Source organism: Nicotiana tomentosiformis, chromosome 12 (genome assembly GCF_000390325.3).
Source record: "Nicotiana tomentosiformis chromosome 12, ASM39032v3, whole genome shotgun sequence".
NCBI lineage: Eukaryota > Viridiplantae > Streptophyta > Magnoliopsida > Solanales > Solanaceae > Nicotiana > Nicotiana tomentosiformis.
The window spans coordinates 130,796,015-130,940,193 of record NC_090823.1 but is presented as its reverse complement, the minus strand read 5'-3'; the positions used below and the strand labels follow the sequence as shown (position 1 = coordinate 130,940,193).

At 36.4% G+C, this 144,179-nt stretch overlaps 8 protein-coding genes, 2 long non-coding RNA genes and 2 pseudogenes across 21 annotated transcripts; 4 read left to right on the top strand and 8 right to left on the bottom strand.

The window, feature by feature from the left end:
• Nucleotides 1–13,883: 13,883 nt before the first annotated feature.
• On the bottom strand, nucleotides 13,884–19,875 carry LOC104089028 (putative late blight resistance protein homolog R1B-23). Of its 3 annotated transcripts, XM_018768420.3 has the most exons (6): nucleotides 19,728–19,875; nucleotides 19,298–19,377; nucleotides 15,726–18,227; nucleotides 14,631–15,626; nucleotides 14,491–14,590; nucleotides 13,884–14,224 (listed from the first exon to the last, which is right to left on the bottom strand). In XM_018768420.3, exons 2-6 carry the CDS (start codon nucleotides 19,339–19,341, stop codon nucleotides 14,081–14,083), a joined length of 3,786 nt encoding a protein of 1,261 aa, XP_018623936.1. In that variant the 5' UTR covers nucleotides 19,342–19,377; nucleotides 19,728–19,875; the 3' UTR covers nucleotides 13,884–14,080. The 3 variants fall into 3 exon arrangements, with proteins under 3 accessions (XP_018623936.1, XP_009592131.1, XP_009592132.1); XM_009593836.4 differs by having other exon boundaries at nucleotides 14,491–15,626; XM_009593837.4 differs by having other exon boundaries at nucleotides 14,491–15,626; nucleotides 19,652–19,872.
• An 11,776-nt stretch (nucleotides 19,876–31,651) lies between these two features.
• LOC138903406 (uncharacterized) lies at nucleotides 31,652–36,723 on the bottom strand. The gene is made up of 3 exons (XM_070191380.1): nucleotides 36,604–36,723; nucleotides 35,955–36,024; nucleotides 31,652–32,160 (listed from the first exon to the last, which is right to left on the bottom strand). The coding sequence occupies exons 1-3, from the start codon at nucleotides 36,721–36,723 to the stop codon at nucleotides 31,652–31,654; spliced, it is 699 nt and encodes a 232-aa protein (XP_070047481.1).
• A 26-nt stretch (nucleotides 36,724–36,749) lies between these two features.
• LOC138903405 (uncharacterized) lies at nucleotides 36,750–37,520 on the bottom strand. The gene is made up of 2 exons (XM_070191379.1): nucleotides 37,151–37,520; nucleotides 36,750–36,982 (listed from the first exon to the last, which is right to left on the bottom strand). The coding sequence occupies exons 1-2, from the start codon at nucleotides 37,518–37,520 to the stop codon at nucleotides 36,750–36,752; spliced, it is 603 nt and encodes a 200-aa protein (XP_070047480.1).
• Nucleotides 37,521–37,795: 275 nt separating this feature from the next.
• LOC138903404 (uncharacterized) lies at nucleotides 37,796–38,962 on the bottom strand. The gene has a single exon (XM_070191378.1). The coding sequence runs from the start codon at nucleotides 38,960–38,962 to the stop codon at nucleotides 37,796–37,798; it is 1,167 nt and encodes a 388-aa protein (XP_070047479.1).
• A 7,717-nt stretch (nucleotides 38,963–46,679) lies between these two features.
• Nucleotides 46,680–78,434, bottom strand: LOC104085737 (late blight resistance protein R1-A-like; annotated as a pseudogene).
• Nucleotides 48,737–51,122, bottom strand: LOC138891406 (late blight resistance protein R1-A-like; annotated as a pseudogene).
• A 17,484-nt stretch (nucleotides 78,435–95,918) lies between the features above and the next one.
• Nucleotides 95,919–116,784, bottom strand: LOC104085412 (putative late blight resistance protein homolog R1B-23). Of its 10 annotated transcripts, none has more exons than XM_070192047.1 (8): nucleotides 116,494–116,784; nucleotides 111,672–114,368; nucleotides 110,282–111,570; nucleotides 109,886–109,999; nucleotides 109,116–109,232; nucleotides 107,149–108,582; nucleotides 96,672–100,772; nucleotides 95,919–96,222 (listed from the first exon to the last, which is right to left on the bottom strand). In XM_070192047.1, exons 2-3 carry the CDS (start codon nucleotides 114,317–114,319, stop codon nucleotides 110,436–110,438), a joined length of 3,783 nt encoding a protein of 1,260 aa, XP_070048148.1. In that variant the 5' UTR covers nucleotides 114,320–114,368; nucleotides 116,494–116,784; the 3' UTR covers nucleotides 95,919–96,222; nucleotides 96,672–100,772; nucleotides 107,149–108,582; nucleotides 109,116–109,232; nucleotides 109,886–109,999; nucleotides 110,282–110,435. The 10 variants fall into 10 exon arrangements, with proteins under 10 accessions (XP_070048148.1, XP_070048146.1, XP_070048145.1 ...); XM_070192045.1 differs by lacking the exon at nucleotides 109,116–109,232 and having other exon boundaries at nucleotides 107,149–107,334; nucleotides 107,458–108,582; XM_070192044.1 differs by lacking the exon at nucleotides 109,116–109,232.
• On the top strand, nucleotides 98,163–99,714 carry LOC138903403 (uncharacterized). Its single transcript, XM_070191376.1, has 2 exons — nucleotides 98,163–98,728; nucleotides 99,072–99,714. Exons 1-2 carry the CDS (start codon nucleotides 98,163–98,165, stop codon nucleotides 99,712–99,714), a joined length of 1,209 nt encoding a protein of 402 aa, XP_070047477.1.
• Nucleotides 99,787–102,034, top strand: LOC138903402 (uncharacterized). The gene is made up of 3 exons (XM_070191375.1): nucleotides 99,787–100,015; nucleotides 100,978–101,091; nucleotides 101,175–102,034. Exons 1-3 carry the CDS (start codon nucleotides 99,787–99,789, stop codon nucleotides 102,032–102,034), a joined length of 1,203 nt encoding a protein of 400 aa, XP_070047476.1.
• Nucleotides 116,785–123,903: 7,119 nt separating the features above from the next.
• LOC104085838 (cysteine proteinase inhibitor B-like) lies at nucleotides 123,904–124,332 on the top strand. The gene has a single exon (XM_009589984.4). The coding sequence runs from the start codon at nucleotides 123,904–123,906 to the stop codon at nucleotides 124,330–124,332; it is 429 nt and encodes a 142-aa protein (XP_009588279.1).
• Nucleotides 124,333–137,391: 13,059 nt separating this feature from the next.
• Nucleotides 137,392–138,464, bottom strand: LOC104091290 (uncharacterized). The gene is made up of 2 exons (XR_685109.4): nucleotides 137,938–138,464; nucleotides 137,392–137,844 (listed from the first exon to the last, which is right to left on the bottom strand). It is a non-coding gene; the product is annotated as an uncharacterized lncRNA (long non-coding RNA).
• Nucleotides 138,465–140,679: 2,215 nt separating this feature from the next.
• Nucleotides 140,680–141,442, top strand: LOC104091289 (uncharacterized). The gene is made up of 2 exons (XR_685108.4): nucleotides 140,680–140,963; nucleotides 141,060–141,442. It is a non-coding gene; the product is annotated as an uncharacterized lncRNA (long non-coding RNA).
• Nucleotides 141,443–144,179: the final 2,737 nt, after the last annotated feature.

Here is a 144,179-nt window from a genome sequence, read left to right as displayed (position 1 = left end):
GTGGATTGGAGGTGAATTCTAAAGGGAAAGCGATACTTGAGCAGTGAGTGGCTTGCGAAATTGAGGTAAGTGTTGTGTCTAACTTTGGCTTGAGGGAATAGGTGTTGTGTGAGTATTTGCTACGTGTTTTGTTGTTGAATACGATGTATAGTTGAGGTGACTAGCATCTATACGTTGTGGTCGAGTCATAGCATGCGAGTGAAAATTCTATTCTTGCAAATTTGTAGTCTTAAATCTTATTATCCATGCTTATTGTTGATGTTGAAATGTTGGGAGACTTGTATCCGGTTCCACCAAGGTCGATAAAATTGTGAATATTGATTCGAGGTTGAGGTGTTAAATTGTGAAAATAATCATTGATGAAATATTAATTTCTTTGTGAAACTTCTCTCTATCTGTTGTTATTGATTCTGTGAATTGTGAGGAAGAGTGTAAAGCACGAAGGGTGATGCCGTGCATGATTTATTTATATTGTGAGGAAGAGCGTAAAGCACGAAGGGTGATGCCGTACATGATTTATTTATATTGTGAGGAAGAGTGTAAAGCACGAAGGGTGATGTCGTGTATATTATGAGAGATTTAATGCACGAAGGGTGATGCCGTGTATATTATGAGAGGTTTAATACACGGAGGGTGATGACGTGTCGTTCTATTTATTTATTTGGGTGAGGTTGAGAGGAAAAGCACGAAGGGTGATGTCGTGCCGTTCTATTTATTTATTTGGTGAGGTTGAGAGTAAAAGCACGAAGGGTGATGCCGTGCAGTTTTCCTTTGTTATTTTAATTTCTCAATTCGTTTAAGAATTTTATGTTTAATTCTGTCTTTTCATTATTTCTGCGTTATTTTTTTATTTACTATTGTTGCCACTAGCATGATTATATTGTTTAGGTTATATGTGGGTGTCTTGTCCTAGCCTCGTCACTACTTCGCCGAGGTTAGGCTCGACACTTACCAGTACATGGGGTCGGTTGTATTGATGTTGCACTCTGCACTTTCTGTGCAAACTTTGATACCGGCTCACGTTGATCGAGATTTTGCTATTGGTCCGCTGTCAAGAGACTCAAGGTAGATCTGTCGGCGTTCACAGACCTTGAAGTCCCCGTCTACTTTTTACGTCACTGTTGTTTTCTTTCATTCAGACAATTGTATTTCTTCTAGACTATTACTTGTAGTAAATTCTAGAATGCTCGTGAATTGTGACTCCAGATCCGGGTGGTTGTAATTAATACAGTTTTATAAAATTTTGTACCTCTTATATTTCATCTTAGTTAATTATTGTTATTTACTGAATGAAAATAAGGAATTGGTTTAATGATTTTCTAACGTTGGCTTGCCTAGCAAGTGAAATGTTAGGTGCCATCACGGTCCCGTCGGTGGAAAATTTCGGGTCGTGACACCAACTACTTAAATTAAGAAATTGAAGGATGTATAATTTAAATATAATCTATGTGTAATATATATAGGGATATTATAACTTTTAGGCCACGCCCGAAACTATTTACATTTGGTAGCCGAAAAGTGTATAAAAGTTGTATATTTTTTGTATATGACATACAGAATATATATATATATATATATATATATATATATATATATATATATATATACAAAAATATATAATATATTTTCGGCTATTATTTTGAGAGAGACTATACAATGCATTTTATCATATATATAATCATGTGTAATTAGTGTATCATCTATGTATATTAGCTATAAAAAATATATAGTAAATTCGACCGCATATTTTATGTAAAGATTTCCTAAGATGTCAGTGACCTGAGTTTATCCCCGAATGACTTCTCTTATAATAATTTAAAAAGATATTTACTAAAATTCAGAAATGTCTTATCCTTTTATTTTTAAAATGACACTATATTTTAAAAGATATCCCATTTCGAAATAACTTTATTATTAAGTTTCAATGAATTTCAGAATTAGTGGTTACCTTAATATGAAAAAAGAAGTTTAATGATTTACAGCTTTCATTTTACTCCAGATATAGTTTAGTTACTTCATTTGTAGTAACCATAAGTACTTCTTGAGTGTCCAAATTAGGGGGTGTTAATGGATATTAAAAAACTGACAGAACCTACCGAATCGTATCGTATCGAACCGATTTTTAGGTTTCTTTTAATAAAACCGAAGGTTTTTATATAAATCTATAACCGTACCGATAATTAGGATAGGTTTTTTATTTTACGAAAATTAACCAAAAAAATACCGAACCGTACCGAATAAATTTACATGTGAAAAATATATTTATATATTAAGTTTAAAAATAATAAATCATTAAATTTTTTCTTGGCCTTAGAATTATGAAAACAATTACAAGCCAACAAGTAATTAAACTAAAAATTCCAATTCCCAAGCCTATTATGTTATTCTTATTGAAACTAAATCATTTCCATCATATTTACCAGCAAGACACAAGGTATTCTAGCGATTATGAGTAGCAAATTATAATGTATTGAATATGTTTTCTTTCGTATGATTTTGATTTATCTTTTTGAATATTTAATCTTCTATAGACTTTATTCTTGAGTCTCAGCTTGATTATTATCTTTCCACTCGTGTGATTTATATTTTTTTGTATCTGCTTAGTTTCTTTTATGATGTTGTACAATAGTTGATGGATCTAAACTCTGGTCATCTTTCATATTTTCTTAATTCATCACCCTTTAAACAGCAAAAATGTCTAGAGAGTTTTGCTAAGTCTTATAAAAGTGCGTATGTTATTGCATTCTACTTCCACTAGTGACTTTTACATGACATTTAAAAAAAATACCTAATATTAACCGAACCGTACCGATACCGAAGAGAAACCGACATGATTGGGACGGCTTGAAAAGTCAAATTTTGGTCATTTATAATAGAATAACCGAAAAATTGGTATGGTATAAATTTTATAAAATAACCGGCCGAACCAAACTATTAACACCCCTAGTCCAAATTACGTCTTCCTAAAGAATAACACGTGACACGAAATTTTTGTTGTTATCATGTGCAACGACATGTTTATAGTAATTCACATTCTCATAGCAATTAAAAAAAAGGCAGCCCGATGGCATTAAGTTCCCGCTATGTTCGGGTAGCCTTACCCTGATGTTGTTTTTAGCTTGAACTTGTAACCTGTTGATCATATGACAACAACTTTACCAATTACGCCAAGACATCCCTTCAAAGAACAACTTCAGTAAAGTCATTTTTCACCATTGGAATGGAAATAGTCATATAACATGGAACACAAAATTATCATATCCGCATGGATATATACACAGATTCTACACATAACAATACAAAAATCAATAGATCTGAATAATCAAACAAGAAAACAGTAACTAAAAGTGTTACAATATGTGATAACCCAAAATGTCATCTTTAAATTTAATAAGTAATTATGTATTCTAAGACCTCGAAAAGCACCATTTATTATTTCTCGACTTGCGTGCACAGTCCGTAAAATTTTTCGAAAATTTTTCATGTGAAAAATGGATTAAAATGTGAAATAAAGCTTTAAAACTCAACTGAGTTGACTTTGGTCAATATTTTTAGCAAACGGACCCGGATCAGTGTTTTGACAGTTCTGATAGCTCCGTATCGTGATTTGAGACTAGGGCGTATGCCCAGAATTTAATTTGGAGGTCCCTATCTCAAGTTATGACCATTTAACGGAACTAGCAATTTAAAGGCTAAAGATTTCCAAGTTTGATCACGGGGTTGACTTTTTGATATCAGAGCCGAAATCTGATTCTGAAAATTTGAACAGCTCTGTTATATCATTTATGACTTATGTGCCAAATTTGAAGTTATTCCGAATTCATTTAATATGTTTTGGAAGGAGATTTGCAAATTGAAAGTTTAAAACTCAAAGTTTGAATCGGGGTGTGAATTGTAATTTCAGCATTGTTTAGCATGATACCATACCTTGAGTAAGTCCGTATTATGTTATTCGACTTGTTGGTATATTCGTACGAGGTCCCGAGTACCCCGAGAGTGATACAGATTGAAATCGGATCAAGAACTAGACTTAAGCAAAATCTGTATTTTTTCTTCTGCTGTAATCGCACCTGCGGATTTTTCTCGTAGATGCGAGCTCGCAGAAGAGATCCTTCGATCGCAGATGCGGCCGGGCGTGGCTGGGAAAAAGTCAGCAGGTGCGGAAACCTGCACGCACCCGCGCGTCCGTAGAAGCAGACAAAATGATCGCATAAGCGAAGGCAGCGCAGGTGCGCATTTTTCCTCTCCAGGTGTGAGGCTTCGCCTAGTAGCCCCATTTTGCAGATGCGAGATTTTTCTCGCAGATGCGAGCTCGCATCTGCGAGCCCAGGCACCGCAGGTGCGGAAATTTCTGGGTAGTGTATATATCGAAGAGTCCGATATTTTTACTCATTTTGATCATTTTGAGCTCGGTTAAGGCGAATATTTGGGCGATTTTCACGGGAAACATTGGGATTTGAAGCTTTCGAAGAAAAATTTAAAAGGAAAAGCTGCGGTTGAATAATTGATTGGAATTTGCAAAGCGAGGTAAGTATCGTGGTTAACCTTGACTTGAGGGAATAGAACCCTTAAATTATTTGTTATGTGAATTGCATGTGAACGACGCATAGGCGAGGTGGCGAGTGTCTATACGTCGTCAAATTAATTGTTTGTCAACTTACTTGAAAAATCATAAATTAATTATTATAATAATTGTTTCTATCCTATTTCTTGTCAAATATTAATTCTTGAATTCCTACATTAATTGTTATATGCTATTTGAATTATGTGTTTTAATTGTTATTTGACATTTAGCATATTAGATATTAAACTTCCTATTTTCTCCCTGATTTTTATAATAATTTGCTATTTGTCATTGTTTGTTTCATAATTAAATCATAATTGTTTTATGCTTGTTGTCTTATAATTTTATATTAATTATTGCATTTATTGGGGAAATTTCTTCTATAAGAATTGATTGAAATGGATATATTGGAAGATTGGATTGCACGCGGCAATAGAGTTATTAAAAGTCAATATTGGGGGATCGGATTGCACGCAACAATAGACTTATTAAAAGTCAATATTGGAGGATCGGATTGCACACCGCAATAGGCTTATTTAAAAGTTAATATTGGGGGATCGGATTGCACGCCGCAATAGACTTATTTAAAAGTCTATATATATACTTGATTAAAATAAATATATGACAGACTTGATTAAAAGGAATATATTGGGAGAGCGGGTTGCACGCTGCAACAAAATTGAATGTGAATATATTGTGAGAGCGAGTTGCACGCTGCAACAGAATTGAGTGAGATAATAATGGATTATGACTGCTGAATTGGCTTCAATTATTATAAATGAGTTACTTGATTTATTTCTATTATTTGTTGTTGTTATAAATATTGCGTACTGGTAATATAAGTGACCCGCCTTAGCCTCGTCACTACTTCATCGATGTTAGGCTAAGCACTTACTAGTACATGGGGTCGGTTATACTGATACTACACTATGCACTTCTTATGCAGATTTCAGAGGTGGTCCCAGCGACGTGCCATAGACTTGCTCGGATTTCAGCTACCAGAGGAGACTTGAGGTATAACTGCATGGCGTCCGCAGTTCTGAAGTCCCCGTCTATTTTACTTTAGCTGTGTTTATTTTCAGACAGTTTTATTTTATTCAGACCTTTATTTATATTTATTCTAGAAGCTCGTGCACTTGTGACACCAATTCTGGGGTGGTATTTAGACACCGTTATTTTTATGGGTTATTTCACTATATTTCAAACTTTGCTTCCGCATTTGTTTCTTTGATTATTAATAATTTAAAGATTGTTTAAAAATTGGTTAATATTATTCTGATGTTGGCTTTCCTAGCAAGTGAAATGTTAGGCGCCATCACTGTCCGAAGGTGGGAATTTCGGGTCATGATAATTGGTATCAGAGCACTGGATTACATAGGTCTCACGAATCACGAGCAAGCTTAGTAGAGTCTGAAGGATCGGTACGGAGACGTCTGTACTTATCTCTCAGAGGCTATGAAGTTTAGGAACAATATCACTTCTTTCTTATTCTGTCGTGCGATTTTATTCTATCATCGATGATTGAACCATTCTACTCTTATTCTCTCACAGATGGTGAGAACATGTAATACCTCTACCGATGGGCAGGGACCAGAACCCCCGATGACAACTATGGCCAGGGGTAGAGGTCGAGGTCGTGCTAGAGGCCGAGATAGATCTCAGTCTAGAGCTCGAGCAACTACACCTGTTGTAGAATCTCAGGTGGACCTTCAGGAGGAGGTTCCAGTTCAGAATGTACCAGTTGGATAAGTTCAGGTCCCGGAAAGATTCATAGCCACTCCAGTACTTCAGGACGCTCTAGTCTGTCTGGTAAGTCTTATGGAGAGCGTGGCCCATAATGGTACATTTCCAGTGGCACCAGCCGTCTCACAGGCTGGGGGAGGAGCACAAACTCCCACTACTCCTGCCCCGGAGCAGATGGCTCCCCAGAATCAGGCTCCAGCATCCCCGCCAGTTGGGGTAGTTCAACCAGTTGTTGCGGCACATATCGGTGATAGGCCAGCCATGTCTTTTGAGGCCTTATTGAGACTGGATAAGTTTACCAAGCTCTTTCCAGTTCACTTCAGTGGTACACCTTCTGAGAACCCACATGATTTTTATGAACGCTGCCATGAGGTGCTGCAGAACATGGGTATAGTTGAGACCAATGGGGTTGATTTTGCTGTATTTCAGATGACGGGTTCCACCAAGAGGTGGTGGAGAGATTATACATTGACCCCACCAGTTGGATTGCCTGCACTTACCTGGGAGCAGTTCTCTCAGCTATTTCTGGAAAAGTTCCTCCTATCACACTGAGAGAGGAATTCCGCAAGCAATTTGAGCGTCTATAGCAGGGCAGTATGACTGTTACTCAGTATGAGTCTCATTTTGTGGATTTTGCCTGTCATGCTCTCCTTTTACTACTTACGGAGGGAGAGAGAGTGAGGAGGTTTATTGAGGGACTCACTCACCCTATCAGACTTCAGATGGTCAAGGAGACCGGAAGTGAGATTTCTTTTCAGGTGGCTGCTAATGTCGCAAGGAGGATTGAGATGGTTCTTGCACAGGAGAAAGGGCAGGGGTTCGATAAGAGGCCTCGTCAGTTCGGCGGTTTTAGTGGTGCTTCGTATGAAGGCAGAGGCAATTTTGGTAGGGGTCATCCTCCCAGACCGTTTCATTCAGCACTACATACATCTCCCGGTGCTTCAGGGAGTCACGGTCCTATTATGCCTTACTCTGGGCAGCCAGTATTCAGTGCACATTCAGCTCCTATCAATGCACCACTACTTCAGAGTTACTACAGTGGTTATCCGGCCCATCTTGGTCAGCTTCAGCTTCAGCAGCCACGACATCAGGATGGGTGTTATGAGTGTGGAAACATTGGTCGCATCAGGAGGTATTGCCCTAGATTGGTGAGTAACAGATCTCGGCAAGATTCCCGTGCCATCATACCGGCACCGGTTGCTTCACCGCATGCTCAGCCAGTTAGAGGTAGGGGTCAGGCAGCTAGAGGTGGAGGTCAGGCCATTAGAGGTGGAGGCCAGCCAGTTAGAGGCCGTCGCAGAGACGCAGTTCAGAGTGGTGGGGCCCAACCCCGATTTTATGCTTTTCCAGCTAGGCCTGAGGCCGAGTCATCTGATACTAGGATCACAGGTATTATTTCAATTTGCCATAGAGATGCTTCAGTTCTATTTGATCCAGGATCTACTTATTCCTATGTGTCCTCCTACTTTGCTTCATATTTGGTTGTGCCTTGTGATTCTCTTAGTGCTTCTGTGTGTGTATCTACACCGGTGGGGGACTCTGTTGTAGTAGATCATATCTATCATTCGTGTGTGGTTACTATTGGTAATCTTGAGACTAATGTAGATCTTCTACTTCTTGATATGGTAGATTTTGATGTCATCTTGGGTATGGATTGATTGTCCCCTTATCATGCAATATTGGATTGTCATGCCAAGACAATGACCCTAGCTATGCCGGGGTTACCTCGGTTAGAGTGGAAAGGAACTCTTGGCCATTCTGCCAGCAGGGTTATTTCTTATATGAAAGCTCGACATATGGCAGATAAAGGGTGTCTAGCCTATTTGGCTTATATTCGTGATCCCAGTGTGGATGTCCCTTCTATGGACTCAGTACCAGTTGTTCGTGAATTTCCAGAAGTATTTCCTGCAGATTTGCCGGGGATGCCACCCAACAGAGATATTGACTTCTATATTGATTTGGCTCTAGGCACTCAGCCCATTTCTATTCCACCATAATGTATGGCCCCGCTAGAGTTGAAAGAATTGAAAGAGCAGTTACAAGACTTGCTTGATCAGGGATTCATTAGACTCAGTGTCTCGCCCTAGGGTGCACCAGTATTATTTGTAAAGAAGAAAGATGGCTCTATGCGGATGTGTATAGATTATCGGCAGTTGAACAAAGCCACTATCAAAAACAAATATCCGCTGCCAAGAATTGATGATTTATTTGATCAGCTTCAGGGTGCCAAGGTATTTTCGAAGATCGATTTGAGGTCTGGTTACCATCAGTTGAAGATTAGGGCATCTGATGTCCCTAAAACAACTTTTCGAACTCGGTATGGGCATTAAAAATTCCTAGTGATGTCATTTGGGTTGACAAATGCCCTAGCGGCATTTGTGGATTTGATGAATCGGGTGTTCAAGCTTTATTTGGACTCTTTTGTGGTTGTATTCATTGATGATATCTTAATTTACTCCAGCAGTCGAGAGAAGCATGAGCAGCATCTTCGAAGTGCGCTTCACACTTTGAAGAATAATTAGTTATATGCCAAGTTTTCAAAATGTGAGTTTTGGTTAGACTCAGTTGCCTTTTGGGGGCATGTGGTATCGACAGAAGGCATAAATGTGGATCCTAAAAAGATTGAGGCTATTCAGAATTGGCTTAGACCTACTTCAGTTATAGAGATCCGGAGTTTCCTAGGTTTAGCAGGTTATTATCGTCGGTTCGTGGAAGGGTTTTCATCTATAGCAAGCACACTGACCAGACTAACCCAGAAGGGTGTCCCATTCAGATGGTCAGACGAGTGTGAGTTGAGCTTTCAAAAGCTCAAGACCGCTTTGACTACGGCGCCAGTGTTGGTATTACCCACAGGTTCAGGATCGTATATGGTATATTGTGACGCATCTCACATTGGGCTTGGTGCAGTATTAATGCAACATGGCAAGATAATTGCATATGCGTCGCGGCAGTTGAAAGTTCACGAGAAGAATTATCTTGTTCATGACTTAGAATTAGCAGCCATTGTTCATGCACTGAAGATTTGGAGGCATTACCTCTACGGTATCTCATGTGAGTTATTTACTGATCATCGCAGCTTTTAGTATCTGTTCAAACAAAAAGATCTTAATTTGAGGCAGAGAAGATGGTTGGAGTTGTTGAAAGACTATGATATCACCATTTTGTATCACCCCGGAAAGGCCAATGTGGTAGCCGATGCTTTGAGTAGAAAGGCTATGAGTATGGGAAGTCTTGCGTATATTCCGGTTGCTGAGAGGCCATTAGTTGCAGATGTTCAGACTTTGGCTAATCAGTTTGTGAGGTTAGATGTTTCAGAACCCAATCAGGTTCTAGCTTGCATAGTCACTCGGTCTTCTTTATATGAGCGCATTAGAGAGAGGCAGTATAATGATCCTCACTTACTTGTCCTTAAGGACACGGTGCGGCACGGTGATGCCAAACAGGTTGCTGTGGGGGAAGATGGAGTTCTGCGAATGCAGGGTCATATTTGTGTGCGTAATGTGAATGGGCTTCGTGAATTAATTCTTGAAGAAGCACATAGTTCCAGGTATTCTATTCATCCAGGTATCGCCAAAATGTATCAAGATTTGCAGCAACATTATTGGTGGAGGAGAATGAAAAAGGATATAGTTGCATATGTATCTCGGTGTCTGAATTGTCAGGAAGTTAAGTACGAGCATCAGAGACCTGGTGGTTTGTTTCAGAAGTTAGAAATTCCTGAGTGGAAGTGGGAGCGTATCACTATGGAATATTTTGTTGGGCTCCCACGGGCTCAGAGAAAGTTTGACGTAGTTTGGGTCATTGTGGACGGGTTGACCAAGTCAGCGCATTTCATTCCAGTGGCAGTTACCTATTCTTCAGAGAGGTTAGCTGAAATTTACATTCGTGAGATTGTCCGCCTTCACGTTGTGCCCGTGTCTATTATTTCAGATCGAGGTATGCAGTTTACCTCACATTTCTAGAGGGCTGTACAACATGAGTTAGGCACGCGAGTGGAGTTGAGTACAGCATTTCATCCACAGACAAACAGACAGTCAGAGCGCACTATTTAGATATTGGAAGATATGCTCCGCGCTTGTGTTATAGACTTTGGAGGTTCTTGGGATCATTTCTTGCTACCTGCATAGTTTGCTTATAATAATAGCTACCAGTTGAGCATTCAGATGGCTCCATATGAGACATTATACAGAAAGCGGTTCCGATCGCCAGTTGGTTGGTTTGAACCGGGAGAGGCTCGGTTGTTGGGTACCGATTTAGTACAGGATGCCTTGGATAAGGTCAAGATTATTCAGGATCGACTTCGCATAGCTCAGTCTAGGCGAAAGAGTTATGCCGACCGTAAAGTTCGTGATATTGCATTCATGGTTGGAGAAAGAATATTGCTTCGGGTTTTACCTAATAAAGGTGTAATGAGGTTCGGAAAGAAGGGAAAGTTGAGCCCAAGGTATATCAGACCCTTTAAAATTCTTGAAAGGGTGGGTGAAGTAGCCTACAGTCTTGCATTACCACCTAGTTTATCAGTGGTTCATCCGGAGTTCCATCTGTCTATGCTCCGGAAATATCATGGTGATCCGTCCCATGTGTTAGATTTCAGTTGAGTCCAATTGGACAAAGATTTGACTTACGAGGAGTAGCCGATGGCTATTCTAGCCCGGCAAGTCCGACAGTTGAGATCTAAGAGTTATCCTTCAGTTCAGGTGTAATGGAGAGGTTAACCGGTAGAGGCATCTACCTGGGAGTCCGAGTTGGACATGCGGAGTAAATATCCACACCTTTTCTCAAGCTCAGGTACTTTTTTTAACTCCGTTCGAGGACGAACGTTTGTTTTAGAGGTGGAGAATGTGATGACCCAAAATGTCATCTTTAAATTTAATAAGTAATTCTGTGTTCTAAGACCTCGAAAAATACCATTTATCATTCCTCGACTTGCGTGCGTAGTCCGTAAAATTTTTCGAAAATATTTCATGTGAAAAATGAATTAAAAAGTGAAATAAAGCTTTAAAACTCAACTGAGTTGACTTTAGTCAATATTTTTAACAAATGAACACGGATCAGTGTTTTGATAGTTCTGATAGCTCTGTATCGTGATTTGGGACTTGGGCGTATGCCCGAAATTTAATTTGGAGGTCCCTAGCTCAAGTTATGACCATTTAACGGAACTAGCAATTTAAAGGCTAAAAATTTCCAAGTTTGACCACGGGGGTTGACTTTTTGATATCGGAGCCGGAATCCGATTCTGAAAATTTGAACAAATCCGTTATGTCATTTATGACTTATGTGCCAAATTTAAAGTCATTCCGGATCCATTTAATATGTTTTGACACGAGATTTGCAAATTGAAAGTTTAAAACTCAAAGTTTGAATCGGGATGTGAATTGTAATTTCAGCTTTATTTGGAGTGATACGAGACCCCGAGTAAGTCCGTATTATGTTATTGGACTTGTTGTTATATTCGTACGGGGTCCCGAGTACCCCGAGAGTGATACGGATTGAAATCGGATCAAGAACTAGACTTAAGCAAAATCTATATTTTTCCTTCTGCTCTAATCGCACCTGCGGATTTTTCTCGCAGGTGCGAGCTCGCAGAAGTGAGCCTTCGATCGCAGATGCACCCGGGCGTGGCTGGACAAAAGTTCGCAGGTGCGGAAACCTGCATGCACCCGCGCGTCTGCATAAACAGACTAAATGATCGCAGAAGCGAAGGCAGCGCAGGTGCGTATTTTTCCTCCGCAGGTGCGAGGCCTCGCCTGGCAGCCCCATTTCACAGATGCGAGCTCGCATGTGCGAGCCCAGGCACCGCAGGTGCGGAAATTCTTGGGCAGTGTATATATCGAAGAGTCCGATATTTTTACTCATTTTGGTCTTTTTGAGCTCGGTTAAGGCGAATATTTGGGCGATTTTCAGGGGAAACATTGGGATTTGAAGCTTTCGGAGGTAAATTTAAAAGGAAAAGTTGTGGTTGAATAATTGATTGGAATTTGCAAAGCGAGGTAAGTGTCGTGGTTAACCTTGACTTGAGGAAATAGAACCCTTAAATTATTTGTTATGTGAATTGCATGTGAACGACGTACAGGCGAGGTGACGAGTGTCTATACGTCGTCAAATTAATTGTTTGCCTGCTTACTTAAAAAAATATAAATTATTTTAAATCATAAATTAATTATTATAATAATTATTTCTCTCCTATTCTTTGACAAATATTAATTCTTGAATTCCTGCATTAATTGTTACATGCTATTTGAATTATGTGTTTTAATTGTTATTTGACATTTAGTATATTAAATATTAAACTGCTTATTTTCTCCTTGATTTCTATAGTAATTTTCTATTTGTCATTGTTTGTTTCATAATTAAATCATAATTGTTGTATGCTTGTTTTCTTATAATTTTATATTAATTGTTGCATTTATTGGAGAAATTTCTTCTATAAGAATTGATTGAAAGGGATATATTGGAGGATTGGATTGCACGCCGCAATAGACTTATTAAAGGTCAATATTGGGGGATCGGATTGCACGCCGCAATAGACTTATTAAAAGCCAATATTAGGGGATCGGATTGCACATCGCAATATGCTTATTTAAAAGTCAATATTGGGGGATCGGATTGCACGCCGCAATAGACTTATTTAAAAGTCAATATTGGGGGATCGGATTGCACGCCGCAACAGACTTATTTAAAAGTCTATATATATATACTTGATTGAAATAAATATATGACAGACTTGATTAAAAGGAATATATTGGGAGAGCGGGTTGCACGCTTCAACAGAATTGAATGTGAATATATTGTGAGAGCGGGTTGCACGCTGCAACAGAATTGGGTGAGATAATAATGGATTATGACTGTTGAGTTGGCTTCAATTATTATAAATGAGTTACCTGATTTATTTCTATTATTTGTTGTTGTTATTAATATTGCGTACAGGTAATGTAAGTGACCCGCCTTAGCCTCGTCACTACTTCGTCGAGGTTAGGCTCAACACTTACTAGTACATGGGGTCGGTTGTACTGATACTACACTCTGCACTTCTTGTGCAGATTTCGGAGTTGGTCCCAGCGGCGTACCATAGACTTGCTCGGATTTCAGCTACTAGAGGAGACTTGAGGTATAACTGCATGGCGTCCACAGTTCTGAAGTCCCCGTCTATTTTACTTTAGCTGTGTGTTTATTTCCAGACAACTTTATTTTATTCAGACCTTTATTTGTATTTATTCTAGAAGCTCGTGCACTTGTGACACCAATTCTGGGATGGTATTTAGACACCGTTGTTTTTATGGGTTATTTCACTATATTTCAAATTTTGCTTCCGTATTTGTTTCTTTGATTATTAATAATTTAAAGATTGTTTAAAAATTGATTAATATTATTCTAACGTTGGCTTGCCTAGCAAGTGAAATGTTAGGCGCCATCACGGTTCGAAGGTGGTAATTTCGGGTAGTGAAACAATACATTTACAATCAACCATCAAGTTCACAAAAGTAAAAGACATATTAAAGACAGTTCATAAAAGTTAAAACTATAGTTCAACTTGGAAGGACTGCCATAAAAACTTACAATCTAGAGAGAGATATAATTAGGGAGAAAAATTATTTATAAAATTAGTACTTTAATAGACATTGTAGTAAACATTAAACAGAAATAACAACTTATCCATATACCAAATTAAAGGAAAGAAAAAATATTTAACTGTTTTTTGCCTCAGAAACTTTAATCAAGGTTAAAAAAAAAAACACTAACTATAAAAGCTCATGATCTTCCTAATTGCCTTGGCTAAATACTCATCCTCCTCCTTCTCCTCATCATTATCATCATCATCACCGCCGCCACCACTCTCATCATCATTATTAAATGCATCTCCATCATCACCACCACCACCACAGCCGCCGCCACTATCATCATTATTATTATTATCATCTATGGAAGAGAAAAGAAATCAGTTAAGTCAATAGCCCCCTACTTAATTGTTAAAATTAATTAAAGTAAAAAGCCTACATGAAGAAATTAAATTGCTTAGATAAAGTTATGATTTTCTCTAAATTACAAAAGTTGATTTTGCCTTTGACAGTTTAGTTCATAAAAAGGCATGGCTTATTCTTTGATCATATGCGCTTTGTCTTGAACAAAGAATAGTTATCAGGAGAGCACTTTAGAGAAATTGGAGAATTGATTAAACAGAGTACCTGAATCAGAATTGTTAAAATACCAAGACTCCTGGATAGAGACAACGAAGCTAGAATTCTGATAATCTTCAACTTGTGTTTCCCAGATATCCCTTGCTGACTTGTCGACAAATTTATTGCAATATTCTACCTCAATGGACTTTAGAGAACAGAGGTCTCCGAAACAAGAAGGGATCTCCTTAAGAAATTTGCAATCATGCAAAGCCAAGTGTTCAAGGTGGGGAAAGGCATCGTCAGCGACAGTCCATTCTTTAAAGAACTTTATCCTTTGTAGTTTCAAAACTTTGAGTTGAGGGAACTCGCCATCGCTCACTTCCCATTCCTCATTGTCAAAGTGAATGCTTTGCAGTTTCAGTACTTGAAGATTCTGAAATGAAGCAATTTCTGATAAGTATTGAGGATGCAGGTAAAAATCGCGTACTGTCAAGCTTCTGAGATCTGGAGCGGAGATGGAAAAGGGGATGGTTTTAGCTAAAGTAGTGTTTCTGCGAAGAATCTTCAGAATTCCAATCCATGTTGGAAACTTCAATACATAGTACTGAAAGTTGTCAACACCGTCGACTTCACATCTGAGTTCCCGAAGATTAGGTGTTCTTCCCAAAATAAATTCTGCATCCTGAATACAAGAAAAGTATGGAGTGGAAAGAGTTTTCAAATCATAAAGTTTTTTGGACTTCTCAAGTAATTCTTCTGCAGTTTCTATAATGAAGTTGCACTTGGAAATATGCAGATATCTCAATTTAACCATCTCCCATAGTGAAACGGGTAGTGACATTTGTGCATCTTGATAATGACTATGCCTCAAAATCAGAGTTTCAAGGTTCCAATGGTTGGCCATGAATGATGAAAGCGACGACACTTGAGTTCGTGCAGCAAAATACCTCAAGTAAACTAGATCAATTGGGAAAGAATCAATTCTTATGGACTCCAAATCCAACACTTTTAAAAGCCTGAAGCTGTGAAAATTGTGGGAGACAGTGCCAAATGCAGCACCATCATTATGCAAAATTATAGAGCCAACATGTGGCAAACACGAGCTCCAATCTCCATTAAGATACCGGTCACCATAAACGAACGTGCGATGAGCAAGTTGCTTGTGATAGCAAACACGGCCAGAAGGATTGACATGTTGATCCCTTCGAATATAGAAATTAGTAAAATTACAGGATTAATTGTCAATATAACTTACTACTTAATAAATAGAACCGAAAGATTACTACTAATTAGTACATTACCGTTTTATGCACAGGAGAAGATTCTCTTCTTTTGCTTTCTCCTTACAGAAATCATGCAATAGGTCATGAATGTGACATGCTTTGATCTTACCTCCAGAACTCTTCTTAGTTCCCATCACTAGATTTCTTCTAATAAGATTCTCTAAATAACCTTCGGCTATATCCTCCATACTCTTACCTTCGCAACCTTTTATAAATCCTTCTGAGATCCATAACTTTGTTAACTTAGAAACATTTATCACACTATCCTCTAAAAATGCTCCGAAGTAAAGAAAGCAAGACCTCAAATGATAGGGTAAATTTTGATAACTATGTTCTACAGTGGCCTTTGAGTTACTGTGAATGTAGGGACTTAAATTTTTGGCCACTTGTTCCCAACATTCTTCTTTCCTCTCCATCTCTGCTAGAATACCAGCCACCAAGACAATTGAAAGAGGTAGCTGACCACACTTTTCTGCTATTTGTTGCCCAATGTTCATTAGGAGAGGAGGGAATCTTTCTCCTCCAAACACAATTTTCCTGAGTAACATCCAACTTTCATCATCATTAAACATACGAAGTGGAAGGGGGTCACTTTGAAATTTAGCGTAATTTGCAACTTCATGATTTCGAGTTGTTAGAATAATTCTACTTCCATTATTGGCATCTCGAAAACATCGTATTATATCATCCCACACACTAGCTTCCCACACATCATCAACAAGGATGAGATATCTTTTGGAGTATAAAGCTTTGCGTAGCTCATCAGCTAATTGATCAACATGTTTTCCTCCACATTCAAAGTCTTTACTGGTAGCATCATGTAGAATCTCCAGTAACAAGTTCTTACGTGAATATACTTGAGACACACAACACTGTGCACGAATGTCAAAGTGAGAAACAACTAACTTGTCAGAGTAGAGTCTGCGGGCTAGAGTCGTCTTGCCTAGACCTGGCATGCCGGTTATTGAGATAACATCTCGCCCTTTGGTTCCTCCTATTAGTTGGTCTCTTAATTTTTCTATGACATCCTTAAAACCCACAACTTCATCATTCATGATTGTAGACCTTGCCAAACTTGATGGCGTTTGAGTTTTGCCAGTATTGTTCATTGCTTCCTCAACTATTTTTTTCCCTTGAATCTCTGTCACCTCATTTCTGATATGAGCAATCTCCTCTATGATATCCAAAAGCCAACGCTCAAGGCACCAGAGAGGACCTTCTTTACTTATAAAAGCATCAACTATGTATTCTACCTCATATGCTTTGCCAATTAATTGTGTAGCACAACGCTGACATTTGTCGAGGCCATCGTGTCGCTCTTCTGCAACATCCACTAGAAATGGTTGCAAGCTTTCAAATTCCTTCTGAATTATTTGAACTTGGTTCTTGATATAAGCGGGTGAATCTGCATAACGGCGTTTGAATTCCTTCAGGTTGTTTAAAAGGAAATCAACATAGCCTAGTCCAAGAATCCTTGGCAAGTTAGATTGAAACGCCTTCCGAAAGGTGGGATAGATCCTTTTGCCTATGCTTTGAATATTTCCTGACAAATCAAGAACTTGTTCTGGGTTCACTTCTCCCGGTGCAACGTCTTCCTTCTCCTCCTCCTCGCCTCTGTACAACGAGTAAACCAGAAGCCCGACATCAATAATTGCAGTGTCAATAACTGGAAGAAATTCAAGATCTTGTATCGGCACATGGATGATATTGGCTCTCAATAGGTTGAGCATCTCTTGAAGGATAGCCAAGTGATCCTTCAAAGCAACTCTCTGACTGGAGTTATTATTAGTTGGTAGGTCTGCCAAATTGTGTAGGATAGTCTCCAAAAAGCTGGCTTCGGTATCAATTGCTTGCTCTTGATTTTGGATTTTGTGATACCATCCTGCAGATTGTATTGTCGACTTTAAAGATTGCAAGACATCAACATAGATCTTGCGGATGCATGGTTGAGTGGGCTTAATCCTCATTCGCAAGAGATCAGAAAGCAATACATTTATTTCCTCTGAAGTCAAGTCTGGTAAATACAACCAGAAAAGCATTGATGTGTGGCCGGCCACTGCTAAAGCGTGAGTAAAGAAATTAACAATATGTTGGCTCTCAGGCTCTCTTAAGCTCTTTGAGACAAAGCAGAAGAAATTTTGCAGCATTTTCAATTCTTTTAAAACATCTTCTATATGTTTCATTATTGTTTCGGGGACAATAATAAACGAACAGCGAACATAAATCTTCACTAAATCACGAAGATTCTCCACCACAGTATCCATGAATTCTGTCATAAATTTGCGAATAGCAATACCATCCTTGTTGGCTGAAAGTGGTAAGTATGATATTTTAGGAAAGGCGTATTTGGCTCTAATTTCCCTCTTAATCAACCAAATCTCGTTTTGTAACTTAAAGGTACAAAAATCAAAGTACTCAGCTAGATGTAATTCAGAAAAGTCAAGTAGAGCATCTTGATACAGAGCTTGGACTTTGTGAGTGACATCTAGCATGTTTGGTTCTTTAGTGAAGATCTGCAAGCTGAGAAAAATATCCAGGAATTTGAATTCATGTATAAAGAATTAGACTCCATATATAAAAGTTTCAGGGTAGAATAAACTATTGTCAAGTTGTTGCAAACGTTCAAAAAGACGATTCTTTGAAGACAGATATCGTTAGAAGACATTTTTTCACAGACAGTGTGATGAAGTTGAACTGCAAAGGGGGAGAAGAAGAAGAGAGCAACTCCGATGCTTAGAATAAGGATTATGACAATTAAACCACACCTACTCAAAGCACCTTTTGATTTTCCAAATGCACCTTTCTGTGAGGCCAAAACAACTTTTCCTGTTTCATTATTTAAACAACCACTCTCAAAAACCAGAACACCTTTGCCATTTTCCACCATTATAAAAATGTAATTAAATGTCGAATATGTGACTAATCTTATGTTATATTTTGTTGTCGGCAGATTTGTGACTAACTATATTACTAATCTGAGATAACTATTTTTAGAAATCATGAGTTAACAGATTTCGTTTTACTCCAGATATAGCTTAGTTACTTCAATTGTTGTAACCAGCAAGTACTGGACCCACCATCACTACCAAATAATTCCACCTCCTTTTTATCTTCTTCAAATCACCCTATTCCCATTTATCTTCTTCTTTTTTAGTATTTAGTATTATTATTAGTTTCCTTACAAGTCAACAAAGACTCCTCAAAGCTGAAAACCAATTATTCATTCTCACCAAAATCTCTTGACAAAAATATTACCCAAATGGATAATGTATACCTTTAAACTTCATTAATCTGGATGTCTTGCGCTATTTATATCTTTTAAGCTTCTGATGGAAGAAAAAAAAAGGTCTCACTCTTCAAACCTTTAGCTTGACCCAAAAAAAAAAAAAAAAAAAACAACGGTCTCGTGCACAAAGCATCCCGCATTCATGCAGGGTTTGGAAAAGGTCGCACCCCAGAAGGTATGATATAGACAGTTTACCCTAATGCAAGCATTGGTGACTGCTTTTACGGTTCGTCAGAGACAACTTTAACATTGCTCCAAAGCTCCTCGTCTTGACAAAAATAAATAATTAACAGAATTTGCGCACCTTTTAGACAACAGGGGGTACTTTTCATTGAACTGGAAAAGCATACAAAATTTCTTGTCCAAGCTGCATGATCTCGGACCCTACAATTGAAGGAAAAAAAAGAAGATAAATCCTTAGTTAGTCGTTAAAAAAAAAACTTATAATGAAGAATACCGTATACAATTAAGTCAAATTGACACAATGGCTATTTTCCATCACCTATCACAATCAAAAGGAGTTAAGGAAATCAAAATCAAAAATCAAAATCATCTTGTTTTTCACTTTTTTGTCCTAATTAGCCTATTAATAGACGAGCTAAAAGATGCTAAATTTTGTTCACTGAACTACAGGACTTGAAATTTACGGACAACATACTTTCAATCTCTTTCAGGCATTTTACCGAGCAGGTCAAGGGCAACTCAATACTGACATAGGAAATACAATATTTCACCTTGTTTTATGAGGCGCAATAATGGCGTAGGAAGAGAAATAGCATCAAAGCCACTTAGCTTTTCTCTATATCTTTTTATTTATTTTGGATGGAGATTATAAAATGGCATTTGACAGACTTGCATTTGCCTATTAAATGTCGAATATGTGATCTGTGTTATAAAATAAAGACAGTAAAGTAAAGACAAGTATAGAGAAAAACTGATATATTATTCAAATTTTAAACTTATGTACATAATAAACTGAATTCTCCTCTATTTATTGAAGAAATGAAGCTGCTACTACAAGCTGCTGTGTAAGCTGCTGTGTAAGCTGCTACTGCAAGGTGCTGTGTAAGCTGTTACTCTAAGCTGTTGTGCCAGATATAGATAATCTTCTACCGTGGGTAATATTTATCCATAACGGAGTACCGAAAGGATAAACTTCTTCGGGAGGCTTATTTCCAATAGAGTACTAAATAGATAAACATATTTACGGCGGAGTCTCATATGGATAAGCTTCTTCAGGAAGTTTATTTATAACGGAGTACTAAATGAATATCCATAATATAATATATTTATAACACTCCCCCTTGGATATTCATTAAAAGATAATGCGCCTCATTAAAACCTTACTAGGAAAAAACCTCATGGGAAAAATCCTAGTGAAGGAAAAAGAGCACATATTTAGTAATACGCATTGCTAGCTGCCTCATTAAAAACCTTATAAGGAAAATCCTGTGGGAAAAAGCCTTAGTAAGGAAAAAAGAGTACATCGTGTATTTTACTCCCCCTGATGAAAACCTTGTTTCAAATATTTAAGTCTCCGCATTCCAATCTTGTATACCATCTTCTCAAAAGTTGAAGTTGGTAAAGATTTAATGAATAAATCTGCCGGATTATCACTTGAACGGATTTGTTGCACATCAATGTCACCATTTTTTTGAAGATCATGTGTGAAGAATAATTTTGGTGAAATGTGCTTCGTTCTATCTTCTTTTATAAATCCTCTATTCAATTGGGCTATGCATGCAGCATTGTTTTCGTATAAAATTGTGGGTCTTTTCTCACATTCCAAACTATATTTTTCTCGAATAAAATGAATTATTGATCTCAACCATACGCATTCCCTATTTGCTTCATGAATAGCTATTATTTCAGTATGATTTGAAGAAGTAGCAATAATAGATTGCTTTGTGGAGCGCTTACCTCCATATGTAAAAACGTACCCGATTTGAGATTTAGCTTTATGGGGATCAGATAAATAACCTGCATCTGCATAACCAACAAGATCTGCACTATCTTTGTTAGCATAAAACAAACCCATATTAAGAGTTCCCTTTAAATATCGCAATATATGCTTAATCCCGTTCCAATATCTTCGTGTAGGAGAAGAACTATATCTTGCTAGTAAATTAACAGAAAATGCTATGTCAGGCCTTGTAGTATTAGCAAGATACATTAGTGCACCAATTGCACTAAGATAAGGTACTTTGGGACCAAGGAGTTCTTCATCCTCTTCTGGAGGTCGGAACAAATCTTTATTCACATCAAGTGATCAAACAACCATTGGTGTACTCAATGGGTGCGCTTTGACCATGTAAAAGTATTTTAAGACCCTTTATGTATAGGCAGATTGATGGATAAAGATCTCGTCTGCTAAATGTTCAATTTGCAGACCAAGACAAAGTTTTGTCTTTCCAAGATCTTTCATCTCAAATTCTTTCTTAAGATATTCAATTGCCTTTTGGAGCTCTTCTGAAGTTCCAACAAGATTTATGTCATCAACATAAACAGCAAGTATAACAAATTCTGAAGCCATTTTCTTTATAAAAATACATGGACAAATAACATCATTTATGTAATCCTCTTTCAGCAAATATTCACTGAGGCGATTATACCACATGCGCCCAGATTGCTTTAAACCGTACAAATATCTTTGTAATCTAATTGAGTACATTTTTCGAGATTTTGAATATGCTTCAGGCATTTTAAATCCTTCAGGGATTTTCATGTAAATTTCATTATCAAGTGACCCATACAGATAAGCTGTAATCACATCCTTTAGATGTATTTCAAGCCTTTCACGTAAGGCTAAACTGATAAGATATCAAAATGTTATGGCATCCATAACTGGTGAATATGTTTCTTCATAATCGACTCCAGGTCGTTGTGAGAATCCTTGTGCAACAAGGCGAGCCTTGTATCTTTCAACTTCATTTTAATCATTTCTTTTTCGCATAAAAACTCATTTATGACCAACTGGCTTTATACAAGCAGGTGTTTGGACTACTGGTCCAAAGACCTCTCTTTTAGTGAGTGACTTCAATTCTGATTGAATTGACTCTTGCCATTTTGGCCAATCAGATCTTTGTCGACATTCTTCGACAGATCGGGGTTCAAGATTCTCACTATCTTGCATAATGTTAAGTGCAACATTATATGCAAAAATATTATCCACCACTATTTCAGATCGATTTAAATTAATCCCATCACCAGTAGAACTTATTAAAAGTTCCTCACTCACTTGAGTCTCGGGTTCATTGATTTCTTCAGGAATCTCAGAACTAATCAGATCTTGGGTCTCTTCAGGAGATCCCTTCATAATATCATTTTGATCATTTGTCGATTTTCTTTTTCTAGGATTTCGATCCTTAGAACCCAAAGGTCTACCACGCTTCAGGCATGCTTTAGGTTCACTAGCTCTCATGCTAGTAGATGGTCCTGCTGGGACATCAATTCGGATAGGCACATTCTCTACAGGGATATGCGACTTAGTTATCCTTTTCAAATCAGTAAATGCGTCTGGCATTTGATTTGCTATATTTTATAAATGGATGATCTTCTGGACCTCCTAATTACATATAGGGGTACGTGGATCAAAATGAGATAATGATAAAACTTTCCACACAATTTCTCTTTTGATTTCCTTTTTCTCTCCTCCTAATTGTGGGAAATTTATTTCATCAAATCAACAATCTGCAAATCGAGCAGTAAATAAATCTCCCGTCAATGGTTCAAGATAGCAAATAATAGAGGGTGATTCAAACCCAATATATATTCCTAACCTTCTTTGGGGGCCCATCTTACTGCGTTGTGGTGGTGCTACTGGCACATATACAGCACATTCAAAAATTCGTAGATGGGCAATATTTGGTTCATGACCAAAAACTAATTGTGACGGGAAATATTTATTATAATGTGTTGGTCTGAGACGGATAAGTGATGCTGCATGTAAGATAGCATGGCCCCAAACAGTAGTGGGCAATTTTGTTTTCATAAGTAGTGGTCTTGCTATCAATTGCAGTCGTTTAATAAATGACTCTGCAAGGCCATTTTGAGTATGAACATAAGCTACAGGATGTTTAATTTTTATTCCAACTGATAGACAGTAATTATCAAAATCTTGAGATGATAATGCTCCAGCATTATCAAGGCGAATAGCCTTTATAGGATAATCTGGGAATTGTGCCCTTAATCGAATTATTTGGGCTAATAACTTTGCAAACGCCAGGTTGCGAGATGATAGTAGGCACACATGAGACCATCTTGAAGATTCATCTATTAGGACCATAAAATATCTAAACAACCCACTTGGCGGGTGAATAGGTCCACATATATCCCCATGTATACGTCAGGGGACTCAATGCCAACCTTCATTGGTGATGGTCTAGTGATCATTTTGCCTTGATAACAAGCATCACAAGAAAATTCATCATTTGTAAGAATCTTTAGGTTCTTTAATGGATGCCCACTCGAATTTTCAGTAATTCGTCTCATCATTATTGATCCAGGATGGCCCAAACGGCCATGCCAAAGTACAAAAGTATTTGAATCAGTAAACTTCTGGTTTACGATAGAGTGTGCTTCAACTGTACTAATCTTTGAATAGTATAAGCCAGAAGATAAAGTTGGTAACTTTTCTACAATGCATTTCTGGCTAGAAATATTCTTTGTAATGCAAAGATATTCCACGTTCATTTCATCTATCGTCTCAACATGATACCCATTTCGGCGGATATCCATAAAACTCAACAAGTTTCTTCGGGACTTGGAGGAGAAAAATGCATTGTCTATAATAAGTTTTGTTCCCTTAGACAGAAATACAGTAGCTCTTCCGGAGCCTTCAATCAAACTTATATTACCAGAAATTATAAAAATATTTGCTTTTTCCTTATGCAAATAAGAAAAGTATTTCTGATCCTTGAATATGACATGAGTTGTTCCACTATCAATTACACAAATATCTTCATGATTGGTCTTTGATCCAAACATAATTTGAGGATTATCCATATTCTTCAAAATGACATAAACAAAATAAATATGATAGTAAACATCATTTTCAAAGCATAACTTTTATTTATGTACAATAATTACATAACCATACTATCTACTACAAACAACAAAAATTAAAATATTTACATTTCTACAGATTCACTACCAATCACATGACTTGTTTCTCCTTCTGGGAGTGCAAAATAATCAGCTACATCCAAATGCATGAAGTCTAAATTATCTTCAGAAATAAAATTTGCTTCAGCATTTTTCTCTGTCTTCTTCAGGGAGGCTTGATATAGCTCAACCAGGTGCTTTGGCAAACGACATGTACGTAACCAATGCCCTTTTCCTCCACATCTATAGCATGCATTTTCTGGCTTTGCTGCTTGCACCGCTTCATGCTTTTGTTCCTTCCTTTTCCACTGCTTCCTCCCCGACCACGGCCATGACCATGACTGAGGCCACGCACGCTTAGCTTGGTGGAAGTTCGTCTCATTCACTTCAGGGAATGGACAAGAACCAGTAGGTCGGCTTTCATGATTTTTCATTAATAGCCCATTATGTTGCTCGGCTACAAGAAGATGTGAGATAAGTTTAGAATACTTTTTGAATCCCATCTCTCGATATTGCTGCTGCAGGAGCATATTCGAGGAATGAAAAGTGGTGAAAGTTTTCTCCAACATATCATGATCAGTAATATTGTCACCACATAGATTCAATTGGGAAATAATTCTGAACATAGCAGAATTATACCCACTGATAGATTTAAAATCTTGTAGCCTTAGATGAGTCCAATTATAACGTGTCTGTGGAAGAACGACTATCTTCAGGTGGTCATATCTATCTTTCAAATTATTCCACAATATGACTGGATCTTTAACAGTAAGATATTCCATTTTCAGGCCCTTATCAAGGTGATGGCGTAGGAATATCATTGCTTTGGCACGGTCTTGATTTGATGCCTGATTTTTATCTTTGATGGTGTCTGCCAGACCCATCGCATCAAGATGAATTTCGGCATCAAGCACCCAAGACATGTAGCTTTTGCCCGATATATCCAGGGCTACAAACTCAAGTTTAGAAAGATTTGACATTATTTAGAAAAAGAAAGTTCGTACCTCTGATACTTTCAAAGTATTTTCTCGAGATGGCAGAGTCTCGTACTGATAACGTGTTATAAAATAAAGACAGTAAAGTAAAGACAAGTATAGAGAGAAACTGATATATTATTCAAACTTCAAACTTATGTACATAATGAACTGAATTCTCCTCTATTTATAGAAGAAAGGAAACTGCTGTGTAAGCTGCTATTGCAAGCTGCTGTGTAAGCTGCTACTGCAAGCTGTTGTGTAAGCTGCTTGTAAACTGCTGTGTAAGTTGCTTGTAAGCTGCTACTCTAAGCTGTTGTGCCAGATATAGATAATCTTCTACCATAGGTAATATTTATCCATAACGGAGTATCGAAAGGATAAGCTTCTTCAGGAGGATTATTTCCAATAGAGTACTAAATAGATGAACATATTTACGGCGGAGTCTCATATGGATAAGCTTCTTCAGGAAGCTTATTTACAACGGAGTACTAAATGAACATCCATAATATAATATATTTATAACAATCTGATGTTAATGTTTTGTTCTCGGCATATTTTTGTCTCACTGTACTAATGTTGTATTGCTCCTATTGGACTTATTTACTTCGTAATTATCTGTCATGTTATTAAATAAGAATTAATTATTGTATCTTTATTTATATCTTAAGATATAATCTCTCTTCATTTAATACTTACTTATAATTAAGGTATTTGTAGTCTTCAAGAACAATTAATATTAAGGGTAGAATAGGAAAAAAATAATTAATTTAGTCTTGAATTTCTAAAATAACAAATAATTTGAGGCAACTATTTTTAGAATCACAACAGATAATTTGAGACTGAGGGGATATATAATAAGGTATTTCAATTAATACTCACCCCTAAAAGTACAAGTTTTATTGCATATGTTGTGTTCAAATGCCATTTTTATGTGCAATTAATTGCAGATGTTTCTCTCCTAAGCATTTATTGACGTTTATAACTATGGTTTATTTTTCACATTAAGCCCAAGTTTACAACAACAACAACCCAGTAGAATTCTACCAGTGGGGTCTAGGGAGGGTAGAGTGTACGCAGAACTTACCCCTAACCCTCCTTGTTTCCGGGAGACCTTCAACACATTAAGCCCAAGTTTGTCTATTGTTATTTCTCTCAACATTGATTTCATGCTTGAGTTGGAGGGTCTCCCTCCGACCATCGGTTCAAGTAATTCGCTTTCGAAAATTTATCTTCAACCTATCGCATGCCGGCCTAAAAGACAGAATGGTTTTTAGATAGAGCATTGGCTATGGCGCCATTTACAAAGGAAGCATGTCTCTATGGATGTTACTTGATTTTCAAATCAACCCGATTTTTATGACCCAATAAAGAAAACCTTGAATTGTCAACAAGAAGAACCTGAGGTTAACTTCTTTACTTGTTTACCCGTAAAATGCTACAGTTGAATTTATACATGATTTCTAGACAAGTGAACTAATTTGATCCTGAAATAATGTACTAGTTGAAGAAATGTACAATACTTAGCCTTGAAATGTAGATGAAATAACAGAGATAACAGTTCCGAGAACAAGGTTTCCGATCACAGCAATGATGAGATCAAAAAGCAAGAAAATAAGATTGTATTAAGCTTTGTATAGAATACAGTGTGAGTTTTGCCAGAAAATTCATGTCCTTATAATGATAACTAAGCTCACTATTTATAGCTATGTCTAGGGAAGGAGGACCTAGAATCGTGCCCTCCTTTAATGCCAATTATGAGGGTCATTGATGAAGATATAACGGTGAACATAAATGTCAAATTCATTGTAATGGACAACTGCTCTTAATGCCATGAATACTCTCTATTGAATGCTAACGGGAGCAGAGCATTTATCACATCTTTATGAGCATTATTCTTACCTGTGACAAACGAAACAGTTGTCTTCAGTCTTCGGTCGTCCCCCCATCTTTGGTTCCACGTGTCCCTTTCTCGGACGGCCACGTGCCATAACATATTTTACCCAATATAGATAGTCCCCCTGCTTTCTGGTGATATAACTTTATGTTACCTAGAAGTTGGTAGAAATACTTTTTGACGGGAATAATTATAACTCCCTCCGAAGGCTTCTGACAGTTGATTAGATGCATATCTCTTGCATTTAATGCCCCGAACACGTGTCATCCAACGATCCAGCACAGCTTTTCCCAATTATCGAGGTAATCATGGCCATGAATTTGGCCGCCAAAATTTTACTTATACGCATCATTCTTTTCCTTTGTACTTCATAATTTCTCGAGCTTCTGATTTGCATCTTTGTTCTCCATCCTTTATCTAATTTTCTTCAAACAAAACACTCTCTTTCTTCTTATTCAATGGCTTCTTCCTCTAACCGTGGCAGTTCTTCAAAGAACAGGAACAAAGCCAAGCACTCTGTTTATCCAACGGTGGATTCCATTATCCCAAAAAGACTCAGTGCCACAAAGGACTTTGAAGAGAAATTCCCTTCTGCTAACCCCCGTACATGGGTTGTTAGTAGGTACCCTTCTTCCATTCGTCCTTCCAGTATTTCTGCTGTAAAGGAAGATTGTCGTTGTCATGAGTTGGATATCATTGCTCCTGATTTATCGGAGCGAGTGACCCTTCCCAATGAAGGTTTTACATACTTTTACATGTATCCCTTTAATTTGGGTGCGTTTTCTTTGAGCAGAGAGCTTGATTCTGTGATTGCGGAGTTTTGCCTTCGCTACCAGGTGTGTTTGGCATAGGTAAGTCCTTCAGTGTGGAGGATGGTTGACTGCCTTCGACGCTTGTGCCAGGAGACTGGAGAAGATCTAACACTAGCTCATATGATGAATCTCTACTCTCCCAAAATTTTGCGGGGAGGTATGGTAAACCTCTGCAAACGTGGTCACCATGCTCTGTTGACTAGTATGGATGACGATAACGATCGCGGGTGGACAGAACGGTTCGCTGCAGTTGCCACTAATAATATCATTCCGACAATGGCTTCGTCCTTTCCGGACGCTTGGAACCGTGATCGTAAGATCTTTATTTAATATATCTTCTTTCACTAAATATTATTCTATGGCCGTATCGACTCTTCACCTTCGTATGTTTCACCAACTCGATGGATCCCACCGGTAGTGGAAGACTTGGACCGGTGGGTTCAGAAGATTTTGGACGTCACGACGCCCGAAGCTCATTTATGGAAAGAACTGGCCCTGAAATATGGGTGAAAGGCCAAAAATCATGGTAATTTGAACTTACCTTGCTTCCATTTTTCTTTGTTTTATATATGGAGAACTTGATTGAACCCTTCTGACTTGTTAACGAAATTATGTCTACCTGCAGGCTCTGTTGCTGTCCCCGAGAAGGACGTTTTGTCTGATCCTGCTGAGGCAGCGAGGCTGCTTCAGGAAGCACTTACTCGAACAGGTATCTCCGGGCCTGTTTTGGGTGCAAACACTTCTTCACAGAGTTCCCAGTCAGAGGATAAGCAACCAAAGAGAAGACGTACCTCTGCGGCCGGGGAGAAGAATAAGAGGGCAAATACTGATGCCCCCGAGCCATCTCTGGTGGCGATGACGACTGGTCCTCTTTCCGAGCCAGTCATAGACACCATGATGATTGATGATGATGAAGAAGCTAATGATGAGGGAGCTTCTCTACATAGAAGGCAACAATCCTCATCATCTCAATAGGATGCTCGACCTGTTGAGACAGTTACAACAATTGTTGTGTGCGGTACTACGAGGCCGAGTACCGGGTCCTTGCCGTCTTTGGTTGGCGAGCATCCAACATCCAGCACTGCATTTGACGTAGCTGCTTCTCACTCTTCAATTCCATCATCTTCATCTCCACCTTCACCAATACCAACAACTGCTACATCATTTTCATCTTCATCCACTCTTCTACCAACAGTTGCTACATTACCTCCATCGGCTGTATCTGACCATGAAGAAGTTGTTCCTTTTCCATAGTCCCTAGTTCATGAGAATTTAGGGCAAAATTATGCTTCCCGTTCTAAAGATCCACAAAGGAGGATGAAAGTTACTCTTTCGATTTCTACCGGATGTAACTTGCTATCTCAGCCGGTGGATCTTGCTAATTATCTGAAACCTCTGGCATCAGAAAATGACTGGGAAAAGATTCAGTTACTCTCGGGAGAGTGTTTGTTGAACAGCGCCGTGCACAACGCCACAAAAGTATGTACCTTTCTTTATTTGTTACTTCTTCTACTTTTGTATGAAAGTACTCTAAGTTTCACTTCTTCTTGTTTTGCAGGCCAACTTTCCTGGTTCCGAGGGCCTTCAGAAGTTGATTCGTGAGAAGGAGGAACTTACTTCTGAACGGAATCAGCTTTTGGTGGAACGAGATCAAATTATTCTCAGCCTCTCGGAGCTGGAAACCAAAGCTACTAAGGCTGTTATTTTTGAGGCTCATTTGAAACAAAGCGAGCAAGAAGTGGTAACCCTTAGACAAGAAATTGGCCCGCTGAGGGTTAGATTTGATGAAGCCAAGGCCAAATAGGCTGAAGTCCAGGACGTCTTCTTGCTCCAACCGAGCGGAGGCTGCTATTGCTGAAAAAGTGACTGACTTAGAACTTAGAAGCAGCCTTAAACTCTGAAATCGAAGAGATTGCTGCTGTGGGGGCGAAACATGCCCAGATAGAAGAGAAGTACAGGGAAACTATAGAGCATAATAGGCTCTTTAGTTCAATTGTCCGCGACCTTGATGTCATCCTCAAATCTGCTAGGTCCGCCCAGGAAAATCTTTCTGCCGAGGTAACCCAACTCAAAGAAGAACTCAAGCGCCGAGAGGCTTCCCTCATTGTTGAAAATACTTACGTCATGTACAACATGAGGAGAAAAATCTCGGAAGAGGCCAAAGTTGGTGTCATTGATATTGATGCAGAAATTGCTAAGGCACAAGAGCTTGAGTTAGCTGCTAAAACAGAACTCCCATCGAGGTCTGATGTACCTGGCCCCTCTAGTTTTGATTTCGAGTTTTCGGGAACTGAAGAAGAATCGAAGGGCGACGATGCCGAAGATCAGACTGGGGAAACCTCGAGCCATTGGTGGAACCATCTATCTCTCTCGGGGGTGTGGACACTTCTCTTCCTACTAGTTCCAGAGACACTGCAGTTTAGCTTTTCTTTTCTTTTCCTATTTTGTACTTTTACCGTTATGGCACGTTCTTGTAAATAAAGACATATTTTTGCTCAAGTATTGTTAGTCTTACTTTCGTTTGACTATTCATACAAGTCTTTAACCCTTGTATTCGATTAAGGATTTTACGCACGTTTTTCTGTTTACATATTACTGTGTGTAATCTCAGATGCATTTTCTTCGATGCACTTTGGTTCCGAGCATTATCCCTTTTACGTGAGGGTTGATATAAGCATTTGCACAAGTTTGCTTTTTGCGTCCTTTTCACATGCGACTTTGGGTGTATTTTTCCCCGATGGCATTTTTTATTCTGGGCATAGATTCTTCCAGAACCAACCCTTTAACGTGAGGGTTTTTATAAGAGAGGGCCTTTTTATGTTTACGGTGCTCTTGAAGAGGACGTCTCATGTTCATTACAACACTAACATTTGAACTACTTGTTTAACTTTCAAATAACAAAGTTAATTCCTCGTTCAGACAAGAAACAAGATAAAAACAAAAGGATTGCATTTTATTCCTTCTATTTTTAAAAAATACATAAGCATTTGCTATGCTGAAAAGAAATTGTCATTACTTATGGCTATTATGTACAACTTGTTTCTACGGGGCTGGCTGCGCAGTCCCCGGTCCCGATGATGCATTTATTTCTGGATTTTTGTTCCAGTTGACGTGACAATTAATGTTGTCGTTCCGAATTTTTGTTCCCTGGTTGACGTGATGACAATCATTATTGCCGTATCCTCATATCATCCCCCCCCCCCCCCAGTGTTCGAATGCGAAGAGTGCGAATTGGAACACTGGAAATCTTGTATCTTCGAAGATTCCACTAAGGAATTGGTAAATAATCCTCAACCTGGTAACACAACTTTACTTCCCCTCAGGAATTGATACTATCGAGCGAAGGAATCTCTAACAATCCTCTAGTGGTTTGCGCTCATGAACGGTCGGGTAACCTTTGCTTAATAGCAAACTTAACTTCTCGGTGGGAATTTGCAATAGAGAAAAAGATTACCCAAACGTCCACGAGTGGAAGCTTATTTGTTTGACTTGCTATCAAAAGTCTTATTGTTGCTGTCTTCGCAGTATGCTTTCTGTTGCTTCCTCGTTAAAAACCTTGCCAGAAAAACCCAATTGGGACAAAAACTAAAGGAAGGGAAAAAGAGTGCAGCACATACTTTCTGATCGGATAGTGTTCGTCAGCAATAATATCTTTTAAGGTGGGCCACGTTCCAATTGATGGGCGACTTTTCTCCATTTTGGTTCTCCAACTCGTATGAACCTTTCCCTGTGATAGCTGAAATCCAGTAAGGACCTTTGTACGTTGGACCTAGCTTCCCCGCATTAAGCTCCCGGGTATTTTGGGTTACACTCCTCAGGACCAAGTATCCTACTTTGAAATAACAGAGGTTGGCTCTTCGATTATAATATCGCTAAATTCTTTGCTTTTGAGCTGCCATTCTTACATGCGCCAAGTCCCTGCATTCTTCGAGCAGTTCCAAGTTGATTAACATTACTTCGTTGTTCGATTCTTCATTTGCCTGAAAGTATCTCAAAGTGGGTTCACCCACTTCCACCGGTATTAGGGCTTCAGCACCGTACACAAAGGAAAAAGGAGTTTCTCTCATGCTTGATTTGGCCGTTGTTCGGTAGGCCCATGGAACTCCGAGCAATTCTTCGGGCCATTTGCCTTTTGCTGCTTCCAACCTTTCCTTGAGGTTTTGAATAATGACTTTCTTTATTGACTCCTCTTGACCGTTTGCGCTTGGATGATAAGGAGAATATGTAGTCCTCTTTATTTTCAAATCTTCTAGGAATTCTTTTGAATCGATAAATTGTGGCCCATTGTCGCATACGATCTCATTTGGTATTCCGAATCTGCAGATTATATTTTCCCACAGGAAATCGACCACTTCGCGTTCTCCGATCTTCTGATAAGGGTCTGCTTTCACCCATTTAGAAAAATAGTCAGTCAAAATTAAAAAAAAAACCTTACCTTTCCGGGAGACGGTGGCAGCGGTCCGACGATGTCTATCCCCCATTTCATGAACGGCCATGGGGCCAAAACCAAATGTAAGGGTTCTGCCAGTTGGTGTACTAGTGGTGCGTAGCGTTAGCCCTTATCATATTTTCGTACAAAGTCTTTGGCGTCTTGTTCCATGCGAGGCCAATAATATCATGCACGTACCAACTTCAGCACCAAGGAGTCTGCGCCCGAGTGATTGCCGCATATCCCTTCGTGGACATCTCATTACAAAGTTAGCTTCTGATGCTCCTAAGCACCGGGCCAGCGGGCCTTGGAAGGATTTTCTATACAATTGGCCACTTTTGAAGCTATAACATACAACTTTGGCACGTTACGCCCGTGATGCTTTGGGGTCTTCGGGCAACTTCTCGTGTTCGAGATAGTTGATTATTTCATTTCTCCAGTCCCAGACCAGGCTAGTCGAATTTACCTCATAGTAACCATCCGTATCTAGGTTATTTCATTTTTACGGAGTGGTGGTCAGACCAACAATGTTGTATAGGGATGAGTGTTGGCCAGTCAAGATTGCTCATGTACAGAAGATGAAGGAAGCAGAGATGAGGAAGTTGAGATGGATATGCGGGCACACCAGGTTAGATAGGATCAGAAATCAGGTTATTCGCGACAAGGTGGGTGTGGCCCCTATTGAGGATAAGATGTGGGAAGTGCGGCTTAGATGGTTTGCTCATGTGAAGAGGAGGAGCACAAACACCCCGGTGAGGAGGTGTGAGAGGTTGACATTAGAGGGCCTACGGAGAGGTAGAGGTAGGCCAAAGAAGAGGTGGGGAGAGGTGATTAGGCAAGACATGGCACAACTTCAGCTGACCGAGGACATGACCCTTGTTAGGAAGGTATGGAGGTTGAGGATTAGGATAGTAGAGCCGGTAGTTTAGAGTGTTCATAATAGTAGTATTGGCATACAGTCTCGCTTTCTGTTGGTAGTAGGTTTTTATGCCTAACCGTTGTTTTCTTTCATTGTTGATCACCTTACTGTCTTGTTATTTTTATTCTGCTTTTATATGGCTTTTTGGTACGGTTTTTTCTTGTCTATATTTTCATTAATATGGTGCTTATGCTTTCCTGAGCTGAGGATCTATTGAAAATAGCCTCTCTATCCTCACAAAGAAGGGGTAAGGTCTGCATACACACTACCCTCCCCAAACCCCACAGTGTGGGATAATACTGGGTATGTTGTTGTTGTTTTAACTATCCGTATCCAGGGTTGAGTTCATCAGTTGCACTACCGTCCCGGATTTCGATCCCTTCATTTTCGTTGATGATCCTAGGTTTAATAATGCATCCGTTTCTATGTTGTCCTCCCTCGGGATATAAGTAATTGACCACTCTCGGAATCGTGCCAAAAGAGCCTGGACCTTTACCACGTATTATTGCATACGTTCTTCTTTGGTATCAAAGATCTCGTAGACTTAATTTACCACCGGTTGTGAATCACATTTGATTTAGATAACCTTAGAATCAAGTGTCACACCCTAACCTCGGGGAGCGTGATCGAAGCTCAACCGAGTGAACCCGGTCGAGCAAGCCTATTAAATCTTTCCTACCCGACTCATTCATAATCCAAAAAGGGGTCGCATCACCATTTGTAAAATAGTGGAGAGATCAGTTATATAAATATATAAACGTTGCTAGTTCATTTTTCCTTATATAAATTATGCCACAGTTGAGTTTCCAAAATACAACTCGATCCAACGACCACCCCAACATACACACATGACTCACATAAACGTCTACGGAGCCTCTAAGGATACAAAAGAGCAACATGACAATGCCGGCAACAAGGCCCCAGCTATACCTCAAAATATGAAAACTTATACAAAATAAGGACTACATGACCCCTAGGAGAAATGTGGCTCACCAAGACTGCTGTGAGGAGAGAAAAAGAGCACCACTATCTGCGATCGGCACTATCTGCGATGGAACCACTTACATCCATTCAAAGACGTAGCGCCCCCAGCAAAAGTGACGTTAGTACTGTCGAATAGTTCTAGTATGTAAGGCAAATACTAATCTTAGTAGAATGAACAGTGAAACCAAGAGAAGGCAGTCACAATAATCAATAAGTACTTCACAGAAATACAAAGAAACACCAAGTAAGGATCACATAGTTTCTAATTCAATTCTCCATCTTTTTAGGTTAATAATCTTTAGTGCCAAAGCCACAACTCACAATGCCATTGTGTTTTTACACGGAGTCCGGTCTCGGCCCGACCGGCTAATCCATCCCAAGTGAGACATATCCATATCCACAATGTAAATCAATAATTCCAACACAAATGCCACCATGTGTACAGCATGGCAACCGATCTCGACCCGATCGGCTAAGCCATCTCACTTGAGAGATAACCTCTTTCAATTATTCACTCTATTCACATTTCTTTCCCATCTTTCGTACGTGGCATAAACAGCCTCATTTATTAAGTAGTTCTTGGCACTTGGGAACATTTTACAATCCGTTCAAATAACATCATCATTCATGTCGATAAGTATCATCACATAAGGCATTACACATATAAGGGAAGGAACTTGGAAAATCATAATAATGTTCTCAAGTAGCATGATGACATGGTAAACATCTAAAACAATTAGGGAACATGAATCTTCCAACCCAACACACTAAGGCAAACAATTCTAGTATGATCAAGTCGGAACTTACACCAATTATTCGGACACCAGGAGTTCGATTCTAGGAAGAAAAGACTTAGCCATACATATCTCAATTTCGCTTCTTTAGACTCTACAATTATCCGGAACCCTTAGCAACTTCAATCTATTTTAGCAATATACAAATTGAAACCAGAATTAGGAAAACGTTCATGGTTCTAACTCACTTTTTCCCCATACTCTTTATCACACGTGCATGCAAGATGAACCACCCTCATACCCATGAAGTATCACCATAGTACCCCCATTATAGCTATGTTTGAAATTAAGAGCTGGGGTGATGAAGCCTTACCTTTTAGGGTGAAGAAATTTGGTGCTCTACTTGAATATTTCCAAGGTTTTGAGTGATGGTTGAAGAACAATTTGATGAAAAATTAGGCCCTCCCTCTAGAACCCTCTCTCTCACTCTAGAAATATCAGAAATGAGCTTCAAAATAGACTAAAGGGGTGTTTTAGCAGAATGGGGTTCAGGTTTTAAATTAAGAAAATGGGTGCCCCGACACAGGTCTGCGGTCGCATAACAGTTATGCGGTCCACAAAGTGACCGCAGAAATGGCCCTCAGGGGCCTGAACTTTCGGCCCAGGTATGCGACCAGTATGCGGTATGCATACTTGTTCTGCGGTCGCATAATGCACCGCAGAACTCCCTCTGCAAAAACCCAAGAAGGATTATGCGATCGATATGTGGTCCGCATATCAATTATGCGGTCGCATAATCGACCGCAAAACTGACCTCAAATTGGCCAAGCTTTCTGCTTCACTCTGCTGCCATTATGCGGTCCGCAGAGTGATTATGCGGCCGCATAATGGGCCATAGAAATGCTTTCTTCTGCAAAACATTTTCGTCTGAGTACGTAGGGTACTGTTCAGTCCAAAAAGTCCGAACGCATGAATCTATCTTGGAACCACGAAACCCCGAGTTTTTGGTTAAAATTTGTACGAGGCCTTACATACTCCCCCACTTAAGATCATTCGTCCTCGAATGAGGATCAAGGTTCACTTAACACAGCTTTAGTTATACCACATACCATCAGCCCCAAATTTGTCTAACTTCCTGAAAATTTCGCTAGAGTTTCCTTTGTATTTAGGCCTATCCACCTGCCAGAGAGCCCCCGAAACACACCTTAGCAACATATATAGAATTAAATGACACAACAGAATGCAAAATAACACCAATCGAAGCCTCATGGGGGACATATAACTAGAATTAAGTGTCTTTATATAAGCCGAACAAGTAATACAAAAATTTAGGGGGGACAACTTTATAGAGCTATTACATGGCTATTCAAACAAATGAGGGTACTTCTTTTTCATTTCATTATCGTCTTCCCAAGCAACTTCTTTGACTTGCAGGTTTCGCCATAATACCTTTACGGATGCAATTTCTTTGTTCCTCAACTTTCAGACATGTCTATCAAGGATAGCAACCGGAATCTCTTCATATGACAGTTCTTCACTAATCTCGATGGTCTCAACCGGCATGATAGTGGACGGATCTCCAACTACCTTCTTCAACATGGACACATGGAATACTGGGTGCACTAATGACATATCAGGTGGTAGCTCAAGCTTGTACGCTACCTGACCTATCCTTTGAATGATTCTATACGGCCCGACGTACCTCGGACTTAATTTCCCTTTCTTTCCAAACCGCATGATCCCATTCATGGGAGATACCTTCAAGAACACCCAATTATCTTCCTTGAACTCTAAGTCTCTGCGACGAACATCCGAATAGGAGTTTTGACAACTTTGAGCAGTTCTCAACCGCTCTTTTATAATCTTAACCTTTTCCATAGCCTGATGCACAAGGTCTGGTCCTATTAGTTCAGCTTCTCCAACCTCGAACCACCCAATCGGCAATCTACATCTTTCTTTCTGACAAAGAGAACCGGTGCGCCCCAAGGCGACACACTCGGTCGGATGAAACCTTTCTCTAGCAAATCCCTTAGTTGTTCCTTTAGCTCTTTTAATTCTGTGGGCCCTACTCTATAAGGTGGAATGGATATAGGCTGCGTGTCTGGCATCATATCAATCCCAAAATCAATCTCCCTGTCTGGAGGAATTCCAGGGAGCTCATCCGGAAAGACATCGGGGAAATCATTCACAATTGGTACAGATTAATGGGTGGGCACCTCAGCAGTGGTATCCGTAACTCGAACCAAATGATAAATATACCCCTTCCTAATCATCTTTGTGGCCTTAAGGTAAGAAATAAACCTACCTTTTGGCATAACATTATTCCCCTCCCACTCAACAGTTGGTTCGTTAGGAAACTCAAGCCTCATAATTCGGGTCCGACAGTCAAGTTTGGCAAAACATGAATAGAGCCAATCCATTCCCATTATTACATCAAAATCAATCATCCCTAGTTCAATAAGATCGGCCATGGTATCCCGACTACGCACCGTGACAACACAATTCTTATAAATCGGTGCAGCCATAATAGACTCGCCAATCGGAGTAGATACAGAGAACGACTCATGAAGCTGTTCCGGTCCTATCCCGAAGCTCGTAGCAACATAAGGAACAACATAGGATAAAAAAGATCCAGGATCAATAAGGGCATATACATCATGAGATTGAACAGTCATATACCTGTGACGACATCTGGGGAAGCCTCTGCACTCTGTCGACCACTCATAGCATAGAATCGGCTAGGTCCTCCCGAACTCTGTGCACCACCCCTAGCTGCACCACGCCCTGTGGGCGCTGGAGAGCCTCGAGCTGGAGGGTGTGCTGAAGATGTGGCAGCTGTAGGACTGGATGACCGAGTTGTGCCCCTGCCTGCACCCTGACAGGATGCACGACACTCCCTCTGAATATGACCTCTTGTTCCGCATCCGTAACATACTGGCATGTCCAGGTATCAGACTCCCGAATGTATTCTCCTACACTTAGGGCATGGGGCCCTCTGTTGCTGGTGGAATCTCCCTCCTGATCGGCCCTGGTGGTGGGACCCCCTGCTGCCCTGACCGGGCCTAAAGCAACTCCCCTGCTGCTGACTGTGCCCTGATGGCGGGGCACTAGCTGAAGAGTGAGCATAAGACTGGGACGACCCTAATGATCCTCCCCGAAAAGCTGATCTCCCACCTCCGAATGAATCCCCAAGGTTGCCTGCTGATCGGGCCCTACTACTACCTTCTCGTTCCATCCTGAGCTTTAATTTTTGAGCCTCTATAGCTTGGGCAAATGCCGCCATCTTTCCATAGCTCATGTCAGAACTTAGGGCAGCTGTGGCAGCCTCATTAATAACCAAAGGGCTAAGGCCCTGCACAAATCGACGCACCCTAGCCTCCATAGTCGGCATCATATGAACAACATACTTTGACAGGCACACAAACTCCATGTGATACTCCCACACATTCTTACTACCATGTTTAAGCGTTTCAAACTCCACGGCATGGGCTGCCTTAGTCTCAGCAGGCAAGAAATGGTCTATGAAGGCATCCGCGAACTCACTCCATCTCGCCAGAGGGCTCCCTTTCTCACAGGAATCCTCCCACATTTCAAACCAGGAATATGCCACCCCTTTCAGATGATAGGAAGCCAACTCTACTCCTTCCGTCTCAGTAGCACGCATAACTCGGAGGGTCTTATGCATCTCATCAATGAAATCCTGAGGGTCTGCCCCAGGATCAGTACCTGTGAACATTGGAGGGTCTAACTGAAGGAACCTGTTTACCCTGGAACCAGAAGAATCCCCTTGCAAGAAAAATGAGGTGGGTGCAACATTTGACCTCTGGGCTTGAGAAGCTACTAACTGAGTCAGCATCTGAATAGCTCCCCTAAGATCCACATCAGAAATACCGGGACCTGGAGCTGGGGCTGGAAGTGGAACAGGTGTATCGGCGAAAGGGATTGTGGCACCCTCCGCGGGCGTAGGAACAGTGGTATTTTGTTCTGGAGTAGACGAATCAGGCAGTGTGATAGTAAGGGGATTATCCTCACCCGCATTATCAAGTAAGGGATTAACAGCCACTTCTGGGGTGGCATTGGCTTCTTGGCCAATTCTCGCGATCTTCTTAGGTGCCATTTACTGAAAGTTAGAACAATGCACGAGTTAGGGGAAAACAACCTCACTTTCCGCTCTATCACATGATATAGAACAACAATGAAGGATATCATTCTTAAATGTCCAAGTAGCCCCCTAATTATAGACGTGGTCGACAACACACCGATAAGAAGAGCTCTACTAGACACGGCTCCGAGACATCCTAGGACACTCTAAAACCTTAGGATCTGATGCCAAGTTTGTCATGACCCAACCTCGGGGAGTGCGACCATTGCTCAACCGAGTGAACCCAGTCGAGCAAGCCTATTAAAACTTTCTTACCCGACTCATTCATAATCCAAAAAGGGATCACATCACCATTTGTAAAACAGGGGAGAGATCAGTTATATAAATATATAAGCGTTGCTAATTCATTTTTCCTTATATACATTATGCCATAGTTGAGTTTCCAAAATACAACTCGATCCAAAAACCACCCCAACATACATACATGACCCACATAAACGTCTACGGAGCCTCTAAAGATATAAAAGAGCAACATGACAATGCCGGCAACAAGGCCCCGGCTATACCTCAAAATATGAAAACTTATACAAAAGGACTACATAACCCCTGGGAGAAATATGGCTCACCAAGACTGCTGTGAGGAGAGAAAGAGAGCACCACTATCTGCGATCGACACTATCTGCGATGGAACCACCTACATCCATTCAAAGATGTAGCGCCCCCGGCAAAAGGGACATTAGTACTGTCGAATAGTTCTAGTATGTAAGGCAAATACTAATCTTAGTAGAATGAACAGTGAAACCAAGAGAAGGCAGTCACAATAATCAATAAGTACTTCACAGAAATACAAAGAAACACCAAGTAAGGATCACATAGTTTCTAATTCAATTCTCCATCTTTTTAGGTTAATAATCTTTAGTGCCAAAGCCACAACTCACAATGCCATTGTGTTTTTACACGGAGTCCGGTCTCGGCCCGACCGGCTAATCCATCCCAAGTGAGACATATCCATATCCACAATGTAAATCAATAATTCCAACACAAATGCTACCATGTATACAGCATGGCGTCCGATCTCGGCCAGATCGGCTAAGCCATCTCACTTGAGACATAACCTCTTTCAATTGTTCACTCTATTCACATTTCTTTCCCATCTTTCGTTACGTGGCACAAACAGCCTCATTTATTAAGTAGTTCTTGGCACTTGGGAACATTTTACAATTCGAGTCTTTCCTTTTTTATCCGTTCAAATAACATCATCATTCATGTCGATAAGTATCATCACATAAGGCATTACACATATAAGGGAAGGAACTTGGAAAATCATAATAACTTTCTCAAGTAGCATGATGACATGGTAAACATCTAAAATAATTAGGGAACATGAATATTCCAACCCAACATACTAAGGCAAACAATTCTAGTATGATCAAGTCGGAACTTACACCAATTATTCGAACACCAGGAGTTCGATTCTAGGAAGAAGAGAGTTAGCCATACATACCTTAATTTCGCTTCTTTAGACTCTACAATTATCCAGAACCCTTAGCAACCTCAATCTATTTTAGCAATATACAAATTGAACCCAGAATTAGGAAAACGTTCATGGTTCTAACTCACTTTTTTCCCACACTCTTTATCACACATGCATGCAAGATAAACCATCCTCATACCCATGAAGTATCACCCTAGTACCCCATTATAGCTATGTTTGAAATTAAGAGTTGGCGTGATGAAGCCTTACCTTTTAGGGTGAAGAAATTTTGTGCTCTACTTGAATATTTCCAAGGCTTTGAGTGATGTTTGAAGATAAATTTGATGAAAAATTAGGCCCTCCCTCTAGAACCCTCTCTCTCACTCTAGAAATATCATAAATGAGCTTCAAAATAGACTAAAGGGGTGTTTTAACGGAATAGGGGTCGGGTTTTAAATTAAGAAAATGGGTGCCCCGACACAGGTCTGCGGGCGCATATGAGACCGCATAACGATTATGCGGTCCGCAAAGTGACCGCAGAAATGGCCCTTAGGGGCCTGAACTTTTGGTCCAGGTATGCGACCAGTATGTGGTCCACATACTTGTTCTGCGGTTGCATAATGCACCGCAGAACTCCCTCCACAAAAACCCAAGAGGGATTATGCGATCGATATGTGGTCCGCATATCGATTATGCGGTCACATAATCGACCGCAAAACTGACCTCAAATTGGCCAAACTTTCTGCTTTACTCTGCGGTCATTATGCGGTCCGCCGAGTGATTATGCGGCCGCATAATGGGCCGCAGAAATGCTTTCTTCTGCGAAACATTTTCGTCTAAGTCCGTAGGGTACTGTTCAGTGAGTTTTTGGTTAAAATTTGTACGGGGCCTTACATCAAGTCACCGGGCCAATTAGAGCCCTGCAATCAAAGTTTCATACTCTGCTTCATTATTAGTTAAAGGGATCGTTCTGATGGCTTGCCTTAAGATCTCCCCTGAAGGCGTAATTAAGATTATTCCGAGTTCGAACCCTTTTACGTTGGAAGCTCCGTCCGTAAATAAGGTCCAGACCCCCGAAGTCGATTCCGACGCTATTACTGCCTCATTAGTTGCCAGAGGCAGTAGTACCGGACTGAAATCGGTCATGAAGTCAGCCAAGACTTGCGACTTAATTGCAGTACTCGGTTTATATTCTATGTTGAATTCACTCATTTTGACGGCCCATTTGGCCAATATGCCCGAGAGCTCGGGTTTATGGGGGATGTTCCGCAAAGGAAAAGTAGTCACCACAGCTATCGGGTGGCATTAGAAGTAGGGCCTCAACTTTCGAGCGGCAACTACGAGAGCTAAGGCCAGTTTTTTCAAATATGGGTAGCGAGTTTCTGCTCCCGTTAAGATTTTGCTAATGTAATAAATGGGAAATTGCGTACCTTCGTCCTCCCGGACTAAAACTGCACTTACCACAACTTCTGAAATCGCGAGGTAAACTAGTAATGTTTCACCTTCTTTTGGTTTTGTGAGCAACGGAGGGCTCGATAAGTAATTCTTCAGATCCCTCAGAGCTTGCTGGCACTCCGGTGTCCATTCGAAATTATTTTTCTTTTTGAGCAATGTGAAGAAGCGATGACATTTTTCGACGAGCGGAAAATGAACCTGCTCAAAGCTGCTAATCTTCCTATGAGACTTTGGACTTCTTTTACGTTCGACAATTGATCCAGGATATCCTCTATGGCCTTGATTTTGTCGGGGTTAACCTCAATTTCCCTTTGTGAGACCAGAAATCCCAGAAATTTACCAGAACTAACCCCGAACGCGCACTTCTCGAGATTAAGTTGCATGTTATGCTTCCTCAGGATGTCGAATATTTCTTGCAAATGTTTAAGATGGTCACCTATATTCAAAGACTTAACGAGCATATCGTCTATATAAACTTCCATAGTCTTTGCTATTTGCTTTTTGAACATCTTATTTATGAGCCGTTAATAAGTGGCTCCGGCGTTTTTCAACCCGAAAGGCGTTACATTGTAATAGTATGTACCGAAATTCATTATAAACGAAGTTTTTTTCGGATCTTCTGGGTTCATCTTGATTTGATTGTACCCGGAATAAGCATCGAGAAAACTCATCAACTCGTGCCCGGCCGTGACATTAATCATTTGATCGATATTTGGCAGTGGGAACGAGTCTTTCGGGCATGCCCTATTAAGGTCTTTATAGTCTATACACATGCGGAATTTATTGTTCTTCTTAGGAACTACTACTACATTGGCTAGCCAGTCTGGATATTTTACTTATCAGACCGAACCGATTTTATGCAAGCGGATTACATCCTTTTTGACGAATTTATTTCTGGCCTCGGTAATAGGGCGTTTCTTCTGCCTTATTGGAGGTACGTTGGGATCCAAACTCAGCTTGTGCATGGCTATTTTCGTCGGGATACCTGTCATATCCTCGTACGACCATGCCAAACAATCAACATTAAATTTAAGGAATTCAATAAAACCATAGCTGAGCTCTGGGTGCAATCCTGTCCCCAAATGGAATTTTCTTTCTATGAATTCCTAGAACAATGTAACTTGCTCCAGTTCCTCTGCCGTGGACTTCGTTCCATCCGTCTGTTCTGGAACTTGGAGATATCTTGGCACCTGATATTATTCCGACGACTCTGCTTCCGGGCTAACTCCTTCTAGCTCGGGAGTAGGTATCGGTTCCTGTAATTGTTATGCCTTGTGTTCCTTCCCTTTGCTACTGGAAACTGAGATTGCATTCATCTCCCTTGTTGTCGGTTGATCACCTTTTATCTTCTTGATTCCTTCAGCCGTTGGAAACTTCAGTAATTGGTGATATGTTAAAGGTACAACTTTCATTTCGTGTAACTACGGCCTTCCCAAAATGATGTTATATCCCATGTCACTATCTACTACTTCGAATAGAGTGGTTTTTATTACTCCTTCAACGTTCGTGAGCAGCAAAACCCCTTTCCCTGGTCGTCACGCTCGCGAGGTTGAATCAGCGAGGAGCTTTGTTGCCGGAATAATGTTTCCAAAGAGTTTAGCTTGCTCCAATACTATCCATTGTATGATAGTAACCGAACTTCCTAGATCCACTAGAACACATTTAATCTTAAAATCTAACACATTTAAAGAAATTACCAGTGCGTTGTTGTGTGGTAACAACAATCCATCTGCGTCCTCCTCCGTGAAAGTGATACCATCTTCTCCAGAGTCTTTTACTATGAGTTGTTGATACTTTCATCTTCTTTGTTGCCGAAAAGGTGACCCCCTTAATCTCATTCCCCCCGAAGATCATATTGATCATTTGGCGTGAGGGTGTTTCTCCTGCTTTCAAAGGTTCTATGTTGTCCCTATTACGACCATAATTGTTCTTAGCTCGGTCACTCAAAAATTATCTGAGGTGACCATTCTTCAACAGTGTAGCCACTTCTTTCCGGAGGTGTCGGCAGTCCCTTGTCCGGTGACCGTTCGTCCCATGGTACTCGCACCAGAAGTTGGGATCACTCTGGCTGGAATCAGAGCTCATAGGTCTCGGGAATCATGCCTCTTTAATATTTTTCACGGCTGACACCAATTCCACTACACTAACGTTGAAGTTATATTTGATAACTTGGAGTAAGAAGGATTCGGAGACCCCGACGTCTCTTTATCGTGGAGTGGTATATTGATTCGACCACGATCGGTCTCTTTGTCAACGGTGAATTTGTTTGTTGCGCAAAAGTTTCTGCCACGGCCTTCGGTCTGTTCGTAGGGCAAAAACCGACCCCTCGAAGTCCGTTTGTCTGCGTCTTATTCATCCTTTAATTTTTCTCTGCTCTTCTCTCATCCTTTGGCCGATGATGTGGAACCGACCTGGTCATCTTCGATCCTTATCTTAGACTCATACCGGTTATGGACATTTGCCCAAATTGTTGCTTGGAACTCAAGTAGGCTCTCATTCAGCTTCCGGGAAGCGTCTGAGCTTCTCGGGTTCAATCCTTTGGTGAATGCTTCAGCTGCCCATTCATCCGGGACAGCGGTGAGCAACATTCTTTCTTTCTGGGATCGGGTAATGAACTCTCGTAATAATTCGGATTCTCTCTATGCGATCTTGAATATATCGGTCTTTCGGGATTGTACTTTTTTGGCCCCAGCATGAGCCTTGATGAAAGAATTCGCGAGCATCTCAAAGGAATCTATGGAATGCTCGAGTAATAATGAATACCACGTTAGATCTCCTCTCGTGAGAGTTTCCCCAAATTTCTTTAGTAACACAAATTCAATTTCTTGAGGAGCTAAATCATTTCCTATTACCGCCATTGTGTAGGTGGTAATATGCTCCTGTCGGTCTGAAGTCCCGTCAAACTTAGGCACTTCAGGCATTTTGAACCGCTTTAGGATTAGTTCTGGTGCCGCACTCGGCTTATACGGCAGTTGAGTATACTTCTTCGAGTCTGGACCTTTCTATATTGGTGGCGCACCCGGGATTTGGTCCATGAGGGCGTTTACTTCCCTCATAAACCATAAAATTTCATTTTTGAACGGGTCGTTCTTCGTTGTTGAGGCCGGATCTACTCCCCCTGGTCCCTTCGGAGCCAACTTTCCCCCTGGAAGTGTTGTTGTCGACTCTCTGCATTGTTTGGTTTGCGGGAGTATCAGGAGGAATTGGAACTTGTCTGTTTGCATTATTTGAAGCCCCCAATATTGCATGTTTCAGTTCCGTCATAACCTGATCCTGCCATGTGAGATGGCCTAGAATGATTGTTTGTTGCTCTTGCAGGACCCTCACCGCATCCACGATATGCTCCTCATCAACATCATCGGGATTTGTTACCCGAACTTGTCGAGGATAATGCCTGTCATGCACCGGCATGGCGTCATTCTCCTCAATGCGGGTATCGCTGATTGAATCCACGAAATGAGGTTGATCCCCTTAGATTTTCGGGTTGTGTGTGTTGTTAACATTGTTATCTTCCATTTTTTATGATTTTTTCTAAGACAAAATAATCAAATCGCGTTAGTGAAAAAGGCAAGGATCAATTTAATTACACGGATGTCTAGGCCCCACGGTGGGCGCCAAACTGTTTACCCGTAAAATACTACAGTTTAATTTATACATGATTTCTAGACAAGTGAACGAATTTGATCCTGAAATAATGCACTAGTTGAAGAAATGTACAATACTTAGCCTTGAAATGTAGATGAAATAACAGAGATAACAGTTCCGGGAACAAGGTTTCCGATCACAACAATGATGAGATCAAAAAGCAAGAAAATAAGATTGTATTAAGCTTTGTATAGAATACAGTGTAAGTTTTGCCAGAAAATTCGTGTTCTTACAATGATAGCTGAGCTCACTATTTATAGTTATATTTAGGGAAGGAGGACCTAGAATCGTGCCCTCCTTTAATGCCAATTATGAGGGATTAATGAAGATGTAACGGTGAACATAAATGTCAAATTCCTTGTAACGGGCAACTGCTCTTAATGCCATGAATACTCTCTATTGAATGCTACCGGGAACAGAGCATTTATCACATCTTTATGAGCACTATTCTTCCCGCTGACAAATGAAACAGTTGTCTTCAGTCTTCAGTCGTCCCCCGTCTTTGGTTCCACATGTCCCTTTCTCGGACGGCCATGTGCCATAACATATTTTACCCAATACATTATTGTTATATGTTCTTGGGAAATTTACGATTATAACACATGATTAATGTGTAAGATAACAAGAGGAACGGTTTCCCAAGTTGAGAATACAAACTAGTTTGGTAAGAAGAAACAGGGCATTGAAAGGAGCAAGATTTTGGCAGTGTGACATAACAGCAATTTGGTGAACTGATGAAAAGCAAAAAAAGGCAGTCTGGTGCACTAACCTCCTGCTATGCGCGGGGTCTGGGGAAGGGTCGGACCACAAGGGTCTATTGTACGCAGTCTTATCTTGCATTTCTGCAAGAGGCTGTTTTCCACTACTCGAATCCGTGATAGCTTAAAATACTTGGAAAAGTTTCTTGATTGCATCAGTATTTTGGCTCACAGTTAAACTCAACATTTTACGAAGTTAATAACCAACTAATGAACTATCTTACATTATTAATAGCTTAATCTTAGAAGATTAAAACACTAATATTGTAAACCATGGTCCATGGATGTTATCTTGATCCACAAAGGTAAGGCTATGAAAGCGAAATGCTCAGCAATTTATGACTACTTTCTCAAAACATAAAGACTATCGCTAAGTAAAATAGACATGTAGTAAGCATGGAACACAAATAACAACTTAGCCATAAACCTAAAGAAAGAAAAAATGATTCAACTGTTTCACTCAGAAACCTTTAATGAATGGAAGGGCTTATAGTTTTCTTATAAAAAAATAAAATTAAATAAACACACTAACTTAAAAGTTCATGATCTTCAAATAGTGTTAGGCTAATACTCATCCTCCTCCTCCTCGTTATCATCATCATTACCATCACCATCGCTATTATCATCATCAGCACCAGCAGCAGCAACAGCAACAACACCATCATCTATCCGAGAAAAAGATATCAGTTAAGTCAGTAGCGGTAGACTTAATCTAATTAAAGAAGAAAGCCTACATGAAGAAAATGTCTAGATAAAGTTATGGTCTTTCTCAGTTTGTGTACAATATTTTGCTTTAGCACACATTTTCCACAATGCTGCCTTGGTTAAGACGAGATCTCAGGTTCAATTCTCAATTTAGTGTGGGTTTATGTCCTACTATGTTGGTATTCACCCTACTAGTGTGTGCTAGAGGATACCAAGTTGCAGTAGTGCTATATAGTATTGTAAAGCACTCTCTCTTCAGTGACAAAAAAGGAAACAACAGTGATTACAGTGGTTTTAAGTGAGACTTTGAATGTATGTAACTGGAATTTTTCAGTAGTGTACTATTTGCTGTATTAGGAAAGGCATCATCCGCGACAGTCCACTCTCTAAGGTAATCTATTTGCTGTAGTTTCAAGACTTTGAGTTGAGGGAAATCGTCATTGCTCACTTTCTGATGTAGTTTACACAATGTAGTTTGAGTACCTGAAGGTTCTGAAGCAAAGCAATTTCTGATGAGTGCTGAGGATGCAGGTAAAAGCCGATTAGTTTCAAGTTTTTGAGATTTGGTGCTGAGATACAAAAGGGGAGGGTACCAAACATTGATGCGACGAATTTATGATGAATCTCCAGCGTTTCAATCCCTGTTGGAAAATTCAATACATAGTATTGAAAGTTCACAACACCACTGACTTCGCAACTCAGTTTCCGAAGATTTGGTGTTTTTCTCAAAATAAATTCCAATTCTAGGACACAAGAAAAACATGGAATCGAAAGAGTTTTCAGATCATAAAGTTTCTTGGAGTTCTCAATTGATTCTTCTGCATTTTCTATGGTGAAGCTGCAATTGGTAATATGCATATGTCTCAATTTAACCATGTCCCAAAGTGAAATGGGTAGTGAAATTTGTGCATGATAATTACCGCGTAATATCAGAGTTTCAAGGTTCCAACGGTTAGCTATGAATGATGAAATTGATGACGCCCGAGTTCGTGCAGCAAAATACCTCAAGTAAACTAGATCAGTTGGCAAAGAATCAATTCTAGTGAACTTCAAAACCAACACTTTTAGAAACTTGAAGCTGTGAAAATTGTGGGAGACAATGCCAAATGCAAGGCCATCATTGTGCAAAATTATAAAGCGAACATGTGACAAATTAGAGCTCCATTCTCCAATAGGATATCCGTCACCATAAATGGACATGCGATGAGCAAGTTGCTTGTGAAAGTAAACACGGGAAGAAGGATTAGCATTTTCATCCCTGCATATATAGATATTAGTAAAGTTAGATTAATTGGCAATATAAGTTGAAGCACTTAAATTTTGAACCGAAAGAGTACTACTAATTGGCATATTACCGTTTTATGCAAAGGAGAAGATTCTCTTCCTTTGCTCTCTCCTTGCAGAAATCATATAATAGGTCATGAATATGACATTCTTTGGTCTTACCTCGAGAACTCTTCTTAGTTACCATCACTAGATTTCTTCCAATAAGATTCTCCAAATAACCTTCTGTGATGTCCTCCAAGCTCTTGCCCTCACAACGTTTTACAAATCCTTTGGAGATCCACAACCATGTTAACTTTGAAACGTCAATCTCATTGTCCTCTAAATATACTCCAAAGTAAAGAAAGCAAGACCTTAAATGATAGGGTAAACTCTGATAACTTCGTTCTATAATGGCCCTCGAGTCTTTGTGAATGTGAGGACCTAAATTGTTGGCCAATTGTTCCCAACATTCTTCTTTCTTCTCCATCTCAGCCAGAATACCAGCTACAAAAACAATTGAAAGAGGCAGCTGACCACAATTTTTGCTATTTGTTGCCCAATTTTCTTTAGGAGAGGAGGACAGATTTCTTCCCCAAACATTTTTTTCCTCAGTAACATCCAACTTTCATCATTGTTAAACGTACGAAGCGGAAAGGGATCACTCTGAAATCTAGCGTAATTGGCAACCTCATGATTACGTGTAGTTAGAATAATTCTACTTCCATTATTGGAATCTTGAAAACAGCCTATTAGATCATCCCATGCACTGGCTTCCCACACATCGTCAATAAGGATAAGATATCTTTTGGAAAATAAAGTCCTGCGAAGCTGATCAGCTAATTCATCAGCTCGATTTCAGAATTCTCTCCAGTATCATCACGTAAAAGTGCCAGTAACAAGTCCTTACGTGAATACTCTTGAGACACACAACATTGTGCACGGATGTCAAAGTGAGAAATGACTAACCTGTCAGAGTAGAGTCTATAGGCCAAAGTCGTCTTGCCTAGACCCGGCATACCAACAATTGAGATAACATCTCATTCTTTGGTGCCTTTTAGTAGTTGGCCTCTTAACTTTTCTATGACATCCTTGAAACCCACAATTTCTTCATTCATCCTTGGAGTCCTTCCCAAATTTGATAATGTATGAGCTATGTCAGTGTTCATTGCATTGCCAACCATTTTCTTTTCCTGAATCTCTGCTACCTCTGCTCTGATAAGAGTAATCTCCTCTATGATATCGAAGAGCCAACGCTCGAGGCACCAGAGAGGAACTTCTTTGCTTATACAACCATCAACTATGTATTCTACCTCATATGCTTTGTCAATCAATTGTGTCGCACAAAGTTGAATTTTGTTGAGGACATTGTTTCGCTCTTTTGCAACAGCATTTAGAAAAGGTTGCAAGCCCTCAAGTTCCTTCTGGATTATTTGAAGTTGGTTCGTGACAGAAGCTAGTGAATCTGAATGGCGGCGATGGAACTCCTTCAGGTTGTTTAAAAGGAAATCAACATAACCTAATCCATGAATCCTTGGCAAGTTAGATTGAAATGTCTTCCGAATGGTAAGGTAGATCACTGTGTTTACACGTTGAATGTTGCCTGACAAATCAATAACCAGTGCCTTGTCTTCCTTCTCCTTCTCATCTTCATATAACGAATAAACCAGAAGTCCAACATCAATAACCACAGTGTCGATATCTCGAAGAAGAAACTGAAGATCTTGTATCGGCACACAGATGATATTGACTCTCAAGAAGTTGAGCATCTCCTGAAAGATTGCCAAGTGATCCTTCAAAGTAACTATCCGACTGGAGTTACTATTAGTTGGTAGGTCTACCAAATTGTGTAGAATAGTTGCCACAAAACTGCCTTCACTGTCAATTGCATGATCACTTCGGATGTTGGGATACCATCCTGGTTGTATCGTGGACTTTAAAGATTGCAAGACATCAACATAGATCTTGCGGATGCATGGTTGAACGGGCTTAATTTTCATTTGCAAGAAAAGAAAAACCGTGATTTCACCTTGAGCCACATCTTGATTTTCGTGTCCATGTTCTGAAAATACAACAAAGGCAAGCATTGATGCATGGCCGGCCACAGTTAAGACATGAGTGAAGAAATTAAGATGTTGCCTCTGAGGCTCTATGAACCTCTCTGAAACAAAGTAGACGAAATTTTGCAGAAAGATCAATTCCCTGAGAACATGATCTGTATGTTTCTTGGTTTCAGGTACATCAAGAAGTAAATGGTGATCACCAAGTTTCATTAGATCACGAAGATCATCGATCGCAGTATCAATGAACACTGTCACATATTTCGGAATCTCAATATCATCCTTGTTGGCTGAAACTAGTGATGATATCCTAGGAAAGGAGTATTTGACTCTAATTTCCATCTTTATCAACCAAATCTTGTATTGTATCTTAAAGTTACAGAAATCAGAGTACTCGGCTAGGTGTAATCCAGAAAAGTCAACTAGATCAGAGCATCTTCAAATAGAGCTTGGACTTTCTGAGTGACATCTAGGATGTCACGTTCATCTGTGAAACTCTGTAAGCTTAGAAAAATATCCAGGAATTTAAATTCCAGTTTAACGATTGTATCTATAGAAGTTTTAGATAAGCATAAAATATCGTCAAGTTGTTGCAGACGTTCAAAAAGACGACTCTTTGAAGACAGATATTGGTTAGAAGACATCTCTCTCTTTTCTCAGAAGTTGTGACTAAAAGAAACTTGATGAACTTGAACTGAAAAAGGGAAGGAGAGCAACTCTGATGTTTGATACTAAGCATCTACATACAAAATATAACATTTTGTACCACATGGAGCTAGATTTTTTTCTTTGCTTAGAATTTTATAATACAGAACTTTTACTTTCCAGCTATTATATTACCACTTCACAAATATTTATAGAATGCACTAGTTGCTCAAGTGAAAGGCCACATATATAGGCTTTTAGTTAATTCAGTTGGCAAGTTTTTTCTAGTCATTGGCAACTACTATTGATACTTTGACAGAAGCTTGTCTTATTTATAACATCCTAATATGCTACTCCATTATTGCCCACTTCACAAGATAAACAATTTATTTTTTACACTAAAAAGAAATTGATGATATAATTAATTACTACTTCAGCCTGTTTACTCACTGCTAGTGTAGCATATGAACTCAGCATATACACACTCTCTCTCTGGCTGATAATAAAGCATACATGATACATCCAAGGATGACTCACTTTTATTATTAAGAAAAGACTAGAAAGGGGCAGCCAGTAGGGACCCTAGTCAGAAAACTAGACTAATTATTTTATTAGATTATCTATTTATATATAAAGAAGGAACAAAAAGTTTACATCTTGGAAATGTTTCTTTAACCAACTAAAGAAAGCTAGATGCCAGGAGTAGGCCACTTAGAATTATACACAAGATTTTTAAAATTTGTAAATTTCAAAGAGAAAATATGTATGTTGTTAAAAATGCTAACTTTTAAAATGCAAATGTTTTAATATACTAACTGATGAGAGATGCTCTCTGCAAGGCAATAATTTAGTATTACTAGTACTAAAAGAAAAATGGATTAAAAATGACTAAGTCAAATCCAAACTAATCAAACTGCAGTGTTCTGTGAAATCCTGTTAACAGACACAATTGGGAGATAGTTTTTGCTTGGCAACTGCTCTACAACCATGGGAGCTATTGCTTATTCATGGACCTTAAATAGAGAAGATTGCCATCAGCCTACCAATTGTTTGAGAGACTCTTACAAGCACCACGTTAGGCTTTGCCCCATTTAGTAAGAAAAATAAAAGGGTGAAACCATTCACTCACAAGTCAAAATCTAATAACTTGCACCTTTTACTAGTACTCAGAAATATTTTATGATTGAATCTATAATTTGTTAGGTAGTTAAACTATGAAAACTAGTTTGCAATGGATGCAACGACTAACAGATAACTTTACAGAATTTATTAAGCTAATTTAGGAAATACTTACTGATCTTGTGAACTGCTCCTGATACAGCTTTTCATACTCTGCACAAAAAAAAAACGTCCAATGAGTTAATAGCTCAAAGAGTAGTATCCCTCCATTTCATTTATAGGAGGCCGTTTGACTAATTAATTGTTTACATTGAGAAAATATAGGCTTTCTTGTATTGTCCTCCTTTAGTTTATTGCTAAAGTTCATCTTTTTATTGATAGTAGTTAGAATTTCAAGAACTTTTACCTTTGATTAATAAAATACACATGAATAATACTAAGCTTTAGCTAAAGTTTCAAGCTAAAGGAATAATTAGTAAAGGGCACCACGCTAGGTAAATTGGAGAATTGATTTAACAGAATTTCAAAATGAGGCTAGAACTAGTTGAATTTTCTCAGTAGTATACCTGAATAAAGGCCTCCTCTCCTGGATAAAGACATCAAAATCAGAATTCTGATAATCTTCAACTTGTACTGTTTCCCAGATATCCCTTGCTGACTTGTCAACAAGTTTATCGCAGAACTTTACCTCAATGGACTTCAGTTCAAGTTCATCACAGTTTCTTTTGATCACTACTTCTGAGAGATGTCTTCTTAGTTCTAACCAATATCTGTCTTCAAAGAGTAGCCTTTTTGAACGTCTGCAACAACTTGACGATATTTTTTGCTCGACTATCGTACACAATTTGATGGAGCTGACATCTTATAGTAATTCCAGTCAGAGAGTTGCTTTGGAGGATCACTTGGCAATCCTTCAAAACATGCTTAACCTCTTGAGAGCCAATATGCCGATAAAAGATCTTGAATTTCTTCAAGATATTGACACTATGGTTATTGATGTTGGACTTCAGTTTTACTCGTTATATGAAGTGATCCAGTTCCACTTCGTATGTTTAACGATGATGAATGTTTGGAGCTACTTCAGAAGAAGGTGTTTGGCGAAGAAAGTTGTTCCCTCTCCTAATGGATATTGGGCAACGAATAGTAAAAAAGTGTGGAGGGTTGCCTCTTTCAGTTGCTTTGGTGGATGGTATTCTGTCAAAGACGGAGAAGAACGAAGAATATTGGGAACAAGTGGCCAAAATTTTAAGTCTCTACATTCACAATGACTCAAGAGCCATTATAGAACAAAGTTATCAGAGTTTACCCTATCATCTGAGGTCTTGCTTTCTTTATTTTGGAGCATTTTTAGAGGACTATGTGATTAAAGTTTCGAAGTTAACAAGGTTATGGATCTCAGAAGGATTCATAAAAAGTTGCAAAGGCAAGAGTTTGGAGAATATAGCAGAAGGTTATTTGGGGAATCTTATTGGAAGAAATCTAGTGATGGGAACTAAAAGGAGTTCTAGAGGTAAGATCAAAGCATGTTCTTGACCTATTGCATGATTTCTGCAAGGAGAGAGAGCAAAGGAAGAGGAATCTTCTCCTATGGATAAATAGATCTTCACATGGAAATAAATAGATCTTCACGAAACAGTATAATAATCATTAGATCTGAATAATCACAGAAGAAAACAGTAACTGAAAGAACAAGGATATACAGGTGCTAAATTACACAATCAAGGATGTAGATGAACGTACTGTCCTTGATAGATCTGCTAGCAATGTAATCAAGGGCTATATCCTTAGCTTTTTTTACCTAATTAGCCTACTACATAAACTAACTAAAAGATGCTAAATTTAGTTTTACTGAACAATGGGACTTGAAATTTACATCCAACATACTTTCAAATCACTTTGGGTTAAATCAAGGTAGTTTTTCTTTTAGTATTTAGTTAACTTTTATTACCAAGAGAAGAAATTTCAGCTACAGAGAAAAACAAACAGAACTGTTCTAAAGTTGGACATGCATCCCCAACTTTAGGAAAACAAGAACTATCTATTACCTGTATTACAGCAATTACTATATTCAAGAATCATCTAATGGTCTATCGGAAACAATCGCTCTGCCTTCTAACGTAGGAGTAAAGTCTATGTACACTACCCCTCCCCACAGACCCCACTAATGTATTTCACTGGGTTTGTTGTTGTTGTTGTTGTATTATATTCAAGAATCAGGTTACAGTATATGTCATGAGCAGCTCACATTTAGGGGTAATAATTCAATTCATCAAGCCTACTAGTCAACCTGGATTTTACACTTCCTTTACAGAAACACTTCTTGAATGATCAATTTAACAATTTGCTCAGCTTGCCTCTGTTTTGCCCGGAAAATCCTCATGTTTCTTTCTTGCCAAACGAAATAAACACATCCAGCTAAGGTTTCGATATATCTACTCATTAGCAGTGCTACCTTTGTAGAGGAGCGTTGGGGCAACGCTAAACTTGTCTCTATGTACCTGTAGTTACGGGTTCGAGCCGTGAAAGCAGCCTGTAATATGGCCATTAATTTGGCTTCTTCTCAAGTGGGGGTGAAATTTTTATGACATTTGACATGACATAATATCCACTATTACAAAATTTGTGGATCATGATATTTGCCATGACATAATATCCACTATTAGGCCAATGATTTCTTGCTATAAATAGAGGAGTTTCTCCCCATTTGTAAATACACAAATTCAAGAGCTTTTCACTCGTCTTTCTTTCTCCTCCTTTATTTCATTATAGAGTATTTTGTAAGAGAGTGAGTGTTATGAAACACTTGTGTGAACCCTTTCTTTGGAGTGATCTTGTGAGGTTATTCTCTTGGGGTATTTGGGACTAATTAGAGTATTTACTCTAATTTTGTACTCTTGTTGGTATACTGAAATTGCTCATCTCCGTTTGTAGACGTAGATCACCTTGACCGAACCACGTTAAATTTGTGTCTTCTTTATCTTCTTTAATTGCCGTTATTATCAACTTCTATTGTCTTTGTTATTGTCATTATAACATTGTTCGGCTAAATTACGCACTACTCGATTTACCGATCCTAACACAGCCATTAATAATGCTTGTATTAGGATAAACTTTCTACATCACACCCCTAGGGGGTACGGCCCTTCCCGGACCCTGCGTGAATGCAGGATACTTTGTGGACCAGACTGCCCTTTTAGCAGTGCTACCTTTGACATGATAATATGGCCAAGCTAGTTCATATCTTCACTCCAGACTATGCTGCAACCACAGAGCATACTTAGACAGTACCTTGGCTCTGATACCAATTGTTGCGGAAGCCAAATGTATATAGTGTGAATGAGTCACAACTACTATACCAAAAATTATGACAACCACTAAATAATAAACAAGACAATAAGACAACAATAAAAGAACACCAGAATTTACGAGGTTCGGCCAATTTTGCCTACTTCCTCGGACACAATCAATATTTTATTCCACTCCAAAATTACAAGTGAAATAATACTAAAGAGAGAAGATACAAATGCCTTAAGAAGATAAAAGGCAAATGAGAGGTGTATTTAAATCCTAAACATTAGGCCTCCTTTTATAGGGTGAAATTCTCATTCAAAATTGTCATCCACCGATGTGGTACTTTTGCCAATTTCAACAAATCTCCACCTTGGCAAAATTCCACATCTTCAATTTTCTCTCAATAACAAATTTTGGTTGTGTCTTCATCTTCAATCTTTAGTGTTCAACAATGTTGATCAAATCCAAACAATGTTGAAACTTGACCGCAGTCACCACTTTTGTCAGCATATCAGCAGGGTTCTCCGTAGTATGAATTTTCTTCACCGTGACTCCACCTTCTTCTATGATTTCTCGTACGAAATGATACCGAACATCAATGTGCTTCGTCCTTGCATGATAAACTTGGTTCTTCGCTAATTGAATAGCACTTTGACTATCACAAAAAATTGTAATATTTTTTTGTTCAATACCAAGCTCCTTTAGCAACCCCTGAAGCCAAATTGCCTCCTTCACAGCCTCCGTAATAGCCATGTACTCTGCCTCTGTTGTAGACAAAGCAACTGTTGACTGCAAAGTAGACTTCCAACTAACTGGTGCCTTTGCAAAAGTAAACACATAACCAGTAGTTGACCTTCGTTTGTCCAGATCACCCGCAAAATCTGAGTCACAATATCCAACTACAGACCGATTGCCTTCCTGCTCAAAAACTAACCCAACATCTACAGTACTATGAATATACCGTAGAATCCATTTCACAGCTTGCCAATGCTCCTTTCCTGGATTATGCATATATCTGCTAATAACTCCAACGGCTTGTGAAATGTCAGGTCTCGTACAAACCATTGCATACATCAAGCTACCAACAACATTTGCGTATGGTACCCTTGACATATACTCCTGTTCAGTTTCATCCTTTGGCGACATAGTAGTACTTAGCTTAAAATGGGGAGCAAGTGGCGTACTAATTGGCTTAGTCTTCTTATCTATGCCAAAACGCTTTAGTACTCTCTTCAAATATTCTTTCTGAGATAAACAGAGTTTCTTTGTACGTCTATCTCTTATTATCTCCATGCCAAGAATTTTCTTTGCCTCACCCAGATCCTTCATCTCGAACTCCTCCTTCAGTTGAATCTTCAACTTATCAATTTCTTCCGAATTCTTGGAAGTTATCAACATATCATCAACATATAGGAGAAGATATACAAAGGAACCATCATTAAGTTTGCGCAAATACACACAATGATCGTATTTGCTTCTCTTGTACCCTTGCCGCAACATAAACTTGTCAAATCGCTTGTACCATTGTCTAGAAGATTGTTTCAATCCGTACAACGATTTTTCAAGTTTGCATACCATATTTTCTTTTCCAGCAACTTTGAATCCTTCTGGCTGATTCATGTAGATTTTCTCCTCCAAGTTTCCATGTAAAAACGCAGTTTTTACATCCATCTGAACTAGTTCCAAATCCAACTGTGCTACCAAAGCCAACATAATTCTAATGGAGGAATGTTTTACAACTGGAGAAAATACTTCATTGTAATCAATTCCCTCCTTCTGAGCACATCCTTTGGTCACCAATCTTGCTTTGTAGCGAACATCTTCTTGGTTAGGAAATCCTTCTTTCTTTGCAAATACCCATTTGCACCCAACTGTTTTCTTTCCCTTCGGGAGATTGACCAATTTCCATGTATGATTCTGATGAAGGGACTGCATTTCTTCATTCATGGCAATCCTCCACTTATTTTCTTTTGAACTTTGGATTGCATCTTTATAAGTGGTACGAACACCATCAGCTATAATTGAGGTTGCGCAAGCAACCGTCTCTATGAGACGAACAGGTTTCGTTATTGTCCTTTTTGGCCTGCTGGTTGCTATTGATTCAAGTTGTTGTCGAGGTTCCTGAGTTGGAATCTCCCTCTCTACTGGCTCTTCTTCCAGAGGGTAATCTTCATGAGTTTCCTCCTCTACTTCTTGTGTAGGAAAAATAAATTTTCCCTCAAACTCCATCTGCTTTGATGCACCACCAGTTTGTTTGACATCTTCAACTGTCACCTTATCTGTTATGGCAGATTCATCAAAGGTAACATCTCTGCTGAATATAATATTCCTTGTCTCTGGACACCATAAGCGGTATCCTTTGACTCTAGAAGTAATCCCCATAAATATAGCCTTCTTTGCTCTCGGATCCAATTTTGACTCTTTCAAATGATAGTATGCAATTGAGCCAAACACGTGCAAAGAGTCATAATCTACAGCAGGTTTTCCATACCATTTTTCAAATGGTGTCTTTCCATCAATAGCAGTAGATGGTAGACGATTAATGAGGTGGCATGCATATGTAATTGCCTCAGCCCAAAATTCTTTGTCCAAGCCAGCATTGGACAACATACACCGTACCTTCTCCAGTAAAGTCCGGTTCATACGTTCTGCCACTCCATTCTGTTGTGGTGTATGTCTGACAGTGAAGTATCGGACGATGCCATCATTTTCACAGACCTTATTGAAATGATCATTTTTGTATTCACCTCCATTGTCTGTGCGAATACACTTGATCCTCTTGCCTGTTTGATTCTCCACCATCGTCTTCCATTTGAGAAAAATTTCCAACACTTCATCTTTCCTCTTCATTGTATACACCCACACTCTTCGGAAAAAATCATCAACAAAGGTTACAAAATAGTGCTTCCCACCCAATGAAGGTGTTTTGGAAGAACCCCAAACATCAGAGTGTACATAATCCAAAATGCCTTTAGTATTATGGATTGTTGTACCAAATTTAACCCTTGTCTGTTTCCCTTTGACACAATGCTCGCAAAACTCCAAGTTGCAAGTCTTTACGCCTTTTAACAATCCTTGATTAGATAGAGCTTTCAAGGATTTTCCTCGAGCATGTCCCAAGCGCATGTGCCATAGCCTGGTTGCTCCTGCCTCTTTGTCATCACTGGATGTCACTGTTGTTGTCCCAATAACTGTACTACCACGATAGCGGTACATGTTATTGTTCTTCCGATTGGCCTTCATTACCACTAGTGCACCGGAGCATATTCTCATCACTCCATTTTCTGCAATGATTTTGAACCCTTTTGATTCTAAGGCTCCCACAGAGATGAGATTCTTCTTCAAACCCGGTACATATCGAACATCTGTTAATGTTCTGATCATTCCATCATGGCTCCTTAATCTTATTGAACCAATGCCATATGAGGTAAGAGGGTTGTTATCCGCTGTGTGGATGACTCCATATTCTCCTTCTTGAAAATTCACGAACCAGTCCTTGTTGGGACACATATGATAGCTACAAGACGAGTTCATCAACCATATGTCTGATGATGTTGATAACTCTGTTGTAACTAATGAGAAGTCTGAATCATCACAATCAGCTACATTTGAATCCATAATGGCCTTTCCATTGTTATGTCTCGCCTTATTCTTCAACTTCGGACAGTCTTTCTTCCAGTGCCCCTTTTCTCGATAAAACGCACATTCATCTTTGCTGGGTCTAGATCTCGACTTGGATCTTCCCTTCTTAGTCCTCGTTTGATTTTGAGGACGACCCCTCACAATTAGTGCTTCTCCTTCTCCGCCCTTCTGTTTTTCTCCCTTTCTTTGTTCATAGCTGTATAAAGCCGAACAAACTTCTCTGAGAGAAATTTCGTCATTTTCATGGAGTAGAGTAGTTTCAAGGTGCTCGTACTCATTAGGAAGTGACCCCAACAACATCAAGGCCAAGTCACCATCATCAAAAGTTGCATCCATATTTTGCAAATCTGTGATCAACTTATTGAAACTGGTGATATGTTCATTCATTGTGGTACCAGGAACATAGGTGAAGCGAAACAGTCTCTTCTTCATGTACAATTTATTTTGACTGTTTTTCTTCAAAAAATTATCCTCCAGTGCTTTCCATAATTTACTTGTAGAAGTTTCCTTTGTGTATGGATATTTCTGCTCTCTAACAAGGTAGGATTGAATGGTACCGCAAGCAACACGATTGATAATTTTTCAATCTTCTTCTCCAATAACATCTGGCTTCTTTTCTTCAATGGCAAGATCTAGCCCTTGTTGAAAAAGAACATCTAGAACCTCGCCTTGCCACATCCCAAAATGTCCTGACCCGTCAAAAATTTCTACCGCAAATTTCGCATTTGACACAATTCTTGTCATAAGCGAAGATGCCAACGATGACGTATTATTGACACTTGATGTAGATTATTCTTATTTATTGTCTTCCATTTTGATACAAAAATTATTTAGTAGCTGACGACACAAATCAAGATTATTTTCTTTCTGGTGTGGAAGATCAGACTAAGCTGCAACCACAGAGCATACTCAGACAGAACCTTGACTCAGTTACCAAGATAGATCTTTTCTGATGTGGAAGATCAGACTATGCTGCAACCACAGAGCATACTTAGACAGTACCTTGGCTCTGATACCAATTGTTGCGGAAGCCAAATGTATATAGTGTGAATGAGTCACAACTACTATACCAAAAATTATGACAACCACTAAATAATAAACAAGACAATAAGACAACAATAAAAGAACACCAGAATTTACGAGGTTCGGCCAATTTTGCCTACTTCCTCGGACACAATCAATATTTTATTCCACTCCAAAATTACAAGTGAAATAATACTAAAGAGAGAAGATACAAATGCCTTAAGAAGATAAAAGGCAAATGAGAGGTGTATTTAAATCCTAAACATTAGGCCTCCTTTTATAGGGTGAAATTCTCATTCAAAATTGTCATCCACCGATGTGGTACTTTTGCCAATTTCAACAAATCTCCACCTTGGCAAAATTCCACATCTTCAATTTTCTCTCAATAACAAATTTTGGTTGTGTCTTCATCTTCAATCTTTAGTGTTCAACAATGTTGATCAAATCCAAACAATGTTGAAACTTGACCGCAGTCACCACTTTTGTCAGCATATCAGCAGGGTTCTCCGTAGTATGAATTTTCTTCACCGTGACTCCACCTTCTTCTATGATTTCTCGTACGAAATGATACCGAACATCAATGTGCTTCGTCCTTGCATGATAAACTTGGTTCTTCGCTAATTGAATAGCACTTTGACTATCACAAAAAATTGTAATATTTTTTTGTTCAATACCAAGCTCCTTTAGCAACCCCTGAAGCCAAATTGCCTCCTTCACAGCCTCCGTAATAGCCATGTACTCTGCCTCTGTTGTAGACAAAGCAACTGTTGACTGCAAAGTAGACTTCCAACTAACTGGTGCCTTTGCAAAAGTAAACACATAACCAGTAGTTGACCTTCGTTTGTCCAGATCACCCGCAAAATCTGAGTCACAATATCCAACTACAGACCGATTGCCTTCCTGCTCAAAAACTAACCCAACATCTACAGTACTATGAATATACCGTAGAATCCATTTCACAGCTTGCCAATGCTCCTTTCCTGGATTATGCATATATCTGCTAATAACTCCAACGGCTTGTGAAATGTCAGGTCTCGTACAAACCATTGCATACATCAAGCTACCAACAACATTTGCGTATGGTACCCTTGACATATACTCCTGTTCAGTTTCATCCTTTATGAATTAATAATATAGCATTATAACAAAAGATACATTAAAAGTTCAAAAACTAAAAATAATTAAAGAAACTCATATAAAATAAAATATTTAGCATGTTTTACAAGTATAAATAATATAATATTATTAAAGTTACTATGAAATATAAATTAACTATAACCTCTTAACTTTCAAACAATTAAAAATTATAATTTCTTAAAAAATATTATCAAACAACATATTTTACCTCTTTAAAAGTAAATACTCAATAAATTTTATCAACACTCTAATTTAAAATATTACTCCTTCATGAATAAATATAAAATTATTTTTAAATAGTAAATAAAGAATGTATGATAATTTTGAGAGACATAGAACTATGAAGATCTATCAAGTAAAGATATAAATTTTGGTCATCTATTTTTAGAAGAAATATTCAAATGATGCTCATTCTCACGATGTTTTCAATTAATAAATATACAATAATATGGTTCGTTATTTGAGTTATTCACAACTTTATATTCCTGTAGATAAAAAGAACTTTAATCATTCATTTGTTAAAGAATTTTAAGAGTCAATGGTGCAAATTAATAAATTCAACACATGATTTGCATAGAAATTACTGGGTGAGTCCCGAGCATTGAGCGTTAGGTGTGTTTAGGGCGCAAAGTTAGGTGCTTGGGGAGTAAGCCTCACAAAACTAAGCCCCACACATGAGTCTCAAGGCGTTTTGATAGTGCCCCGCCCCGGGGCGAGCCCCGAGGCGAGTCCCAAAAAAGTCTTTTAAACACCTCGTGACAATAGTACTTGTATTAAGCTACGAGTTTAGAAATTATAGCTAAAGATTTTCTTTATAAGCTACGGAAAGAAAGAACATTTAACCATATTTCTGTTACGTGGCAATTATATATGTGCGCTTAGCTACGGAATAAAACATGGGCTTTTTTCACTTTTAGCCGGGCTAGAAAATATTTACATTCGGTAGCTGAAAAAATTAATAAAATTTGTATAACTTTTGTATATAACATACAGAATATACATATATACAAAAAATATATAAGAAATATACATTTTTAGATTATTATTTTGAAAGCAGCTATCATTCATTTTCCCATAAAACATTACATTACTACACATTGAAGAATTCGCCACAAGTATTGGTAGTCACAAGAATTTTTGCAGAATCCTTAGATTCCAAAATAGGTTTCAAGTTACACATAATTGTATATTAAATCTCAAAATATTTTACAGTACATAATTCTTCTATGACACCAATTATAGTACTAGAATTTTGCTTGAGACTCGAAGCTTCACAATCTTTTCCTTTCTCTCCTGACATTGTCTCCAACTGCACCTTAGTTTGACAGCTGCTTTGTAATGTTTTCACATATTTTCCTGTTAATTTTGATAAAGTAAATTAACACCAGAAAATAGAAATAACTGATTGTGTTTATATATCCAAGAATAAGTATGTAACCCTACATTATAATTTCAAGAAAGAATTATAGATCTTCATTGATCAAGTATTAGTCGGGCTGCACTTTCCAGCTAAGTTCATCAGGTGGGTAATATGCCTATGTACTATTACATACTCAATAACTATTAATGGAAGGCTAGGGAAACCCTTTGCAGCAAAAAAGGGGTTGAGACAAGGTGACCCAATGTCTCCTTTCCTCTTTGTATTAGCTATGGAGTATTTCAGCAGGCTATTAAGGAATATGGCTAAAGACTCAAAGTTTAAATACCACCCTAAATGCGCCAAAGAAAAGATCATTCGGCTTGGCTTTGCGGATGATCTCTTGCTACTCTGTAAGGGAGATATCGAGTCTGTGCAATTGCTCTTCGAAAGTTTCCAGTTATTCTCAAAGGTCTCTGGACTTACTGCTAAGTGCTAACCAAAGTAAAAGTTCAGTATACTTCGGAGGGGTTCCCCCCTGTCAAGCAACAACAAATTCTGGATATGCTAGGATTCTCTAAAGGTGACCTCCCTTTCAGGTATCTAGGAGTCCCGCTTAGTTCCAAGAGATTGTCGATGACACAATGTAGACCCCTACTAGACAAGATGTTGGATAGAATTACTAACTGGACAACCAAATTCTTATCATATGCTGGAAGGGTCATATTGATTAAGAGCGTGTTGTTTGCCATACAAACCATTTGGGCTCAGATCTTTATCCTTCCAAAGAAGATTGTGAAACAAATTATTACTACATGTAAAAGATTCTTATGGACTGGTGCTAAAGAGGAAAATAGAGCACTTTTGGCATGGGATACTTTGTGTCATCCAAAATCAGCTGGGGGCTTGAATTTTATTGACATAGAAAAGTGGAATAAAGCGGCAATTTGCAAGCAATTATGGAATCTGAGCAAAAAACAAGAGGATACATTATGGGTGATATGGGTGCATGCCTATTACTGGAAGGGCGGCTCTATATGGAATGCAAACTTTCAACAGGCATTTTGGTGCCTCAGCAAAATTACTACCGCAGGCAAATATGTTACCCAAGCTGGCATGACAATGAATGAGCTAATTAACATGGAGCACTTTTCTATCAAGAACATGTATCAAAAGCTCAGGGGTGACTATCCTAAGGTTCCTCGGAGAAGAATAAGTTGCAATAATATTGGTACACTTAAATGGTTATTCATCGTATTGTTGGCTACTCGTGGAAGATTGTACACAAGAGAAAGGCTGTATAAGTAGGGAGTGGTTTCATCTAATATATGTCCCTTATGCAACCAGGCAACTGAGAGTATAGCACATTTGTTCTTTCAATGCACAATTGCTGCTGAAATATGGAGTTAACTGCTGCAATGGCAAGGTATTCGGAGGCAAGTAATGAGCTGGAATGATGAACTTGACTGGGCTGCAGTTAACTATAATGGCAAGAATCCAGAGGCTGAGCTGTACAGGATGTTTTTGCAGATATACTAATCTAACAATGAACATAAAGATTCAAATTTTCTCTTCCCAATTAACTAGAAGAATAAAGATATATATATATATATATATATATATATATATATATATATATCTTTCTTCACTTTTTATATTAAATACTATAAATGTAAATAAATAGAACAAATTAACTATTTCATGAAAAATGATATTCTGAAATATACAGAACATAAAATGAAAATATAAAAAATATTTAGCAATAAAAATTAAGTCTGCAAGTTTAGGGTTGACTATAATTATACATTTAGTGATACATTTTTTATATCAAATTATGATATTGTTAGTTTTATCATATGCTCCTATTTAAACTATATTAAATATTAATTTTAATTTTTAATTAGATTTATGATAATTGTTAAGTCATTAATTTTAATAGACCATAGCGTCAATAACTTTTTATGCTGTTTTGAACTGAATATAATTAGTGATCAATATAATTAGAAAGCACAGTAGTTTTTTTAAAATGTGGTATAATTAGATACTCAAATTTAATTAAATAATTCTTTAAGTTATTTAAATTATATTGAAGCTTACAAGGAATATTTAATTTAAAATAAATTATGATATAACGTTCTCTTTTTTATACACTCTTATATCAATCATATTAAATTTTTAATAATTTTTTGAAATAAAACATAGTAGTATCAGAATTACTAAAGTATTGCAAATATAAAATAATAGTCACAGAAGAGACAACACCTCGTGTAATATACAAACATTAAATTCCCAATTGTTAGTTTAATGTATAATGAGTTTTAACAATAATAACAACAAGCCCAATATAATTCCACAAGTGGAATCTAGAGAGGGTAGTGTATACGCAGACCTTACTCTTACCTGGTGAAGGTAGAGAGGCTATTCCAATAGACCCTCATCAAAGAAGAAGCCGGGAAAAAAAGTAGCATCAAACAGTAACAACAGGGAAATAAGACAAATGAAGCAAACGAAACAACATGCAGTAATAAAGATCGAAGAGTAGAAAAATACAAGGGTGTTACTTTTGTCACCGTTATTTATAACATGAATAAAAAATATTTGTTTAGATTCAACATTTCTTGCAAATTATTTATTGTGACTAAAATATTACTGTAGCTATAATAACTTCAAAGGCGTGACAAAACTTATATTTGGCTGCAAAATTTTACTTTAGCAATGAGTTTCTAGCTAGTAACCAAGTTATTGCCACAAATTTTTAAAATATGAAGTAAAAGAATCTATTCAACGATAATATTTTGTTTCAAGTAAATACTTGTGGCTAAAATATTAGAATTGCTACAACAACTTCAAACATGTGGCAAAAATTTATGATTAGCTACTAAATTTCATTGTAGCAATAAGTTTATAGCTATTAAAACAGTTATTGCCACGAATTATTATAACTTGAAGCAAAAATATTTCTTTAGCTATAATATTTTATTTCAAGTAATTTTTTGTGGCTATAAGATTGCTATAATAATTTCAAATGCATGGCAAAAATATATTATTAGCTACGAAAAATTATTGTAGCAATAAAATTATAGATATTTGGGTAAATATTGCCATGATATTTAGCATGCAAAAATAAGGAATTAGTTTTGCCAATTTAATTTTTGTAACTAAAAAATTTTATACGATTATAAATAGCCACGGGATTTCAATTTTTTTCAGTCCTTGTTAGATATTAGCCACGATTTTCATATTTGTAGCCGACAATTCATAGCTATATATATGCATTATGTTGTAATTAATGTCGAAAATTTGCCGTTTCCAATGATTTGTCTTCATAGTTTAGTGACTTTTGTTACCCGAAAAAAAAAAAAAGAAGATAACCCATCAGTTGTCACATTAAGGGACAGTTGACTTTAAGGACAAGGAGCAGCATCAACTTTTACTTTAAATCTAATTAAAGTAAAAAGCCTACATGAAGACAGTTCCTAGTTAAGTGTTTGCGTTCAGAAATACTAATTGGTTTTGATGAGTCATTTTTTAGCGTTAAAGAAATATTTCTTAGTTTTTTTTTTTTGATAAGGTAAATTGTATTAATCAAAAGGGAGAGAACTCCCGTATACACGAAGTATACCAAAGACGTAGAGAATTTACATCAGAACATGATTCTCTACAAAAAACGCTCAATCTTCTATACAAGTAGGGGCTAAATGAGTGCACCAAAAAGCGATCAAAGATAAAAGATTATTCTTAAGATGTGAAAAAGGAGACTCAATCTCCTCAAAAGCTCTCCTATTTCTCTCCCTCCATACTACCCACATGAGAGCTAACGGGGCGAACTTCCACGCCTTCTGCTTTCTTCTTCTACGAAAACCGCCCCAGCTATGTAACATTTCCTTTACAGTGCTTGGCATCACCCATTGAACACCAAAAAGATTCAGGATTGCCCTCCACAAAGCAGAGGACACAGGGCAATGCAACATAAGGTGATCAACTTCTTCCCCTGAGCTTTTGCACATGTAACACCAACTAACAAGTGTAATTCCCCTCTTTCGGAGATTTTCAGCAGTCAAGATCACTCCCCTTGCCGCTAGCCATGCAAAAAACCACACCTTCGTGGGCGTCCTAGGAATCCAGATCGAGGAGTATGGAAAAGTGGTCTCCTCTCTCACCAACATACTCTGGTAAAAGGACTTTACGGTGAACAAACCATCGCCACGCAAGCCCCATCTCCAAGAGTCACAGGATGGCTAAAGTCTGTCTTGCCCGTATAGTAGCGCCAACAAAACTTGGAGCTCCGCAATCTCCCAATCTTGCATGTTCCTCCTGAATGAGAGGTCCCATACTACCCCTCCCCCCATTACCCCCCTTCATGCTCCTTGCGAATCTGTTGGACCATCAGTTCTTTCTGGTTTGAAACTCTGAAGACGTGGGGGAAGGAGACCCTGAGAGTATCTTCTCCACACCACCTATGATTCCAAAAGTTGATTCTCCCTCCATCTCCCACCCTGTAAGTGATGTTGCCACTGAATGCTTCCCAATTCTTCATGATGCTCCTCCACATGCCACACCCGAAAGGTATTGTGATCGCCTTGGTCCTCCAACCCCCTCCCGTTGAGTCGTACTTTTCTACTATGACCTCCCTCCATAGAGCATGCTCTTCTACCCCAAATCTCCACAACCACTTTCCCATTAAAGCTCTGTTAAATACCCTAAGATCTTTCACTCCAAGTCCACCCCCCTTCTTTGGGAAAGTGAATGTCTGCCAATTCACTAGATGAAAATTTCTAGTTCCATCCACCGCATCCCACAGAAAGTTCCTTTGAAGTCGCTCCAGTTTTTCTGTGATGCTCACCGGTGCTTGCAATAGTGAAAAGTAATAGGTGGGCATACTCGATAAAGTGCTTTTGATAAGCACTTCCTTACCTCCTTTTGACAAATACCATTTCTGCCACCCTGCTAATCTTTTTTCAACCCGTTCGATCACTGGATTCCAAACCGTAGTATCCTTATATGAAGCGCCCAAAGGGAGGCCCAGGTAAGTAGCGGGAAGGGAGCCCACCTTGCATCTGAGAACACCAGACAAGGCATCAATATTAGTAACCTCACCTACCGAGAAAATCTCACACTTGCCGATGTTGATTTTGAGTCCTGATACTAACTGAAACCACTGCAGGACCTGCTTCAGGTAGGTCAACTGATTCATGTCGGCATCACAGAAAACCAGTGTCATCCGCAAAAAGCAAATGTGAGACTCTTCGGGCACTGAGCACCCCAATCGGAGCTGAGAATCCTCTCAAGAAACCTCCGCCGCCGCACGATCCATCATTTTGCTCAGAGCATCCATCACTAGAATGAATAACATGGGGGATAGGGGGTCACCTTGCCTGAAACCCCTGGATCTGCCAAAGAAACCACACGGGCTACCATTAACCAGGACAGAGAACCTGACTGAGGAAATGCAGAACTTTATCCATCCCCTCCATCTTTCCCCAAACCCCATCCGCATCATAATGAAGTCCAAGAACTCCCAATTGACATGGTCGAAAACCTTCTCAAGAGCCAACTTGCATAGTAAGCCGGGTTCTCTATTTTTCCTTCTGGAGTCTACAAGTTCATTTGCCACCAAGGCAGCATCCAGTATTTGCCAACCTTCCACAAACGCATTCTGGGAGGACGAAACAGTCATGTCAAGTACCTTCTTAAATCTGTTGGAAAGCACTTTAGAAATAATCTTGTAAATGCTCCCCACGAGACTAATAGGCCTGTAGTCTCTGATACAAGATGCACCTTCTTTCTTAGGCACAATAGTAATAAAGGAAGCATTGATACTTCTCTTGAAAATACCATTCGCATGGAAGTATTCAATGGCTTCCATCAACTCCCCCTTGATGGTGTCCCAGAAGAGCTGAAAGAAAGCCAAGGAGAAACCATCAGGCTTGGGGGCCTTATCACCAGCACAACTCGACACAGCCTCGTGCACCTCCTCCTCCTCGAAAGCCCTTTCTAGCCACTCGATGTCTCCCTCCCCTATATGGTTGAACTCTATTCCCCCCAAAGTCGGCCTCCAACTAACTTCCTCTTTATATAAGTTCTCATAAAACCCCGCTATCGCCCCTTTTACCTCCTCCTCTCCCTCAATCCTCACCCATCCACAACTAAGGACTCTATGAAGTTTCTCCTTCGCTTTGCGACCGCCACCCTATGGAAAAACTTGGTATTTGAATCCCCCTCCTTTAACCAGAGCACCCTCAATTTTTGCCGCAAACTAGTCTCCTGAGCTATTGCTAACTCGACTATTTCCCTCTTAACCTCCCCCAATCTCTCTTTCTCAGATTCGTCTAACTCCCCCGCCCCTACGCCTCTTTCTAAATCCCCCAATTCATGCATAAGCTCCCTTATTTTAACCTCTACACTCCCAAAAACCTCCTTATTCCACCTAATAATATCTCCCTTGAACAATTTGAGTTTCTTCGAAAGACGGTATGAAGGTGACCCTGATACCCCGTAGCTTGTCCATCATTCTTTCACCTTGTCACCAAATCCTGGCACTTTCAACCACATGTTTTCGAATCGGAAGGGAGCACGCACCCCCCTCCCTCTGCATCCATCTAGCAAAATAGGCAAATGATCTGAAGTCAACCTGGGTAAAGGGATCTGCAACACATTCGGCACCAGCTCATCCCATGAGGGAGATGTCAGGAAACTATCAAGTCTAGACCTTAAGTTAGAATCCTCCGCCCTGGCCCAAGTAAACCTTTCCCCTGACAAAGGAAGGTCAATGAGAAAGTGATCATTGATGAAGTCAGAAAACTCCTCCATGGCCCTCGAAATCACACTACACCCTAATCTCTCCTCCGGGAATCTAATAGTGTTAAAGTCTCCCCTTAGAACCCATGGAATGTCCCATTCCCCCATAATATTGGCCAGTTCCTCCCAGAAAGACCCCTTGGACCCTTCCCCTACCGTCCCATACACTCCCCCAAATCCCCACTCCGCCCCACTCATTCTATCTTTAACGAGAGCTGCCAAAGAGAAAACACCCTTCCTAATCTCCTTTACCTCCAAGCTTCTATCATCCCACATAAGTAGAATGCCACTGGCACTTCCCGCTGCTGGGACCCAGTCATATTTCACCCAACTACCTCCCCAGGCACTTCTCACGATCGCATCTGACAAAACTTCCATTTTGGTCTCCTGAAAACAAACTAGGTTGGCACCCCACTCCCTAACTCCCACTTTGATGATGGCCCTTTTGTTTGGGTCATTCATCCCCTCACATTCCATGAAAGGATCTTAACTTCCATAAGCGACAATAGCCCCCATTTCCCCACCTCCCTCCTCACCCCCCTAGCCGAGGTCCCTTTCTCCCTGTCACACACCCGGCCCCTTCTCTGATACACCACTACATCCCCTAAGTTATTTTGCTTAACACCTTTACCCAACTCCATCCCTGCACCATCGTAAAGAGATTGCTGCTCAATCTCCCTCAACAATTCTAACACCCTATCTTCCTTTCCTTCAACAGAAACACCTAGAAATTTCCCAAAGTTTAATAGTTTATCCTCCATCCAGAAAGACATATCCCCTCCTCCGATCCTTGACAAACTTGGGCAGGCTTCTTCTATATGTGCCCTTTCCTTGCTACTATCAGAGGAATACAAGACCATAGCATTGCTAGCACTACGAGTTTTAACCTCCGAAAGGGTCTCACCATTTCCTTGAGGGTCAGCAACCTCTGAAATTAACACCTCGCTGCTATAGGAATGTCTAGAACAATCAATAGTGTAGCATGGTGGAAGAGAGCATGGAACCCTTGGCGGCATATTAACTGAAAGTACTGGTCCGACACTAACATCAATTCGGGCATGCTCAACAATCACCCCAGAAGAAGAAGAAACTTTAAGTGTGGCCTCAGCACAAAAGTTCCCATCGAACCACCTGTTTTCTCTGACAAGAATTTCTAAAGCTTGAGACTTGTCAACAAAACGAAAGAGATATTGAGTGTCCCCCAATTGCGATATTTTCAGCCCGTCCTTGACGTTCCATGCCTCTGCTGCCCAATTCCTAACAGCATCCGGAGAACCAACCCATTTGGAGAAAGACCCAATGAGACTAGATTCCAAGAAACCCTTGCGCCTAAGAGTGTGCCCCTCGGACAGCGAGAAGTGCGGCTCATGTCCTACGTCGAGCTTTCGATGGCATCTTCCCCCCAAGTTCTAGGGCTGGCCAAGAGACAGCTTTGATAAAAGACATGTTTTTCAGTTTTCTAGATTCTAAAGAGAAAAAGGAGCTTCTCTCTGTACAATCCATCATATTATAAATGCGGCTGTCCCGGAAAAACTGGCCGGAAAAAACCTCAATAGTTGGAATAACAGTATTCACAGTGGGTGAAAACAGTATATAGGAAGGGAGTAAGGTTTTCTCGTACTGAACAAAGGAAACAAACGTCAGAATCTGGGGTTTAAAGGCCGGAAAAAGAAAACATCGTCGGAATTTGGTGAAACTTGCACGGGATGGCTCGGAAATACCTCGAGAAGAGGCTGTCTGAAGAAAGTTTTTTTTGAAAAGTCGCCGGAAAAGGCCACACGCGTCGGCGCATGGCTGGGATCTCGCCGGAAAGACAGGCGAGTTGGCGGCGCGTGAGGGCTCGGTTGCCGGGGGAATTTACTGGGGTTTGGTCGCGGGGAGCTTGGCTCTTGATGGGTGTGGTGGAAGTTTAGGAATAAGAAGAGATGGAAGAGGCTCGGCCATAGAAAGCACTGTTGAGACATGCACTGTTCAAGCACTGTTCAGGCAACGAGGAGGAGTTCATGAGTTCAAATCCAATAATAGAGACATATTTTCTTAGTTTTTTTAAAGATCGACAGAATCATTATTCAATATTTTACCAAAATTGTTACTCTAGATAAGGAAGTAATAACAAAGTTCCAACTTCTAGCTACCAGCCCCTCAGCCTTGCTTTATAAATCATTTGGATAACCAATTATCTGCATTTGTTTTGACAAATAATATTTATGAGGATGAAATTTCCTTTTAACTTGTTTACATTAATAGAAACTACACCTAGGCTTCTTGCGTTTATCCATCTTTTATTGCTAAAATATTCACCTTTTTATTTTATAGTACACCTACTTCTTTCAAGAACTTTTACCTCTAATAGATAAAATCAATAAAATACTACAGCTTTAGCAGAGGTGTCAAACAAAATGAATAATCAGTAAAAGGCACGTTAGAAAAATTGGAGAAATTATTTAACTGAGTTTTTAAAATAAGACTTGAATGTACCTGAATAAGAGTTGGTATTTTCGTCTCTCGCGGATAAAGATCTCGAAGCCAGTATTCTGATACATTTCAACTTGTATTTCTCGAATATCCCTGGCTGACTTGTCAACAGATTCATAGCATTTCATTACCTCAATGTACTTTAGAGAAGAGATCTCTCCGAAAGCAGAAGGGATCTCCTTAAGATATTCGCATTCACGCAAAACCAAGCGTTCAAGCTTTGGAAAGGCCTCGTCATCTGTGACATCCCATTCTTCAAAGCCAACTATTTCTTGTAGTTTCAAGACTTTGAGTTCAGGGAAGTCACCATTGCTCACTTCCCATACCTTCTTGTCAAATGTAACGCTTTTCATTTTGAGTACTTGAAGATTCTGAAGCAACGCAATTGTTGACAAGTGTTGAGGATGCAGGCAATACCCTTCTAATGTCAAGTTTTTGAGATTTGGTGCGGAGATGCAAAAGGGGATGGTTACAATGCGAAACATGAATGACCAACAAATCTTCAGCGTCTCAATCTCTGTTGGAAAATTCAATACAAAGTACTGAAATTTGTCAACATCCTCATCTAGGAATGTGCATCTGAGTTCCCGAAGATTAGGTGTTTTTCTCAAAATCAATTCCGCATCCTCGACACAAGAAAAATATGGAGCCGAAAAAGTTCTCAGATGATAAAGGCTTTTGGAGGTCTCGAGTGAATATTTTGCATATTTTATGAAGTTGCAATTGGAAATATGCAAATGTCTCAAATTAACCATATTCCAGAGTGTAAGGGGCAGTGACATTACTCTATAATTGTGTAATATCAACGTCTCGAGGTTCCAACAATTGGTAATGATCGATTTGTCCAACGAATTCTGAGTTCGTGCAGCAAAATATCTCAAGTAAACTAGATCTGTTGGGTAAGAATCAATAGTAGTGAACTGCAAATCCAACACTTTTAGAAACTTGAAGCTGTAAAAGATACTAGAGACAATATCAAATGCAAGGCAATCATTATGCAAAATTATAGAGCCAACATGTGGCCAACGCGTGCTCCATTCTCCAATACGATACCATTTACCATAAATGGACATGCAATGAGCAAGTTGCTCGAGACAGGAAACATTGAAAGAAGGATTGGCATTATATTCCCTGTGAATAAAGAAATTAGCATAAAATTATAATATAACTTGAACACTTAATTAGTTGAACCAAAAAAGTACCACTAATTGGTATATTACCATTTCATCCATTGGACAAGATTCTCTTCCTTTGCTCTCACCTTGCAGAAATCATGCAATAGGTCATGAATACGACATGCTTTGATCTTACCTCTAGAACTCCTCTTAGTTCCCATCACTAGATTTCTTCCAATAAGATTCCCCAAATAACCTTCTGCTATATCCTCCAAACTCTTGCCTTCACAACTTTTTACGAATCCTTCCGAGATCCACAAACGTATTAACTTCGAAACATTAATCACATTGCCCTCTAAAAATGCTCCAAAGTAAAGAAAGCAAGATCTTAAATGATAGGGTAAAATCTGATAACTATTTTCTATTATGGCCCTTGAGTCGTTGTGAATGTGAGGAACTAAATTATTGGCCACTTGTTCCCAACATTCTTCTTTCTTCTCCACTTCTGCTAGAACACCAGCCACCAAAGCAATTGAAAGAGGCAATTGGCCACACTTTTCTGCTATTTGTCGCCCAATATTCATTAGCAGAGAAGGGCAGCTTTCTTCCCCAAACACTTTTTTTCTAAGTAACTTCCAACTTTCTTCATTGTTAAACATACGAAGCGAAAAGGGATTGCTTTGAAATCTGGCGTACTCGGCAATTTCATGATTTCATGTTGTTAGAATGATTCTACTTCCATTATTGGCATCTTGAAAACAACCGATTAAATCATCCCACACACTAGCTTCCCACACATCATCAACAAGAATAAGATATCTTTTCGAAAATAAAGCTTTGCGAAGCAGATCAGCTAATTCATCAGCTTTCTTTTCTCTAAATTCAGAGTTCTCACTGATAACATCACGTAGAATTTCCAATAACAAGTCCTTACGTGAATATACTTGAGACACACAACAATCAGCACGAATATCAAAGTGAGAAACAACTAACCTGTCAGAGTAGAGTCTATAGGCCAGAGTCGTTTTGCCTAGACCCGGCATACCAACAATCGAGATAACATCTCGCCCTTTGGCGCCTTTTACTAGTTGGTCTCTTAAATTTTCTATAACATCGTCAAAACCCACAATTTCTTCATTCATCCTTGGAGACCTTTCCAAATTTGATGCCATATGACTTGTGACAGTGTTCATTGCATCCTCAATCATTTTCTTTTCATGAATCTCTGTAACCTCATCTTTGACAAGAATGGTGTCCTCCACGATATCCAAGAACCAATGTTCAAGGCACCATACAGGAGCTTTTTCGCATATACACTCATCAATTAAGTATTCCATCTCATATGCTTTGCCAATCAATTGTCTAGCACAACGTTGAATTTTGTCGATGTCATTGTGTTGCTCTTCTGCAACAGACTCTAGAAAAGGTTGCCAGCTCTCGAGTTCCTTCTGAATTCTTTGAAGTAGCTTCGTGGCAGAAGCTAGTGAATCTAAATGACGGCTTTGGAACTCTTTCAGGTTTTTTAAAATGAAATCAACATAGCCTAGTCCATGAATTCTTGGCAAGTAATTAGAATGAAACACCTTCCGAATGGGCATGAGTTTCTCTGTGATAATTATTTGTTGAATGTTTCCCAACAAATCAAGAACTAGTGCAGGGCTCACTTCTCCCAGTGCCATGACGTCCTTTTCCTCCTCCTCGCCTTTATATAATGAGTAAACCACGAGTCCAACATCAATAATAAAGGTGTCAATATCTCGAAGAAGAACTTCAAGATCTCGTATTGGCACATGGATGATATCGGCTCTCAAGATGTCGAGCATCTCCTTTAGGATTACCAATTGATCCTTCAAAGTAACACTCTGACTGAAGTTACTATTAGTTGGCAGCTCCGCCAAATCCTGTTGGATAGTCTCCAAAAAGTTGGCTTCATTGTCAGCTGCATGCTCATGATTTTGGATGTTGGGACACCATTGTCCTGATTGTATTGTCGACCTTAAAACTTGCAGGACCGCAATGTAGATCTTGTGAATGCTTGGCTGAATGGGCTTAAACTTCATTTGCAAGAAAAGGGAAACATTGATTTCACCTAGAACAGCCACATCTTGATTTTCGTAGCCATAGCTTGAAAAATACAACCAGACAAGCATTGATGCATGACCGGTCACAGCTAAGACATGAGTGAAGAAATTAGCAAGATGTTGGCTTTGAGGCTCTATGAACCTCTCTGAAACAAAGCAAACAAAAGTTCGCAGCAGTTTCAATTCCTTTAAAACATCTTCAACATGTTCCTTGGTTTCTGGAACATAATAAAGTAATGAGCAAGGATCATCGACTAGATCACGAAGAATCTCCACCACAGTATCCATGAAATCCATTACAAATTTGGGAATAGCAATACCATTCTTCTTGGCTGAAATTAATGGTAACGATGATATTTTAGGAAAGGGGTATTTGGCTCTAATTTCCATCTTAATCAACCAAATCTTGTTTTGTACCTTAAAGATACAAAAATCGAAGTACTCGGCTAGATGTAATTCAGAAAAGTCAACTAGAGCATCTTGAAAGAGTGCTTGGACTTTCTGATTGATATCTAGCATATCGGGTTCATCTGTGAAGCTCTGCAAACTGAGAAAAATATCCAGGAATTTGAATTGCTGTATAAAGAACTGGAATATTTCTCTCGAAATATTGTCAAGTTGTTGCAGATGTTCAAAAAGACCATTCAATGAAGACAAATATTGGTTAGAAGACATTTGTGAGTGAATAAAAGAAAATGTGAAGTTGAACTGCAAAGGGGAAGGAGCAAATTAGATATTTGATACTACTAAGCCTTTATATACAAAACAACATTTTAGACTACTCAGGAGGTTCTTTTTTTTTCCTCTTTGGATTCCTCTTTGTTTGGAATTTTATATTAGTTGCCAGCTATCATATAACCACTCAATAAATTTCCATTCACATTTTATATCAGCAATTTGCATTAATTGTCACGTTACAGTTGACTTTAAGGCCAAAGAGCAGCATCATTTACCAAATCATTTTTTTCTGTTTCTTTTTTATTTATTCTGTTTCACATGGCTCTTGACCTTTCTAAAGGGCAAGTTCTTTTCTTTAAGGATTGGTCAACTTATATTCGATTAATGTTAGGATTGGTCAACTAAAATGAAGTTTTACAGCTTAAACACATATTGGAAGACTATGTATGCAGTTAAAAGTTATACTTTTTAGATGCAAATTTCTCAACACCTGATATGAGATGCTCAAGTAAGGCACATAAGTTAATGACTAGTACTAAAAGAAAAATCGACTAGAAACAACAAGTCTGCAATTTTTTCAGCTAAAAACATACAACCAAAGGAGAGATGATCTAGTTACCCTTTTTCAGAATTTTGAATTCCGGAATTAGAGTATAAAAATAGAGTAATTAAAGTATGGAATGCATGTGGCACGAGATTCCTTTTGTTATCATGTGCAATGACAAGTTTATAGCAATTTACATTTCTTAGCAATTATAATATTAAAGATGGTAGACTTCAAGGACAAAGAATAATAAAGTCATCTTTCACCATTAGAAATAGTCATATAACATGGTTATTGTATCACATGTATATACATGGATCTGTTAATTATCAGATTGACATTAGACTTTAGATATATCAAAGGAAATTTCTATTTATGGATATTATTTGTCATTTCACATGGAAATAAATAGCTCTACACAAAAAAATACAAAATATCCTTAGATCTGAATAACCACATGACAGGAAAACAGTAACTAAAAGAGTTACAATACATTTGTAATCAACCATCAAGTTCACAAATCGAAGAGTATCTATTTATTAAATGAGAAAACAAAAATTCCAGAAATATTAAAGGCAGCTTATATAACTACAGTTCAACTTGGAAGGAACGCAACAAAAAATGACAGTCTAGAGAAAGAGTTAGGGAGAAAAATCTTTGCGTTCGAGGGAACCAACAACTTGGAAGGAGTGCAATAAGAAATTGCAGTCTAAGGAACAAAACAATTAGCAGTATAATGAAAGTAGATTAAACAGAAAATGTAAGAAAAATAGCTTGCTTCAATAGAAAATCAACTCAAAAGCATTTGTCCTTTTTCTTTCCTCTGCCTTAAAAGAAAACCGAGATGACTTAAGAGAACCTATTTAGGAAAAGTCAACTAAAATCGCGAAAATATGTTGAGAGAAAAAAAGACAACACTTCCTTTGTAAAAACTTTGTTTTCCTCTTAATTCCTGCAGCATCTAAGGGGATGTAAGCATAACCTTGAAACACAAAATTAATCTCTAATTCCAACTTATAACTTACTCATATCCTCCCATTTTCCTGTAATTTTTTTTCCCAAACTCTTTTTCATAATTCTACTTGTTTTATTTTCTGAAAACGAATTTTTTCCCCTCTTCATCAATGTATTTGTAGCCTAAGGTTTCCATCGAATCAGCAAGTATGATGCGTAAATTAAAAATCTTTTATTTATGATTGGTACCGAACTTTCCTTTGCCACATTTAATTATGTTACTACTAGTCAACTTCTAATCGATTTGTTCAAATCCTAAAAGTAAAAAAAAATGAAATATATAACATGTTGTACCCATCTAGAGTGACAAGAGTGGGTTGCTCTAGTGGTGAGCACCCTCTACTTTCAACCAAGAGGTTGTGAGTTCGAGTCACCCCAAGAGCATGGTGGGGATTCTTGGAAGGAGGGATCCGAGGGTCTATCGGAAACAGCCTCTCTACCCCAGGGTAGGGGTAAGGTATGCGTACAAAATATACTCCTCAGACCCCACTAGTGGAGTATACTGGGTTGTTGTTTTTGATGTTGTACCCATCTAGAGTGTAACAACTCATAGTCCCAGCTCCGCTGCTGCAGTATATCAACCCCCAAATCATATATCATTACCCAGATATATCAGGTTTGAGCCTGCTAATGAAAAACTTCCTAAAAATAGCGTTTCTCCCTTAAAAATGAGCTTTACATGGTTAGTCAATCTAGATTAGTCGGGCACAGTGAGTTTCGAATATCAATACCAAATGGTTAAACAAAAAAGAAGCCCCAAATATATATGTAGCTCATACACCAAAACAAACAGACACAAACAACTTCCGTTTCATACTTTTTGGCTAACCATAACCAGATAATGATATTAATTCTTCACCATAAAAGAGAGACTTCAAATTAGCATTGGAGAAAAACATACCCAGGAATTGAAGAGTTCCTTATATAATTGGGCCTTGGTTGAATCGACTGATTTCGAATGGGAACCTCAATTTTAACCTAAGTTCATCCATTTTCATCCGAATAATTTCTCCTACGCCGCTTTGCCATCTCAGTCTCTAACGCTCTCCGATTGTTTTTCTTTGTACGTGTGAGATTTGAATTACCCGCCATTTTTACTCTCTAAGAAAGGGATTTGGACAAATAACTCGGCGGCATTTGAGATTTTGATTTTTGGGTAAAACAGAACAACTCACTTGTCTTTGCATGTAAATAGGGAGGCTAGAGGATTAAGCGATTTAAAAGGGAAATATCATTGTAATAGAGAATTTAGCAGGCATTTGGACATAAGAATTGTAACATTCCGGAGAAAAATAATTTTTTTTAAAGTAAAAATGATATTTGAAAAGTCGAGTTCTATTTGGACATGAATATAATTTTAGGTTATTTTTAAATTTTTGTGAGTCGTGAAAATTTTGAAAAATAATTTTTTTGGAATTTTTTAAATTTTTAAAAAATTCTGAAAATTATCTTCAAAGAATTAAAAATTTTATGGCCAAATACTTAAACAAATGATTATTTTTTTAAAAAAAGTGAAAAAAATTTATGGCCAAACGGCCCCCTCTATCGCTATTACGTTCTTTTCAAAGGGATTCCCTTTTCATTCAAATGATGAGGAGGCATCATTTCTTTACGCTAAGGGGTTGTTTGGTAGAGTATATTAAAAACAGTATTGAATATGGAATATTAGTAATGTTGAGATTAATAATATTTGAATTAGTTATGTTAACATTAGTTATGCTAAGATTATTTAATCGATTGATTGATTTGGTATATTAAAAGTTTTGAAAACGTATTTATATCTTTATGTATGTTTATCCATGTATTAAATATTATGATATCGCTTGCGTCATGATTTCTTATGTATACAAATAGTACTGAATAGAATGTATAACTAATATTTAGATAGAAAAATAATTCAAAATAAGATATTAATAATATTAAATCTAATACATATATTATTATTTCTAATACATTATATTAATCAACTCCTAAGAGGCTAAGGGGTAAAGTGAAACATTTTCTAAAAAAGATCCCGTTATATTATATCTTCTTCTTCTTTTTTATAATAATATATATTTATACAAGTATTTACACATATGCTATCTTTTTCTTTTTTGTTAGAAGGAACGGGTTAAATTTACCATCAAATAATTGAAGGGATATGCATGCAAATAGATAGCAAAAAATGACTTCGTTTTTTGGTATGCATGTCGCTGATTCCTAGACCTGTGCTTATATACTCTGATTCCAAGGCCCCAGCCATTCTCCTGTCTTTTCCATATTTATTTTGTTTTTGTTTTTATTTTTTTTAAATTCCTCCCAAATTAGAAGGATTTATAGTGTTTTCACACTTCCTCTCCAGCGTGACTCAAACCGAGGACCTAACGGTCATAGGTGGAAGTGTTTTTATCAACTGAGGTTCCTCTGCAATTGGATTTACAATTTGCTCTAGTTTCAACCTCTAACCATATATATGCACTTGCAAACAAGATATGCTATGCTTTTAATTTATTTTTTTGTCCATTCAAGTTAAATGTAAATTAATCTTAACTTTGAAAAGACAAAATCTATTCCTATACTATGAGCCTTGGACATAAGAAACTTTTCATATTTTTTCGAAAAAATTTCACTTTTTTTCTAAATCGGCGTTTGGTCATAAAATTTCTAGTTTTCACTTGAAGATATATTTTGAAATTTTTCGAAAATTTGAAAAACTCCAAAAAGTTGTTTTTCAAAATTCACTCAAATCACTCACAAAACTTCAAAAACAACCCAAAATTACATTCACGTCCAAACACAACTCTAATTTTCAAATACCATTTTTACTTGAAAACTTTTTTTTTTTTTACTTTTTTTGAAATTTTACAATTCTTATGTCCAAACGCCCACTATAAGTGGGAATAAGCATGCAGCTGATGGTCAACATACCTGCTAATTCTGCCAAGTAAAATTTTATATGCCTTGACCAAATTACCCATTTCTCCCACAATAGCTTCCTTCCCTAACTTTGTAAACACCCCCCCTCCCCCCCCCCCCTTCCCCCCATGTTCCCAACTTCACCCAATCATTTGTGTGTATAATTTTAGTGGTTCCTAACATGCAATATGTTTGAATCTATGTGTGACAATTTTTTTTAAAATTAATTGAAGTTTTAACTCTACCCAAATGTTTTTGGTATGTGCATTCTTTAACAAATTATGATAGTTAGTTTGTTTGAATTTTTGTGTCCAGAACTAAACTGTAAAAATTAGTTGAATTTTTCTAACAAGTTTCTGCAGAATAACTATAATGGAAGTAACCAATTTTAGTAAAGTTTATACGAAAAATATTTTGGACTTAACCATATTAAATTATATTTAACTTACTTATTGTTATTAATAATTTAATATTGAAGGATCCTATATAGTTTAAATTTATGACTTTATAATTTGACATTTAATTATTTACGAATATTTATGATTGGTACTAATTAAAAAGGTATTTTTTGACCATTTTTGGTACTTTTGACAAAGGAAAAAAAACACTATGGAATACAAATATTATATTTCAGATTAGTACAATATATTTATTCCAAAAGCAGAATTATTCTCTTTCAATTGTTTGTGAGTAAAAAGAGGATGAACTAGGATACAATAATAATATGAAAAATTGAATTGATAGACAGGCATAGTTATAAAGAATTACTAAGCCTTTTGGTGAGAATTTTTAGACATGTGGACAAACACAAATGACCATATGTGATTAGGCTCTAAAGAGGATAAACAACATGTTAGGATAATCATGGATGTTATATCAAACACACTAATTTAAGATTGAGTAATTTGTGAACGGCTCAATTATTATGTAGCTCACTCTTTTCCAGTTTATAGTCAGGTATGATATAAGCCATCACTATAAAATAATGATCATACCACTTATCTAGGAGGATAATTATACCACTTACTTAGGAGGATAAATATAATACTATAACTATATAGATTATATAATAATAAACATTATAACGTTATAAAATTATATTTCTATACTCTCTCCATTTTAAAAAGATTGTCTTGGTTTGACTTGGCACAACCTTTAATAAAAAAAAAGGAAGACTTTTGAAAAATATAGTCTTATATAAGCCATAGCATTGTGCGACTGTAAAACTATTGAAACTTGTAGTCTGAAACCTGTTATAGCATTTGTATGGCTATAAATGCTTCCTATTAAGGTAATATTAAAATGTGCCAATTTTTTTAAAATTGACTAATAGGTGTCAATCTTTTTGAAACAGAGGGAGTACATTATATGGTTATATACAAATATAGTTTTGTCATAGTTTTTGGGTTAATTAAAACTAATATTTCTTTCCTTCATAATAAAGCAAAATTTATGTAACTTCAACATATTTATGTAGAGAGAGAGTGTGTGTGTGTGTGTGTATATATATATATATATATATATACACTTTTGAGGCACTATATGGTATCTTACCAGTAACATAGTAGTTTTTATGGACTTCCCTATGATCGAAAATACGTTTTAGTTTAGCTAAATTAATTTGGCAAAAGTAATTATGGCTTTGAAAAATCAAGAAGGCTTTAATTAATATATTTTCAAATCTATCCTTGATCCAATAATGATCTACAAAATATGAAAATATTCAAAAAGTAATTTATAAGATATAAAGGATAATGCTATTAAATGATTCTCTTAATGGGTGTGTCAAATATTTTGAAGCACTTATTTTGAACGAGAGATAGCATCATCTAAGAAACTATCCATAACTATCTTAAAAACTTGACATTGTAAGTAAAATTTTATATTACAAATGTAAATAAATTAAGAAGAAAATTTACACATACTAATTCATACAACCTATACATAGTGTTATTTGGCTCATGCACAACATGGGCTATCTCTTACTAGTACTACAGATATATGGCGATTCCCTTTATTGGTTTAGCATTATCCTCTTTCCAAGATAATATTTTTTTATTAATTAAGTATTCAAAATTTAACGAGCTAAAAACACAACACAAAATTATGCTCGCTAGTCGAATATAGTATAGAAAATATCGTATTCACAGGGATTAGAGTTAAACAGTATTTTCGTAGTTTACAACTTTTATTGTTATTCAAGATAATCAACAATTTAGATTTGTGTGAATTAAAACTAACATTAACTAAAAGTCTAACTATTGGCTCATGACAATTGCAACAAGAGTAAGCAAAAAGATATCAAGGGGAGAAAATAGGGGTTGATTGGATAGGTGTAAGATACTTGTTTGGGAATTAACTCTAGTTACTTCACTTCTATGGTTCAAGTGAGTCTCTCGAATTCACCCTATTATGTTCAAACATTCAGTAGAAACTCCTCTCTCGATTAAGTCTCAACCTTACGATATGAACTAAGCTAAGCTTGGTGAAGATATGCAAGAATTCGTAGTGGATTGATCCTTAGGAGAACCTCTTTTATTCATCCTCCTAACTAGTTCTAAACATTAATTCAACTAGCATTTTTTGATTACTAACAAGAATCATTGAATTCAACCAATAAGATAATGCAGAACATCACAAATTATGCCTCTTTCGATTACATAAACAAGTGAATATATATGCAACAATAAAAATACCCAAAACGATTCAATACATAAAACTAGAGTTAATATCCACAAACAATTCTTAAAACACCAAATCCATCAATCCTTAAGGAAGAATTACTCAATGGATATGGAGAAATTAATCACAATTAAGTTTAAGTCAAAGAAAAACATAAAACATTCAAACCCTTGTCTTGAGTGAGGATGAATGATGAAATCCTTGTGCTCTTGCTTCTCCCTCTCTTCCTTAGCTTCCTTAGGTCTAAATTATGTTAAAATCCTCAAAATACCATTTTCCATGTATATATACCAAGTAGGGTTGGGCCCAAACAAATATACTTTCTCCTACATGAAAAAGGATACTTTTTTGGAGTTGGACGTGCGCGGCCGCGCACCTGGAAGTGTGCCCGCGCACTTGGCCACGCACTTTTCACTCTGTTCTGCCCCATACGAGCGGTCAGTGCGTGGCCGCACATTTGACATGCAAATTTCACCCTGTGCTGTTGGGAATTGGGAAAAATATAAAACATGAAAGTTGTATCCCTTTTAATTATATTTCCAACAATATATTGTGGAGTCCAAACAGAGTTCCGAGCGAAAAGTTTTGTGCATTTTACTAGACACTACACAATATGCCTGCTCGATTCTTCGTTCGTTCAAAACTATCATCTGTCGATCCCGAACACGATTCCGACTTAATTACTTGGGCTTTTACTTATATTTCAAAGCTAAAAATCACTTGAATTCATTCGATAATATCTACATAGATCAGAATCACTCCTACAAGGCGTAAAACACATAATTAGTATAAAACACTAGCGATTAAAGCTCAAACTCAACTAAAGTGCAGTAAATTGGAATATAATAATCAACTAAAACATGAGATTATAGCTTATCATCAACACTCCACACTTAAATCATTTCTCGTCCTCGAGCAATCAAACCACACTTTATATAGATACAACCTTACTAAGCAACTCTCCTAACTCTTCACACCAAGCATATTTAAAATAGACTAAGGACAATAGTGTAACATCTTCGCCTCAATATTAGACTCACAAGTACCACACATTATTCAAAACTCACTCACTTACTCTAACATAGAGGTAAATGATATTACCTTTCCTTCATGAATCACGTGCCCTCACACAACAATATAGAGTAGTTCCACACACAATAAAAATTAAGAACAATTAGGAACTCAAGATAGAAAGAATTCACTAACTCTCAGAAACAACATTCATATGCCACAAAAGATGGACCATAGGCTTTCTCGTAGTGTACTCCTCAACTAATCGAGTTCATTCAGCCAATGATCAAATATGACTTTAAATGGTTGTAATGTAGGCTGCGGGACGGGTAAGTTATATTTAGATATAAGAGTGACTATACCTCCCTAAGCACTTTAATACATACATTTCATTGTTCAAACCCCACACTTATGTCAAACCATACTCCACCTTAACATCAACATGCATTAACTCCCTATTCTTTAAGCACAATTGCATCAAGAATTACCACTTATTAATGAATCTCGTTCACAATAATACAACTATTTTTTTTTCTTTTCTTGTTCAATTCAAGTGGCTCTTACTTTTCAAAAAAGGTACACATTTCTCCTTATTTCATTAGTTTCACTCAAAAGCCAAATCAACTACCCCACACTTCAACCTTTACAAAGTTCATAACAATTTTATGTGCTCATGAGAGGTAAATGGTTCAAATAGATTATCAATTCAAACAAAAGGGTAAGACTTGTAATGTGGTTGCCAAAGAAATAGGATTACAGGCTCAATGGGGTTAACTATGATTACATAACAATTTGGTGGTAAAAGCATATCACTGGATCAACAAAGAAATGCCTATATCACTTCCTAGACGGAACAAAACTACCATTTCACTTTGTAGACACACGGGGCAAGTTCTAGACATCAAATGCAAAGAAGAGAATACACCAAACCTCACACACACATGGCACATAACTCACTCATGATTGATTTATCAAGACACTCTAGTCAAAACAGTTAAGAAAAGTTAAACTTATACAAATTAAGGTACTTATGCAAGAGTCAAAAACTGAGTCTAAGCGTCACAACTAAAACACTTACTATTCTCAAGGCACAATAAATTCAAGAGACATTGCTTCCATTTCAAATCACAGCATAAGGTTTCCTACACCTAACAAAAATAAAAACTAACTACACCCGATTCAAACAAAATCCTTGGAAAAGAACTACAGCACAAAGAAAAACCAAGGGGTAATTAATACACTAACTACAAAAGAAAATCTTTTTGTCTTTTTCTTTCGACTTAATTCCCTTAAGAAACCCGCCGAATGATATCCATCATCGGGAAAAATCAAAAATTTTAATGCTTTTTATGTTTTTTTTAACTACAAAAACTAATACCTATACATACAACATACAATTATCCCTTATCCCACACTTTAAGTTGTGGCATGTCCTCATGACACACAATTAAAAAGCATAAGGTAAAGGAAACTTCCCTGAATTTTCTTCTTTTCCGAGAACTTATGAACTCCATCCCTAATTCTGAGTTCATTCCTCATTTTCGCTCCTTGGATTTACTTATGGAGCTCATTAAACCCAATTCTTCTAAGGATACCTGCAAGACCCGCTCTTTTCTTTCTTTCTTGTCCTCATATTGAGCGGTGAATTACTCGTTCATGATCATCCTTAACTTGTTTCTGCATTCTTTCATAGGATCAATCCATGTATCTTCCTGTAAATCCCCAAAAATAAAATTCACATGATCGAGGTTAGAATAAGAAAACAAAGAATCAAGGTCAAGTGAATATTCCTCTGGTATGCCCAAGACCATTTATTTCTCATTCTCTTATATTAAAGGCTGCAACTGTGGAAAGGTGGATGGGGGTTTGAACTCTTCTTCTGTTGCTTCACACTCAACCACATGCTTATTTTTTATCATCTCGGTTGAATCAGAATCATCTTGAACAATGAAACGCTCTCTCTGTGGATGCTCATCCTCTTGGGTAGGCTCATTCTCACGTGGGAATCACCTCCATATATTCACCATCACAATGCAATGAGCTTCCTGACATTGTACTTATCAATTGACTCACTTGCGTTGTTAGGTTGTTAATGGCTACATCATCTTGTGTAAATCTCTCTATCGGCTTATTTATGAACTTATACGCAAGCTCTTCCAAACTATCATTCTCCCCTTGAGGTGGTTGTCTCACTTCACTTCCATTCAAGTTATAATAAGGGTATTCACCCCAACCAGAGTCAAGATTGTGCCCATATGAATGCTCATACCTGTATGGACTAGAAACAGAGTGAGACTGTTCAAAATACGAACCATAAGAAGAATACATACCTGCATGACAGTCAACCCATAGATGATTTCCACCGCATTTAAAACACATAGCAGACCGCTGATAATATTCAGTTGTTAACTCTTCAACCATTTTCTTAGGTTGGTTGTACTCCATCTTCACAACATTTAGAGTTCAATATCTACAATATCTTCTCCAACTTTTTAGGTACTACAAAACAAATCTTGAAAAGAAGTTAACTAATAAAGAAAATAAATAGAAAAGAAAAGAGAAAAGAAAAACTAAAACATAATTCCTGAATTAGCACTGCAAACTATTTCAAACACTGTTGATCGCCAATCCCCGACAACGGCGCCAAAATTGATGAGCTAAAAACACAACACAAAATTATGTTCGCTAGTCGAATATAGTATAGAAAATATCGTATCCACAGGGATTGAAGTTAAACAGTGTTTTCATAGTTTACAGTTTTTATTGTTATTCAAGATGATCAACAATTTAGATTTGTGTGAATTAAAACTAACATTAACTAAAAGTCTAACTATTGGCTCATGACAATTGCAACAAGAGTAAGCAAGAAGATATCAAGGGGAGAAAATAGGGGTTGATTGGATAGGTGTAAGATATTTGTTTGGGAATTAACTCTAGTTACTTCACTTCTATGGTTCAAGTGAGTCTCTCGAATTCACCCTGTTATGTTCAAACATTCAGTAGAAACTCTTCTCTCTATTAAGTCTCAACCTTACGATATGAACTAAGTTAAGCTTGGTGAAGATATGCAAGAATTCATAGTGGATTGATCCTTAGCAGAACCTCTTTCGATTATCCTCCTAACTAGGTCTAAGCATTAATTCAACTAGCATTTTTTGATTACTAACAAGAATCATTGAATTCAACCAATAAGATAATGCAGAACATCACAAATTATGCCTCTTTCGATTACATAAACAAGTGAATATATATGCAACAATAAAAACACACAAAACGATTCAATACATAAAACTAGAGTTAATATCCATAAACAATTCTCAAAACACCAAATCCACCAATCCTTAAGGAAGAATTACTCAATGGATATGGAGAAATTCATCACAATTAAGTTTAAGTCAAAGAAAAACATAAAACATTCAAACCCTTATCTTGAGTGAGGATGAATTATGAAATCCTTGTGCTCTTTCTTCTCCCTCTCCTCCTTAGCTTCCTTAGGTCTAAATTATATTAAAAGTCCTCAAAATACCATTTTCCATGTATATATACCAAGTAGGGTCGGGCCCAAACAAATATACTTTCTCCTACGCGAAAAAGGATACTTTTCTGGAGTTGGACGTGCGCGGCCGCGCACCTGGAAGTGTGCCCGCGCACTTGGCCATGCACTTTTCACACTGTTCTGCCCCATATGAGCGGTCAGTGCGCGGCCGCGCACTTGACGTGCAATTTTCACCCTTTGCAGTTGGGTATTGGAAAAAACGTAAAATATGAAAGTTGTAGCCCTTTTAATTAGATTTCCAACAATATATTGTGGAGCCCAAACAGAGTTCCGAGTGAAAGGTTATGTGCATTTTACTAGACACTACACAATATGCCTGCTCGATTCTTCGTTCGTTCATAACTATCATCCGTCGATCCCTGAATACGATCCCGATTTAATTACCTGGACTTTTAATTATACTTCAAAGCTACAAATTACTTGAATTCATTCGATAACATCTACATAGATCAGAATCACTCCTACAAGGCGTAAAAGACACAATTAGTGCAAAACACTAGCGATTAAAGCTCAAACTCAACTAAAGTACAGTAAATTAAAATGTAATAATCGACTAAAATATGAGATTATAACCTACCATCATAATTGCATTGAGGCATCAGCCAATTCAGACTTGTTTTGTATGAGATCCATTAGATGTAAAATACTCTCTATCAGAATTTTTTTAATTTCAAAACTCAAATCCAAAATCTCTTAGTAAGCATTCCACCACAACCATAGGTAATCTTTCAAAGATTATCTTGTGACCTAAATTTATAGAATTTGAAGGAAAGTATTCTTAATAGTCATATTATTATGTCATAAATATATATGTTCTTTCAAACTATAACTTGAATTAAAACTGAAAGTAACCTTCAAATTCATTTGTCTTCCAATGTGAGACAATCCACTTCATATATATATATATATATATATATATATATATATATATATTACAAATTATCTAGCAATCTCGACACCGTTCTCCTGCAAATAATAGTGGTGTACAAAAGTTTTGCATAAGCGATATTGTTTATTTATGTTGCAAAACTCCCGGGGAAATTTTAGCCGCTATTCTTTGGGTACGCGCTGAATAACTTGCTTATTATGCAGTAGCTTGCAAATTACACAGAAGATGTAATTTGACATTTGCACTTAGGGGTGTACATGGACCGAGTTGGTTCGGTTTTTATCAAAACAAAACCAAACCAACTATATCGGTTTGGATGGGTTCGGTACGTTTTTGTCGGATTTTTTGGGGGTTTTGGTTTTTTTTTGTTACATAAATATTATTTCAATCTCACGTAATAACAAAGTTCCAACTTTTAGCTACCAGCCCCTCAGCCTTGCTTTATAAATCATTTGGATAACCAATTATCTGCATTTGTTTTGACAAAGAATATTTATGAGGATGAAATTTCCTTTTAGCTTGTTTATATTAATAGAAACTACACCTAGGTTTCTTGCGTTTATCCATCGTTTATTGCTAAAATACTCATCTTTTTAATTTATAGTACACCTATTTCTTTCAAGAACTTTTACCTCTAATAGATAGAATCAATAAAATACTAAATCTTTAGCAGAGGTGTCAAACAAAATGAATAATCAGTAAAAGGCACCTTAGAAAAATTGGAGTTGAGATCCACAATTGTATTAACTTCGAAACGTTAATCACATTGTCCTCTAAAAATGCTCCGAAGTAAAGAAAGCAAGACCTTAAATGATAGGGTAAAATCTGATAACTATTTTCTATTATGGCCCTTGAGTCATTGTGAATGTGAGGAACTAAATTATTAGCCACTTGTGCCAAACATTCTTCTTTCTTCTCTACTTCTGCTAGAACACCAGCCACCAAAGCAACTGAAAGAGGCAATTGACCACACTTTTCTGCTATTTGTCGCCCAATATTCATTAGCAGAGGAGAACATCCACATCTTGATTTTCGTAGTCATGGCTTGAAAAATATAACCAAACAAGCATTGATGCGTGGCCGGTCACAGCTGAAACATGAGTGAAGAAATTATCAAGATGTTGGCTTTGATGCTCTATGAACCTCTCTGAAACAAACCAAACAAAAGTTCGCAGCAGTTTCAATTCCTTTAAAACATCATCAATATGTTCCTTAGTTTCTGGAACATAAAGAAGTAATGAGCAAGGATCATCGACTAGATCACAAGAATCTCCACCACAGTATCCATGAAATCCATTACAAATTTGGGAATAGCAATACCATCCTTCATGGCTGAAATTACTGGTAATGATGATATTTTAGTAAAGGAGTATTTGGCTCTAATTTCCATCTTAGTAAACAAAATCTTGTTTTGTACCTCCGAGGCATAGAAAGCAACGTACTCCGCTAGTTGTAATTCAGAAGAGTGAACTAAAGCATCTTGAACCAGAGTGTGCACTTTATGAGTGACATTTAGCATGTTTTGTTCATCTATGAAGCTCTGCAAGTAGAGAAAACTGCCCAAGAATTTGAATTCCCTTATAAAGAATTGGACTATTTGTCTCGAATTCGAAATATTGTCAAGTTGTTGCAGACGTTCAAAAAGACCATTCATTGAAGACAAATATTGGTTATGATAAGTTTATGTGTTTTGTTATGTTTTGATGATCTAACAAACTTAATAATAAGAACCATATGGGGAACCTATTTCACTACCTCAAAGTGTTCAAAAACAACAAGTCTCAAGACTGGGGCATGTTCCAATATTCAAAGTCAAAGAAACAACAGAGGGAACAGTTCCTTTGTTGACTGTACCTGTCAACCACCCACAGCTATAAAGTCGCTGTAATTGTTCCTCTGCACACACGCAACAGTACAAACAATGCATCAGTCACTTTATGGGGAATGCCATGTATCAGATATGCTTGCATCATCCAAGTGACATCACTTGTGTAATATTAACATGACGCAAAGAAAAAACAACACACTTGCACGTTCCAAAATTAATCAAGCTTTCTCTCAAGTGTGTTGACGGCTTGCAAGTGATTTCCAGGCTTCAAGAACAAAAGAATAACATAACGAAGGATGAGTTTCCAGCATTATATTATTATATGTCCCTAGTTGTGTTGTACCTTTGTTAATGTGATTTACTTGTAATTGTTACTTAGCATAGCTAGAAGCATTGTGTAGGAAACAAATTGTAAAACCATAAACTTTGTGTTTGTGTCTTGGCTAGAGTTAGTCGAGTTGTGAACTTTGTAATAGAGCTATTACAAAGAGGCTTGTCATAGAGTTATTACAAGTGAGTGAGGGATTAAGATTTTAATTCTTAGGTTACAATAGCTTGTAATTTGAAAGTTGCTCGATTAGTGAAGTTGAAATCCTGCTTTCCGGTATGTTTCTTTTAAAGTTGCCATAGCATTATTATTACATCTGGATAATTTTCTTTTTCCCAAGGTTGATTGCTAATCTGCACATATACCAGTTAATTTAGATTGTAAGATCATTATAAAATTGTTATTAAGATATTATAAGAAAATATAGAATACGTATATTAAATCATTTCGTAACAAGACTTTACCATAACTACAGCTGAGCTTTTACCTCTATTTTTGTTTATTTTTCTCTTAATTCAATTAAGAATTTGCCATGGAAATTTTTGGTTAATTTTATTGATTCAAAAATTTGTTGAATTCTGTTTATATAAATATGAATACCATATTACATGATTTATTATTATTTTTTTCTTGTTTTATAATTACCCAAATTGCTTCTAATTTATCTATTTTTTTAATGATAGTTTTCATTATGTCGAATTTATCGAAGCTTGAATTTGTGGCACTTGACATCTCCGAAAAGAATTATGTATCATGGGTTCTTGATGCTGAAATTCACCTTGCTGCAAAAGCTCTTGAAAATACTATTATACAAGGAAATAAAATATCATGCCAGGATAAAGCAAAGGCTATGATTTTCCTTCGCCATCATCTCGATAAAGGGTTAAAGACCGAATACTTAACCCTAAAGGAACCATTTGAATTATGGAGCAGTTTGAAGGAACAATATGACCATCTTAGGGCAACGATATTGCCAAGAGCTCGATATGAATGGATTCACTTACAGTTACAAGATTTTAAAACTGTAAGCGAATATAATTTTGTTGTATTCATGATAATTTTCCAACTTAAATTATGTGGGAAAATTGTGAATGATGAGGATTTACTAGAAAAGACTCTTTATACTTTTCATGCCTCAAATATGGTATTGCAATAATAATACCCTGAAAAGGGTTTAAAGAAATATTCTGAATTAATATCATGCCTCCTGGTGGCTGAGCAACATAATACCCTTTTAATGAAAAATCATGAAGCTCGTCCCACTGGATCTGTACCATTTTTCGAAGTGAATATGGTAACAGCTACTCGAAAGTTTGAAAGAAGACAAAATCATTATCATGGTCGTGGTCGTGGACAAGTCGTGGATGTGGACAAGGACATGGAAGGGGACGAAATAATTATCGTCATCATGGCTAAAATAAACAAGAGAACAATAAGGATCCTCAAAATAATTCTTTAAAATGCAGAGTTAATATTTGCCACAGTGTGGTATGAAAGGTCATTGGGCATGTGTTTGTCGTACACCTGACCATTTTATCAAACTTTATCAAGCATCCAATAAAAGAAAAGATAACAATGTGGAGGCACACTTGACTTTTCAAAATGATGATGATAAAACAGGCCCCTCAAACAAATATGATGATGTTGAGGCAAATCTTGCATATGAAGATGATGATTTTGGAGGCCTTGCAAATATTACTTATTTAGAAGTTGAAAACTTCTTTGAGGATATTGACTGAGGAAGTGATTATCTTACTGGGGAATAAAACTTGAAGAAAAATTGTTATTTTCATATTATGTCTTTATGTAGTTTGTTCTTCTTACGTGTACTTTCCTAAAGCATCATATATGCTAGTTTCTATATTCCTCGTGTAATTTCTAATATTTTTTTTATTTATAGTCTTTCGTATTTATTATGATGTATTTTTTGTTTATTTACGAAGAATATGAAAATTCCTCAGTTTTCAGTTAGATCCACGATCAATAAAGATGATATATGTCTTTTGGATAGTGCTACAACACATACTATTTTAAGAGATACAAGATATTTCTCTTATTTGATGATGAAAGAAGCCAATGTTAATACAATATCTAGCAGTACAAGATTAATTGAAGGCTCAGGAAGAGCAAATTTATTACTACCCGGAGGAACAAATTTGGTTATTAATGAAGCATTATATTGTAGTAAGTCTCAAAAAAACTGACTAAGTTTCAAAGATATTCGCCAAAATGGATATCACATTGAGACTGCAAATAATGAAAAGATTGAATATCTTTATATTACCACAATAAAGTCGGGTAAGAAATATGTGCTTGAAATGTTACCTGTTCTTTCCTCCGGCTTATATTACACAAATATTATCAGGATTGAAACACATGCCATAGTAAATGAAAAATTTACCAATCAAGATAATTTTATTATTTGACATGACCGGTTGGGTCATCCTGGTTCTACTATGATGCGTAAAATAATTGAGAATTCACATGAACATTCAATGAATAACCAAAAGATTATTCAATTTAAGGAATTCTCTTGTGTTGCATGTTCTCAAGGCAAATTAATTATTAAACTATCAATTAATAAAGTTAGGATGGAATCCCCTACATTTCTGTAACGTATACAAGGTGATATATGTGGGCCCATTCACCCTCCATGTGAACCATTTAGATATTATATGATTTTGGTAGATGCATCTACAAGATGGTCACATGTGTGCTTATTATCAACTCGCAATATGATATTTGCGAGATTGTTGGCTCAAATAATAAAGGTAAGAGCACAATTTTCAGATTATACAATTAAGACAATTCGTCTTGATATTGCTGGTGAGTTTACATCTCAGGCCTTTACTGATTATTGTATATCAACTGGGATAAAAATTGAGCATCCAATTGCTCATGTTCATACACAAAATGGTCTAGCGAAAATTGATCAAACGTTTTCAATTAATTGCTAGACCAATGCTTATAAGAACAAAACTCCCCATTTCAGTATGGGGTCATGCTATTTTGCATGCAACAATACTTGTGCAGATAAGGCCCACAAGTTATCATAAAGTCTCCCCATTGCAATTGGCTTTTGGTCAGGAGCCAAATATTTTCCATCTTAGAATCTTTAGTTGTGCGGTATATATTCCAATTGCTCCACCACAATGCACAAAGATAGGTCTCCAAAGAAGGTTGGGGATATATGTTGGGTATGAATCTCCTTCTATTATAAAATATCTGGAGCCTATGACTAGAGATTTATTTACGACAAGATTTTCTGATTGTCATTTTGATGAATCAGTATACCCAACATTAGGGGAAAAATAAGCAACTAAGAAAGGAGATAGATTGGAATGTGTTATCACTATCTCATTTAGATCCTCGAACAAATCAATGTGAACAAGAGATTTAAAAAATAATTCATTTGCAAAATATTGCAAATCAACTGCCAGATGCATTCACTGACCTATCAAGAGTGACTAAGTCACATATTCCAGCTGCTAATGCTCCAATTCGAGTTGAAATCCCGGTAAGACAATCAATTAAAGCAAATGAGTTTAAACCACGCTTGAAACATGGTAGACCAATCGGTTCCAAGGATAAAAATCCTCGGGAAAAAAAGGTGCAAATGATCAAAGTGATCATAATATGGAGGTAGTGGCTCAAGAAGAGCACAAAGACATAATAAATGATAAAATCTCAAGGGAGGTTCAGGTACCTGAAAATGATGAGAATGGAGAGATCTCAATAAGTTATGTCTCAACGGAAAAAGGATGGAACCGAAATAATATTGTTATCGATAATGTTAATGTCGTTGTTGAAATAATGCAACAAGATAAGGATCTTGAACCAAAATCTGTTGATGAATGTAGACAGAGAAATGATTGGCCAAAATGGAAAGACGCTATCCAGGCAGAATTAACTTCACTTGCGAAACGTGAAGTTTTTGGGTCTGTAGTCCAAACACCAAATGATGTTAAGCCTATTGGGTATAAATGAGTTTTTGTACGTAAAATGAATGAGAAAAATGAGGTACAAAGATATAAGGCACGCTTTGTTGCATAAGGATTTTCACAAAGGCTTTATATCGATTATGAAGAGACGTATTCTCCTGTTATGGATGCTATAACGTTCCGTTATCTCATTAGTTTTGTTGTTCATGAAAAGTTTGACATGCATTTAATGGATATGGTCACAACCTACTTTTACGGCTCACTTGATAATGAGATATACATGAAAATTTTCGAGGGATTTAAAATGCTTGACGCATATAATTCGAAGTTCCGAGAAATGTTTTCAATCAAATTGCAAAGATCTTTGTATTCAATGATCTTCTCAAATGCTTAATGACATATTCAATGACATATTTCTATGCTTAATGACATATTCAATGACATATTTTTCTTCACTTTTCATGCCTATATAAAGGCCTTGTAATAGATAGGAAAATACACAATTGAAGAAGAAATAAGAATCTCTCTTCCTCTCTTTCTCTCTATATCTCTTAGCTTGTTTTTCCTTGTTCTATATTGTTACTTTGAGTTATATTTCATAATACCATTCAGATTTTATATCAGCAATTTGCATTAATTTTCACGTTACAGTTGACTTTAAGGACAAAGAGGAGCAGCATTTACCAAGTCATTTTTTTCGGTTACTTTTTATTTATTCTGTTTCACATGGCTCTTGACCTTTCTAAAGGGCAAGTCCTTTTCTATTAGGACTGGTCAACTAAAATGAAGTTTTACAACTCAAACAAATATTGGTAGAGTTTTCAAGGTTCGAATAATTGTCTATGAATGAATAGGGCAACTCCACAATTGTTGAAGACAAATACCTTAAGCAAACTAGATTAGCTGGGAAATCATAAGGAATAACACAGAACTCCAAATCCAACACTTTTAGAAACTTGAAGCTGTGAACCATGTGGGGGATGGCGTCAAGTGAAATAAGTGGCGAAGCCAGAAAGGGTGTTCAAACTTGAAAGAAGTAAAAAATATTCCCGGACAGAGAGTGTTCAGTATATATTGTATACCTCTAAAACCTAATATTTTACTTATATACACAATGTAACTTCGATAAAGGGTGGTCAATTGATCACTCTTAAGAGAATGTAGCTTCACCCCGGGTGAAATGCTTTCGTTATGCACAACTACAGAGCCAGCATATGGCGGACCAAGCTCCATCCTCTAATATGATACTCTTCACTATGAATGGAAATGCGATGATCAAGCTGTGAACAATAGACTGTGGGAAGAAGGATTGGCATTTTAGTTCACGTGAATACATAAATTAGTAAAATCATAGGATTATATTTATCGTCAATGTAACTTAAACACTCAATCAATTGAATGAAAAGAGTAACACTAATTGTATATTACCGTCTTATCCATAGGAGAAGAATCTCTTCCTTTGCTCTCTCTTTGCAGTAATCATGCAATAGGTCAAGTTGTTGCAGACGTTCAAAATAGACTACAACGAGCAATACACAAAAGGTAGCTGGAGATAACAGTTAGCAAATGCCAAGTCAACAATAGTAGTAAGTCAGAGTTAGTTAGAAGTTGTTATGACAGGATTCTACTCAGTGTAATTCAACAGATTCACAATAAAACATCTGAACGTACAGATTACAATCTTCAATAGAAAATATTACAATTTCCTCTCTAATTTCGCTCAATTCATCTTCTTTCGTTCTTTCTTTTTCATTGTTGATCTTCTCGAGCTTCTCTGTAAAGCTCCTGACTCAGTTGCTTAATCCTCGAGCTCTTCACAAACTTCCTGCAATTAAGCTATCACTGAGCTCCAGTCTTCATAGTCTGTAGAAAAAAGTCCCAATGAGTTAATAGCTCAACGTAGTACTCCCTCCATCTCATTTCCTATGAAGGTGTTTGACTGGACCCGGAATTTAAGAAGAAAAAAATTGACATATAAGCTAAAGCTATATGACATATTAAAGGTGTAAACTTTTTTGTTTGAAGAATAAATCTTTTTATAAATCGTTTGTAATCATCTGCATTTACTTTGACAACAGAATATTTATAAGGAGGGAATTACTAATTAATTGCTTATATTGATAGAAACTATAGGCTTCTAGCATACATCCATCTTCAATTTACTGCTACAGTTCATATTTTTAATTGATAGTACTTCTATTTCAAGAGCTTTTACAAGATTTAATAAATAAAATACTAAAAACATTAACAGATTCCTGCAATTAAGCTATCACTGAGCTCCAGTCTACAGATTTGTCTAAGTAATACTGTACCTGAATATGAATAGTAATGCCTTGTCGCGCTGATAAAGACCTCGAAACCATAATTCCGATAATCTTCAACTTGTGTTTTCCAGATATCCCTCGCTGAGTTGTTGATAGATTCGTTGCACTCCTCTACCTTAATAGACTTTAGAGAAGAGATGTCCCCGAAACAAGACGGGATCTCCTCAAGAGATTTACATTCAAGCAAAATCAAGTGTTGAAGGTTAGGAAAGGCATCGTCCTCGACAATGCATCCTCCAATGCGGAGGTCATCTAGTTCCAAGACTTCGAGTTGAGGGTACTCCCCATTTCTCACTTTTCAAATCTTGGTGTCGTTGTTGTATTAGAGCATGATACGTGGAACAATGAGGAAATGACAACTGACATATTTCATTTAAAAGATGTATGAAGCGCAAGAGGTACGAGGCAAACACCCACGAGATAATGGGGAACCAACGTTAGAATCTAAAACAATTGTTGAAGAGGCACGAGCGGAATGAATCAAGACTGGAAAGAAGAAGATTCACGAACCTACAATTAATGAAGAAGGAGAATCAGAATCGTTACAAAATTTTGATAGACAGTTACGATTACCAATCATAACGGATAATTAATGTCGTTAAAGCTCATAATGATTCCGCCATAAATAGGAGGAAACGTTATATTTGTAAACTCCTATATAAGGGAGGATAATCTCATTTGTAAAGACACGTTCGGAGTACTATCGAAATATATTCATTTTCTCTTGCTTATTCAGTGCAATCAATTATTCTTTCTTTTTAGTTACTTTTTGTCAACTTTATTTCCTTTTAAATGAATTACTGAGAAAGTAAGGAATTATTTGGTTATCAATAACCCGAGTTCTTCTAAAAATAGGCTTTGACTAAAGATATAATTTTTTGGTTAAACAAATTGGTTCCGTTACCGAGAACCTGATAATCTTTTTTACTTTCCAGATCCTTCTTTCTCACAACCAAATCATGTCAACTGTTAATGAAAATAACCAACAGGAGGGACGATCTCCTCCAATTCCTTCACCACAGGAATCTTCATGCCATTCTCGAGAAGGAACACCTGAAAGATCCACGTCTCACACAAATGAACATGGAGATGAGCAGACTATCGAGCAAGATGCTTTAAAATAATTGATCGTTGAACATGTGAGCAATGCTCTCCAAGAGTTTTTAGGGGATTGCCAACTGCACCACCAACTCCTCCCCCAAATAATAAGACAACTATAGAAAATCCACGCTCGGGGCTTGCCAATTCAGGAAGCGGGGTAACTCCCAATGAATCACGTGATGGGAGGTCAGGTACACCAAATAACTCTGATTTACAAAATGTGGTACTAACTTTGCAGAAACAGATGAAAGAGCAAAACGACCGCATAAAACAAATACCTGGCGTACCACCTGTGATTAAGGGAGTGGATATCGATAAATATTCACAACAACCTTGAAAGTCGAGCGCGGCCCACTGCCCATTCCTAAGAAGTTCAAAATGCACATCCCAAAATATGATGGAACAACTGATCCACTAGATCACGTAACTGCATTCACAACAGGCGTAAAAGGCAATGATTTGACCAAACAAGAAATTGAGTCAGTTTTGGTCAAAACATTTGGAGAAACACTCACGAAAGGGGCATTAACATGGTATTCTCTTTTACCTGAAAATTCTATTGATCCTTTTGCTGAGCTTGCAGATTTATTCATAAAAGCACATTCGGGAGCTCAAAAAGTTGAAAAAAGGATGGAAGATATCTTTAAGGTAAAACAAAGAGATACTGAGTTACTGAGGGAATTTGTGGATAGATTTCAACATGAAAGAATGATGCTTCAACGAGTACCTGATAATTGGGCAGCCATGGCGTTCGCAAGTAATTTGAATGAAAAGAGCTCAGAAGCCACGAGAAGACCCAAGGAAAGCTTACGAGAATTCCCTGCTACAACATGGAACGATGTATATAACAGGTACAATACCAAGCTACTGATTGAAGAAGACATCGTTGCACAGTCAAGGGTTGATGAAAGAACAAATTCAAGGCGATCAGATTCTGAAAAAAGGTCTGGTAAAAATAGGTACGAGCCTTATATGGGACCCGCGGGGGGGAGAGGGGGTGTTCAAACCAGAAAATGTATGGTCTGAACCTAGATCGAGGAATAGAGATACGGGATCATCATCCAGGTTCAGAAAAGAACGGGATGTACGTGATAGAGATACCAACACGAATGCAAGGATTGGTGATTACAGTTTCAATATTAGCACATCTGAGTTGGTAGCTATTTTAAGGAGTATGGGAGATAAAGTGTGGTGGCCAAAGGAAATGAGATCAAACCCAGGCTGAAGAAATCCAGATTTATGGTGCGAGTTTCATAATGACCATGGCCATAAAATAACGGATTACAGATTATTACAAGGTGAAGTAGAGCATTTGCTAAAGCAAGGCTATTTAACCGACTTATTTAGCGAGAAAGGCAAGCAATCTTATATGAAAAATAGACAAGAACCTCTAAAACCTCCGTCTCCAAAAAGAACAGTTAACGTGATAAGCGGAAGGGAAGAAGTCAATGGTGTAACATACACAACTGCGAAAAAGACGTCAAAATTCACTGTGACCCACGGGAAGCGAGTTCGCCAAGTTTTGGAAGAAGATAGTATAACATTTGATGATGCAGATGCAGATGGCTTGATAATCCCTCACAATGATGCACTGGTAATATCTTTACTTATACATGATACTAATGTAAAACGAATTTTGATTGATCCAGGTAGCTCCGTGAATATTATTCTTCTAAGAGTGGTGAATGAAATGCAAATGGGCGACAAGATAATACCAAAAGCGCGATCCTTATCTAGATTCGATAATTCAACCGTTATTACAAAAGGTGAGATAGTGCTTACCACATTTGCAGAAGGAGTTATCAAGTATACGAAATTCCAAGTAATAGATACGAACATGGCTTATAATGTGATACTTGGGAGGCCATGGATTCATGACATGGATGCTGTACCATCTACGTTACATCAAGCCATTAAGTTTCCTTCATAATAGGGAATTCGTCAAATCCGCGGAGATCAACAGGTTTCTAAAAATATCAATTCAGTGGTAGATTCGCGCACGATGAATGAAGATACGAACAAGAATCTCGTCGAAGATGTGGTAAATCAGATCTCAGCTGAAAGTGGCTCAAGGCAAACAGATGTAGATTTCAGACCCGATGTCATTCAAGAACCAGAGAAGAATGAAAACATCAAAACAACAATTGAAAAACTCGAAGCTGTTGTACTATTCAAGCAATGGCCAGACCGAAAAGTTAATATTGGAGCGAAGCTGAGCCCAGAAATGAGAGGTAAGTTAGTTGAGTTTTTAAAAGCTAACGCAGATTGTTTTGCCTGGTCGCATTCAGATATAACAGGTATACCTCCGGAGGAGATGACCCACAAACTGAATGGAGATCCCTCGTACATACCTGTCAAGCAAAAGAAGAGGAAGCAAGGCTCCTTCAAAAATCAAGTGATTCGGGATGAGATACAAAAACCTTTAAAAATCGGTTCAATATGGGAGGTAAAATACTGAATTGGTTAGCTAATACTGTGGTAGTTCCAAAAAAGAATGGAAAATTGCGGGTTTGCGTGGATTATACTGATTTAAATAAAGCTTGCCCAAAAGATTCATTCCCTTTACCACATATAGATCAATTGATTGATTCTACCGCAGGTCATGAGCTGTTGAGTTTTTTAGATACATATTCAGATTATAATCAAATAAAGATGGATCCCCTAGATGAGGAAAAAACTTCATTTATTACAGACATGGGAACTTATTATTATAAAGTTATGCCTTTTGGTTTAAAAAACGTTGGGGCCACGTATCAAAGATTGGTGACCAAAATATTTCAAAAACACCTGGGAAAGACTATGAAAGTCTATATCGATGATATGCTAGTCAAATCTGCACGAGCAGGAGATCACTTTCAACACATTTCAAGCACCTTCGGAATTCTTCGCAAATATAATATGAAATTAAATCCAGAAAAATGTGCCTTCGGCGTGACTTCAGGTAAGTTTTAGGTTTTCTTGTATCTAACAGAGGCATTGAAGTGAACCCTGCGCAGATCAAAGCCATTAAAGAAATTTCAGATATACTCACGAGCAAAATAAAGGTACAAAGGCTGACATGGAGAATAGCAGCTTTGGGAAGATATGTTTCCAAATCTTCGGAGAAAGGTTTTAAATTCTTTTCAGTATTGAAAAAGCAAAATCAATTTGAGTGGACTGATGAATGTCAACAAGCCCTTAAAATGTTAAAAAGCATATTTGTCAAATCCACCCCTGCTAGCTAAACCAAAGGATGGAGAGAGGCTACTCGTCCATCTTGCAGTATCAGAAATGGCGATAAGTGTAGTTTTAGTACGAGAAGATAAAGGTAAACAATCTCCTATTTATTATGTTAGTAAATCTTTGTTAGATGCTGAGACTCGATATCCTCATTTAAAAAACTTGCTTTAGCATTAGTTATGGCATCCAGAAAGTTGAGACCTTATTTTCAATGTCATCCTATCTCTGTAATAACTCCTTACCCTCTAAGGAATATACTACATAAACAAGAATTGTCAGTAAGATTGGCTAAATGGGTTATAGAACTCAGTGAATATGATATTATGTACCAACCTAGAACTGCAATAAAATCACAAATTTTAGCAGATTTTGTAGCGGATTTTAGCACAGAAATAGTTCTTGGCACAGAAAAGGAACTACATGTATTCACCGGCTCTAATCCAGGTACATGGACTCTATTTACTGATGGCTCCTCGAATGTTAAAGGAGCAGGTTTAGGTATTGTTTTAATCCCACCTTCGGGAGAAAGTATAAGACAAGCAATAAAATGCTATCCCATTACTAATAATGAAGCAGAGTACGAGGCTGTAATTGCAGGTTTGGAACTGGCACGAAAATTGGCTATAGAGCAAATCATAATTAAAAGTGATTCCCAGCTGATAGTTAACCAGATGCAGGGGACTTATATAGCTAGAAAGGTACGAATGCAGCAATATTTGGAAAAGGCACGAGAATTGATAAAACAATTTCAGACATGGAAATTTGTGCAAATACCCAGGGAAGAGAATGCGGAAGCAGATGCACTAGTGAATCTCGCGTCAGTTGTGGAAATAACAAATGCAGAAAACGCTATCGTGATACATTTGTTTCATCCAACACTCGACCAAGATAAAAATGAGGTAAATTTCAATAATTTAACTTGGGACTGGAGAAACGAATTTGTTAATTTTCTGCAGTATGGAACCTTACCTGAAGACAAGAAAGAGTCTCAGTTACTTCGACGAAAAGCTGCCCGTTACTACTTAATTTGAGGAAATTTATATCGAAAAATATTCAGAGGACCTTTAGCAAAATGCCTCGGACCTGCTCAGACAGAATATGTGATGAGAGAAGTACACAAGGGACATTGTGGAAATCACGCAGGAGGAAGATCCTTGGTAAAGACTTTAATTAGAGCAGGATACTACTGGCCGAAAATGGAAGAAGATGTAGAAAGTTTTGTGGCAAAGTGTGATAAATGCCAACGATATGGCAATAACATGCATCGCCCAGCAGAGCTATTACATACGGTTATTTCTCCATGGCCATTCATGAAGTGGGGGATGGATATCGTGGGACCATTACCACAAGTTAAAGGAAAAGTACGGTTTTTGCTAGTATTAACAGATTATTTTTCCAAATGAGTAGAGGCAGGAGCCTTCAAACATGTACGAGAGAAGGAAGTCATGGACTTTATTTGGCAAAACATTATATGCCGATTTGGAGTGCCAAGAGAAATCGTATGTGATAATGGCCCACAGTTGAGTCCAAATTAGAAAGGTCCTTACAATATTCGAAGCATCGCTGGAAAAAGGGCTTATGAGTTGGAAAACATGGAAGGCAAGGTACTACCGTCGAATTAGAATGTTGTTCATTTAAAGAAGTATTACTTCTAGGCAAAGGAAGTACCCACGGTCAGGTATCGCTCAACTGTGATTTTATTTTGTTCTTTTAAATTATATTAACAATTTTAGATGATAGGCAAAAAGCTAGCCCATACCAAATGATGACATTAGACCCTAAAGACACGCGGAATACAGAATTATTCCCGGTCTAAGTTACAACCTTTCTGATGGAAATAAAAAGAGTTAAGCAGTCATCATCTAAATGTATACCTCCGAGTCCCGTATGTATTTTCCTTTTAAGGAAATTGACCAAATGGAAGGAACAATCAAGTGCTCGAGGTTTCATACTTCAAAGCTCTAACACTTGGGGGACTGTATATATAAAGGCAAAGAAGACTAAAATTCATAATTCAAGCTTGGATCAGCCCAAAAGTCAAAAGTCAAGAGCTAATCAAGAGCCAAAAAACTTTGAAGTAGCCTTGATAAGGTATAAACTCGCGGGAAAGATACAATATGGACACAAGATACATTTCAAGTTCCTACGAGTTTATAGGTTAAGGGCAATAATTAGTCACAAGTTACTAAATAGACCCGAAATTTTGAAACTTGTTACAAAGAAAACAGTTATGAAAGAATTGTAGATGTTGTACAAAAAGTTATTTGTATACATGAAAAGTGTTATATAAAATTTGAAAGTACAAAGCATGAAACTTCCTCAAATTATTCATGAAACTTCCTCAAAATATTCTTTTTTTACTACTTTCATATATTTACACCAATATGAAGTTGAGACGTCTTCTTCATTAGTATCGTTTATAAAAGGGCCCTCTTTTATAAAAATTCGTGTCTATCAAAATCACAAAATATTAAAGCATTTTAAATACATGTTTAAAAACCAAAGAGTAAAACAAAAACTCAACATCAAAATAAGCAAATATTTATATATTAAACTTGACCAAAACTAAGGTACTTTTTTGTTATCAAACCCCAAAACAAGATAGGGGTAAAAACTAACATCCATTCCAAAAAAAAAAAAAAAAAATTCCCATCAAAAAGTTTCAAATAAAACTAAGGGGCAGCATCCAAGGTGGCATCATCAGCAATGGGAGAAGATTCAGCTTGGGGAGTAGGGGCTTGAGCACTAACTTCACAAGGAATAGGATCATCACCTTCGGGAACACCAACCTCAGGTGAGGAAAAGCTTTGACTTTGCTGAGTTTTTTCAATCGTTTCTTTAGCTTTGGCGATCTCAACATTCAGGTCGAAGCCTTCATGGCTAGCCTCTATCAAAATTTCGAGGAGGGTATTCAAAAAGCCCAACTCACAATGAGTATCAACTTATCTTCAAGAGCTTCATAATCTTTCTCCCACTGATCAATCTCAGCCTTCATCTCTTTTTTCTCAATTTTGGAAGCATCGAAGGCAGTCTTCAAAGGGGCAAGAGAACTCTCCAAGAACTTTATCTTATCATAAGAGACACGAAGATCTTCTTGAGTTTATGTAAGTGATTGAGCTAACTCTCCGGCATAAGTCTCTTTCTGGTTAAGAAGTTCCTTCAGACCCCTTATCTCTTCAATGGCTTTCGAAAGCTGCTCAGCGAATGAAGACTCAAGGATATCCTTGTCTTTGCCAACTTGACTTGAAGATGCCTTTTCAATTGCTAATTCAGTCGCAACCATCTTCGCTTGTTGCTCCAAGGCATTTTTCTCCTCATCCAAAACTTCCTTCTCCAGTTGAAGACCCTCAAATTGCTCCTTCCAGTTGTCAGCTTCGGTACCGTAATCAATGACTTATTGCTCGGTATGAACAATCCTTTTCATAAGCTTTGTGCCTATCAAATTGATCTACAAAAGAAAGGAAGGGAGTTGTGGTTAAATAAAAGAAAACAACAACAAGAAAAAGAAAAGAAGCTAAAACTCGAACTTTCAGAGATGAATGAACAATATCATTCATCCAAGTCAATGAGCCGTGACTCTCCAATTCTGCCTTCTCTACTGGACCAAGCAAAGGTTTCAACCATACATCAGCTTGACCAGAGACTTTCTGTACCGTGTGTTTTGACTTTCTAACCAAACCTTTGAGAAAGGTACTTCCAAGACCTTCTCTCCATAGGGGCAACTGGCAATAACTTTTCTACCCTAGCACGGAAGTTAGGAATCTCCTCGAAAACTTCCATGGTTGCTAAAAAAGTAGACATGAGTTTAAAAGTTTCTTGTTTCAAGAAAGAAAAGAAAAGGTAAAGGAAAAACACTTACGTGCAAAATTCCACTTTTCTGGAAAAGGCATATTCTCTTCACCCACCAAAGCACTTGTGAGAGCAGCTACAACGCGAGCATACCAGCCACTATCTTTATCATCCTTGGGGCTAACCAATACCCTCTTGCTTCTGGCCACAAGTGAAAACACCCCTTCACGAAATAATTTGAAGGAATAAAGATAAAGCAAATGATGAAAGGTGAAAGGCAGGGGAGCCAAGTTAGATAGGTAACGAAGGCATACAATAGCCCTCCAAACAATGGGACCAATTTGTCCCAGGCATACATTAAAGAAGCGGCAGAATTCAATGATTACTGGGTCAATGGGTAGTCTAAATCCTAAATTGAAAGGATATGTATAGATAAAGGAATAACCAGCCTGATATGAGGTTATTCTTTGGTTTGGATCAGGAACTAAAACTGGAAAGTAAGGTTTCCAGTTATATTCTCTTCGAACAAGAGAAATTAAACCAGTGGTAATTTGAGTAGGATAAAGATCTGTACGATCATGAGAAGCTAAAGGAGAAACTTGATTTCTTATGGTTTCTCGATCAGATGAGAAAGAACATTCATGTGGAACAATTTAATCAACCGTTGGTTCACGTATAGATTCACTCGATTCCCTATTTCTAGAAGAAGATCTAGGGGTTAAAGAAGCCCTAGGTTTAGAAGAAGAAGAAGTGGGAGTAGTGGTTTGAGATGAAGAACTACGAGTGGACAACGAACCTAAACTACAAAGTTTGCCTCATCTTCTACTTCTCACAGGAGCAGATGAAGGAGCAAGTTCATCAACAATTACGACTTTGCAAAGGTCAAGAGTTGATGAAGACATGGTTGTATAAGGAATTAGCAGAGGAATATGCGTCGAAAAAAGAAGGAAGAAGGAAGAATGAAGAACATTGTAGAATAAAGGTTTCATAAAACCTAAGAAGTATGAAAAGTCCTAAAAACGATGAGAAGCCACGGAACCAATAATCAAAAGTCATGTGGCATATGCATTAAATGGAGGTGACATACGACGCGTTAATTCTGAAGAAAGCACAATGATGCTTGGGAAATGGCGGCAAAGAATTCTCGCCATAAATATATACCACTTACCGAATATTCAATTGTAGAATAATCAGAAAGTGGGGGACTATCTGTATTGGTTGTAAATAAATGATACACGTGGAATTATATTTAGCTGACAGAGCATGATACGTGGAACAATGAGAAAATGACAAATGACATATTTCATTTAAAAGATGTATGAAGCGCAAGAGGTACGAGGCAAATACCCACGAGATAATGGAGAACCAACGTTCGAACCTAAAATAATTGCTGAAGAGGCACGGGCGGAATGAATCAAGACTGGAAAGAGGGAAGATTCACGGACCTACAATTAATGAAGAAGGGGAATCAAAATCGTTACAAAATCTTCATAGATAGTTACGATTACCAATCATAATGGACAATTAATGTCGTTAAAGCTCATAATGATTCCGCCATAAATAGGAGGAAACGTTATATTTGTAAACTCCTATATAAGGGAGGAGAATCTCATTTGTAAAGACACGTTCGGAGTACTATCGAAATATATTCACTTTCTCTTGCTTATTCAGTGCAATCAATTATTCTTTCTTTTTAGTTACTTTTTGTCAACTTTATTTCTGAGGAAGTACGGAATTTTTTTGTTATCAATAACCCGAGTTCTTCTAAAAATAGACTTTGACTAAAGATCTTATTTTTTGGTTAAACAGTTGTCACTCTTTTATTTTTGTTAATTACCGTATCTCGGTGCTACGTTACTATTTCGTTTTTATTACCGTAAATATTATTTCTGTGGAGGTTTATTCCCCACATCCATTTTATATAGCCACTCAGAATGTATTTCAGTTTGAGTACTTTAAGGTTCTGAAGGGAAGCAATTGCTGAAAAGTGATGAGGATGCAGGTGAAACTTCTCTAGTCTCAGGTTTTTGAGGTTTGGTGAAGAGATGCAAAAGGGGAGGGTATTTTCATCAATGTGAAATGGCGACTTATGACTAATCTGCAGCATTTCATGTTGTGGTGGAAAATTCAATACATAGTACTTTTCAGTCTGCCTTTGAAATTTCTCTCTATAGTAAAAATTGGTACCCTGGACTTGGCATCTAAGTTCCCCTAGATTTGGTGTATTTCTCAAAATCATTTCCACATCCAGGACACAAGAAAAACATGGATAGGAAAAAGAGTTCTCAGATCATAGGAGTATGTAAAATTATACGGCTAATTGTAAATACAACTTGAACACTAATTGGTAAATTACCGTTTTATCCATAGGAGAAGATTCTCTTTCTTTGCTCTCTCCTTGTAGAAATCATGCAATAGGTCATGTATTCGACATGCTTTAATCTTACCTCCAATACTCCTCTTATTTCCCATCACTAGATTTCTTCAAATAAGATTTCCCAAATAGCCTTCTGCTATATTCTCCAAACTCTTGCCTTCACAACTTTTTATGAATCATTCGGAGATCCACATGCGTGTCAATTTCAAAACGTTAATCACACTGTCCTCTAAGAATGCTCCAAAGTAAAGAAAGCAGAGGTTTATATGGTAGGGTAAAATCCCATACCTATGTTCTATAATGGCCCTTGAATCGCCGTGAATGTGGGGAACTAAATTATTGGCCACTTGTTCCCAACATTCTTCTTTCTTCTCTGTATCTGCAAGAATACCAGCCACCAAAGCAACTGAAAGAGGTAACCGACCACTCTTTTTTGCAATTCGTTGCCCAATATTATTTAAGAGAGGGGAGCATCTTTCTTCACCAAACACCTTCTTTCGAAGTAACTCCCAACTTTCATCATCGCTAAACATACGAAGCGAAAGGGGATCACTTCGAAATCTAGCATAATTGGCAACCTCATTATTTCGCGTTGTTACAATGATTCTACTTCCATTATTGGTATCTTGAAAACAACCTATTAGATCATCCCAAGCACTAGCTTCCCACACGTCATCAAGAAGGACGAGATATCTTTTGGAGAGTAAAACTCTACGAAGCTCATCAGCTAGTTCATGATCACCGCAGCTTTCTCTACTTTTAGAGTCCTTACCGATAACATCACATAGAATGACCAATAACAAGTTCTTACGTGGATATTCTTGAGACACACAACATTATGCACGAATATCAAAGTGAGAAACAACTAACCTGTCAGAGTATAGTCTGTAGGCCAGAGTCGTCTTGCCTAGACCCGGCATGCCAGAAATTGAAATAACATCTCGCCCTCTGGTTCCTTTTATTAGTTGGTCTCTTAACTTTTCTATGACATCCTTGGAGTGCTTGATGACGCATGAGACGTACTAGTGTTCTTCGGAGCTTCTTTGCATATACATGCATCAACTATGTACTCTACCTCATATGCTTTGCCAATCAATTGTGTAGCACAATGGTGAATTTTGTCGAGGTCAATATTCCCTTCTGTAATAGCCTTGAGAAAAGGTTGCAAGCTCTCGAGTTCCTTCTGAATTATTAGAATTTGGTTCGTGACAGAAGCTAGTGAATTTGAATGGCGGCTTTGGAACTCTTCAGGTTGTTCAAAAGGAAATCAACATTGCCTAGTCCATGAATCCTAGGCAATATAGATTGAAACGCCTCCCGTATGGTGGGGTAGATCACTGTGCTAATGAGCTTTAACTCTTATTTGCAAGAAAAGCAAAACATTGATTTCACCTAGAACAACCACATCACGGCCTGAAAGATACAACCAGGCAAGCATTGATGCATGACCAACCACAGCTAAAACATGAGCGAAGAAACTAACATGATATTGGCTCTGAGGTTCTGAAACAAAGCAAACGAAATATTGCACCAATTTCAATTCCTTTAAAACATCTTCAGTATGTTCCTTGTTTTCCGGAACATAAACAAGTGAACAAGAATCATCAACTAGATCACAAAGATTCTCTACCACAGTATCGATGAATTTAGTAAAAAAATTGAGAATTGCAGCAATACCATCCTTGTTGGCTGAAAATGGTAAGGATGATATTTTAGGAAAGGAGTATTTGGCTCTAATTTCCATCTTAATCAACCAAATCTTGTTTTGTACAATAAAGGGACAAAGATCAAAGTACTCGGCTAGGTGTAATTCAGAAAAGTCAAATAGAGCATCTTCAAACAGAGCTTGGACTTTCTGAACGACATCTAGCATGTTGGGACATTCATCTGTGTAGCTCTGCAAGCTGAGAAAAATATCCAGGAATTTGAATTCCCGTTTAACGAACCTGACTGTATCTTTCGTAGTATCAGGCAAGTATAAAATATCGTCAAGTTGTTGCAAACGTTCAAAAAGACGATTCTTTGAAGACAAGTATCGGTTAGAAGACATCTCAAAAGTTGAACTGCAAAAGGGAATTAGGAGAGAAATTCAGATGTTTGATACTAAGCCTTTACATACAAAACAACATTTTATACTACTTAGGAGGTTTTCTTCTCTTTTCTTAGAATTTTATATTCCATAACTACTATTACTACTTATATTTTAGTTGTACTCCACTATAACAAGTTTATAGCAATTTGCATTCTCATAGCAATTACAATATTAAAGATAGTAGACTTCAAGGACAAAGAGTAGTCAAAGTCATCTTTCACCCTTAAAAATAGTCATATAACATGGATAGACAATTATCAGTCACATGTGGATATACCTAAATCTACACATAACACTATAAGAATCATTATATGATGTAAGCAATCAAACAAGAAAAAAAAGTACTAATAAAAAGGAAATAGTGTTTGTAATACACTTTAATACAATTAACGAAAGAGCTAATTAGTTTGGGTGGATGCCGTTTCGAAAAGGACATATATGGGCCAACTGTGTAACTCTAAGGGCATATATGGACCAACTATGTGACGGTAAGGGCATATTTGAGCTAAAGTATTAACGAAGGGCAAATGTGCTCAATTTCGTATAGTACAAGGGCATATTTGGACCTTTGCCCTTCTTATAATAACAAAAAAAACAAAAAAACAAAAAAAAAAAAACACTAACCTAAAAGTTCATGATCTTCAAATTGTGTTGGCTAATACTCATCCTCCTCCTCCTCGTTATCGCCTTCATCACCATTATCATCAGCAGCAGCAGCAACACCATCATCATTATCATCTATCGGAGAAAAAGAGATCAGTTAAGTCAGTAGTTGTAAACTTAAGTGTTAAAATCTAATTAAACAAGAAAGCCTACATGAAGAAAATGTGTAGATAAAAAGTTATGATCTATTTTTAAAGTTTTTATTTTTAATAATAATAATACTAAAGCTTTATCCAAGATTTCAAGCAAAAGGAATAATAAGTAAAAGGCGTTGCGTTAGAGAAATAGGAGAATCGATTTAACAAAGTTTTAAAATGAAACTTCAATGTACGCAGTAAAATTTTCTGATTAGTGTACCTTAGTCTGAATTGTTATTTTCCTCTCTAGAAGATAGAGACCATTGGCGGAGCCACCTTATAGCAAACACCCCTTGGCGGAACAAAAATACATTATGTAGGTAGGTTAAAAAAAATTATATGCATATATACTATATGTTGACTCCCCTTCACTTTTATATATTTTGAGACCCCTTAATAACATTTCTGACTTTGCTAGTGATAGAGACCCGGAACTCTGAATTCTGATAATCTTCAACTTGCGTTTCCCAAATATCCCTTGCTGACTTGTCGACAGAATCATTGCATATCCTTACCACAATGGATTTTAGAGAAGAGATGTCTCTGAAACAAGAAGGAATCTCCTCAAGAGAGTAGCAATGACGCAAAACCAAGTGTTCAAGGTTAGGAAAGGCATCATCGGGAACAGTCCATTCTCGTAAGGAGAATATATTGTATAATTTCAAGACTTTGAGTTGAGGGAACTCGCCATTGCTCACTTTCCATTTCCTATCTTTAAAGTACACCCACTCCAGTTTGAGTACTTGAAGATTCTGAAGTGAAGCAATTCCTAATAAGTGCTGAGGACGTAGGTGAAACCATTTTAGTTTCAAGTTTTTGAGATTTGGCGCAGAGATGCAAAAGGGGATTTTTTTCTTTGGATTTGAATTATGAATCTTCAGCGTTTCAATCCCTGTTGGAAAATTCAGTACATAGTACTGAAAGTTGTCAACACCCTTGACTCTGCATCTCAGTTCCCGAAGATTAGGTGTTTTTCCCAACATCAATTCTGCATCCTCGACACAAGAAAAACTTGGAGTGGAAAGAGTTTTCAGATCATCAAGTGTTTTTGAGTTCTCATGTAATTCTTCTGCATTTTCTATGGTAAAGCTGCACTTCGAAATATGAAGATGCATCAATTTAATCATCTCCCACAGTGTAATGGGTACTGACATTTTGCCTTCATCATTGTGTATTATCAGAGTTTCAAGATTCCAACAATTGGCTATGAATGATGAAATCGACGACTTCGAAGTTTTTGCAGCAAGATACCTCAAGTAAACTAGATCAGTTGGGAAAGAATCAATACAAGTGAACTCTAAATCCAACACTTTCAGAAATTTGTAGGTGAAAAAAATGTGGGAGAGTTCGTGACATGTAAGGTGAACACGATTATGCATAATGAAAGAACCAACATGTGACAAGTACGAGCTTGATTCTCCAATATGATAGTCTTCACCATAAATGGACATGCGATGAGCAAGTTGCTTGTGACAGTAAACGCGGGAAGAAGGATTAGTATTTTGATCACTGCAAATATAGAAATTAGTAAAATTATAAGATTACTTGTCAACATAACATGAACCACTTAATTAATTGAACCAAAAGAGTGCCACTAAATGGTATATTACCGTCTTTTGATCGATATGAGAAGATTCTCTTCCGCTGCTCTCTCCTTGCAGAAATCATGCAATAGGTCATGAATGAGACATGCTTTGATCTCACCTCCCGAGCTCCTCTTAGTTCCCATCACTAGATTTCTTCCAAAAAGATTTTCCAAATAACCCTTTGCTATATCCTCCAAGCTCTTGCCTTCACAACTTTTTACAAATCCTTCGGAGATCCACAACCGTGTTAACTTTGAAACATTAATCACACTGTCCTCTAAGAATGCTCCAAAGTAAAGAAAGCAAGACCTCAAATGATAGGGTAACATCTGATAACTTTGTTCTATAATGGCCCTCGAGTCTTTGTGAATGCGAGGACCTAAATTGTTGGCCACTTGTTCCCAACATTCTTCTTTCTTCTCCGTCTCTGCTAGAATACCAGCCACCAAAGCAATTGAAAGAGGCAACCGGCCACACTTTTTTGCTATTTTTTGCCCAACTTTTGTTAGGAGAGGGGAAAAGCTTTCGTCACCAAACACCTTTTTCCGGAGTAACTCCCAACTTTCATCATCGTTAAACATACGAAGTTGAAGGGGATCACTTTCAGATCTAGCGTAATTAGCTACTTCATGATTTCGGGTTGTTAGAATGATTCTACTTCCATTATTGCCATCATGAAAACAACCTATTAGATCATCCCACGCACTAGCTTCCCACACGTCATCAACAAGGATGAGATATCTTTTGGAGAATAAAGCTTTGCGAAGCTCATTAGCTAACTCATCAGCATGATTTTCTCTACGTTTATAATCCTCACCAATAACATCACGTAGAATTGCCAGTAACAAGTGCTTACGTGAATATATTTGAGACACACAACACATTGCACGAATGTCAAAGTAAGAAACAATTGACCTGTCAGAGTAGAGTCTGTAGGCTAGAGTCGTCTTTCCTAGACCCGGCATGCCGACAATTGATACAACATCTCGCCCTCTGGTTCCTCTTATCAGTAGGTATCTTAGATCTTCTATGACGTCCTTAAAACCCACAAATTCATCATTCATCATTGGAGACCTTGCCAAATTTGATGATGTATGAATTGTGCCGGTATCCATTGCATCCTCAACTATGTTTTTCCCCTGAATATCTGCTACCTCTGCTTTGATAAGAGTAATCTCCTCCATGATATCCAAGAGCCAATGCCCTAGGCACCAGACATGAACTTTGCATATACAAGCATCAACAATGTGTTCTACCTCATATGCTTTGTTAATCAATTGTGTAGCACAACGTTGAATTTTTTCGAGGTCATTGTGTTGCTCTTGTGAAACAGCCTTCAGAAAAGGTTGGAAGCCCTCAAAATCCTTCTGAATGATTTGAAGTTGTTTCGTGACAGAAGCTAGTGAATCTGAATGGCGGCTTTGGAACTCCTTCAAGTTGTTTAAAAGGAAATCAACATAGCCTAGTCCATTAATCCCTGGCAATTTAGATTGGAACGCCTTCCGAATGGTGGGATAAATCACTGCGCTAATTATGTGTTGAATGTTACCCGGCAACTGATCGAGAACTTGTGCAGGGTTCACTTCTGCAAGTGATATGTCTTCCTTCTCCTCATCCTCGCCTTTATATAAGGAATAAACGAGAAGCCCGACATCAATAATGACAGTGTCAATATATCGAAGAACTGACAGAAGTTCAAGATCTCGTATCGGCACATGGATGATATTGGCTCTCAAGAGGTTGAGCATCTCCTGAAGGTTTGCCAAGTGATCATTCAAAGCAACTCTCTGACTGGAGTTGCTATTAGCTGGCAGTTCCACCAAATTGTGTAGAATTATCTTCACAAAACTGGCTTCGGTGTCAGCTGCTGGCTCATGTTGGATGTTGGGATACCATCCTGACTGTATTGTCGCCTTCAAAGATTGCAAGACATTAACATAGATCTCGCGGATGCATGGTTGAATGGGCTTAATCCTCATTCGCAAGAAATCAGAAAGCAAAACATTTATTTCTTCTGGAGCCAAGTCTGGTAAATACAACCAGAAAAACGTTGATGCGTAGCCAGCCACAGCTAAAACATGAGTGAAGAAATTAACATGATGTTGGCTCTGAGGCTCTACAAACCTCTCTGAAACAAAGCAGAAGAAATTATGCAGCAAGTTCACTTCCTTTAAAATAACTTCCACATGTTCCATTGTTTCGGGAACAAAAAGAAGTGAACGTGAATCATCAATCTTCACTAGATTAGGAAGATTCTCTGCCATGGAATGGATAAATTCTGTTACAAATTTGGGAATAGCAATACCATCCTTGTTGGCTGAAAGTGGTAATGATATTTTAGGAAAGGAATATTTGGCTTTAATTTCCATCTTAATCAACCAAATCTCATTTTGAACCGAGTTATAGAAATCACAGTAGTTGGCTAGGTGCAATTCAGAAAACTCAACTGCAGCATCTCGAAAAAGAGAGTGGATTTTCTGAGTGACATCTAGCATGTTGGGTTCATCTGTGAAGCTCTGCAAGCGGAAAAAGATATCCAGAAATTTGAATTCGTTTTTTAAGAACTTGACCATATCTATAAAAGTTTCAGGGAAGTACAAAATATTGTCAAGTTGTTGTTGCAGATGCTCAAAAAGACGAGTCTTTGAAGACAGAAATTGGTTAGAAGACATCTTTTCTCAGAAGTGGTGAGTGATCAAAAGAAATTGTGATGAAGTTGAACTGCAAAAGGGAAGAAGGAGAGAGCAATTCAGATGGTTTGATACTAAGCCTTTGCATTCAAAATAACATTTTATACTACTCAGGAGGTTCTTTTTTTTTCCTCTTTGGATTCCTCTTTGTTTGGAATTTTATATTAGTTGCCAGCTATCATATAACCACTCAATAAATTTCCATTCACATTTTATATCAGCAATTTGCATTAATTGTCACGTTAAAGCTGACTTTAATTAAGGACAAAGAGCAGCATCATTTACCAAATCATTCTTTTTTTCTGTTTCTTTTTTATTTTTTCTGTTTCATATGGCTCTTGACCCTTATAAAGGGCAAGTTCTTTTCTTTTAGGATTGGTCAACTAAAATGAGGTTTTACAGCTTAAACAAATATTGGTAGACTATGTATGCAGTTAAAAGTTGTACTTTTTAGATGCAAATTGCTCAACACCTGATAAGGATGCTCAAGCAAGGCACATAAGTTAATGACTAGTACTAAAAGAAAAACCGACTAAAACCAGCAAGTCTGCAATTTTTTTAAGCTAAAAGCATACAACCGAAGGAGAGATGATCTACCCTTTTTCAGAATTTTGAATTCCGAAATTAGATTATAAAAATAGAGCAATTAAAGTATGGAATGCATGTGGCACGAGATTCCTTTTGTTATCATTTGTAATGACAAGTTTATAGCAATTTACATTTCTTAGTAATTATAATATTAAAGATGGTAGACTTCAAGGACAAAGAATAATAAAGTCATCTTTCACCATTAGAAATAGTCATATAACATGGATATAAAATTATTGTATCACATGTATATACATGGATCTGTTAATTATCAGAATGACATTAGACTTTAGACATATCAAAGGAAACTTCTATCATATATATGGATATTATTTGTCATTTCACATGGAAATAAATAGCTCTACACGAAACAATACAAAAAATATTGGATCTGAATAATCACATGACAAGAAAACAGTAACTAATAGAGTACAACACATTTGTAATCAACCATCAAGTTCACAAATCAAAGAGTATCAATTTATTAAATGAGAAAACAAGAAGTCTAGAAATATTAAAGGTAGCTTATATAACTGTTGTTCAACTTGGAAGGAGCGCAATAAAAAATTACAGTCTAAGGAAATAAGCAATTAGCAGTAAGGAATCAAATAATGAAAGTAGATTAAACAGAAAATATAAGAAAAGTAGCTTGCTTCCATAGAAAATCAACTCGAAAACATTTGTCCTTTTGCTTCCCTCTGCTTTAAAAGAAAACCAAGATGAATTAAGACAATCTATTTAGGAAAGGTCAACTAACATCGTGAAAACATGTTGAGAGAAAAAAAGACAACACATGCTTTGTAAAAACTAATTTTCTTTTTCTCTTAATTTCTGCAGCATCTTAAGGGGATGTAAACATAACCTTGAGACACAAATTAATCTCTAATTCCAACTTATAAACTACTCATATCCTCCCATTTTCCTGTAAATTTTTTTCCCAAATTCTTTTTCATAATTCTACATGTTTTGTTTTCTGAAAACGAATTTTTTCCCCTCTTCATCAATGTATTTGTAGCCTAAGATTTCCATCGAATCAGCAAGTATGAAGCGTAAATTAAAAATCTTTTATTTATGATTGGTACCGAACTTTCCTTTGCCACATTTAATTATGTTACTACTAGTCAACTTCTAATCGATTTGTTCAAATCCTGAAAGTAAAAAAAAAATGAAATATATAACATGCTGTACCCATCTAGAGTGTAACAACTCATAGTCCCAGCTCCGCTGCTGCAGTATATCAACCCCCAAATTATATACCATCAACCAGATATATCGTGTTTGAGCCTGAGAATGAAAAACTTCCTAAAAATAGCGTTTCTCCCTTAAAATGAGCTTTACATGGTTAGCCAATCTAGATTAATCGGGCACAATGAGTTTCGAATATCAGTACCAAATGGTTAAACAAAAAAAGAAGCCCCAAATATATATGTAGCTCATATACCAAAACAAACAGACACAAACAACTTCTGTTGCATACCTTTAGCTACTATACCCAGATGAAAGATAATGATATTAATTCTTCACCATAAAAGAGAGACTTCAAATTAGCAATTGGAGAAAAAACATACCCAGGAATTGAAGAGTTCCTTACATGATTGGGCTTTGGTTGAATCGACTGATTTCGAATGGGAACCTCAATTTTAACCTAAGTTCATCCATTTTCGTCCGCATAATTTCTCCTATGCCGCTTTGCCATCTCAGTCTCTAACGCTCTCCGCTTGTTTTTCTTTGTGCGTGTGAGTGAATATGTGCTTGGGCGATTTGAATTACCCGCCATTTGATTTGGGCAAATCACAAAGGCCATTTTGGATTTTGGGTAAAACAGATGAACTCGCCTGTGTCATGTGACGTTGAATAGGAGAGGGTATACTTGTCTTTGCATGTAAATAAGGAGGTCATATTAGTCATTAGCTGATAAAAATTAGTTACGTAATTATAAGGGTGTTAATGGTTCAGTTCGGCCGGTTATTTTATAAAATTTGTGTCATACCAATTTTTCGATTATTCTACTATATATAACTAAAATTAGATTTTCGAAACCGTCCCAGTCATATCGGTTTCTCTTCGATATCGGTACGGTTCGTTAATTTTCGGTAATTATTTTTAATGTCATGTAAAATTCACTAGTAGAAGTAGAATGCAATAACATACGTACTTTTATATGACTTAGCAAAACTCTCTAGACATTTTTACAGTTTAAAAGGTGATGAATTAAGAAAATATGTAAGATGGTTAGAGTATAGATCCATCAACTATTCTAAATATACAAAAAATAATATAAATCACACGAGTGGAAAAATATTAACTAAGTTGGATTCAAGAATAAAGTCTATAGAAGATTAAATGTTCAAAAAGATAAATCAAAATCATACGAAGTCAATACATTGTACTTTGCTACTCATAATCACTACAATACCTTGTTTCTTGCTAGTGAACATGTTGAAAATAATTTAGTTTCAATAGAAGTAGCATAATAGGTTTGAGAATTAGGATTTTGAGTTTAATTACTAGTTGGCTTGTAACTGTTTCATAATTCCAAGGCTCAAGAAAAAAATTAACGCTTTATTATTTTTAAACTTAATATATAAATATACAGTTCACATTGTAATTTATTTGGTACGGTTCGGTATTTTTTCAGTTTATTTTCGTAAAATAAAAAATCTACCCTAATTATGGGTACAATTATAGATTGATATAAAAACCTACGATTTTATTAAAAGAAACCTAAAATTCGATTTGGTTCGGTCGGTTTAGTCATTTTTAAATATCCATTGACACACCTACGTAATTAGTTAACGTGAGCTGATAGATTAATTGAATTGTTAGCGGGACAGTTAGAAGGAGATTAGAGGATTAAGAAATATTAAAAGGAAATATCACCGTAACAAAAAGAGGCAGAGCCACAATATCGGTTACGGGTTAGATCAAACCCAGTAATTATAATTCAAACCATATATTTATCTTTAAAAATTTATTAAATATATATAAATTATTAATTTAGAATTTAATAACTAGAATCTCAAACTCATACCCATAAGTTAAATTCTGCTTTGACACGTAACAACAAGGGATTCATTGTGTTTTAATATAGAAATTGATTACCTCCCCCTTTTTTTTTTTATTACGGTCTTGTCAAGGGATTCTACTTTTCATTCAAATAGTATTATTTGTCTAAGAAGCTAAGGGGTAAAATGAAACATTTTCTATAAAAGTTCCCGTTATATATATACTAGTTGGGTTAGCCCAGGCTGTGCCCGGTCCCAATCACCGCAGCTTATTTCAAATGTTTTAGAAATTGCCGAAGACGATTTTCTAAATGAGTATGGTTTATTAATTTTTGAATTTTTTGTTATTGTTCTTTGCAAATACCAAAGTGAGATATAAAAAGTAATATTATTGTAAATAAAGGTATTGTCACAATATCAATTGGAACAATTTAGATTGGAATCACTAATTACCTTTACATTTATCCAAGACAAATCAACAAAGAGCAAAGTAAGCCGGAGTGATCAGCAAAAACTAGTTATGGGTTCTCTATATAATTACAAAAATGCTTGTAACCATTTGATTTCAAGTATCAGCATATAAATTCCAAATAGTTTAGTTACTTTAACTATCTAACAACATCCTGTTTCCTTTTTCATCAAATTTTAATAAGACAACAAAATTTGAAGTACTAATTACTAATTACGTTTGCATCCAAACTTTTGGCATTTAAAGTGTAATCTAATATTCAAATAATACTAATATTGATATATAGATCAAAATCTTCAATTTTGAATCGTAATTTCGTTTATGTTCTTTTAATTAATTTTTTGTGCTATTTATATTTCTAATATTTTCTTAGAGAATCAAACGTAAAATAATAGGCGTAAGATTTAAACATTTCTGGTAACTAATACTACTTAATGAGTTTGAAAAATATATATATATATCAAAAGGTAGTTTTCCTGCACTTTTATATTTTCTTCTTAGCCTCTTACATAGAAAGTCGTAAGGTTAAAAAATTATTTCTTCTTCCATTTTCATATATGTTTCAATCTTTATATTTTACATTTGTTGACATTTATTATTTTCTTTTTATGTATGGGCAAATTATTATCCATTCTAAATAAATATTTTAGATTATTTTGGTCAACAATTTCTTTTATTGGGTATGGAAATGTGAAGCCAAGGGATGTATTTGATTTCAGAAACAATTTATGTTTACATCATAAATTTTAAAGCGGTAAATTTGCAAGTTTCCCATTAATTAATGATTCTAAAAAAAATTAAAAAGCTTTGAAGAATTCTGGAATTTTTTTCTTCAGTTGTCATTAGCATTTTTTGTTGTGGTGTTTCTCTCTGGCCAAAGTTCCGAGGAACACAAACCATTATCTAACACTGCAGTTAATGGTATTTCTCTTCAATCAATTGACTAAAGTGTTAGATAAAGAATAAAATATAAAGTTGGCAAGCCCCATTTGTATGATCTATCAAAAATATTGCATATTGAGTAAAATTTATTATATTTAAAACTTGCTAAACGTTGTATTTACTCGAATTTCAATTAGCAATATAGAACAGCTAGATTTGATCTCACACTAATTAAGGAAAAAAGAAGAAATTGAGTGGTCCTAGGTACTTTTCTAAATAGTACTTACGTAATCCGTGAGTTTATATTTGTTTCTATCTGTATTTGTTTTAAATTATTGGTCTAATTTAGACATTATAAATAAATTTTGTGATAATTTGCTATTAAAGTTTTTGTAAGACCTGAAAATATGAATGACACATTCTCATTTTCAGGGTATTTGGCTTTATTTTTTTCAATTATTACAAGTTATGAAGATTGTATCATTTCTTGTAATTGGTAAAATTATGGGTTCAGATCTAATATTTTTTGAAATTTTAATATATTTTAATATATATTTTATACTATATATCGAAAGTTATGACTTCGAATGAAATTATCACTACAGCTACATCCACCCCTGCTAAGGGTAATTTCTGAAAAGACTTTCAAAAAAGAGAAGATAACTATGCTTAAGCTATAGTTACATAATGATTAGAAGAATACTGTAAACTTTATGAAACAAAACAGAAATCAACTATTGCAATTAGTATTTCTGTCTCATTTTATTTGGCATACGTTTTTTTTCTTTTTCAGTTTGTCCAAAATAATGGCACTTTTTATAGCTGACAAATATTTTTGGTATAATTTAGACTATAAATTCTAAAAGTCTCTTTTTTTAAACAGAGTATATTTTAATTTGAGAAGCCTACTAATGGAGATACAAAATAGTACTCGTACCGTATATAAGAGTGACATAGATAGAAAAACAAACAAACAACCATCAATTACCATAATATAAACAGTAGTATTATTTTAAATATAAAAGTTATGTGAATTATAAAGAATGTAAAGGTTTATCAATGCAGTTTTTCTCACATTCTAATCATTGTCAAAATATCTTAGGCAAGTTACATATTTGGTCGGTCGTCCAAAAATAATTATATTTGCTAGTCAAATACACAAAAAATAACTAATTATGTATAAATATGTATATTATACCTCAAAATAGAGAAATTATATATTTGGCGGCTAGTACTTTTTAGAGTAGCTATATTGTGTAGTTTTTTCCAAATATCTTTTCAGTCTTTTTTTCCTTCCAGATGATAAATTTAATTTACTATTTCGTTTTACTTCTCTTCAAGGTTTTTTTTATAATTAGACTTCTTTTTTACCCACCTTATTTCTCTTTACTCACTCTGTATAACAAATCTTGAATGTGGTGTGGGATTTCATCCGATTTCTTCTCGCGTAAAAAGATCTAATTTAATCAAGAGACCTTCTGGAACACATTTTTCTTTGATTTCCTTTAAGATATTTGAAAATCCATATCTTCATGAGGATGAACAAAAATGTTTGTTGAGGATTAGCAGTAATGGCTCTCCTCGAATCGGAGAAAAAATGATTGTCCCCTCTTTTTACCTTTTTACTTTTTTTACCCTTAATTTTTAAGTAAAAGTGATATTAACCTAAAAATTCAAATTTATTTTTTACTCATATTTAATGACATGTAATTTTTTTTTTAATTAACGTGTGTAGCATCGTTTGGCAAAATTTTTAGTATTTTTGGAGAGTACACCTAATGCACATATAATATCGAATAGGAGGTACTTTAGCCATGGAATATTTTAATATGATATTCAAAAGAGGTGATATATAGTTAATGAGGTCTTTTAAATCATTAACTTATTAACTAAGAGTAATACGTATTTTGAAGTATTTTGATTTAAGCTTTGGTCTTTCTAAGTTGTTTTCAGTTTTAAGCATTATATATATTGATGTGCACCAAATATGATGGTTTCAATATATAAACTAAATAGATTTATTGATTTTTTTATAAATAAGTAGCAAACCAACTAACGAAGAGCGTCAGATGATGATTGTATTTTTCATCCTCTAAATTTCAAACAAAATATATACAAGAAGGGAACTTTCAAAATAAGAAGGAAAATATTAGAAGGGAACTTTAAAAGGGAGCTTTTGTTTTACCTTTTTTTAAAAAAGTTTTGATCCTCATAAATTCTAAACGTAAATCTTGAAGATTAAACCTTAAGAAATGAGATATCTAGAGAGAAAAAACATGTTCATAAAGAGTTCTTGTTTTACTCTTTTTTTCTTCTTAAAACAATTACTAATTTATTTGTTATTTGTACTTTATCGGTCTTAATATTTTTAAATTGCTGGACTGGTATGTTTACTCTATATCAAACAAAATATTTTTATATTTTTGTTCTAAATTAGATTCATTAGATCATTTTAAATTTTTTTGTCTAAATTATTACCTGCGAAAAGCTGCTTAATATTGCCTTTTTGTTATACAATAACTTTGTTAATTAGTTTAATAATTTTTTATTTATATTATTACATAAAATTGGTTAGCTATAATATATTATTTCTTTATGTGCTTTTTCTTTTTATTAGACTCTAGAATTAAACTTGTTAGCTCTAAGTATACTATTTTTTCTAATTTTCTTATGTGTTTTATACACTTTTTAAAATCAAGATATAACCCACGAAAAAAGTAAGAATGAAAAACATAAGCAAAACTACAGTTGGGCTAGCAGGTTGCAGAAGTAAATGAGGAGTAATATGAGAAAATATGTAGGTGGGCCCACTTGTATGATAAGTACGTGCGCCGTGCAAAGTCTGATGGGGCCCATATTTTGTACACATTTACATTTGAAATAAAATTGAAGATACAATAATAACTCCACATGTGCATCTGCCAGGCATGCATGTTGATGACACAGGTACTTAACTCTTGCTTCTAATATAAGAGAATATATAATTTTTTTGTTAGTAGGAACGGGTTAAATTTACCATCAAACAATTGAAGGGATATGTATGAAAGTGGCAGGCCAAAAATGACGACATTTTTTGGTATTGCATGTCACTGATTCCTAGACCTCTGGTTTTATGCGGATTCACAAGGCGCCAACCATTCTCGTCTTTCACATATTTGTTTTGTTTTGTCATTTCGAAAATAGATAATTTTTTTTATTATACTCACTGTATTAATTATTTATTTTAAATTATTTTTTAAAATTTATTAAAAATATATATCAAATAATATGAATATTATAATTAATTATATATTTTATTTATTTTTTAAGAAATGTACAAAGTCCATAATGGACAAGTAAAAGTGAATAGAAAGAGTATATTTTATTTAAAAAATTAATAGGTTATAAGAGATATTAATTAGCCCGTTAACTAATTAGCTAGTTCTCTTTTAAAATTCTTAGTGCTAACTTATATTAGTATCACTTTAGATGTTGAAAAGGAAGTTTTTTCATAAGACGAGACAACTAGGATTTGATATTCTCTGCATTCAACGAAGGGATTTTTAGGCTGTGGAAATAAGGAATTTCATTCGTCTTAAGAGGATTCTCACGACCGGTAATTCGAATCGTAATTGCTACAAATGATCTACTTCAGTATGAAAAAAAACCATAAGTTTTCTAATTGTATTTACGGGTTTATATATATATATATATATACTGTGCTTTTATTTTTGTCCTTTCAAACTAAATGTAATCTTAACGAAAAGACAGAAAATGTATGTAACATATATTGGTAATTTCCTTTTGATTGGTTTAACATTATCCTCTTTCAAGATTATCTAGTGACCTACTAACAAACAAACAAAACAATAACGCAGATTGTTTGTCTTCTTTCCCAGTGTATCAGAGAACGCGGCATCCCGTAGGTGTTGCCACCATCCCTTTCATTTCATTACGTGTCCCTCCCTGCAATGTTGGTCCTACTGTTATCGATATGTATATAAGTTTGAATTAAAAAACAAAACTATTTATTTTCAGGTTTTAATATAACATGGCTTCTCTTTTTATATTTTATATATGATATGATAATGTTTATCTGGCTTTGAAAATTTAAACAAAATAGATGAGACATCATAAAGGTACATTTAGATCTTATGATTCTTAATTCTACATTTAGCTATATAAAAGCATGTATTATTGATAATATTCTAAAAGAAAGATAACATAAAATGAAACTGAAAGAATATTTATTTTGTATTATTTTCAACAGGGCTTATTGTACGTTTAAATTATTGCTCCTTCCATCTCAATTTAAGTATAAATATTTTTTAATCTATTAAAACGTAATATTTTTGAATAGTCAAAAATAATTTAATTTTAAATTTTTTATTTTTTATTTTTTATTTTTATACAAATCTTGTCTTAGATTACAAAATTCTTTCATTCTTTATTAAATTTCGTATAATCGAACGTTATCACATAAACTAAAACGGAAAGTAATATTTTCTTAAAAAGTTATTGTGTATACACAAAAAGTTTTATAGAAGCTAACATCTCTCTACCACTATGTAAAACCCTATATAAATCCTTCCACTGACCCCCTTCTCCAAAATATAAGCACATCAAATTTCAATCATCAAAATATGACGAAATTCACAAAAATCATTTCCCTTCTCTCCACTCTCTTCATAATAGCAACATTTTCTTCAACCCCATCAAATGTTCTTGGACGAAAAGTTGGGGGAAGAACTCCAATCAAGGATGTAAAAACAAACAAAAAAATTCAAGACTTGGGAAAATACTGTGTAGAAGAGTACAATCGGAGTTTGAGGAAGTACAAACAGATATTGCAAGAGGACAATATTGAGTTTTTGAGCTTTGCTGAGGTTTTAGAGGCAGAAACACAGGTTGTTTCTGGGATCAAATATTACCTTAAAATCTCCGCAATTGTTTCCTCGGGAATTCCGAAAACGTTTGATGCTGAATTGGTGATAAAACCTTGGGAGGAAAAGAAAGAATTAATTCACTTTTTACCTTTTCCTGCTCATGATAAAGACAGTAGTATTAGTTAATAATGTTTTGTAAACTTGCTATGGTCTTAATCTGATTATAATTACCGGCTTGATCTGTTTGTTTTTACTTTATTTCCTGTAGCTTGCATGCGGTGTATGTGATACAATAGTTAATTACTCAAATCATAAATCATACTGATGTTAGCAAAAATAGACTAGTTTATGTCCCAACTATTTTGCTGTATAGCTTTGCGTAGAATTCCTTTAAAATTTTACAAAGTCTAAGCTAGCGTTTAATTATAGATATGGTTGAAATCATAAAAAATAAGCTTTTGATTATAGATATGGTTGAAATCATAAAAAATAAGCTTTTGAAATTGTATTGAAAAATAATTTTTGGAAGTCGAAATTATATTTGAACATATATTTTAGTTGAAAAAATATTAAAGTTTTGCGAAATTAAATTTTTCATGTAAAAATTGGTCCAAATCAGTTTTTGGAACTTAGAAAATTTTTCTTCAAATCTTTTTTAAAAACTAATTAAATTTCATGAATGATTAATATTTTTTTTTATAAATTTGAACGGGAATCTATATCCAAATAGGAGCTAAAGCAATACATATCTTGCAAAATTTGAATTTCTCCCGGAACAATTTTGAGAGGAAGAAGAGAAGTAAGCTATGAGGCAAATTCACAGCTTTAACACCCTATTAGTGACTTGTACTATATCCTAAATGCATAAAACTTACAAAATTTTATATCCCACACGTTGATTAAAGTGGCGCCATTTTTTGTCTTTATAAGATGACAAGAGTAGGTTGCTCCATCCCACTACTTTCAATCAATAGGTTGTGAGTTCGAGTCACCCCAAGAGTAAGGTGAAGAGTTCTTGGAGGGAGAGAGCCGAGAGTCTATCGGAAACAATCTTTCTACCTCAGGGTAGGGGTAAGGTCTGTGTACACACTACCCTTCCCAAATCTTACTAGTGGATTATATTGGGTTGTTGTTGTTATTGTTGTTGTATATAAGTGAAGATATTACTAATTCCTCAACATGAATTTCCATACATCTCTAGTCTTTTAGCAAGTTGGGTGGTATAACATTTTTAGTAAGTTAGGGGGCATTTTTAGCAAATTATTTTTTTCAGTAGGCCGCCTATACAGCGCAACCTACTTTTTCCTTTTTTTTTTTTTTGGTGTGTGGAGATTTTAAATATTTGAATAGAATTTTAGCTAATATTTGGCTATAGATTTCTAAAATTATTTTAAAAAATCTGAATTGAATGAAGTTTGGTTTGAAGATGAAAATTTGTTTGGACATAATTTTTCAAAATATATTTCACTTTTAAAAAAAAAATGTGACGTGTACCCGTAAATTTTAAAAACTATAAAAAATACCTAACAATTCCAAACAAACAAACTTGTTAATCCTGTGTATGCATAACCTTCATCGAATGTCATTCATTATCATTATCACAAACCATAGTGCTGAACATAGATAAGTTTCGCATAAAATTATTATTTTTATAATGAATTAAATAATACACTATCCTAAAATCATAACCTGATATTTTAATATCAACTGCTAATAACACAATTATTAGCCACTATAATTCGTCAAATTATAATAATATTACTAAATTCATCAGTCCAAAATAAAATAATAGTAATTAGCTGGTGGATTAATTAATTCATAAAAGATGGTGAGTTTTTTTTTATAAAATACAAAAGTTTAGGGTAATTTTTAAAATTATTACAAAAATTCAACAGTAATATTTTGGGCAAAAATTAGGTCTAGAGCTAATTTTGAGATTTGAAAACTTTATTTTTAAAATCTGTCAAAACTTGAATAAAATTTATAAACAAACATATTTTGGGAAAAGAATTTTGAAACTTGCAAGTTATTAGTGGGCACCTTTAGTAAGTTATATTTTTTGGTTAACGGTAGGTCGCCCATACAGGCAGCGACGTACTTTTTTGGTCCTTTTTTGGTGTGTAGATATATTAAACATTTGAGTAGAATTTTGGGCCGATTTATACATGGTGGAAAGTTTGGGTCGATTTTATAATTTTTAGCAAGTTAGTAGGCGCTTTTAGCAAGTTACTTCTTTAAAACATTAGGTCGCTAGTGGACAGTGTTTTAAAAGGCGTTATTGGGGCGAGCCCTGGAGCGAGGCGCGCTAAAAATGTCCAGAGGTGATGGTGTGGGGTGAAAGTCTCAAGAGACGTACGCCCAACAATTCGGGGCGTAAAGCCGGGGCGTTCGGGGCACATTTTTGTAGTGAGGCGTAAGCCCCAAAGACTTTTTCAAATTAAAATAAAATTTGTTGAAACAGTCCTTCATATAATACTCAATAAGCAACGTACCCTGATGCAACTATTAGTGGTTTATTCCACGGCTTGAACCAGTGACTTATAAGTCATACAAAGATAACTTTAAAGTTGCTCCAAGACTCCCACTACTAAAAATTCGCGTAAAACCGTTTGAAAAACGTACCAAAATCGGTCGGTAATGGCCAATAACTGTCCAAAACGAGACCATTTACGTGTGGTCAGTATTTTGAAGGTCGGTAGAGCATACCGACCAAAGTCGGTCGGAAATTACCGACCAACTTCTGTCGGTATGCTCTACACGACCATCTGATAATTTATTTGAATTACCGATCAATATTGGTCGGAATGTTATTTTAATAATTTAATTTTACCGAGCAACGTTGATCGGTGTTCTAAATTTAATAATTTTATTTACCGACCAACTTTGGTCGGTAATGAAAAATAAATTAATCTATAATATTTTATATACCGGCCAACGTTGGTCGGTACTAGAATTTTTTTTTTTATATAAATAATTAAAATTTAATAATACCAATCGACATTGGTCGTTAATCTGGACATGGCAGCCAACTTACCGACCAAAGTTGGTTGGTAATGTTGAATTTCTGAGAATTCAATGTGCATCAACCGACCAACATTGGTTGGTATTTTGCAATTTAAATTTTTTTTATTAGTTACCGGTCAAGATCGGTCGGTTTTCTGGGATTAATTTTGGCAGAAAATGCATGTTTTGGTAGCTACACCATCTGCCAAATAAAAATAGTATACCAATACCCCCAATTCACACCAAATAACCCTAAATTCACATCAAATAACCCTCAATTCTCCACAAACAACTCCTAATTCACCACAAATCCAGCCAAACATCCAAATAATACTTTAACACTAACAAAGTTCAATTAAACATCACAATTCAAAACAAAGCAAAAACTAAGTAAGTACAACAAGTTCAAAATTATTCAATTTAATTCAAAACTAGTTCTATTAGTCTAGTTCAAAGTATATCAAAGTATTTGTCAACGGGTATTTTCTACAACATCATCACTATCTGATGAACTTTCATCTACAAGACGGTATAGAGAACGGTCTTGTGGAGGACCGGAAGAACGATCACGGGGAGGACGGGAGGAACAATCACGTGGAGGTCGAGTCTCTAGTGAGGACTCACGAGATCGGGGCAACGGAAAAGCTCCAGTAAAAATGAGAGTTATGATCTGAGCTTGCATACCAAGGAATTGAACATCTGTAAGCCTTTCTCTTTCCTTGGCCGCTTCTAGATCGGACGTAAGCCTTGTCACTGTCTCATGCATAGCTGAGAGTCTCTCCCTATTAAGTGTCTCTCTGTGTGAGGAAGTCCTTATTCCTTGCATGTCACACTTATAGCGATGAAATTTTTTCTCAGGAAGCCCGTATAGCTTCCCTTTTTTAGACCGCCAACAACCTCCAACCATATTCTTTCAACATCCTCGTTCGAAGGTTGGGTTGGCTCGTCCGATTTATCAGCTGGCTGACTACGAATGAAGTCCTCCGCGTTACTTTGGTAGCGACCCTATGTTATTTTAAATTAAATTAGTATATAAAAAATATTATAAAAGTAAATTATAACACTTAAGAAAAATTGAAAGCTTACATATGTAGTCTTTTCCCGGTCCTCGACCCATCTATCTGCATCCCCCTCTTTCTTCTTCTTTAAAATATGCGTCTTCTTGAATAGCTCATTATGGTGCATTGGACTTCTTTTCCTGGAAACAAATTAATTTGATTAATAAATATAATTAATATACTTAGAAAAGTAAAGACGTAATACTTTAAGCAATTCCTGGAACGATCACGTGGAGGTCGAGTTTCTAGCGAGGACTCACGAGATCGGGGCAACGGAAAAGCTCCAGTAGAAAGGAGAGTTATGATCTGAGCTTGCATACCAAGGAATTGAACATCTCTAAACCTTTCTCTTTCCTTGGCCGCTTCTAGATCGGACGTAAGCCTTGTCACTGTCTCCTGCATAGCCGAGAGGCTCTCCCTATTAAGTGTCTCTCTGTGTGAGGAAGTCCTTATTCCTTGCATGCCACACTTATAGCGATGAAATATTTTCTCAGGAAGCCCGTATAGCTTCCCCTTTTTGGACCGCCAACAACCTCCAACCATATTCTTTCAACATCCTCGTTTGAAGGTTGGGTTGGCTCGTCCGATTTATCAGCTGGCTGACTACGAATGAAGTCCTCCGCGTTACTTTGGTAGCGACCCTATGTTATTTTAAATTAAACTAGTATATAAAAAATATTATAAAAGTAAATTATAACACTTAAGAAAAATTAAAAGCTTACATATGTAGTCTTTGCCCGGTCCTCGACCTACCTATCTGCATCCCCCTTTTTCTTCTTCTTTAAAATATGTGTCTTCTTGAATAGCTCATTATGGTGCATTGGACTTCTTTTCCTGGAAACAAATTAATTTGATTAATAAATAGAATTAATATACTTAGAAAAGTAAAGACGTAATACTTTAAGCAATTACGAACCTTTTTCTTATTGTCCATATGTTGATAGCACCCCCAGTGTGCAAGGAGCCTCCCTTCTCGGATGAGCGAGCTTTCTTCCCTAGTTCGCTCTTTTGTAAGAATTGCTCGGTCTGCCATTGCCTTAAACAATTATCCCATAAATGCTGCAGACACCAGTCAGGCCTCTTGTTCTTCTTTCTACCATCCGAGAAATGATCCGTCAATCTCTTGCGGGCTTTAAGATAAAAATTTACAGCCACTTTCTCGCTATAGCAGTCTTCCCATACACACTTACTCTGCATTTCAAAAGTTAAATATTAGATGAAAACATCATAAATATAAATTATTAAACTGTTTAAAAGAACATTTATACCTTAAACTAGTTGAAAATTTGCTCCTTCAGCGAGTATGGAAAATCACTCCAAGTCGCATAGGGACCATCATAAAACTTTTTGATCGCATTGGTGATTATCTTCGTAGTCTGCTTACCTGGCCTGAACCTCTAATTTAACAATAAAAACATATGAAAATATTATAAACGCAAAAATAACAAATAACTCTTACTCGTTACCTTCAGGGACTATGATGATCCTGCCATAGCGATCACAATGCACTACCCCTGGATCATCATCCTCAGCAAGTGTATTAGAGGCATGTGTAGACGGTGTAGATGGGGGCTCAGAGCTACGGTCTCACAGGCAAAGTCCTAAAATAGATGGAGTCGATGATAAAGATGGCTGCGATCCCTGTGATTACGACATAGCTGGATGTGATCCATGTGGTTGTGATACTGATGGCTATGACCCATATGGCTGTGATATGGATGGTTGTGATCTATGTGGCTTTGATGTGTAGGGATTCGATCCACATGTCTATGATGCAGATGGCTACGATCTACGTGGCTATGATGCAGATGGTTGCGATATACGTGGCTGTGAGGCAGCTGGACTGTATGTCGGATGTATAGTCCTATGGCCCTATGATGGAAGACCCGATGTATGGATGAAGGTATAGGCCTCGTGATGATGTGGCAGCTCAATATAGCCGTGTGGTGGAGGATAAGACATAGGCATCTCTGAAGAGGGTAGAAATAAGGGTGTAGTATTATCCCTAGATTCTATCCTCCTCTTTCCCTTCCTAGCCTTTTCTCGACCCCCGAGAACTAGTAGGTTCATTGTTACCTTGACCCTTGCATGTTGATCCACGTCCAATCCACACTCAATAGTGAGTGGAAACGGTTATTGGAAGAATAGTACCTAACAAGAGTCGGAGTCGATTTTCACAGGGAGTTACTAGGGGTGTTAGGAGTATACACTTAACGAAACAGAAATGAATAACTAAATTTCACTTCCACAAAAGGTTTTGATTTCTAATTATAAGTTTACTCTAGCAACTATAAGCTAAAAAAAGAAACTAGAAGCGAATGATTGTTTTTGGTATTTTTTGAAATAGATAAAAGGCCTAGGGATATGACAATAACCTAGGTGTTCGCCTAATGGCTTAAATACGTTAATACTTATTTTGTTGATTGGGGTATATTATAACTCTCAACTCTACATTACCCACTTAATACCTCTCGGTCAAGGAGTGATTTTGCCCAATTTGGCTTTCTCAAGTCCAAATGAGTATCAAATAAAATAGTTGATATGAGCTCAAGTCGGGTTCTCGCTATCTCTAGTTTGAACCCTTTAAGTAGGCTAATCAAACCCTCAATTAGCACAATTCCTTGTTAGCCAAGTTATTCTAGACTAGGTCCCTCTTTTTCAAGTAGAGACTAAGTCAAAAAGGTATGAATCAATGTTTGCAACTATTAATTCTAAAATTAAAGCATAAACTAAGCTAAATAATCAACAACCATAAACAAACATTAAATTTAATACCCATAAGGTTTACATACAAGGGTTGGGTCACAACCTTAGTAAGAATCTAGCTACTCATAGTGAGAATTGAAGAAAATAAAGAAAAATGCTAATTAAACCCATAATCTAAGATTAAAATAATAAATTATGATGTTTAAACACTAAAATAGTCACAAACTTCCTAAAATGGCAAAATGTAACGGCAACAGCAGCTCAAACTTCAAAACTTTGACCTAAAATGTGAAACTCGTTTATTTATAATGAACTAAAATTCGCTGATAAAAATGCCCTTTAGGAGGTTTTTCGGCTGCACAATTTCATGTGCGGTCTACAGATTTCTTCAGTTGCAAAATTTTGGATTCTGCAGCCGCATAATTCTGGATTATGGCTGTGAAGCATCTTCTGCGGCCGCACTTCAGCAAGGCTTCGGGACTTGGTCTTTTGAATACTCTCTGAACTTTGAATCATTTGTCAGCGCAAACCCTGTTCTGCTGCCGCATAATTCATGTGCGGTTTGCACATTGGCCAAATTCTTGCTGGGCCCTTTCTCTTGATCTGCGGCCGCAGATGAAATTCTGCGGTCCGCACTTTCTTCTGCGGCCGCATAAATCCTTCTGCAGACCGCTCTTCTTTAGTTCTGCTCCCTTTATTGCCTTTTGATACGGAACACTCTTTTTTGAGTCGGAATTCATCATGGGAGACCAAACTTCCAACATTCCTGCAATTTGTACAATTTTATTAGTTTCGGGAACATAAATTAATACTTTCGGATAAAAATAAAAGCAAAAAAATGCTAATAAGTAGTCAAAATCACCACTTATCACCTGCCATCTATATAATATAATACACATTTAGATTGAAACATATAAGAAACTGGTTATAACACGAGAGTGCTTTAAAAAACCAACTTTTAAATCCTCTTCGACGTATTGTTCCTCGTCCGAGAATTCCTCGTCCTCACATATTTGAATTTCATATGAGGAGCAGAACTCATCGACGCATATAACCTCTTTAACCTAGGTATAAGAGGCAAATAATGCATCGCCTTCACAATAACCATATTCCCGATGGAAAGCCTCTTGAAACAAGATTTTTCACAGAATTTACAACTTTCTAAATTTGCATCATCTTTATAATATAACATGCAACCATCTTCACAACAATCAATTCTCATTGACAAAAGTCCTAACTTAGAAATCAATCTATCTGCCTTATAGAAATTACTAGTAAGTTGATATTTGGGTCAACTAGTTCACTAATAAGGTAATAGAGTCCATGGCCGCTTGAGAAATATTCCAATCAGATTTGATACCTAATAATCTAACCGCAATAGACAGCTCAAAGTGCGGAGTTCCTTCATGTAATGGACGACTAGCTTCCTCTAACTGTTCATAAAAATATTTTCATCATTAGGAGTTTGTTCAACATTTACATTAGGCTCACCCCCGAACTGCATCCCAAAAGCATCTGCAACCATATCATGAATTCTAGAATCTTGATTTTTATTCTCCACCGACCTACTACTTTCACCAGCAATCATGTTATGAAATATTTCACGGCTACCATCGATCTCTCCATGATTAATCCACACAAAGTAATTCTCTATAAACCCCTTCCTATAAAGATGAAGCTTAACTTCCTCCGGTTTTTTAAACTTCACACAATCACACTTGACACAAGGGCACCTAATTACTGAAAGTTTAATTCATATCCAAAAAGTTCAACCATTACCCCTAAAAGGTCAATTCATATCCTAAAAGTTCAACCCATACCCTAACCTATTCAATTAATATCCTAAATAATTCAATTAACCTCACAAAACATAAGCTCTATCCAAAAAGTTTAACACTTACCCCTAAAAATTCAATTCATACCCTAAAAGTTCAATTCATAAGAACAAATCCTTAAAACTCAATTCAATTCAAAGTTAAACATTCAATTCCTAACTAAACTATTCAAGTCAATACAAACTTAAACATTCAATTTATACCATATGTAATCAATTCAATTCAATTCAATTATAACAAGACCTAAACCCTAGATTTCAATAAAATGCATAGTTAAACAATCAATTTAAATACTAATTAACTAAATCATAACTAATTAACAAAACTTTAAATTTATACAAAAAAAATATATAAGTTCTAATTCAAACCTAGAATTTTTAGGAGGTGGAGGAGGAGGGGCGGCAGTGGCGGCGCACTAGCAGTAGCAGCGGCAACGGAGGGTCCAACGGCGACTTGGGGTGGCATGGAGGAGTGGGGAATGGGATGTGTGAGAGGGAAAAAGAGAAGGAGTGGGGGAAGTGGGCTGTGGGTGTGAGGGAAAAGAGAGCGAGTGTTAGAAAAATTGGAGTGGAGAAAAAGAGAAATGAGGGGGAAACCCGTAATTTAGATATGAAATTAAAAGATACCGACCGACTTCGGTCGGTAAAGTCAGTCGGTATACTTAAGTGATCGCTAACTGTGTTTGGCCACAGTTAACCGACCGACTTCGGTCGGTTATTTTTTTAAAAAAAAACTAAATTAATTATTTTGTGTTATTATTTTTTAAAATATTATAAACTTTAAAAAAATTATAAACTATAAGCATATATTTTATTCACATATATATTTACTAATAAATAATTATAAATAATTATATTAACTAATTATTTTTAATAAATTATAATCATATATTTTATTCACACATATATATAATTAATCACTCATAATAAAAAATCAAGGTATATATGAGACATTTATTTTATTCGAATTTCACATTTCGTCTTATATATTCATTTATTTTATAACTAATTACAAATCACATAGATTAATAAATATCGGTCAAGACGTTTTACCTTTTGTATTCATCTATCTAAGTTAATTTTCTAAGTTATAATTAAGTGTATGAGTCATTTCACACACACACATACATTATATTGTAATTGATGATCAATCGTATACATTACTACGTACGAAAAATTGATCAATTGATGAATTGGTAAACCAATATTATTCTATTATATACCCGGCCATATGGCCCTAGCACTTCGTGTTCTTAGATATGTACACTTCGTTGTACTACTTTAACTATATATAGCTTGTTATAGTATATGTTAGTGCATTCATTATTTGTATTACAAAATAAAGTATTAATGGATTATATTTATATTATTTAGATAGTAAATTTTAATGTGATTCAAAAGTTTGACCATGTTTGACCTATGAAATGACCGAAGTTGGTCGGTTATATTCCAGAAATTACAGCTACCGACCAAAGTTGGTCGGTAAAATCTTCTCCTGTAATAACCGACCGACCTTGGTAGGTAAATTTAACTATAAATTTTTTAAAATATTTTAAATAATAATATAATTATTAAAATTTAAAACTGTGGGTCCATATTACCCACCGATGTTGGTCGGTAATCAAAAAAGTGCTTTGACTAAGCAAGTCTGATCATTGCGGTCAAATATTTGACCAATATACCGACCCATCTCGATCGGTATGTTATTTTAAAAAAAATATAAAATATATTTTTGGTAGTTTCCGTCCGCTTTGAACGGTTTTTTGGTCGCTTTTGTTGATCGACCAACGTTGGCCGGTATGCTTCGGTTGGATTTTTTCGAATTTCTAGTAGTGTCCGCTTCTAATTAAAAAACACATACTATATATAAATTATACATATATCATATATCTGTTTACTATTTTTAATTTAAGCAATTATGTGAGTCTATTCAAGTTTTCTTCATTTTTGATAGTACTAAGGTGCCTAACTCTTGCTTTTCACGCTTCCTTTGACTTTGGCCATGTAATCTCCTCCTCTTTCTTTATTTTCTTCAAGTCTTGTCTATTACTTTGGAGTCTTTGCAAACAAAATTTAATCCTTTCAAATATCTCAATTGCCAAACTTCACCTGATGCTCACCAACTCCTCCAATTACTTATCATATTTTGCCATTTCAATCCATATTTGTCCTAATTCATTAAATATAAAATAATTAATTAGCATAATCTTCATAATTAAACAATATTGGACATATTCATATATAAAATACAACTAAAGAGCGGTAAAATTGCAACTAAAATAATATCGAAACATACACTAATATTCCCAACATCACTACGGCAGATAGTCTAAGGTTTAGCTACTGATATTTCATGATCCATCACAAGTAATATAAAATATGTGTTAATGTTGAGTGTATTATTTGTATTTCCTTTCCTTTCCTTTATTTCTCATTGAACTCTATTTTCATTCACATATATAGAGTTTGGTTAATTTTCCATTCCTTTTACTGTAGGTGATCTTTCTGCCCAGTTAAGGGAGTGTTTTAAAAGAGGTTTATCAACTATTTTGCATAGAACATGAATCAATAAACTATAATAACTTTAAATTGACTCTGTTTTTGTATTTCATGTTTATTGTGGAAGTCGAGAATTAATAATGGTGAACTGTAATATTATTTCGAACCATGAGGAATCCATCATCCATGAATTATAGTAATAACCAAATCAATGTGACACCTTTTTTTTAATTATTATTTCCCGTGTCTCAATTTATGTGATACTTTTTTTTTTTAAAGTCAATTCTAAAAAAAATCTATATTTTTGTAACTTTAACTTTTCGTTTTACCTCAGTAAGACAATTTATATCCATGCAAATTTTTATGATTTATTTAAATCATAAATTTGTCAAGTCAAATTCTCCTATATAAGTTGGGAAGGAGGAAGTAATTAATATTTTGTAGTCTCAAAATTTTATTTGTGTTGGGAAAATGGCCGGAAAAGGTTAGAGAGCAGTGATTGTATGTGGCATGTGGGTGTATGGCGAGATGATCGTGTGGAGATCATAGCCAATGCTGGAAAAAAGCTTAATTACCATTCTGAATTTATCAAAAAATACCAATTACTCACATAATTTTTCTGAATATAAAAGTCTTTTCGTTTGACCAAACACACCCTATAATAGCAAAACTTAGTCACTGTTTGAGACAGGTTTGAGGACCCCTTTGAAGTTTGAAACATGGTTAATTTTGCTCTATTTGAAGTGAACGAAAAAAAGTCCAACAAGATATAAAAGTGAAAATACCACGGGCTAACCAGTTTTAGGACTGATAATTAAAAAATAGTTAATGTTTGTAAAGTCACTGAAAACTAGCCACTATTTAAAGTTCCAACATAATATGATGGACGCTCCTGCATATAAACTTCTAGCATATTATGTTGGAAATCCAACACATTATGCTGGATCTCATATGTAACAAATTCGAACTCCGGCATATTATACTGAAACGTTTTCGGATTTTTAAGAGTATTTTTGTTAAAATTTTATCTTTACATTGACTAAATATCGATTACTTTTAAAACTGTGACTATTTTTCAATTATCAGTTGTGAATCTGGCTATTTCTAATTTTTCCGAGATAAAAGGAGTGGAAAACTGCCGAAGAACTACTCTATCAAACCATAGAATAAGGGTGTGTTTGGTATAACAAAAAATATTTTCCGTGAAAAACAAATAGTAATCTTATTCATTTTTCGATGTTTGGTACGCAAATTAAGGAAAAATAACTTCTCAATAGTATTAATTCAGATACAATAAACATGAAGTCATAAACTTTCGAACCAACAACCTTTCGAACCCACAAATTTCATAAAACTTTTAAACCGCTAAACTTTCGAAACCGCAAAAACCCCCGAACTCATAACTTTAAAATTTATAAAATTTTGAAAGATGAAAAAACTAAAACTGAAAATATATATAAAAAAAAAAAAAATTCCCGGAAGTAGAGGATGGGGTGTGCAGAATAACAAAAAAATAGAAATTTAAAATTACAAAAAAAAAATAAAAAAATTGTGCAGGTTGGGGGTGGGGGAGGGGTGGGTGGTGCAGAAAAAAAAAACAGAAATTAAAAAATTACAAAAAAAAAGGTAAAAAAAAAAACTTTTTGTTGTGCGGGGTGGGGTAGTAAGGTGGGTGGTGGGATGGGGTGGGTGATACAGAAAAAAAAAAAAAAAATTAAAATTAAAAAAAAAGTAAATTTTTTTTTTGCGGGGGTTTAGGGTGGGTGGTAACAAAAAAAAAAATTAAAATTTAAAACAAAAATAAAAAAAATTTGGAGAGAGGGGGTGAGGTTAGGAGGGTGGGTGAGAGAGAGTTAGGAAGATTGAGAAGGAGTTTTAAAAATTGTTTTCCGTTCTCTTGATAAGAAAAATATTTTCTTCCAATTTGAGAAAAAATGAGTTCATAAAGAAAATATTTTCCAAAACATTTAAGCCAACCAAACATGAAAAAATTGCATACCAAACACACCCTAAGTGTTTTCAAAGTTTGCTCTATTTGAAATTTTGAATTGAATAACAACGTCCAACAAGAAATAAAGGTATGGAAAATTAACCAATAATTACTATATAAGCGAAACAAATAGAATTCAACAATGAGAAATAAAGTAAAGAAAATACAAAAGAACATATCATTAATATTAGTTTTACATAGTCATACATGTGATCATGTAGATCACAAATAGTAAGACCTACGACTATTTTCTAATTTAGGAGTTGATGTCCATCAAATATTTATTTGGAACGGTAAATAGTCAATTGTACTATATCGTACACACTTACTAATGACACAAGCTCAAAAGGAGCAGATAAAAATACGTTTATCATATGAGATTCAAGCTAGTTATTTCCAAACCAAACATAACTTATGCTTCGACTTAGGACCAGAAAATCGACATTGCGAACACCATGCTACGCAATCAGCATTTGTTACGCATTTTTCTCGACAAGTTTTCTTTCGGCGGATAATATCTGGGATTAGAATCTGCTTAATCATCTCTACTTCTAAAGGTAAGTTTCGCAAAGCCATCACTTGAGTGTTTGAGGACCAAAATGAATCAACTGCATTAACATGATAAATCAAACTAATTAATATAAGTAGAGATATATAATTAATATTTTACAAAGAGATTAAAGGATATTGAAGTTGCATACCAGTCAGTGTCAGAAGGAGAACAACAAAAAAGAAAGAGAGTTTGTGAGATAGGCATTTTTTAGCCATGTTAACAGAGTTTTGAGTTGCTGATTTTTGTGAGAAGAAGAGCTAATAAATTGTGTGAGGATTTTCTTGATTGATGAAAGGCCACGTATATATAGGCTTTTAAAGTTGTTTAGACAAATATATATATATTTTATAGTTTCCACTGCTAGTGTCCCATACTGTGCACTTTCGCTTTCTATGTGGTTGCTATCGTCTATATTTTTTTTTGATATTTTTCTTATAGTCTATAATATTTGATTTTCCAGATATCAAGAATAAATTATTATTTTTTTCATAATTGTCATTGGAGAAAAAAAATATAGGAGTATTGGTTATATTTTCAATAAACAAATTAAATTTAATATGATCGTTTTAATTGTTAATTAATACTAAAAAATAAATTTCCTAATATATATTAAAATAGCCAAAAGCTCCGAGTAAATAATATATAAACGACTAGCCCTAGTTGTTAGCCGCCCCATCCAAGTTTATTTGAATGAAGAGCTAATTGTATGAGTGCATTTTCTTGGTTTGATAAAAGCCCACACATATATAGGTTTTTAAAAAAATCTTAAATATAAAAATTATTTTTCTTAAAACTATATTATCTATTGCTAGTGTCCCATGTGCATTCTCTCTCCGGCTGCTAATATATAAAGCAGCCATGGATGAATCATCATTTTAATAATTAAGAATTAATTGTTTGGTAAAATATTATTATAGCAGAATATTTTGTTGAATATAACATGCACTAGTTGCTCAAGTGAAAGACCGTCTATGCCCTACAGTCAGAGAATTGAAAGTGCTTTTGGCACTTGCGTAGAGACAGTCCTAAAATAAATTATTTTAACGGCGGTTTTTCTTTGATCGATTATATTTTATTTTAGTGGCGGTTTTACCAGGGAAGCACGGCTAGTAGTGGCAAAATAGATAAGAAAAATAGTTATTTATCGATATTACATTCACTAAAAAATATGTTGGATAATAAATTTTTAAAAATTGATCAAATATGGATAAGACTCATATTATTCACTTAAAAAATGAATAACAAATGGGTTTAACTTTTATATTTGTAATGACTCAAATTGGGGGTTTCTCAAGTTTGGGAGACTAAGTGACGTTTGGACATAAAAACTATAAAATTTCTAAAAAAATGATTTTTTTCAACATGAATACAATTTAGAGTTATTTTTGAATTTTTGTGAGTGCTTTGAAATGAAAATTTTGAAAAATAGTTTTTTGGAGTTTTTCAAATTCTGGAGATTCAACTTCAAGTAAAATTTGAAATTTTAATGGTCAAATACTGATTTCGAAAAAAACTGAAATTTTTTCAAAAAAATGAATCTTTTTTTATGGCCAAATGTGTCCTAAGAATTTTCTCAAAACTGATCATATTTAAGAAGTCATTGATAATATGAATATTCATATTATCTACCGAAAAACTAATTTTCTATCTGTATTAAATATGGGTCGGGTCAACTAATTTATCTTTTTTGCATTACTCATTTCCGATCCGTCTATATCCAGCCCGTCCCGACCCGCCCATTTGCCGCCGACAGAATCACCTAAGAAGATTGACTTTTAAAGTTATATAACAAATAAAGATACGATATTGTAAGGACATTAGCAGTTAGGGGTGCCAACTGATATTTAAAATCGACTAAATCGACTGACTCGTACCGTACCGAACCGAACCGATTTTTAGGTTTCTTTTAAAAAAATAGTAGGTTTTTATATAAATCTATAATCGTATCGATAATTAGGGTAGAATTTTTAATTTATGAAAATAAACCGAAAAATACCGAATCGTACCGAATAAATTTACAACCTGAAAAATATATTTATATATTAAGTTTAAAAAATAATAAAGTATTAAATTTGTTCTTGGGCCTTGGAATTATGAAACAGTTATAAGCCAACAATTAATTAAACTCAAAATCCTAATTCTCAAACCTATTATGCTACTTCTATTGAAACTAAATTATTTCCAGCATATTCACTAGCAAGAAACAAGGTATTGTAGCGATTATGCGTAGCAACCTATAATGTATTGAATATGTTTCTTTTGTACGATTTAGATTTATCTTTTTGAATATTTAATCTTCTATAGATTTTATTCTTGAATCTCAACTTGGTTAATATCTTTCCACTCGTGTGATTTATAGCCCGTTTGGATTGGCTTAAAAAAGTAAATTTTTAGCACAAATAGCTTTTAAGCCAAAAAAACATAAGTTGGGGTTCCTTAGCTTATTACTTTTGGCTAATTTTAAGCAGTTTTTAACTTATTTTAAGAACTTAATAGCTTTGCCAAACACTAAAAAAACTTAAAAGAGTTTAAAAGCTGATTTGACCATCTTAAAAGCCAATCCAAACACCCTCTTATATTTTCTTTGTTTTTGCTTAGTTTCTTTTACGCTGTTGTAGAATAGTTGATGGATCTATACTCTAGTCATCTTTCATATTTTCTTAATTAACCTTTTAAACTGTAAAAATGTCTAGAGAGTTTTGCTAAGTCCTTACATTGTACTTCTACTGGTGTCTTTTATATGACATTTAAAAAAATTACCGAAAATTAACCGAACTGCATCGATACCGAAGAGAAACTTACATGATTGAGACGGTTTTAAAAAATCTAATTTTGGTTATAAATAATAGAATAACCGAAAAATTGATATGATACATATTATATAAAATAACCGGCCGAACCGAACCATTGACATCCGTCTGAACCATTGACACCCCTACTACCAGTGAATAGTAAAGGTTTTTAGGAAGATATATTTTTATATTTTTACAACTTTAAGAGGCGTTATATATGTCCTTTCATCAATCAAGAAAATCCACTCAGACAATTAATTAGATCATCTTCTCACAATCAGCTCCCACTCCAAACTCTTGTTAACATGACTAAATTAACATGACTAAAATGTGCCTATCTCACAAGATCTCTTTCTTGTTTTGTTTTCTCTGGTACTAACAGGTCAGTAACTTCATCATTTTTTAGTCCTTGTAAATTAGTATAAATATTTATTTATACTGTCGACAATATATAACTTAAACTCTTGTTATAATGCAGTTCATTCTTTTTCGTCCCCAAACACTCCAGCAATGGCTTTGCCAGACATACCTTTTGAAGTAGAGTTTATTGAAAAGATTCTGCTACCAAATAGTCTTACATATACTCAACGTTGCTGGGACCGTTGTGAAATTAATTTTGATTGCAGAAAATTGCCAGGTTGTGGGTATTGTCGACGGCAGAGTTCTAAATCGCCGTTTAAGAGATGCTTGACTCCACGTTGACCGATTTGAATCTCATATATTATAAAAGTTTTTAATTTTATTGCATTTTTACTCTAATTACCAGCTCCTTCTCCTTCTGACCTTTGTATCACTTGTAAGATTTATAATATTAGTGACTACAGTCAAACCTCTCTATAATAGACTCGTTTGTTCCGGATATTTTTGATTGTTATAGCGAATTTCTGTTATAAAAAATATATATTATAATAGAATATAAAGTTTGGTTCCGGAATAGCTTGACTTTTATAGTGTTGTATCTGTTATTTTGAATAAATATGCGATAGATATATAGTAAACTCTTCATTCAAGAGTGCCGCTTAGCGGGGCGGTTCAATAGCAACAGAGGCCTACAACCAAACCTTAATAATAGGCCTTAAAAATATTTAATATATATGAGCATCGTTATTTGGCAAAATAGGCAAGTATGAGGAATTAAAAAAAGTAAATAAATAAGAGCTTGATTTTATAAGAGGGTAAAAGATAAGTCTATAAAATTTAAGTGTGTAACTGATTTTTCAAGTACGAGGAATTAACAAAAAAAATGGTTTTATAAGAGGGTAAAAGATAGTCCATAAAATTTGAGTGTTGTAACTAGGGTAGTGCATAATTTGGTAAATACCGAATTACCGTACCGAAACCGAAAATTTTGGTATTCGGTATTCGATATTTTGGTATTCGGTATGATATTTTGTTTAAATTTAAAAAAAAAATTGGTATTAGGTATGATATTTGGTATTTTAAAATAAAATACCGAAATATCTATGCGTACCAAAATATATATTATATTACATAATACATATTTTATTAATCATAACATAAGTATAAGAAATCTAAAATTTTACTTTCCTTTATTCTCTAAGTTCATCAATTAACTCTAAGCATCTAACAAGACATTTCTCTAAATTTTCTCTCTCTAGGTTGGTATATATTGGTTTTGGACAAAACTTTTGTCAACAAACTTTTAGTTTTGTACTTTTGAGTACTTTAATTAAGAATATTACCGTCACTCTATGCACTAGTTAGTATTCAAATCGAAGTTACCGAACCGAATAAATCGAAACCGAAAAGAGAAAAACTGTACCATACCGAATTTAGTTAGGTACGGTATTGGTATAGCATTTTAAAAAATCAAATACCGAAAATACCGAACCGACCGACGAACACCCCTAGTTGTAACTGATTTTTTAAGACAAGTTTAGGGGATAACATGTGTATTTTCCCTTATACCAGCCTAAAAGTGACGCCGGAGATTTTATTCCTCCGGCCAAAAATTATATTTTCCTTCACCAAACACATTATGATAGCAAAACTTACGGACCCCTTTAATTTGAACCAAGGTTTGCACTATTTGAAGAGAAAGAACATGGTCCAAAAAAAATAAAGAGAAATTAAAAAGTAAAAAGACCATAGAAAATACTTTTTGTTATAAAATAAATATTTCAAAGTAAAGACAAGTATATGTCACACCTCCTTTTTTTCGAATGGATAAGAGAGTTTTTTCAATTAAAGTGACATTACTAAAATGGAATTATTTAATTAATCAGAGTCGCAACTTGAGATAATTATTAGGGTGTCCCAAGTCACCGGTTTATTTTAAATCCCAAATCGAGGAAGTTTGATTCCATTTAAAGTCTACGAAAACTAAAAGATCGGGTAAGGAATTCTGTTAACCCGAGAGAAGGTGTTAGGCATTCCCAGGTTCCGTGATTTTAGCACGGTCGCTCAACTGTAATAATTGGCCTAGTTATATGATGTATTACTTATTTAGAACCTATTGTGCATTTTTAACTTCTGACCGCTTTCAATTAATTTAATCGCCTTTTAGTGTTTATGGAATTTATTTGAACAAGTCGCGATGTCGCGCACTCGCTTGTTTTGTAGATATTGCGAATCGCGTCACGTGAAACGCATCCGCGATATACAACATGTTGATTTTAATTATTATTTGAAGTGATGGTCGAGTCGCGTAAGACGCACACTCGACTTGGGGATTACGCGTATCATGACTATGCCACGGGAACCGTACCCATAATTACGATGATTTTATTAATCGCGCCTAAAGTAAACTACGATATTTAATGAGTTATTTTTTCCTAAGTTTAAGATTATTTGCGGAGGTCTGAAGCTATGGATTTTTGTTGTGGATAAAGTGTATGATTGTGATGTTATTGGGCTTAACAATGTTTATTTTTGGCCCAAACTATTTATCTTGTCAAACATTCTCCGAAGCCCCCTCGGCATGTTTCAAATGATTTAATTCACGCAAACTAAAGAGATCAACATATATGACGGATAAATATTCACGGTTGAATTCTGTGCATTTTAACCCCAACCACCTACGGTCCAATTACCACCCAAAGTTGTAATCAATTTACAATCGTCATTTTATCTAATGCAGTAGTACTTTCAAGTCTAAACAAATCGAATTCCAAGCGAAATTGTGAAAACATTTACACTCATTCAAGTATAAATCATGAATTATTTACACAACGACCACGACGAAGTAGTTAAAATAAAAACAGATATTAGAAATAAGGAAATACAAATAGAAATCAAGTAGGAGTAGTGAAGAGAAATGCACCTTCAATTAAAACTTCCTTTCAAATTAGATTAATAGGCGGATCTTAACCAAGCGTACAACACCAAATGACGACCTTGACTGGAACTTTCCGAAAACACGAACTACACCTCGACGGAAAACCTTACTGACTCAACTTGCCTCGAATTTCTCAGGTGGTTTTGCAATGAAATTAGCTAATTTCAATGGTGATTTCTCATCTGGGTTTCATGACATGGTACTCGAAGGGAAACAACAACAGCTAAGAGGAGACTACAAAGAGCAAATAACTGAAAGAAACAAAGATTTTTCACCATCATCACAACCACTCATAACCCA

Coding starts and splice junctions, on each gene's coding strand:
- LOC138903402 (XM_070191375.1), top strand. CDS start 99,787: ATGAATGAAGATACGAACAAGAATCTCGTCGAAGATGTGGTAAATCAG. Junction 100,016..100,977: donor GCTGAGCCCAGAAATGAGAG/GTAAGTTAGTTG, acceptor AATGTTAAAAAG/CATATTTGTCAAATCCACCC. Junction 101,092..101,174: donor TTTAGTACGAGAAGATAAAG/GTAAACAATCTC, acceptor AACTTGCTTTAG/CATTAGTTATGGCATCCAGA.
- LOC104089028 (XM_009593836.4), bottom strand. CDS start 19,341: ATGCTTTTCCAGTTCAATGAAAAGTACCCCCTGTTGTCTAAAAG. Junction 18,228..19,297: donor TACCCCCTGTTGTCTAAAAG/GTGCGCAAATTC, acceptor TATTTTTCTCAG/CTTGCAGATCTTCACTAAAG. Junction 15,627..15,725: donor CTTCTCCTGTGCATAAAACG/GTAATGTACTAA, acceptor CTATATTCGAAG/GGATCAACATGTCAATCCTT.
- LOC104085838 (XM_009589984.4), top strand. CDS start 123,904: ATGACGAAATTCACAAAAATCATTTCCCTTCTCTCCACTCTCTTCATA.
- LOC138903405 (XM_070191379.1), bottom strand. CDS start 37,520: ATGACTGTTCAATCTCATGATGTATATGCCCTTATTGATCCTGGATCT. Junction 36,983..37,150: donor GAATAATGTTATGCCAAAAG/GTAGGTTTATTT, acceptor GAATTCCTCCAG/ACAGGGAGATTGATTTTGGG.
- LOC104085412 (XM_070192047.1), bottom strand. CDS start 114,319: ATGTCTTCTAACCAATTTCTGTCTTCAAAGACTCGTCTTTTTGAGCAT. Junction 111,571..111,671: donor CTCATATCGATCAAAAGACG/GTAATATACCAT, acceptor CTATATTTGCAG/TGATCAAAATACTAATCCTT.
- LOC138903404 (XM_070191378.1), bottom strand. CDS start 38,962: ATGGCACCTAAGAAGATCGCGAGAATTGGCCAAGAAGCCAATGCCACC.
- LOC138903403 (XM_070191376.1), top strand. CDS start 98,163: ATGCACATCCCAAAATATGATGGAACAACTGATCCACTAGATCACGTA. Junction 98,729..99,071: donor CGATCAGATTCTGAAAAAAG/GTCTGGTAAAAA, acceptor AACGGATTACAG/ATTATTACAAGGTGAAGTAG.
- LOC138903406 (XM_070191380.1), bottom strand. CDS start 36,723: ATGGAAAAGGTTAAGATTATAAAAGAGCGGTTGAGAACTGCTCAAAGT. Junction 36,025..36,603: donor ATAATTGGGTGTTCTTGAAG/GTATCTCCCATG, acceptor GCTCTCTGGCAG/GTGGATAGGCCTAAATACAA. Junction 32,161..35,954: donor AGACAAATTTGGGGCTGATG/GTATGTGGTATA, acceptor GGGTGAAAGCAG/ACCCTTATCAGAAGATCGGA.